The 102,500-nt window shown below is 38.0% G+C and overlaps 8 protein-coding genes and 2 pseudogenes across 8 annotated transcripts in view; 4 read left to right on the plus strand and 6 right to left on the minus strand.

Annotated features, from left to right (window-relative positions):
* Nucleotides 1-4,068: 4,068 nt before the first annotated feature.
* Nucleotides 4,069-5,455, minus strand: LOC140930708 (uncharacterized protein KIAA1958-like; annotated as a pseudogene).
* A 3,870-nt stretch (nucleotides 5,456-9,325) lies between these two features.
* LOC140931945 (ATP-dependent DNA helicase PIF1-like) lies at nucleotides 9,326-10,255 on the plus strand. The gene has a single exon (XM_073381628.1). It carries the CDS (start codon nucleotides 9,326-9,328, stop codon nucleotides 10,253-10,255), a length of 930 nt encoding a protein of 309 aa, XP_073237729.1.
* Nucleotides 10,256-12,676: 2,421 nt separating this feature from the next.
* Nucleotides 12,677-13,583, minus strand: LOC140931947 (uncharacterized). Its single transcript, XM_073381629.1, has 3 exons — nucleotides 13,373-13,583; nucleotides 13,068-13,265; nucleotides 12,677-12,825 (listed from the first exon to the last, which is right to left on the minus strand). Exons 1-3 carry the CDS (start codon nucleotides 13,581-13,583, stop codon nucleotides 12,677-12,679), a joined length of 558 nt encoding a protein of 185 aa, XP_073237730.1.
* Nucleotides 13,584-31,695: 18,112 nt separating this feature from the next.
* Nucleotides 31,696-38,541, minus strand: LOC140930707 (uncharacterized). The gene is made up of 6 exons (XM_073380417.1): nucleotides 38,223-38,541; nucleotides 35,278-35,457; nucleotides 34,254-34,970; nucleotides 33,772-33,854; nucleotides 32,914-33,133; nucleotides 31,696-32,579 (listed from the first exon to the last, which is right to left on the minus strand). The coding sequence occupies exons 1-6, from the start codon at nucleotides 38,272-38,274 to the stop codon at nucleotides 32,428-32,430; spliced, it is 1,404 nt and encodes a 467-aa protein (XP_073236518.1). The 5' UTR covers nucleotides 38,275-38,541; the 3' UTR covers nucleotides 31,696-32,427.
* Nucleotides 38,483-51,907, plus strand: LOC140930711 (uncharacterized). Its single transcript, XM_073380420.1, has 3 exons — nucleotides 38,483-39,375; nucleotides 39,988-40,064; nucleotides 51,612-51,907. The coding sequence occupies exons 1-3, from the start codon at nucleotides 38,532-38,534 to the stop codon at nucleotides 51,852-51,854; spliced, it is 1,164 nt and encodes a 387-aa protein (XP_073236521.1). The 5' UTR covers nucleotides 38,483-38,531; the 3' UTR covers nucleotides 51,855-51,907.
* A 6,193-nt stretch (nucleotides 51,908-58,100) lies between these two features.
* LOC140931948 (uncharacterized) lies at nucleotides 58,101-60,107 on the plus strand. The gene has a single exon (XM_073381630.1). The coding sequence runs from the start codon at nucleotides 58,101-58,103 to the stop codon at nucleotides 60,105-60,107; it is 2,007 nt and encodes a 668-aa protein (XP_073237731.1).
* A 680-nt stretch (nucleotides 60,108-60,787) lies between these two features.
* On the minus strand, nucleotides 60,788-62,323 carry LOC140931949 (uncharacterized). The gene has a single exon (XM_073381631.1). It carries the CDS (start codon nucleotides 62,321-62,323, stop codon nucleotides 60,788-60,790), a length of 1,536 nt encoding a protein of 511 aa, XP_073237732.1.
* Nucleotides 62,324-82,102: 19,779 nt separating this feature from the next.
* On the minus strand, nucleotides 82,103-82,825 carry LOC140931950 (uncharacterized). Its single transcript, XM_073381633.1, has one exon. The coding sequence runs from the start codon at nucleotides 82,823-82,825 to the stop codon at nucleotides 82,103-82,105; it is 723 nt and encodes a 240-aa protein (XP_073237734.1).
* Nucleotides 82,826-99,050: 16,225 nt separating this feature from the next.
* LOC140931951 (uncharacterized) lies at nucleotides 99,051-100,369 on the plus strand (annotated as a pseudogene).
* Nucleotides 100,370-101,199: 830 nt separating this feature from the next.
* LOC140930710 (ubiquitin-protein ligase E3A-like) overlaps nucleotides 101,200-102,500 on the minus strand; it is an 8,176-nt gene continuing 6,875 nt past the window's right edge. Inside the window, exon 3 of the mRNA XM_073380419.1 lies at nucleotides 101,200-101,864. Coding sequence (XP_073236520.1) covers nucleotides 101,614-101,864 — 251 coding nt within the window. The 3' untranslated portion in view covers nucleotides 101,200-101,613. The remainder of the gene's footprint in view (nucleotides 101,865-102,500) is intronic.

The following is a 102,500-nucleotide window of genomic DNA, read 5'->3' on the forward strand; positions in this document are numbered from 1 at the left end:
AATGGTGAGTGGATTTTTTGTCGAAAGGAGGCAGAGGTTGTTTAATTTTTTCAAGTAACAAGAATGAGAAAGATTATAAAAATGTGCGAAGCAAACTTAAACAACGAACCTTGCCGAACAGGAAACAAACAAAACGGATCGAAATCCACCAATCACGAATCACAAACCATGACCTTTTGAACTGAAGCCTCCAACGCAGACGTTCTTACGGGTTCGTCACGCAATCATTCCTCTCCCTAAGAACATTTGCGTGGGAGGCTATTCTGGTGCTAGTAAAGATTTGTTTTGTAAGAGGTCTGCTAAGATGATTGACGGAACAGAAAAACCCAAAATATGCAAAGGGCAGGGCGCGATACAACGAATTTCGCTATAAGCGTGGACTCGGTTAATCATGTGTAATATACATGTAAATGGAGAGTTTAGACAGAGACGTTTTGAGCAACGCAGGAAAACAACAACTCGATTAACGTTAACATGCACAGTTGTATTGGGCAAATTTTCAGGCGAATTGTTTTTATAATACTTAAACACGTTTAGCAATACATATTTGGAAACGTGAATTGCTATTTAGAGGGAAAAACGCTGACTTCCGGTTTAAAAGGTCGCTGTGAAATTTAAAGTACTGTTGTCTGTGCAGAGATGATTGGCAGAGGATCGAAGTGTGCCAATGCGAGACAGAGAAGTTGAACTGCCTGTTTCCTAAGAGGTCATCTGAATTTGCTGCGTCTTTGTTTTCATGTTGTGATTGGTTCAGTTTTGTAGGGCAAAATCAATAAACCATTAAGGGACGAGTTGGATTTTTTCGATCCGAAATTTGTCGATGGTGAATGGCAGAGGTTGGGATCAAAGTGTGGAAGTGTGTTTCAGCGTCAATTAGAAGGAGAGGAACGGGAGAGAAAACTGTCAGTATTTTGTCGAAATACCTATGTTGTATAATATGGCGAGTTCACATACAGATTCACAGACTGTTCGCGGTAGGCCCACACTAAAAATTGAAATCGAGTGTTTTCGGAATGGGCTGGTCCGCGAACTTAGTGAAAGCAAATTATTGAGAGAGTCAGAGCTGTCAAATAGGCGAAATGAGTTGTTAGAAAGTCAATACTCTAGAAGTGACATTTACAAAGTTTTGCCTACAGAGCTTGAGATGTGTATCAAGTTGAAGGGGCAAGAGATCTGTGAAACCGGAGATGACAGTAGCAAGAGTCATTTTTTTAGTCAAGTTGTGAGAAACAAAGACTTGCGGTCATTTGCGTTTTGTGTAGACGAAGCGATAGATTGTCAACAAGGGGAAGGAAATGGCATTTACCGTGGTTTGGTAACCGTTACAGGGATTATAATTATTTTGTTTGTTTTACTTTTCTTTAGAAGTGTAAGTGTTTTTATAGTTATTTTTGTATTGCGTGTTATTATTTTTCATTTAATAATTTATTGTGCAATTTTGTACATGAACTACTCCCCGCGTCGAGATGTTGCATTATCAGCAAGTTTTGTTGTAAGGAAGTTTGGTGATATGACAGAAGTAGCTGTGGAGAGAAATGTACATAAGGAAAGTGTTCTTGTAGAGAAAATAAAGGAAGTTGAACTGAGATCTCGTCGTGGGCAATTTATTTATTACCGAAATTATGATCGAAATCGGTTACACAGTTATTCGCGATGCTGTTGGCTAAAGAGGAATAGAAAAAAGAATGAGGTTTTTTCGAGGGAGAAGTCAAAAATGTGTTGGTTAACGAAGAAAGATGTATTTGCTGTCAAAGTACGAAAGCAGAGGATTTTCAAGTGCAATGAAATATGAAAATAAAATTCTAAGGAAGTATTTGCCTTTGTGTACATGTAATTTTCCAATAAGTAACTATACAAGTTTAGATCATAGGGTTAATTGCGACGAATTGAAGCTTTGTAATGATATCGAAAAGAATCCAGGACCTTCGAATTCTTTGGTGAATGTAGATGCTGCAAAAACAATTAGTGCACCATATTGTCAAGGGAATGTTGTTGAATATGGTTCAAATAATGAATTTGGTAATGAATTATATACTAGTTTGTTTATGCTGGCGAGACAATCGTTGTTAATGTTTACAGAATTGCCAGCAATGGTTACACTATGTGAGCAAACTTTTCAGCTGGAGTACAGTGAAAGTTATAGCGGTAACATTAATGGGGATGTTGTAATTGAGGGATATGAGTACTGCATGCCACTGGGTAGAGTATTTAACACCCTGTTGTCCCTGGACTACAATTTATTTATTTTAACAGTGGGAATAATTGGTGTTGGTATCTATAGCATTGAGGATGGAAAATTCAAAGTATTTGATTCTCATGCTAGAGATGTGTATGGTAATAGTCATCCAGAAGGGAAATGTGTATTGTTAGAAATACCATCTATTGATAACTTAGTACAATATTTTCAGAGTCTATGTAGAAATCAAGAGATATATGAGGTTAAAGGTATCCACATTTACAACTTTGAAGAGAATGTTTGTTCAAGCAATCTTCTTAAAGATAGTAGTGTATTGAAGAATAATAATTTTGTATGTTCTTGTAAACAGTGCTCTGCTATAGCATTTTATACAATGTGCTACTCTGTTATTAATCCTTGTGGGTACTGGACTTCCAGGACTTTAGTTTCTCTTGCTCATAATGGCTGTAGACTGTACAATGATATGGGTATTAATAGGCACATTATGCCAGTTGATCTTCCTTCGAAAGTGACTATCAGTGAAGTCGACATAAATTGTACAATTTATTTTGGAAGCAGTGGTGTCTTGTGTTGTAAGTTGAGTGAGAGCAAATACATTCTAAAAATGTTGATTTCAAGGTATTGTGATAGCGTAACAGGATTTTTGCTGTGGCTTGGAATGTACTGTATTAGCTGTGTAGTTCAGAAACGAACAGTAAAAAAATGGAGACGAAATATATTTTCTCTGGTGGCATATGATGAGAGGTTTTCACCTGCAATAAGACATTTCAAAGGTATTGAGGGAATAGATTCATTTGTTGAAGAAATATGCAAAGTCGTAGAAATGAAGTGGAATTGTCAAGAAGTGCCATATCAAATACAGTTTATGCTCTGTTTATCCAGTGTTGAAAGTGATCAAAGAAAAGAAATTGTAAGAAAACATTGGCTTAGTGGAGTTGAGAATTGTGAAATGGAATCTGTTCAAAAGAAAAAAAGAGTTAGTGATGACATGCCAAAAAGACAGTCTGATAAGGGTATAGGTTTTTGTATTGAACAGTTTAAAAAGAAAATCAGAGAAGGTCCGTACTATATATGTTGTGTGTGTAACCGATTACTTTACAGAAGATCAGTGGTTATGTTTTGTGCAAATAAGTACTTGTGTCAAGAATTTTTTACTGTGCTGACCTCATTTGATGGGAGACAATATATTTGTAAATCATGTCAGTCAAAAGTGAAGTTTGATAAAGTTCCATGTCAGGCTGTAGTAAATAACATGTATGTGGATGAGGTACCAAGAGAACTTGCTGTACTGGAAAAATTAGAGCAAATTTTGATAGCTCAGCGAATTGTGTTTGAAAAAATTGTTATTATGCCGAAGGGTGAGCAAAGGAAAATTAAAGGTGCTGTTTGCAATGTACCAGTTGAATGTGATGAGACATGTGCTGTTTTGCCTCGTCCTTCTGAAAGGTCAGGGATAATAATGTTGAAACTGAAAAGAAAATTAGAATTTAAAGGACATGTGTATTTTCAAGCTGTGAGACCTCAGTTAATCTTAGAAGCTTTAATTTGGTTAATAATGGTAATTGAACTGAGTGGAGTGCAATTTGGTCTGAAATCATACGCGTGATTTCGATTTGAAATCACAAGTATGATTTCAGACCAAAATTGCACGACACGAAGTTCAATTACCACTTTATTACATCCATTTTGAAATCACTCATTTTTTTTAAATCTGTATTTATTGGTCCACGAGGCTGGTTCGTAAAAAGCGGAACCGGAAACGTGTTTACATGTACGTGCCATGTCAACAAAACAAAATGACAGATGTCACTTTTTCAAAAAACTCATTGAAGCGCAAAATGTTTAAGCAGTCCTAAAATCTTGTTACTGCAAAAATAGTCTTCTTCAAAGTTTAATCCTTGTCATCTGACTCAATAATATAAGCCCTTCGCTTCTTCTGCGGTTGTGGCTGAGGCATCGCGTTTTCTTGGGAGAAAAAATTGACAGTACAGCCGGTGTAATTCGGCGATGAAGCAGCAGGACTACCAGCACACGTAAACACTGCCATGCGGTACTGAAACTGTGAGGGACAACTTGGCGGAAATCCTGCAAAACCAGCAGCCTGAAAATCAGGATTCAGGAATTCCATGGCCTGGTGCATTTGACCTTGCTGTTGGACGCGATTAATAGGAACTAGTGGTGCTCGTTGGTGGAGGACTGGCTGTTGGACTGTGTTTTGAATTGTTGGTGCCTTTGCAGCTGTACTGTTTTGATTGGAAACGTCGTTGGGACCGTTTTCATTTGGCACTACCTTAAATCCGCTGATTATGTGAGGCAGTTCTTTCCGTTGATTCTCGTCTATTTCGTCGTAGTCGTCCAACGAAGATTCATGTGCATGGCCTGTTATTTCACAAATAACGTTGCGCGGCTGACCAGACTTTTTCAATTTGGACACCAGCGTTTTTCTCATGCTGTGGTTGGTCAGTTTTTTGTTCGTCTTTAGACAGGAGGCCATGGATTTCATGATATTGCCGATGGTATTTTCGCCCATTCTAATTTTGGTGTACCAGATATCATTTGATTTGGGGCGATTTATAATGCTCAGGTACAGTGGCCCTTTATCTTTCATTCCGTCGGGTCGCTTGGATAGCCAAAGCTTGAAGAGGCGCACTGGATCAGTTTTTCCGCCATCAGTGGAATACATAGCTTGTGGTGTTGTTCTTCGCGATATTGTTAGACCACCGCTTCGTGTTTTAGTGGGACCTTCGCGGAATTCTACAACTTCGCTGCCGTCTTTTTGTTGTCTTATGACGAAGTCCTCTACGTAGGCGTCATAGTGCTCCTGGCGACCTCTGAATCCAAGTTGCTCAGTCAAGTTTTTGAAGTTAACATTGGTCAAGACTTTTCCATTGAAATCACCAAGCTGACCTTTTACCCAGAGGGAAGACTCTTCCTCCGAAGTGAGAGGCTGAGATTTGTTTGGTCTTTTCCCCTTTCCTTGTTGTCGGAGAGAAATTGCCTTCGCATGGAGGATTTCTTGTGAGTTGTGAAACTCCCTCGATCGTACGATGCTCAGTGGATAATTCTTCTCCCTTAAATACCTTTCAATGGCACTCTGCATAATTTTAAGGGATTCCGGCTCGTAATCATCTCCATCCTTTTTTTTTTTACTTCGGCTTAGAACTTGCTCAGGATGTTGTCAAGCTCTTCAGGCGCCATTGTTTCTATGTTTGCATTTTCTAGATGACGAGACTGGCACCAACTTTTGAATACATTCATCCACTGTTTTGTCGAGTGGGAGGTTTTTTTGTTGACAGCAACAGCCTTGAGCTCTTCAATTTCTTCGCTTGAGATTTCAGGGAACCTGGTAGAATCTACATTTTGTACTTTCTTAGTTGGCTCTGGATTTGTCTCTTTATTGCTGGACTCGGGATCGCACGCATCTGGAGCGGATGTGGAGGAAAAATTATCAAAATATTCGTCAAACTGGACACTGAATGTCGGAAACTCTCCTAAAAGTACTTCTTCAGCCTCAAGGAGCTCACTATCATCATTAAGAAACTGTAAGTAATTAAATTCGTCCATTTTTGCTTTTGTAAAAAGAAAGTTTTGGCAACAAAAAACTTGCACAAAGTTTGTCACAAAATATTGCCTTTATTTGTTTTTTGTTTTCCTGCAATTTGATTGGTTACTGTGAATGATCCTTGAAATCTGATTGGTTGTTTTGTTTAAGTGCTACTTTCTCATTGGTTGAAAAAAAAGATGCGATTTAGAGCACAAAATAGTGCGATTCGTGAATAAATCACATCGCTCTGAGCCAATCAGATTGCAAGGATCACCTGTGATTTCCAAATTGATGTAATAAAAGACTTATAATGCTTTATATCAAAAGATTAAGGTTGATCTCAGTAATATTGATGGTAGGTTTACATGTTTGGAGGATTGGAGAAAGGAGGATGAAGGCGAGGATATGAATACTGAAGAGATTGTTTCCTTACGTGATCTTAACAGTAATGCTGGAAAATTTGAAAGGTATGAGCAAGTCGATGATGTAAGTGATAATGAAGAAGATGATGATCCACAAAGTGAGTATCAATCTTCAGCAAATGAGACATGTTTACAATCCAGAATTCCCAACTATCCTGTTATTATAGATAGGAATAAACAGTCAGCAGGAAAAGAAGTCTACAGTATTGCACCTGGTGAAGATAAAAAACCAGTTTCGTTCTTTAGTGATAAACATAGTGAAGAACTAGCATTTCCAGTTTTGTTTCCTAAAGGAAGATTTGGATACACAAGTGAACGTGAAGTGAAATTATCTCCTATTAAATATTTTAATGCACGACTGCTACATTACAGTGGTAGGTTTGCAAGTAATCCTGAGTATCTTTTTTTTGCACAATTTATAATAGAACAAAGGAAAATATCAGACAGTATTAATATTGCTCTAAAAAAAGTTCGTGGTCAACCTGTAACTGCATCACAATTAAAATCAAACCCAGACATGTTACGAAATCTTATTTGTCAGGAACAAGCATATCTGTTTTTACAAAAAATTCGAGGAAGTCCACCATACTGGCAAAAATTTATGTATGAAGTTCTTGGAATGGTAAAACAACTTGGCATTCCAACATGGTTTATGACACTATCATGCGCTGACCTGAGATGGCCAGAACTGTTTCAAATTATTGGAAGGATGCAAGGAAAAACTATAACAAATGAAGAAGTTGATGGCTTATCGTATCATGAAAGATGTCAAATGGTTAATCTGAATCCTATCATTGTTGCCAAGCATTTTCAGTATCGGGTTGAAATGTTTTTTACTGAAATTTTACTATCTGATGCAAAGCCAATAGGTAAAATAGTGTATTATGCTCTTCGCATCGAATTTCAGATGAGGGGGTCACCTCATTTACATGCGTTAATTTGGACATCAGATTGTCCAAGATTGGACAGTGACAACAAATCTGCATATATAGATTATATAGATAGACATGTTCAGGCATTTGTCCCTAGTAAAGAGGAAGATTATGAATTATATGAATTAGTAAATATGTACCAACTGCACAGGCATTCCAAAAGCTGTAGAAAGTACAAGAATGTGCAATGTAGGTTCAATTTTGGACATTTTTTTACAGAAGAAACAATTCTTGCTGAACCCCTTCCTCAGGATCTTGATGAAACTATTAAGAGCAAAATGTTAGAAAACAGAAGACAAATTCTTTCTTTAGTAAAACAGAAAGTAGATGAGGTTTTAAATCCGAGTCTATCAACATATGATTCGTCACTAAGTGAAGATGATATTTTTAATTCTATTGGTATAAGTAGAGAAGAATACTACTCAGCTCTAACAATTTCATGAGATGCAAATTATGAGTTGCACTTAAAAAGATCTCTTAATAGCTGTTTTGTTAATAACTATTTTGTGGCTGGCTTAAAAGGATTTAGGACAAATGTTGATTTGCAGCCTGTGTTTGATCATTACAAGTGTGTAACTTATGTTTGCTCATATTTCACAAAGGATGAAACTGAATGTTCACAGGCAATAATGACTGCAGCAAAAGAAAGTAAGGCTGGTAACTTAAGCATCAGAGAGGGGCTTAGAAAAATTGGTGCAGCGTTTCTGTCTAGTAGAGAAGTAAGTTCACAAGAATGTGAGTATAGATGTATGCCTGAACTTTGGTTAAGGAAAATTTTTCCGAAAACTATATTTGTTAATACAAATGTACCAGACAAAAGAGTTAGATTTGCAAAGACAGAGAAGGAACTTGAAGAGCTTGATGATGATAGTACAGATATTTTTAAGTCAAATATTATTGAACGTTACAGTATTAGACCCACTTCAATTTCTGCTGTGAACAATCTCTGCCTTGCAGAATTTGCGGCATATTACTACAAGGAATACAAAGAGAAGAGTTGTGATGAAACAGGAGATTCTCAACCAGAAGTACTTACTGACAGTGCAATTGAAAATCAACATAGCAAGACAGACACTGATTCATTATTGCCAAATAAAATAAATTTAATGAATACTGGTGAAAGTATGAAACGTCGAAAAGTTAAAGCAGTTATTCGATTTCATACACCTAATAAAAGAAAGGAACCTGAGTTGTTTTTTCATCATTTGTTAATGTTATATTATCCATGGCGGGATGAAGGAACTCTGCCTGGTGAACAAAAATACATATGCCTCAAAGTTCTGTGAAGGAGATGTTCAAGCTATAGTTGAACGTAATAGAGCAATGTTTGAGCCTGATGCGGAAGCAGTTGTTAAGGCACTAGAATGGCTAAGAAATAATCATGACAGTAATATCGGGTCATTTGATTGTATTAATGATCAGGAAAATGAAGATATGCAGCTAGATACTGAAGAAGAATTGTCGGTAGAAGATTCTTTCAGTAAACAATCGCCTGCAGATTTTGGTCTAGAATGTAAAAGTATTAATACTAATAAAAATGGAATTTCACTAATAATGCAAAATCAACCAACCGAAGTTTCTGATGATGGATTGCGTGAATTAATAAGGTCCCTTACAAATGAGCAACGGCAAGCGTTTGATATGGTATTTTGTTGGTGTAGAAATAGCGTGAAAAATTTGAACAGCTTGAGGCCAGAGGTAGTGAAACCAATTTATCCTTTTATAAGTGAAAGCGGAGGTTGTGGCAAAAGTCATTTGATTAAAACTATATATCAGACTGCAATAAAAACCTTTAGGTATACTCTTATTAATCCAGAAAGACCAATAGTGTTACTTCTAGCTCCTACTGGAGTAGCTGCAATAAACATTGAAGGCACAACTATAAATAGTGGTCTTTCAATTCCCAAGAATTCAGGTTATAAACTATCTGCTATGTCAGATCAGAAAAAGACACAAATGAGGCTATTGTTATCTGGGCTAAAATTAATAATAATAGATGAGATTTCAATGGTATCAAATATTACATTGCTTCATATTCATCAGCATTTACAAGAAATATTTGCCACTTCTCCATCGGTTTTGTTTGGTGGAAAAATGTATTATTGCACTTGGTGATTTATTTCAGCTTGAGCCAATACGCAGTAAACCTGTGTTTGAGGATTACAAGGACGCTGCATTAAATGTGTGTCATCCATGGCATGTATTTGAAATGATTGAGCTTACAAAAATTATGAGACAAAAAGATGATGAGGAATTTACTGCACTTTTAAACAGGTTTAGAATTGGGTCTGAAACTGATGAAGACATTCAGCTTATTCAGTCTAGGGCAATAAATTCATTGGATAATTATAACTATCCACGTAATGTGCTTCATGTATGGGCTAAGAACAATCCAGTTTTGAAGTACAACAATAGAAGGTTAGAAGAAATAAACAAGTGTTTATTTTACTTAAGAGCAGCAGATCAATATCCACCAAATGTTTCTGAACAAGAAGTTAGTAATATACTTGCAAGACCAAGATCTGAGACAGGTGGCCTTGATTTTGAAATTAAGATCAAAGAAATGGCAAGAATAATGTTAACAAATACTATTGATATTGCAGACAGATTAATAAATGGTCAGCTTGGTACAGTTATGAGGATAAATGTGGATTGCAATACCCAGAAGCCAAATGTGATTTATGTTAAGTTTGATGATGACAAAGCTGGCAAAAATCTACTTCAGAAATTGAATAATCAGTATGCTAAAAAACATGGATTTGTTCCAATTGAGCGAATATTAGCAAGATTTAAAGTGAAACCAGAAAAACCATCATCACAAGAAGTTCAGAGAGTACAATTCCCTATAACACTAGCGTGGGCATGTACTGTACATAAAGTTCAAGGCTTGACATTAGATAAAATTGTTGTCAGTTTTAGTCTTGAAGGCCAAGAATATTTTAACTATGGTCAGATATATGTTGCGCTAAGTCGATGTAAATCCTTAGGGGGTTTGCATATCCTTGGAAAAATTGAAAGGAGTCATGTTAGGGTTAATTCAAAGGTACATGAAGAGTATGAAAGATTGAGAAAAAGTAATTGTCTTAAAATGCCAGCAATAGTGAGAAAGGACAAGAAGGAGAGTTTTGTAATAAGTCTTTTAAATATCATACTCTTGTAAAACACAGCATAGATTTAAAGTTTGATCGAAATATAAATGACAGTGATCTAATATTGCTCACTGAAACCCAGCTTCTTTGTCACACAGATGATAAGGAAATAAGAACAGTTTGTCAACATATACATTACACAGGCAAGATCATGATTCTGACAAGTTTTGTAGTTTAGCTATTTGTACAAAAGAAAATATTGAAATTGAAGAATATGAGTATCTTGCAGCTCTAAACATTGTTAAATTTGTTGTTTTTGACAGAACAACACAATTTAAACAAAGAATTGTTCTGCTATACAGAAAGCAGAGGTCTAATATAGTACACTTTCTTGAAGGTATTAGATATATTCTTCTCAGTAACATTATTGATATTGTTCTTAGTGATTTTAATATAAACTACTTGAATGATGATGATATTAAAGGACTTAAAATATTGATGGATTCTCTTGAGTATACACAAGTTGTAGACAGTGCTACTTTTATTTCTTCTGGAAGTCTTTTAGATCATGTCTATGTGAAATCAACGGTATTACCGATGATTGAAAATTCAGTTGTGAGTGTTTACTATTCTGATCATGAAGCTGTGAAAGTGAAAATAAATTTAAGGTGATTTGAAGTATATTGTAAAAGATCTAATGATGAGTAATAATATGATGCTAATAACACATTACACTAGAAAAAAAAACAAAAATCCAATGGTGATTTTACTTGGTTTTTTCCTGGATTTCACCTAAAATCCAGGATTGGTTAAATTGCAATTTTTCCAGGGTTGGTTATGGAGAAAAACCCAGGTTGGTTCTTGCAATTACCTAATCTGGAAATTTAATTTTACCAGTGTTGGAATACGATAATTCCAGCAATGGTTTTCAAGTTAACCAGGAGTTAACCATCTTTGGGTTCAGCAAAATGTGGATTTGGTAACAGCAAAAACCAGAGTGTGATTCCAAAGAAAACAGTCAGGATAATGTGAAATCCAAGTCAGGAAATATTAACTATCCAGTCCTGTATTTCTGAAATACAGTTTGTGGAAAATGACTAACCCAGGGTTGGATTAATAAAATCTCCATTCATGGAAAATGACTAACCCAGGGTTGAATTGGTAAAATAATCTAAGACATCCCCATACTTAAAAAAAATAAAATAAAAATAAAGCTACAATGTTTTATCCAAACATTCATGGTAAATAAACCCTTTCAGGTTTTTTCCCTATGTTTATGCTATGAAATATCCAAATATTACAACATACAAGATCTCATTGGTTCAACTGACCAGAAGACCTTTATTCACAAAATGATACTTAATAGCAAGACAATTTGTAACTGTGACATGCATGTACAAAATTGAAAATATACATGTATATTAACATGCATTTTATGTGAAGTACTTAATACTGTAAAAACACAGTTTTCAACTTCTAAAAGGTTGAAGTTCATAGTGACGACTACTAAAAGGCATGTTTACGTTTCTTGCTTCTGTTACCTTCTTAATAAAACACAACTTCTAATGCAGTCCATTTTTGTTTAGCTCTAAATCTTTGTAAGCTTTACATCGTCTGTAGATATTTTTTGTAAACCTACTGACTCAGAAATGGTAACTTTCCCTTTTTTCAACAAAGTTGACGCGACTGCCTTAATGTGGGTGTTTTTGTCTTTATTACGCAAAGGGTTGAGGCCTAATTGCTTGGCCTCTTCCTTTAGGGCTTGTAGTGTGACATCACTGATGGCAGGTTTGTCCAGCCACGCGAGTATTATGGCTGTGGAGGACATCAATGTCAATCCTGGAAAGGGAGAGAAGACACCATAATGAATTTCATATTTCAAACTTATTGACATGCTGAGCAAACTGTTTTGTTGTCATTATTATTATTGTTATTGAAATTTTGGGGGGTAGACCACTCATAGTGTTAGTAGGAAATGAGAAGAATCCAATAAAACCAATCATTTTTCCCATTCTCATTAAGAAAGTAAAGGCTTGCTTCAATAAGAATTTCAAACAGCATCAATTTTTAACAAGAAACACTGTTAGTGTTAGATTAAACCCCTAATTTGCTTATGTTGCATGAGAAAATACATTTTAAGACAGTTCATGAACCAGGCCCCATGTGTTAACAAGTTGTATGGTCTTCCTAACACTAAGTCTTGTCCACTGGATAGAGTGATCCAACTTTTAAACAACTGATGCACACGTTGTTGTAGTGGTAAAATTTTGCTATATCTTTCCTCTATCATTCGTTATTGTTTGCAAAAATATATAAAGCAAAAAATCATACTAACCATCATTGAAATAAGATTCATAGTTTTTAACTTTCTCATTTCTTGCTGATGCTGATGACAACTTGCTATCTTGACTGCCACTTGAGCTCAAGTTTATTTGTACTGAAAATAAAAAGTCACTGGTACTTGGCTGTAGTCAAAAGTAGCTATATATTACTTACTTAGTATTGTAGATGCTACGATCCATTGAGGATAATTCATCTTTTTCTCTGTTTGTCAAAATTCTGTCAATCTCGTCATAGCATGTAAGAGGCTCCAATCTAGATCTCTTGGTTGAAGTCCGGTGTGGCTCCATGAGAGCTTTTCCTGGAAAATATACAGCACAAAATCAGTAGCTATTACATCCTCAATACACAGACCTTTTTAGTTCAGTGTTGATATACACAAGCTCAAGTACTTTTTCTATATATTAACAACCACTTCTCTTTAGAGTACTTAAATAACAAGTTAGAATAATCTGGCACTAAACGGGACAATGGGCACTGGGTGCTTCATCAACACAAGACACATGGAAATATATAATAATTTTTTCTCTCAGAAATATTTACCGAAAAGGGTTTGGACTGCCACGACAAACTTGTTTTTCTTTCCTATTGTGGTTAGACCTAAACTGTTCATAGATTCATCCGTCTTAATTCTTTCCGATTGCAATGTAGTCCCGTCTATTTCCTCTCTTTCAAAGTTTGCAGCAACCTCTTCGTTAAACATGGATTTTGCCCATTCCTTGACTTCTTGAACATCCCAATCTAATGAATAAAAGAAAAAGAACCTGTCTTATTATACAAACAGTTCACGTTCGACGTTAATGTTAGCTTAAGGCTTACATCGGTTTTGGCGGGAACTTAAGACTTACCTTTTGCATTGTCATTTGACTCCCGCTTTGGAACGAGCACACTTTTCGAACGCTTTAACGAAACAGGCAACACATCTGATTGCGTTTCAACGGGGCTCTCCTCGTCCACCGACAACGTATCTCCTGAAGAATCCAAATCACCACTCTCCTCGCTTCTACGACGTTCTGGTGGCATCTGCGACCGATACAACCTTCCCCGTTGAGAAGCCATGTTGAAATGAACACTCCTCGCAATCCCGCCACTTTTCTGTAGCCTGATTGCATGATCTGGATTGGGCGTTTATATAATGTGCATGTTGTGTCACTTGAATATGCCACCGCTGGCCGGCATGTATTAGAAGCTGGAAACATGGCGGAGAGAGACGGGAGTGAAACCGCAACAAAACGGCCATCGTCTCTCTGTTTTTGTTCTGCTAAAAAAACAGTACATGTTCACTGTACCTGCACTTCCTGCAATGGAAAACCTGTGAATTACCGGACTCAATTATCGCACTTAGAATTTGAGAGAAAGTTTGAAGCTGCCAATGCAGTCAATTTGCCAGGTAAGTTATCTATAAATAAAGTCTTAATATATCGTGCTTTGAAAAGTTTATTGCAAACCATCCAAAAGACCAGTCTTTATTATTATTATTATTATTATTATTATTATTATTATTATTATTAATGTTAGTCCTTTGAATATTACACTTTACAAATGCTTGTCTCAGTTAAATATTACAACACTTTACAAAATCAATAATCAATAGAAAACAAAAGTTACAGGGGAAAGGGCGGGAAAAAAACAAAATATTTTAAATGTTACACTTTGCAAAATCAAAAAGTCAATAGAAAGACAAAAGTTAAATGGGAGACGAGATGGGGAGAGGGATGGGAACAAAAATTATAAATAAATAAGCGTAACTTAATAAACAATTAACTGAGCTAGCTTAATCTCATATTTCTTTATTTCGTCAAGCATATTTCTAAGCTTATAATGCTTAAGTGAATTCATCTGCATTATTTCTGTGCCTATTGCAAGTTAAAAACGTTATTTTTTTAATGCGAGTAAGCTAGTGTATTTCTTTGGCTTCTTTTTGGTAGCTATAGATCCATCCATTGGAATATTTGCCACTGATGAAGAATTAGAAGATGAAGATGTGACTGACAGTTTCGAATATATTGAATCTCCTGATTCTCAAATCCATTCGGCTGTGTCTCCAAGTTGCTCTGCAAATGAAAATATCAGTGATGAATGCAATGATTTTGAGGAAAGCAATGTAACAGTTGCCAGCACTGAAGAACAGAACTTAAAGTATGCGATTGTGAAGAGCATTTTTGAAACCATTGAACTGAGCACAAAAACAGGTGCTTCTTTAGCCACAATTGTAGACCTGCTATGCTTTGCACGCCGTATGTATTGCAGAGGGAAAGGTATTGATGAAAACGATCACCCAATGAAATGTTCCTGGCCCAAGGACTGGGAAGAAGCCAAAAAATATCTCAAGGATGTAGGCTATGAGGACGCTCATGAATACTTCATTTGTTTGAATGCGACACATAAGCAGCACTGGGACATCATGCAGTCTGCATCTGAAAAGTGTCGTTTCTGTGGAGAAGTAGGAACTATTAAGTATTATTACCTTGGATTGCACAGCAAAGTTAAGCAGTGGACAGAGGACCCAGACATGTGTTCAAAGATGACAGCTCACTGGTCAGAGAAGGAACACTGGATAAATGGAAATGATGATGGCTGGAAGATCAAGAAGGAGGTCTGGGATGGATCTAGATTTGCAGAACTGGCTTGGTTCTGGGACCCTGATAAAAGTTGGTGTTTGCCTGCAAGATGTGTCAGAGAGGGCTGCAAGAATGTTTTGAGTGCTGATGAAGTATTGTAAGCCACTGCTCGGCCCAATGGAAATAGAGAACTCTACTGTGAATGTTGCTGTACCAAATTTCTTCATCAACCTGTGTTTGTAAAAGGTGACCCAAGGAACATTGCACTACATAGGTAACTTAAAGGTAGTTTATGATAAGCATGATACATAATAATTATTTGATTAAAATAGTGCTACTTTAATTGTATCCTTCTTCCCCTGCAACAAAATGAGTCACATCGTTTTTTCAACATCCATCTTTGTCAGTACATAAGACAACAACACTGTTACTCTACTTCTTCCATTGCAATAAAACTGTAATTTATTGTAGACTGATGCAAGACTTCCCATTGCATTTTCTTCAACACTGTTTTCATCATGTTAATGTTTATCCTTTTTGCTCCTTTATGTTGTACTTCAACTAAAACTATTCATTTGTCATTTATTCATTGTACACTGTATGCTTTTCAGGTCACTGGGATGGCTTTCAGCCATTTGGAAGGAAATCACGTGGTACTGGTAAGGTTAATTCTATTGGATCTATTCAAATCTTACAGTTAGTCAGTATCAATGGTTGAGGATACTCCGTAATTGAAAAGTATTGCATGTGCTGCATACAATAATTATTTTGTAACAAAGTGAATATTTTCTGAGCACCCAAGACCCTGCATACAAATATGAGCAAACATTTGCAATTCTTCCCTGACTAACAATGCAACCTGTTTACTTACTTACAATTATGATAGGTGCAATAGATGTCTCAGTGGCAACAATGGCAAAGGAACAACGCTTACAGACAGGTGAAGTCTACACAGTTGGATTTGTGCCATCTTATGACCTGCCTGATGCACGGCCAAACTCCATTGACCCATTTCTTGAACCACTTGTCAGTGATATTGAAAATGGATTTATTGAAGGTAAACTAATAAATTTAGGTGTGGACATAAGCTATTTGTCACTGTGTGAATGAGTCAACAAAAGACATTTTTAATTATAATTACTATGACAAGGACACTTGTAGCTTTGTACAATATTGTTATTTTAGGGCACTTTCCATTTGTCAGAACTGACCAGTCTGGCTGGTCAGTTTATAAACAAAACATACCAATTTGAAAGATATGTTTTATCCTGGTTCCTTACATTTCTTCAAAATAGAGCATATAATTTTGAGAGTTACAGTTTTGGAGCACTGTCCATACAAAATGACGCATTTAATTTACAGACTGGACTGTCTGGCTTACCGGTTGTGGCAAATGGAAGGCGCTCTCAGTCTCCTGGAATGCTATTGCTGGCACACCAAAAAGAAGACAGTGTTCACCAGTTTGAGTCCTAACACGTGTAGGGGTCAATGACATCATGCAACAATGTGAGCCAAGCTGTTGAGTGACATGTATTTATAACTTTTAGACCCCACCCTAGCACTTCTGACTAAAAATGTCATTTCATTATATGTTTTTAGGATACCAAGTCAATTATGCAGGATCACTTCCAAATTTTCCTCCTGCCAATATCACAATTCGGCACATTATACTGCTTTGGACAGGAGACCATCCTGCTCAGTGTGAGGTGTGTAAGACAAAGGGTGCTGGAGGAAGAAAAGGCTGCCGAAGATGTCATATATGTGGTAAGTGATGGAAGTTTTGGGCAGTGCAAATGCCGATGCCCATTTCTTTTCAGTCTACTTGACAGTATGTACTAGGTAATGTATTGTCTCAATTCCAAAGGGTAATGAAAGCACATGTTTGCTAACTTGAATAATACATTATTTCTTGGTTACTCCATTATATATAGGCACATGGCTGAGTGAACACAACCACAACTACTACCCAAACTTCAGGAAGCAATACAGATACCCTTATCAAAAGAGGTTGCTTGAGGAAGAATTGCCAATGATGAAGGCATTAGAAGAGGAAGAAAGACCTACCTATTTCCAAAGAATAAGCAAGGAAAATGGTCTGCTGGGGTTATCAGTGCTTCATAGGCTTTATCCTCTTTATGGATTTGATGTTCTCAGGGACTCAGTCTTTGATGCTATGCACCTGTTACCTCTCAATGCGGTCAAGAATAACATTGAGCGATGGATTTCTAAAGACTATTTTGCCAAAAAAGACCTTGACACCAACTTGGCAAAAATGCCATGGACCACAGGTACAGTACATGTAAATGAAATCATTCAAAACATAAATAAGTATTCAGATTGTTGACTTTTTACTGAAGTCAAGTCTAAAGCAAAACCTTTCTGTGCTGATTTTAATAAGCTGCTGTTGTTGTTTTCCATAACTTTACATACCAAAGAGATCATGTGCTAGATTACTATATTCAGTAACAGCTAAATTGCCAGAATTTTCTTCCACGGTCAGTTTAGTCAGTTCTCGTTTTTTTTTTTTTTATGTGTACTTCTTGAAACAAAGTCATAATTTTTCAGAAACCTTATGCATAAATGATGATTAAATTAAAATATATTTCACTCATATGAGCTTGAAATGTATAATTCCTTTACAACTACTTCAATTGCTACAGCAATCAGACTTAGGTAACAGTATGATTCACTTAACACAATAATATTATTTTATAGATTATCGTGCATCCTGCCTTCCTTTGGATACTGATTCAATGGGTTACTGGACATGTAAGCTCATTTATTGGATTTCTATTATATTGTCAGTCTGGAGAGGGTAAATTACAATATATAAAAAATTAATGTAGACTTCAGAGAACTCAACTATAATGTTCGAAGGGTCAACAGCTGTTTTGCCATGTATCTACAGTTGTACACTGTTTGCAGAATATTTTTCTTTCACAGTGTGAACTTTTATAAAGGGATATATTTCTTGAAATTATGGAAATTTTGCACGACCATAAGCCAGCTGCAAAAAGCATGTTTACTGCTTTACAGACTTAAAAATAGCCATGACACTCAATCATAACTAACTTAAGGGTCCTTACAGTCTGAATAAGTCATCCTCTTGATAATGTTTACACTATTATATAACCTAACAGCAACCTGTTCCTGGTTTTCTCTTGAAGCGGAGGAATACCAGAAACTGGCTTTTCCAGCATCAGAGTTTGTCTTGAATGGATTGCTCCCTGAGGAAGAATTGAAACTGTGGGCACCTGTTCCAAGAATGGTTGAGTTTGTCTTCAATTCAGGTAGAAATGGCTGGAGTGAAGAAATGCTTGACAACTTTAGATGCCTTGCTTGGAGGTATTGCATTTTATGTGAAGAGCAATACGGAGCTAATGCATGTGTAATAAATCTACATAACTTGACACACTTGCCTGAAGACATTCAGAGATTTTCAGCACCAGATAATTTCTGGTGTTTTGAATTTGAAAGGGCTGTGAAGAGGTATGTGCAGCAAAGTAGCAATAAAAAGCACATTGAAAAATCCTTTGCCTGCAGAGAAAGTCAAAGAGAATTCCTAAACTTTCAGCAAGACCTTAAGCTGATCTCATCTGAAAGGTGCAGATTTACTTGGGCTAAAGACAAGGAGAAGGTAATTGTAATAGACCAAAATTATGATAATAGAACCAATGCAAATACGGCCACTAGATTTAGTTTACATGAAATTTATCCTGACTATATGACCTTGCTTGAGGTTGATAGGACCAATTTGAATATAAACAAAGGATATTAATAAAACTAGTGGCCACTTTTGCATTGGGTAAATTACGTAGCAGATTACTTTTATGTTCAAGTTATATTGAAGCACTCACTAATTAAATGGTGGCACACTGACAGTCACCCAAGTATGAATGCTTATGCACAGACAATTGAGGAGAACGATTATATTATTTTTCATCACTGGGCATTAGAGAAGTTAACAGTTCTTTGCTGTGAAACATTGTAAGGATTGGTTGTTTCTAAATGCCTTTTGTTTTATCTTTGTTGTGAATGGAGTTTTTGTGGCTCAGTTCTATCTTTGTATAAAATTTTTTGGTATGATTTGCATGTATATGTATTTTAGTTGTAGGTTAAAATAAATCCAGAGGTTAAAATGATTTTTCAAACTAGGGTGATTTGTCTTTTCCTTTGTTTAAGGATTTTGTATTTACATCTGGAACAAAGGAAAAATATACAAATCAACCTTAAGTTTGACATCAGTTTAACCTGGGATTCATTTTAAACTAAAACATATGCAAAGGAATTAATTAAAGGATATTAAACCTGAAGTATAAAATAAAACCACATATTACACCTAATATCCATTTCAATTTGTTTGTAGTAATTCATGCCGACTTGGAATAACTGTCTTACTTGCCAAAATAGAATAATTTTATTACTTGTCATTTTGTAAGTGGACTGCTTGCACGTACATGTATAATAAAAACAAGTGACACAGCAGTTGCAGTTTTTCTTCAGAATGCAGTGCAGAGTAGCTTTACAGTAGTTAGATGTAATTCCCTTTTTGATTGTGCTCATTGATTTAGGTAACTGCATCATCTTTGGAAGGAGCCAAGTACCTCATAAAAATTTGTTCTGGTGGCCCACTAGCTGACAAAGTGAATCAGGGAGTCTTGATTGGTGCTGGCCATTTCCACATGATGTCTCGTCAAGAGAGGCAAATGATTCTAGAATATTTACAGCATGTCACAGCAGATGATGTGGATGAAGCTGTTGAGTCCTTCCGCAGTGCATTTCTACCCATGCATTGCAAACCAATGGGTGGAAAGCTTTACAGAAAAGGCGATTTTGTTGCTGGAGTCCAAGCAGGGGCTGAAATTTTTTTCAAGATAGAGAACTTCTTCTTGGTTAAAGTTAACAATGACTATCAATCACTAGTTTTTGGTGACACTTTTCAATTGATTACTAATCCTGGTGGTGCTGTTTCAAGGCATCCTATTAGTGATACTGTTTATATTCAACCTGCACACTCTTGTGTCTGTGTAGGTCTAAATGATCTCAGACGAGAGATCATGTTGTTTCCGGAGACAGGTAACAAGTATGCAGTGGTAGATCCCTTCCGGAGAACTGTGAACCTCCCCAAGGTGATTGTACCTGTTTACCCTCAAGTTGGTGATTTTGTGTCTGTGATTGGTGATGATGAGGATGACCCATGGAGGGCACTAATAACAGAAGTGAATTACCATAGATCAACGGTGGGAGGTTATTTCTATGTAAATCATCCCAATTTTGATGCTAACCACCTCTGGGTAAGAGAGAGGCCACAAAGGAAGGAGACTATTCATTTAAACAGTCTTTTGTCCATTGTGAATGGTGAATGGGTGGGTAATGCGTGGAGAGACACTTGAGAACTCTTACCACAATACCAAGACTTAATTCAGTTTTGTAAAGCAGGATATACAGTGTTGCTATAACCAAGCCTATATACATATGAAAACAGTCTTATTGATGTTTATCAGCACAGGAAAATGAGATATCCAGATTTGTGTTTTTTAAAGCAGGATATCTCAAAACCCATAATTAATAACCAAACCTGGAAAATAAAGAAAACAGATTGCTAAGTTTCACTTTGGTTTTGACCTAATCCGAGTTTGGATTTAGTAGAAATCCAGCACAGGAAAATAAGATATCCAGATTTGTGTTTTTTCAAAGCAGGATATCTCAAAACCCATAGTTAATAACCAAACCTGGAAAATAAAGAAAACAGATTGCTAAGTTTCACTTTGGTTTTGACCTAATCCGAGTTTGGATTTAGTAGAAATCCAGCACAGGAAAATGAGATATCCGGATTGGATTGGGTTGGATTTCTCAATACCCAGGGTGAAGCTGTTTCTTTTAATATCCAGGATAGGGAAAAAACAGTGATTTTTATTACCTCACAGAAAAACCAGGAAAAAACCAGATTAAAACCAAACATGGTTATTATGGGAGGTTGGATTTTACAAAATGCATGTCAAAACCAAGTAAAAACTACATTGGATTTTTGGGTTTTTTTCCAGTGTTATTCATGTGTAAATTATTATGGGAGAGGTTATAGAGAAGTAATAAATTTGCATCAATAAATTCTAGAATATTTATCAATGTATTAACAAACTATGAAATGTACAGTCATCAAGTTGTGAGATACAATTATTTGTATACAGTCATAAGCAGTTATTTATTGCAAAGAAGAAAAGTTAGGGTAGAAGTGAAGATTAGTTTTCCTATAATCTACATTCACTTCCAAACTTTTATGAAGAGTATATAAAAGTTGTGAAATATTACTTTTCTGTTCAGTGAGTAAATTTTAGTAGTTACAATATAAGAAAGAATGGATGAGTAGTTGGTAAGCTACGTAGTATATAGTTAGTTTTGGAGAGTGCACCATTCAGCAACGTAGTTTTTTAGAATAAATGAAGATCCCACTATATGGTGGGATCATTTTTTTTTTCCACATGTTCTGAAATCAGCTAAGGTAAGTGAGTAAATTGTTATTGATTAATATGTACTGTAAATATTTATTTTTGTCATTAAGTTCTTGTTTTAATGTACTTTGCAGATTGTGAAAAACAAAGAAGAGGAAAAAAGATAGTTCATATAGCGACTTTTCCTGGCAAGGTCTGCTGCACATGATTCAGCAGCTCCCCTTTGGATCCTGTAATGGGGACTTGATTCTGGGCTTGAAGATGGAGTTTGAGCACTTCACTTGATAACGTTGAGAGGTGCTATTGACGTCACCTCAGATGCACGGTTTGATTGCGAAATAGTACGGCGAGGACAAGCCATTATAAAAATGTTACAAGAATAATATACTGAGCATTAACCTTGCTGAACAATAGAACCAAAGTGGACTCAAGTGAACTCTGAACAGTTGTTCTAGGCTATAAATGGATGTCTGCTGGCATAGCCAGTAGAAAAGGCTGTACTACAAGGCAGCTGAGTGTTGAATGCGTGAAGTGTTAGCTATGAATAGTAATTTGAAGAAATTGGCCAATGCTGTGAATCGTACTATAGCCTTCTTAAAACAACAAGGCCGTAAAGTTCTACACTAGAAAACAAAGTAATTCTTAGAGGCTGATGACCTTGGCAAGTTGACTACACAACTGCTTTATTGAAATGGTTACTGATAACTAGCGTCATGTTCCATTAACTGCATTTTACTGGTGTGACAGTAAAATTGCTTTTTACAGATTGTGAACAACAAAGCAGAAGAAAAAAGATATTTTTTAAGTGGTTTCTGAGGAGTCAAGTGGACCAACGGACAAAAATTGCTACACTGTATATGGATTAAAATAAAATTACAGTTACTGAAAGTGTTCGCAAAACGACATAAGCAAAACGACTTAAGGGGTAAGCCGATAGCAGGTAACCGTGAAACGACATATTAGGCAAAACAATGTCAGATCTGCGGCAGGGTCTGCAGTACGAGTTGCATTTTATAGGCGTTTAGAACGTGAAGTGTGGCTAGATTGATAACCTGCGTACAGTTACAAGAAACAAATAAATCGTTATTAGAGTAGTAATTCCAATGCAATGTAAAGTGCTGCGAGTAAACCATGACCTTTGAGATAGTTTGTAGGCGACAAGAACAAGGTGACATGGAATCAAGTTGAATATTGAACTCGTTAATTCTAATACCGTTCGATAGCGTATAAAATTATTTTCAATCTTTGCTTTGGCAGTGCAGAAAACGCTTAAAGTACACACGTGAGAACAAATATTGCTACACATTTCAGAGAAGCTCTTAAATAACTAAAGAAATTTATGAGTTAAGCTTAAATAAACACAAAAAAGCCTTGGTGCATAAAAATTTGGCCAAAACACGGAATATATTTCTCGTACAGCTGCGTACAGTTCCAGCAATCAGTTCAAATATTCTAAGAAACGTTTAGGTTGAATTCACAAGAATTTTTTACATCCAGTTACGTCGACAGTGTTCGCTTGGGAAATCGTTGCCTTTTACAGGAAACTGGATTTCTCCGCCTCACTTTAGTTTTGAATACCTGCTCTCTTACTTCAAGAAACAATCCTCGTTCCAGCGGATTACGTGTGTCCCATAAAATAAAGGAGGGGAAGATGAGAAAAAAATTGTCGTTTAAGAGGATACTAGTACGGAAAGTCTTGTTCGATTTGTACGTGCATCATCAGCGTTTTGTAAATTTGCATACCTCGGACATGCAGTTCGTGATAGCCTGTTGCAAGCATTCAGATAGTAGCCTGTCCCAAGTGGGCGTCGATAAAACCCGGAACATGGAACATCCCGGAACATCCCGGAACATGAAAAAATAATTAATTAATTAAATAAAAATAATAATAATAATACTAATAAATAATAATAATAATAATAATAATAAAAAGAACAATAGATAGAAAACAATTTTTGCAAAAATTTATAATAACAAAAATAAATAACATAACATAGCATAACATGACATAAAAACGAAAAATAAAGAAACAGAAAGAAAGAAAGAAAAAGAAACTGGTATCATCTCCGAGTATGAGAAAACAATATTTTGTCGCAATGAATTTTTCGGGCGAGTGAGGGTCCATTCAAATGACAGTGATGAGTGAAGGCTTGCTTCTAAATTCAAAATATACTTATTGTCTCATTGCCACTGAACTGATGTCTACACTTTTAGTACTAAAAGGACAGTTAACTTTTCACACTAACAGAAATATATACACTCGTTATTCCTAATCTTTGCATTTCTATTTGAAATTTATTTGTAACTCAAGCATAAACATATTTCTAAGTAAAAACATTTTTCATAATGAGAAGATATTTACCATTATCATAGGCATTGAAGCGATCGACAAAATGGATACAAAACCAGTACTACTAGGTTATACAACAGCATGCAGACTGTATCCAGTACAACTGCAAGGTAAAGTTTTCGTAAGATAAAATCATTTTCGCAAAAAAAGTGCCAAGGTAGATTCCTAAAAATATTTACATTCTATAAAATACTCTTGAGATCAGCATCAAAATGTTTACAACTAGGAAATTAATGTCAAAACCAAAGACAAATGTTTCTTATTTTGTTTAAGTAGTGCAAACATTCACCAATGTTCCATTAACTGAATTTTTAATAATAATTTAATATTTTGTTTCTTCAGACAACAACATTGTATTCTTTGCTCAAATGGTGGACAGTAGAGGTATAAACTTTTTAGATACAATGATAAGTTTACACTCAACACTAGCAATCCTCATTAAGGTATTCTCTTGTTTTGTACTGCCAATGAGGTACTCATGCCAGTTCTTCAAGAGATGGATACTGCTGCTATTGACTGGATAAATGTCTATCTATAATATTTTACAACTACATTTCTTTCCCTAGAGAGTGCAACACAAACCAGTACAAATGAAGGTAAACTTATTTTGCAACCTTTAAGTCACTTAGGTAATGGTGCAGACAAGTAAAAGGCCCACATGGCCAGACCTTATACTACTTTTAATAGCATGAAGCATACCTAAGAACTCCCTTGCAGATAGAATGGTAGTGCATTGCAGGGTTACACTCCAGCATTTTTTAAACAGTACGCATTTGTAGACAGGGGTGAAGAAAGACAGTTGATGATCATAATAATAACTAGGATATTATTATTGCTTTCTGAATGCAATTGCTTGTATTGAATTAGCAAATTAAAGGAAGAGAATTGAAATTTCTCATGTTGCCTATAACACAAAGAATTTTAAAAAATGTTAGATACTGCAAATGAGTTCCATCCTTATATTTCTGATAAAAGCAATACAAGGTCTCTTAGTCTCTTAGTCCTACACAATTTTTAAAACAGTAAAATCTTCATGCTTGCATCTCTGACAGTAAAGTGAGATAGGAATCTCTTTGTTTCAGTCTTTTCTTTATAAAATTGAAGCATCAATTTTTTTAAATCCATTTTAGTACAAAGAAAATCAGCTACAGTGCCACTGGGTAAGAATCAAGTTATATTTATCACATGATACTTAGTACACAATGTCAATTAATTTAGTACATCTTTTAATTATATATTATGATTACTCGAATGCTCTTACAGCACCATTCATTATCAGTTTCTTCAAGACTAGATCAACAAATGAGGAGGTCATTAATTCTACATGAAACAGCACTTACTTGTTAAAGGTTTTTTACTTCCTACTTTATCAACACTGATACTTTTTGTTTCTCAATTGATTTAGTATGTGTTAGCAATTACGACTAGAATTATGTCTGCAATCACAGGTTATATCTGTGTGTAATACCAAAAAATTCAAGCACCTGCATTGCAGAGAAATCACATCATTGCCACAGATCAAAAAAAGTGATTTACTGTTCATGTCATTTCAATCATCACCAAAAATCAACTGCACGCTTATCACCACACCATTTGCATACAATCAAAATTTAGAACACCTAACTATATCACAGTTTTGCTAACTAAGATTCGTATTTTTTTTGAACCACTGAGTATATTCTTTACTTGTTCCAAACTTTCAGAAAAGTCCTAAATTTCACCTTTCTAAAGCTTTTGTAAAAATGTATGACTTCAATCAGGCAATAATTCTTAGTTCCAGATTCCACAATCTCTGTAAGGAATGTGTTGCACAATGACTCCCCCTTTTCTGTCCTGAATACAACAAAAACTCTGTTCCAGATTATGACTCTTGCTGCCTACACAAGCAAGACTAATAATATGCACAACAAATCAATGACTAGCAGAGTCATAACTCCATTTTGCATTACAATACGTCAAAAAATTCTAGAAAGCTCTTTTTATTGTTTCTTTCTTCCTAATTTTCCTTACTACGGTTATTTCAACTGAAATCTTACAAAAAAATATAGTTTTTCAGTATATAAAGCCATTTTTTCAATTACCCATGATGCACTGGAGGGATGGCAAAATTCAAATCAAGTTGTTTTTTCCTTCATAGAAGAGTATTTAGAAGGGAAGTAAGCTGCATTAGCTAAGTTTAAAGCAAATGTATGATTTTTTTGATATTAACAATCTCTCTTTTAAGGAAAAAGTTAAGATAATAATTCAGAGATGCCAACCTCTGGAGGCCTAAAATTAGAAGACTGTCTTTTTTTCACTACCCCCCAGAATTTGAATGAACCCCCCCCCCCCCCCCCAAAGAAAATTGACCCAGCCCCTAATAGGAATGACTTAGAATATTATATGATGTCTTTAATATGTGATGTACACACTTTCAAACATACAAGTCATATATGGTGTATCCTATCCTATAAGTATAGAAGTGTCCCTTTAAAATCTTGCTTCCTCAGTAGTAATGACACTGATAATCATCTGTAAAGTTCTCACTCACCATCAGAAATATCTTTCATTGGGTAGAAGTAATACATTGGGTCATCAATTGATGCAATTGCAACAGTGCTATCTTTTCCAGCCAGGTCTACTATCTGCAGTGCCATGTTATGATCCAGAACTTGAATTTCTGATCCCTGCCTGGTTGTTGCTGCAGTAGCTTCTCTAAGTATAGGAACTCCTTTGCATTTATCAAGCCAATCTTTATTCAGCTAGTTTAGCTGATCATCCATCAGGAAATTAACACAGTAGCAAGGGCAAAACCTAAGTAACAGCTTCTCTTGCTCAAGCAGATTGACGACCAATCCTTGGGTCGACTCTTGAAAATTCTTGAGTCATTCTTATCACAATTTCTCTTATTCAATCTATACAAAATAAAGCAGAGTATATCAATAGACAAGTTAATTATATACCAAAAATAAGTACAACTAACAATCTTGTGGTATAACATGCACTTTATACACAGCACAGTTTTACTATCAGAAATAATGCTTTTAGCAACATTTTTAGCATGGTGCATTAACTATGAGAGTTCCTAATATAACTTTACAATGGCAAATATGCATCATTATTTCAAGCTAATTAAACATAATTATTAGCACAAAAGCTAGTGTAAATGAAGCAACAAAAGAATTTAAATAAATACCTTCAGAATCAATTCACTTGTATAAAGCACATGCTACTTATTGTGGGGTGGGGGCAGGAGCCCAGGAGAACACGAGGCGGGAGGGACACAAGAGATGGGAAAAGAAAGGACAGGAAATGGGATCTCTACAATAGCAGGAAATGAAAGAGAAATTCAAAAATGCAATCTTTTGTTATTTGTTGCTGCTTACATCCAGTCAATGAAATGAACACAACAACATTTCTTGACTTCCATTCAACATTCTCCACAGCTTAAAGCAAAATTTCATATTTGAGAAAACTAAATAAAAAGATGAAAATTTGTATTAGGGATAAAAAACACAGAATTACTTCCTGTGAAAATAAAAACCTTTCCAAGTCACTTACATCATAGGACATTAATGACATAGCATGACACATGCACACATCTGTTGACCGTGTCACTCATGTCAGTGTATCATTTCTCTTGCTAGCTCTCAAAATTCTGTGTAAGAATGACAACACAAGTCAGGTCAAATGTCATCGAAAACCACTTTGATCTGTCTCAGTATTTTCAGTTTGATGGGGAAAAATCCATCCATGGAAGATCTTCCTGGGAGCTTGCTCCATATGACTGTAGTTCACAATTGAAAACACTGAAGATTTTGCCACGTGGTGTAAACTTGTGTCAAAGGAATGCCGCTTCAATAATCATGCTGGAGAGTGTAGAGTGGTTTGATTTACAACACAATTTTTTATTTTGGACAAGGCCAAAGCACTCCCTATTACAATATGGAGTAAAAATACCATGAGTTACATCATAATGGGAGAAACGCAATAAAGGGTGCGAGTCAGCAGAGAAACGGACAAAAAAGTATGGGCAGTCGGAGAACAGGGTACAGGAAGCAGAAGATTGTGACCCCCCCAGTCCCCCCTCCCCACCTTCACCTACTTAAAACCAAGATAAAAATTTATGACACTGCATTTAATGTTAGAATGCATTCCAGCTACTATGGATTGTACAACTGCATTTACAATTCCCTAACAAAATACAACAAATAATATTTAATAACTGTAAGTAATGTCTACTTCTATTCATTAAATGCATTTTCTGTTTATAGCACTCAAGCGTATTCAGAACACTCCTGAGTGGGATGCAGCTCGATGTGAGTATAACATTTCAATACTTTTAAGTACATTGATTGTTATTCTTTTCAAAAGTCTTCATATCAATGTGATCAGCAAAAATATTATTGTGAACACCTAAAATGATGCCACAAATTTTACACTAAACACTTCAATATTCATAAAACAATAATGACATATTTTTTATTTTTATTATTAAACAGATAATCGACGCACCTGCAAACGTAAAATTTAAAGGTAACAATAAACTAGTAACTAGAAATAAGCAAAGGTTTAGAGAGCATGACTGAAGGTGACAACAATCAGAAGTACAAATGCTTTTGCTCCATTAGTCTGCTTTGCATAAGTTTCACTTCACAGATGGTCAAAACATGCATGATCACATTACAAGAGGTAGAAGGTTGAAACGCACATAACCTAATTACATTTTCTACACTCCATTCATTTTTACTGGAAGTGCAAACAAACATCGGCCACATATAGACAACAGCGCATGTGTAATAACAACCTAGACATTTAGGATTGTAGCCTCCTCCTGTTGCCTGCAATAATAAAATGTTAAAGAATGCAGGTCGCAACAATTGAAGGTGAAAATGTTTTTCCTGAAACACTGCACTTGCATAAGTTTCATGTCACATGATTAATGATTAAAACACACATGATGAGTTTAGACCTATAATAGAATACACAAACATGCATTACCAAACTGCATTCTCAGCATTCTATTCACTGTTAGTAAAAGTCCAAACAAATCATTGCTAGATATGATGCATGCATAATAACAACCTGGGGCCGGTTGCTCGAAGCCTGGTTAGCACTAACCATTGATTAAGAAGTATCAAAATGTATCGGTTTCCATGGTATTTAACGCTGGTTAGCACTAACCATGCTTTGAGCAACCCGGGCCTGGAGATTAGCATGCATGCTCCTCTTGTTGGACACAATATATATCTTTCTTATTCTAGACAATAACATTTATTACAAGATTTTCACCATTTTAATCATCCACTGCAGTAATGTCTTTTTCATTATTTATTATAACTAATTCATTATATTAGTGACCTCTTCACTAATGCAAGTATCAGCATTATGCTTGACAGGCATGACAATAGACTGAACTGGAGTGTAACAATCTGTCCCTACCCGATGTGGCAAATTTGAACATAATTTAAACATAACAAAAAGTTGACCACACAATTAGGAAAGTTCAACTCAGCACTACTAAAACTTGTTGGCACCCCAAAATTCAGAAATTTAAAGCATTGTTATGTTACTACTACATTACTACAAGGAAGTTTCCATGATGTTTCACAACAAAACTGTCCTGCAGTTTCCATCCAGAGTTAAAATATACAGAATTTCTACAATTTTGAATTCCTTTCAAGATCCAACCAAATAGAAAACAAGACTGTGGTCTAACAAACATTAAAACGACCACAATGCCATACTCTCAACATTAAGATGATCAGTGCACAACTTCACAACATCAACAAACAATTCAATGTTCACAGCAAGACCTTTTTTTGACCTTTTATTACTAAATTTAATTTATTTCAACGACAAGCTGAGCTACCTTGCCACTATGTAAACAAGAACAGTGCAAGCCTTATGTACCTATCAATGTAAAGCCAATGGTGGTGGGGGGTAGGGGAGGGGGTTGGCTGGGCATGAAGCAAAATGAATTAATTCCCAGAGTTTTGGGAATTCCTAGGAATTCCAATTTATTCCAAGACATACAAATGAGGAAACATAAAAAACTTTGGAATATTTGGGAATACTTAAGAATAGGTGAAAATACCAGTGGGAATTTTTCAGAATTCCTAGGAATTCCCAATCATTGAAAGTTTGGAGGAAACTGTCTTTGGAATTTATGGGAATTATTGGAAATTGCAAAAACACACTGGCCATGTGACTGATCTTGTTCTCCCAGGGGAAGGTATATTTGAATCTTTCTTTGCTCAAGATTGAGATATTTGACTGCCAACTCGGATGAAAAGGACTGACACCAAACATATGTTTCCTGCTACCACACTTCACGCATGCACGATACAGTTTGCAACGATCTGGAAATCATGGAGGCCAGCAAGAACAAGCAAAAGCTGAGTGGATTTTGCTGTTTTAGCATGTTTTTGATCAACTAAACCTTTTAAGATACTCTGCTATCAAAGTAAACTGAGGTAAAGAGAAACCAAGTCAATTTTGCAGGTATAATTGATCAGTGTATGGCTCATTCACTACAATCACTCAAAAGCTTATAAAACTGACTTCCTTTGTACCATTTACCAAGAACAGTATATTTAAACTTACAAAATATGGACTTTCTCCTAAAGGCTTCTGTATTCTTTGCAGTGTAACACAGATTATCATTAAAACATATAATTGCAGCCGTAACAAGAACGTGTACCTTTGCTGATGCAGCAACGTTTATAGATAAAGATTATAGAGTTTTATTTGGATATACCTTTAATTTCTTCAGTTCTGCATTGGGATTAAGAGCAATGTGCAGCCTGAGGTGGAGAAAGTTGGCTGCATTTCACTTGAATGATTTGCCCATAGGCAGGGAATTTCATAGCAAATTTTTGAAACATGTCAAATCCCCACCGCATGCCCTGAATCCCCCCCCCCCCCCCCCCCTTTGCTGGCTTTACATTGAAAGGTGCATTAGCTATTAAAAAAGCTTCTCTTCTTTACTTCACTTTGATGGTATGTTAAAATTTGAACTTCAAATATTATCCTTACTTGAGGAAGTGTAAAGTGAAATAACTTCAAACAGCTAATAACTCTCACACAAAATTTTTGTTTTTCATCACAAATTAGCCCCAATCTTAATTATCATCCCATGCATCTCCAAAACTTGACTGATCAACATATAAAACACAGTCAAGGACAAATCTAATTTTCTAGAACTATTCCACAATGAATTGATATTATGCTGCAAAGAAACTACAAAAACTATTACACAGTAACACAACTTACCATAATAATAAAAAGATCACTGCAGATTGCAGTACTAAAAAAATCTCAAAGGACAGCTAGAGTACAACCCAAAACCTAAAACACACCTTTAATTTCTGTAAAATTTCATCTTATTCACGTCGTTTGCTCACTTACACTATCAATAGCCAATCCTGTACACTAACAGACACATCACACACATATCACCTTGAACAATGTGCTGCTGCAATATGCATTTCAACATTAATAGAGCTTCACAACATGTCTATTACAACAACTACTTCAATGATCTCATCTAGCCCAAATTGTGTGAACACATTGATAGTCCTATCCAACTAACTAAATTATTAAATTATTAAAAAGCAAACCGCACCAAGCAAACACGTTTAACTCAGGGTTCACTCAATTTTACGTTATTTTCAAATCACGAACAAATCACCATTTTCCTTTTAGCATAAAGAAAATACTCCATTATTTTCTAACAAAACCTTTCAACTTACCATTGTCACGAACTTTCAATCCCTTACCATAGCTAGTGATATGGGACATATATGGTCCAAATATCAAAATGGTATGGGATAACCTCTGGCCCATATGTGGGCATTATATGGCTTTGATATGGGTTATTGCCTCCCATACCAAACCCATAAATAGTGTCTGTTTTAATTTTAGCCCCATTTTATTGTCTTTCCCTATGGGATTGCTACGTATTTCGTAAAGTTCCATATATTCCCCATAGGATCTGGTATGGAAATGATATGGGATAGTCCCATACCAATCCCATATGACGACTGACCTGTCTCTATGGGATTGCTATGTTTTTCGTAAAGTTCCATACATTCCCCATAGCATATATCCCAGGATTGGTATCGGACAGTCCCATACCAATCCCGTTCCTTGCGATTGGTAATTGTACCATATCATTCCCATAGCATTCGGGAAAACTGACATCTGTTATGGGAATGCTATGGGTACTTTTGATTTTAGCGCCCCATACCAATACCGCTGATCCAAGATTGACTCCACCACTATGGGAAACCTATGGGATACAACTAGCTCTACTTTAGTGAAACATGTACAGGTGAACCCATAGTTCATCAACAGCCTAGCCCCCATACCAATATTACTTTCATAATGCAGGAAAATTAACTATCAATCATTGACATCTCAACAATATAGTCAATATAGTCAAAACTTTTAATTGTTGACATCTCTTGAAACTCAAGAATTATAATGAAACATGATGATAAAATCCTTAGAAAAATCTACAAACTGTACAAGCTTGACATATCCTGTAAGTTAATAAACTTTCAAACTGGCACATCAGAACTGTTTTTTTCTTTTGTTGTAAGTGGAACTCTTATTCTTTGTGGCCGCCTCGCCTCCACGCATTTCATATTTATTTTCTGAATAATTTGACTCGGAACAGGAGAGTCCTTGGCAAACTTTGAACAAACTTTTCCTGAAAAAAAAAATGAAAATTTATTAGTTTAAAGTCATGTTAATGTTGTGAGCCAGTTTTTATATATTGGTAAAGTGTTCAATAAAATAAGACATACACCATTTTAAGTTCTGATAATGAACTTAATAGATGTCATTAATTTTGTTTTATTTTTAATATAAAGTATACCTTAGAGTTCTGATACTAATGACCCGTGTAGTTGTATGTTACTTTAGGATTAAGAAACCTAACCCAAGCTTAACAACAGCCAAATTAAATCACTGGTTTTGGGGAATGTTATTTTGGGAACCTAATGGTTTTCTGAATAAAACTGAAACAGAGCATATTAACTTACCAATGAGGGCATCAATGATCATTGGAGTCAATGACTTGTTGATGTCACCATTCTTGGTTTTTCTTTCATTTCCTCTTGCATTTAAAACAGCAAGTGTTTCTTTGTTGAAGAATATATCAATGGCAGCATTGATATATGCTGGCCACGACTTGAATGCTGAGCAGTATGCTCGCTGGTGAGGGTACCAAAAGACTCCTGACCCCTCCATTACTTCTACCATCTGGAAATATTAAAGACAGAAGTTAGACATTACATGTATATATGCCACTTGACAATGTTTTTATTAATTTTTCAATTGACAGCTTTGTTAGATAATACGTATCTTCTCTGTTATTTCTGCTTATCTTGGTCTGACAGGACAATCAAAATTCAGGAATTGTAAGAGGTGGTATGGTCATTGACTGGCCAGCTAAAACATGCCATGGAAGTTGTTCAAATAATGCCAAAACTACTCAAAAAATCTTTTTTGAAGGAAAAAACTTAAAAAGCAATAGAACCTCATACTACGGCTTAAAAGGAACACCAACTTATTGCATAGTGTTTGCAGTCCTGTGCTGCTTAATTCAGGCACTGTACACTTTCCTCTGGCCCATACAATGCTACGAACACTGGTGATATGTTGGGCTACACACTTTTGAACAAGAACACTTAAAAGAACAAGACATTTGACCAAGCTTGATACTGTGTGCATTCTTATTAATCTTTGAATTTAAGTCTTTGAATTGACAGCAATGTCAGTAGTTAAGTTCAAGTTTGCTCACTTTTTAAACCAATGTTACAGTACACAGGGCGGAAAGCTGATTTGTTTTTCAGTGTTAAACAATTAAGATAATTTTTATATTTGTAAGTGTTTTATACCTTGTATTCTGCAGCCAATGCATTGTCAAGAATACCAGCTCCAGGTCGGCTGTTCACCACTTCTGCAGTTGTCTTTGCTTTTACTGTCAGTGACATTAAAGAAAATAAAAATAAATTAGTTTTGTTGAAACTGGTCATGCTATTTTACAGCAGATTACAGTTTAAGAGTATACCTGAATATGCTACACATCAGGAGTACTCGTTTGAAAATTGTGTCATACTATTTTGTATTGGTTTCCATTAAAGGGGCAGTGTCATACTATTTTATTAGCAGTTCAAAAAGCTCAAATGTCTTCACATCATTGGAAGCCCCAAAAATAATAGTGTTGTTTTGCTACCAAAGACTATATTACTGTACTGAGACTGTTTACTGTTGCTGCAGACTGCAAGGGTGGAAATGGATTACAACTTGAAAATGTTTGCCAATTTTTTCAAGTTGTGATACTGTGTATGGAAAGTAATACATCATAATAGAAACTTACATGCTATACTGAGTCTCTTGTGGACTTTCTCTAACCGCTTTCTTAAGGCCTTTGTTTCCACCCTCTGTTCTTTGCAGCAATTACTACTGGAAACATCAATGTCATTCTCCTCAGGGATGATTTCCACCTCCTCATCCATTTCTTCATCGCTACTGTCTGCAATGGCGCTTTGAAAATGAAGGCCCCTCCTTGGCTCACAGGTACCTTTTGACTTTGAACTGGCTGTTGTTTTTGTAGGCATGTTACGTTTTGCTAGCAAGGTAAGGTTGACTGGTGGAGATTCTTGTGGTGTTGATTCAGAAGTGTTTGCGGTTCTGTCCGATGATAAAGTTGTGTTAGCTGGAGTCAATGGTGTAGAAGAGTGGGAACCTGTTTGGCGAATTGGTTGAGGTGTGAAGGCTGCATTGGCAGGGTTTCTTTTGGTAACCTCATCATTTGCACCCCATCGGGATGCTGCCTGGGCTTTTCTCTCTTCCAACAAGAATTTTTGTCTTTCTTGATCTTGATCTTTTTTCTTTTGTTTCTCTTCCCTGTCTTTTGCCTTCTGCTCTTTCTCTTTAGTACTCTCTGTTTGTTTCTGTGTTGTTTTCTTCTTTTTCTGGCCACCTGTACTCTCCGCCTGACTTTTTCTTTTCTGCTGTGCTTCTCTTTCCTTGCCTCCATTTGTTTTTGCTTTTTCTTGCCTCAACCTCTCTCTCATAAGCTCATTTTTATCCCCTGTAAAGATGTATTTTGATGATAACAAATTAAACACAATTCTGCCACTCAACCTGATCTTGACATTTGATAACAGATAGGAATATTTATCATGCCATATCAACCTGTCTTGTAGCAACCTTTGTTGTAATTTTTTTAATTGGTTTCCCTGCACTCACAAAAGTTTTTTATATTGTGGGTTTGTCATGGTCAGTTGAGCCTGGTTCACACTTGCGACATAACTACAAATTTAAATAACCAAACTCTAAATTTAATCTATGTCCTGTTATGAGATGGTTTACATTAACAGCAAACACAATTTACTCACCTCCTTTCATAAGTATCTTGGCATCGTAGTATTGGCAATTGGGGATCCATAGAGCACTAACGAAATCTCCAATTTGCATTTCATTGCCTTCTTCTTCATCAGGGAAGATATGGCGAATTTCATCTTCAGCAAGCACTCTTAAATTTTCATCGTCTTCATATTTAACAAGGTACCAAATCTCTGTATAACAAAATATTTGTGTGTTAGACTTGTTCACCGATTAAAGCTTTTTTCTGGGTACTGGTAGATTTTATTTTAGGAAAATGTATAATTCCTAAAAATATTCAAACCCCACACTCAACAGGGCTGTGCTCTAAGGGCGCCTGGAGGCCTCAGGCGACTAACTTTTGCCTTTGGGCGACCAGATAAACTTACATTTTTCATATAAGCTTTAGTGCTGGGCGACCAGGATTTCATGGTTTAGATCCTCTTGTTGCCCAGTAATTTTTGTTAGAGCACAGCCTTGCTCAATCATTTTCTACCTACCTTCAAATTAAAAACGGGGTGAAACGTGTTACAGTCGAGCCAGGTCAAGCATACCCCCCCCTAGATTGCCCGTTAGTCGTTTCAAGTAATGCATTCATTTTTGAAAATGTTCGAATCAAAACTCGATTGTTGATTGGACAATGTGAACAAGGAATGCTCCTAATATGGAGATGTAGCTTGCTTTCAAAAGTCAAAAGGAGTTCGGTCGTTTTGATACAAAGTCGATTCGATACAACATTTCACATGCTGAAATCCGTCAGAAGTCAGCTATGGACGCTTCTGTATGTTCTGTATGTCAGTATGTTTCAACACGTAATGAAAAGCGGCGCCTAAATTCTTAAGAACGCTTCATTCAAATTATTGAGCGAAATATATTTAATCTACGGATTATTGTTTACATTCCACATGTCGCTTCCTTTCACTGGCCGAATTAAAATTCCAATAATTGTTCATTTCTGGAACAGTGCTAAAAATGCGAACAGTCTAAGAACCAGTATGAAGCATGAGGCACAGACTGTTTGGAAAAGCTTCATCTTGATTTAATTTGGCGAGCGAAACTCAAAGAAACCGGCGCAAGTTTGTATGCAGGTTTCAAATTACCCTTTTGACATATGCAAATTCGGCGGTCATGTTGAAACGCAGACCATGCAGACTGCAGACTGCAGACTGTGCAGACTGTGCAGACTGTGCAGACTGAGTGTTATTTTTTTTTACTTGTACCGTAATTTTCTACTAAAATTTCTACTATAGTTTCCTGCTTCCTCTCATTATGTGCACTGTGCATCACCATCATATGTGCACTGATGTGTACCTGCAAGGGTCATGGGTAGGAAATGAGAAAATCACGGGCTCATGTTTACCGGCAGATGTAAAAGCAGTTTCGCGTGCTTTTCGCTGCGCCGCTTTCACGCAGGAGCGAATACGATGGAGGAAGGTAAGCTGTTTCTTTCTGTAACTGTATTATACTGCCACGATTATTTATATTTTTACATGTATCTGTAAGATTTCAAGAAATGACGGCAAGTCACCGGTTTGAATTACAGAGTGAAACCAAAGACGATCATCAACAATCAAGGAAATTGAGGAAATGTCTCTCTCGTAGCCGTTGTAGGAAGCCGAAAAGGGTTTATTTTAAGTCACTTAACCTGAAAAAGCTTCTTCTACTAAAAAAATTTAAATAATCGTGGCAATATAATACAGTTACAGAAAGAAACAGCTTACCTTCCTCCATTGTGCTCGCTCCTAAATTTTCGCTGTGGCAAAATGGTTAGCCTGCGAAGAAGCGACGACCGGAAATGCGTCTGCGCTTCGCAGGCTACAAAATGGTCGGTAACCGGTCAAGGTGTTAAAAACACTAAATGACCGGCAGTCCCATATTCCGTAAATTTCACAAAATCGGAAGACGCTAGCTAATCTAAACTATCATATGTCGATTAAGACAAGTCAAGCGATCCTGAAATGCTTTATAGATCTCAAGTCTAGTGTTTGGTTTACGCTGGGCTCTAAAGTGTGACACTTAGAACTTTTTTCAGCTCGACTGCCGGTCAAGGTTTTCAAAACACTAAATGGCCGGCAGTCCCATATTCTCAGTAAATTTCACAAATCGAGAAAATTCAGCCGTTCTGAACTATCATAAGGCGTGATCCTGATCAAACCAGCCGGTTTTGTGGGATTTCTATACATGTATTATGGGATGTTCGTTACTATTTTCTATCCAAAGCATGGCGTGACAGGCGACGTTTGACGTCATAACATCTTGACCTTTCATGCGGCCTCCTTGGAAAACCAGCGGGAAAAGTCTCCACGCGCGCGTTAGTTCCCTTCTGGAGCTGAAATACACTTCACTTCACTTCTTGTCGACGTTATGATGAAACCAAAAAGCTTTTTTGTACAAGATTATCTTACCTTTGCGTTGATAGAAATAATATCGAGTTTTCAGTATTTGTTCTTTGCCATTGAGTGGACTGCGAGATTTACTGAGAATATAGGACTGCTAGCCAGTTGAGTTGACCATTTTCCCTACGGGCCAACAATAAATTCGCTTCTGCACTCATAACTGTAATCTGTTTCAATTGTTCTCGAAATTAAGCCATTCATGCCTCAAAACGAACGAAAACACAAAGAAAGAGTCAATGAGAAATTGATATCAACATAAATTCCCATTGAAATGTTATTTCTTTTACCGTAATGTCCTCTGCAGCTTGAAAATTATTGAAAACCCCGCTTCTTCGAAGATGAAAATTATATCACCCCGCATTGAAATAAAAAACATGGAGTTCCTTGAAGCAGATTTCATGAGCTTTAAGCTATCCTCTTTCCACTATAGCGACTTCTGAGTATTCTTTAAAGCTTTTTCGTTCCATTTTAAATCTTTTAAATGTGTGTTTAAATATAAGCGTACATGTTAGTTAACTCCAAACACGTGCAAACATGTCATGCTACACTGATGAGTCACTTACCTTCTCTAAGACGCGCTGGGACACTTTTTTTCCGTGAGTTTCGTGCAGCCATCGCTGGTTGTATTTCAGTGTAATAGAAAACACAAAGCTAAACTGAAAACTCACTCTGGAATGGATTCTCAAAAGTACTAAAAGCTTCCTGAAACACGCTGGAATTTGCGAAGAAAGTGAGAAACATTAAAAGGACGCGCTCATTTGAAGGGTTCACGCTATTGGTTGACAAAACATCACGTGATCTGTAGCGGGTAAGGCCTGGTGCCGAATCGACTACGCACGCGCACTCCACGCGCAAAACGTTTAAGAAAAAACATGGCGGACGAGACGGAGCTTACAATAACACGAAAACGGAGAGGCCGTTACCGAGAATACATGCGACATTCCAATCCATATAAATTTCCAGCTGCAAGGAGACGAAAAGGAAACTTCCAAAAAGCGAAACAATCGCCAGCTGTTACTCGCAATGGCTTCAACAAATGTGAATCCGATGTTCAAGAAGTGTTTTGCGAACAGCCACGTGAGCTCCGTTGTACTGTCGACACTGTTGAACTACTTCAAGTCGAGAAAACATACACGTCGCCTGGCGAGGTCTGCAGCTACGAGCAAATACAAGACATGGATGATTCAAGCGACTCTGAATTGGAAGACAAAGATGACTTATTGAGCGAAGATGAACTTTTTTTTCCGGTTAACGCATATGAACGATTTGTCAAAGATGATGATGTTTGCTCGGACTTTCTCAGTGACTCTGAGAACATTGAATCAGACAATGAATCCATTCCAGAACAACGTGAAACAGAAGCGGATGACATTCTTTATTCGGGTGCTCCAATCAAAAGCAGCACGAGTGTTGTGTTGTTGTTATCGTTTGTGTTTAAACACAAGCTTACACGTGAAGCATTCAGCGATTTACTTGCAGTGATCGAGGCCCACTGTCCGCGGCCTAACAATTGTAAGACAACAACAAAGAAGCTTTTTGAATTTGTAAGCCGAGCTAGGGGAGACATTGTCAAGCATTACTTCTGTGGTTTCTGCAAGGCTTATTATGGCAAAGATGTCAATGGAAACTGCAACATTTGTGGTAAAAGTATTCAAAAAACTGGTGGATTCTTCATTGAAGTGCCTATTGCAAATCAGCTGCAAAAGTTTTTCACTGGTAAGTGTATTATTGTGGTTCTTTATTGTGTGGAACTTACAGTTCGAACAAGTTAAGTTTGAAGCTATTGGTGGTTTGCATGTCGGCCATGTTGGGGGTCAAAAACAATAGAAATTGTTTGCATAAAAATAGAGTTTTATTCCCAAAGGAAAAAAATTATTGTTCTGACCCCTAACATGGCTGATGTGCAAACCACCAATTGAAAATGATTGACTTCAAGTCTTGTTTGTTGACTAAATTAAGCCCGAATCTGAAATTTCCCCAAATATAAAGATAGCTTATATTAATACCAGTGTTCACGAACAACGTTGCAATGATTTTTTGTTGGAATGATTTACTTGTCAAGAATAGAGATGTAATATGCATGTATTTTGTTTGGAGGGCGAGTGCACAAGAATCAAAATAATTTCACTTAACTGTGTACATCAACAAGCTGGTAAAAGGTTTATAAGTGCCTGAATCACTTGGCTGTGATTTTGCAATATGGGAATTTATCTTAATATTTTCCATGAATCATAGACAGTGAAATTGTGATCTGAATCAGTTCAGTTTAATCTCTTGCACATGACAGTGATTTCACACATTCATCTTGACAAAGGTCCCTTTTTCCAGACAGAGAATTTGTTGACAGCCTGAAGTACCGATTTGAGCGAGTGAAAAGGGCTGACAATAACATTGAAGATGTATATGATGGCACCCTATATCAAGGCAAATGTGGTCCAGGCGGATTCCTGTCAGAACCATATAATGCACCTATCAGTGTTAAGCCCGAGGGGGAGGACCCCGGGCACATGTGGGGCATTTGACCTCTTTTGCCTTCCCCACCCTCGGGAGTTTGACTTAGAATCAGGGCCCCAGGGTGGGGATGTTTGCTTTTTTTTTGCGAGGAGGACTGGTAGCTAGTCACGTCTGTGCCGGCCATCTTGGAATTCACTGGAGCGCTGGCTGGAAAGCACGGCTGTTTTTGAGGTAAGCACTCGTTTCTGTAAACAAAAACACTGCTTCTCACTACTGGTTGTCAATATAAATTGATGGAACACCTTACTCTGTGGGGATTGTGTGGATTTTTGATAATGTCTCGCTTTCCGTCAGAGAATCAAGGCTTGGAATTCATTCATACATTCTAATGTTTTCTATCCATTGACTAGGACAATGCCTCTTTTAAAAATCTGCAGCGCGTGCAGAACACTCCACTACAGCATTGTAGCGGAGTCAATGGTTGATTTAAAAAAGAAAGGTACGTGAAGCAGATATTTAATACAACTCTTGTACTACAGTGTTGAGTTTTTAATATTAAAACGAACTTTATAATAAATACTGCATAAGCTTACTGTTTTTAAACAAAGCACTACTCACTATTTTTTTGATATAAAAAATATTTGATTACGTTTGTGCCTATATTGTTGATTGACATTTCCCCTTTTGCTTTTTTGTACATATAAATCTAAAATTTGATACTGTAGTTTATACAATTTCTAAGCTTGATGTGTAGTCTAGTGTGAGAATATGACTTATCCTTGTGCACTCTATGGTAATAAAATGGATGTTATTAGGAGCATATTGCAGTGGATTAAAACACTTGTGTGTGTTATACAGATTCTGTAGCATATTTTTTTGTGGAAAAAAAAATTTAACAAATATGTTGTGCATCTTTATAAACCAAAATATAATGGTCAATTCGTTTTGTCTTTATAAACTAACAGGCAAGGAAAAGTTAAACGGAGACAGCATTGTTTTGGAAGAGGATGGGAGTGTGGTTGATGAGGATGACGTTGTGAAGGCTCTTGACAAGAACACAGTTCTGATGGTCTTAAAAGAAGACAAATCTTGGGCTCCTATTTCACAAGCAAGTGTTTCACAAAACATGGAAGAAAAAAAAGGAAGAAGGAACACAGAGAGAACATCGACCACAGATGGATGTATGCGTCTTGATAATTTCGGTGGCACTTTAAAACTACGGAAACCAACAGAAGAGGTATGACATTCATTAAAAACCTTTACCCCCCAAATGGTCATTTTTCATAAATTAAAAAAATATAAACAGGAAGTGGTGATAATATTAAGTATAGTTATGTAAAGAAGATATTACATATATTTCATTGTTTCTAATGTTTTCTTTCATTATGCTGAAGCAAAAATATTGGGATTGTATAACATGTATACAGATATATATGTGCTGTTGTAAGATGATGAAATTTCACTTCTTTTCTGCTCTTCCTCATATAGGACATGTTACAATTAGACCAACCCCAGAGTGAACTTGAAGAAAAAGCTAAGATATATGGCAAATCTGGAAGGAGCCTTACACCATATCAAGTGGCGGTTAATAATGCTGCCATTGTTTTAGCAAAGGAAAACCCTGATGTAGTGTTTGATAAGGGTAGGTGTAATTTTTGTATATATCACAGGCATGCATTTCTAAATATGAAACTCAAAACTTGTAGAGAGTACATTACTGTTTGTCTTGTAGTTGCATTATTGGTATAGTGGGATGGCAGTTTTTATCAACTGCAACATTTTTTCTTTCAAATATTATACAAGGAAGCTTATACTTACCCCCAAAGTTCACTTGGTCATCTTCTGTTAAAAGATTGGTCAGATAAATCAAAGTTGGCAAGTCCCAAATTAAATCTAGAGGGTTTTAGTGTATAGTGCTGGTATTACAATGGGTACTATTCCACACTAAGTTCTTTTTGTAAATGAGAAGTTCAAAACCATAATTTATAACCGGTGCTACCAATTTAAAAAATAGGGGCAAGTTTCCATTGTGCAGGAATGTGGGAATTATCTTACAGTCAAGTTTGGTGGTTTAACTTCCCTATTTAACCCTACAGGGAAGCTGCTTACAATGGCTAGGGATAAAGTTACCACCGATGGCTACCTATTTAAAAAAGGGCATTCAAGATCAAAACACATGTCAAGTGAATCTGACGAGCCTCCTTGTAAAAGAAAGAAAATTGACGCAGAAGAGAGGGCACGTGAAATAAAGCTGTTGCAAGATAATTTGGAGACATTAGACAGTCGCCTTCGCGTAAAGCAGCAGCTTTTGGATAAGGCGCGCTCCCTTCAGAATTACAAGCAGTGTGATGAAATACTTGGAGAAACGATAAAAGTAAGGAAGGAAAAGGCAACTATCCAGAATCAATTGCTAGAGTTGCAAAAACGAGAGAATAAGTCTTCATGGTACCACAAGAAAAAGCAGAAAAAACAACACAAGGAAACTATTGTGAAACAAACAGAGGGGAATCAGAAGCTTCCTTTCCTTTTCAGACGTATGAGCAGCACGTCCAGCGAGAGTGATACTAGCATCATTTCCACCTCAGAATCTACTACAGAATGTGAAAGTACAAGCCCCAGGAAAGAGTCTGATGATGCTGGTGATTGTACTGCCGAAGAACCCGCTGGTATTAGTAAGCAGGATTTTCAGGAAACCCCTCCACATCAGCAAACAATGTGAGGGGGGTCAGAGAAGAACTTGTTGCTATTTATTATCGGGAACAAAAACGTGAGTTGTCGAAATGTGCGGCTGTTGGACAGGATATTTGTATTTCTGTATTTGAAGGGCTCTCTTTGGAGGAGTATGTTGATGTTCGTTCTTCAGTGTGTAGTACCACACACAAACAAGCTTGTAAAAATTGTTGTGGTTTGCTTCAGGTTGCAAATGAAGTGCTACAGAAAGGTTTTTTGAAGTTAAGGTCAGCATTTGAAATGGCATATCCAGATGCAACTTACAAATCTTGGCATGCTCGAAGGAGGATGCTTCAAATGCCATTAGCAAGTCTAGGGATTGGAAATCGAAGCAGAGGTAGCTACTCCATCTTCTTAGTGGAAAAACAAGATCGAGTGAATTATCCAATAATGCAAACGCTCTTAAACCAGTGGATTAAATGTGAAACGGCGGAGCCATCGTTGCCGCTTACCAAAGAAACTATGAACAGTCTTCTTCAAATTGCAGAGTCTGATGCAGAGAGAAAACGCCTCAAGTATGCCGTTGTTAGGGCAACTGGTTTATCTAACACCAAGGCAAAAGAAAAGTATGGGTTTAGTGATATTGGCACCACTTTATCCCAAGTAGAGCAAACATTGGATGAAGTCTCAGCCATCCATGAAGCGATTGAGAAAATTGCTCAAGTAAAAGACAAAGTGTTGCTAAAATCACTAGGTGTTCCAATGGAGATGGAAGGTGAAAGTTCCGATGAAAGTGAAAGCGATGATGATGACGGCGCTGGTGCTGATGATGAAGATGGCCATGGGTGTGGCAATAATGATGGCGACAGTGATGGTGGGGGTAATGATGTTGATGGTGATTGTGGAGGTGGTGGTGAAGGTGATCATGCAATTTCCTCACAGGTTAGTAGTGGTGATGTTGAAAGTGCACAGAACCTGACCTGCACGCAGGTTGATGGTAGACATCAGTTCCAATTAACAGACGAACAATACAAGCATATCAGTGATACTGGCGAATGCTATATGAACACCCACCAACTCCTTGACATCCTTCGCAAGTGCAACTTAAACTGGTTGGAGTTCGTCTGTGCATTAGAGGTGTTGATGCCAAATGCTGCAGAACATGTTCTTGAACAAGTGCTACTCGACTTTGCAGGGCAATTGCCCTTCCTTGACCTCAGTGAACATGATGAGCGCATTATAGAACAGTCCCGGCAGGTATACCTTGAGGAGAAAAGGCGCCAAGAAATGGAGAGTGAAATCGCTGATGGTATGATAGTGTCAGATTCCGATTCTGATTGCGCTGAAGAGTGGCAACGTGTACGTGATCCTCTTGATGAAGCTGGACTGGATATTATCAAGAAAAAGAGGGCAGCGATCCGAAGAAAAGCAACAAGGGAAGTTAAAAAGCGTGTTGCAGAAAGGCGTTATTTAAGAAGAAGGAAAACCAAGAAAGTTGGGAGAATACAAAGGGAACACCCTGACATTGGCGAAACAATTGAACAATACGTTCAAAAGTGTGGTGTGGGTGCCGATGCTTGGAGGTGAACCGGTGTGTTGACATTTGATGGCAACAAGTGTGTTGGGAGGAAAGCTACGTTTAAAAGAATTCAGGAACATCTGCAAGCCAAATACAAATCTTCTTTTAGTTATGGAAGTGTTGTGCAGTTGTGTGTTGCCCGGAATAAACGTCGCAAGTCTGCTGCTAGATACAAAGGGTTGGCACAAGTCGTACAGAGACGTGCTAGAAAGGGGTTCACGCTAAAATACAATCCCGATGCTCATTGGAGTTCTGCATTGTATGCCGGCTTCGATAAGCTGCAGTACACTAATGGAAACAACATCATGAACCTGGGCCGTGATGATCAGGCTGGCTTCAGGTTAGATTCAATGACCACCCATAAGCAGCATGGAACTCTGTGTTTGAAGAATGAAGTCCCACTGACCACTCGAACAGACTATGTGAATCGATATCCCTCTGTCTTGCAGACAACATCGTACAATTTTCCTGCGACCGACACAACAGAAGAAATATGCGCTGGCGTTGTTAAAGCCCAGCCGCTGCACTGCAAGAATCCTGCCCAGCACTTTGAAGACCTCCTGATGGTAGAAGACAAACCAGAAGTAAAGCCTGCGTTTCATAACCATCAAACAGGCAAATTGAAGGAAATTGAATGTGCCAGAGTTGATGGTGGAGCAGATGAGGGTCCCATACACAAGGAAGTGCAGTATTGGTGAACCAAGAGGCACCTACAGAAAGGACACAAGGCAACACTAATCTCAACCAGGAACAGTGGGGCGAGTTATCGAAACAGAGTCGAATTGCAGAATGGTTGCTTGGCGCTGGGTCACGCAAATCTCTTCATTCCATCAACTTTGTATGGATCCTGCCTTGAAAATGGCAAGGTCAACAGTGACATTCTCTGTAAAAATTTAAGTTCTGCTATCGATGTTTACTTGAGCCGAGTCAACCAAAGCCCATGTGCCGGAACGGTAATACACCTCTGGAAGGGTCCTGACAGCAAAGATACGCAAACTGAACGGGCTGCAGTGCTGACATATTTAAAGGGAAAGAAAAATGAAAAGGAGCAGTTAAGGAAGAGCCACCCAGATCTTTATAAGAGCATTCATGAAATTTGGACACTGAGGAATAGCCATATGGTACCAAATCTACCATCCCAGTATCTCTTCTACCTTAGATGCTGCTATAATCCTCAATGCATCCACCCAGTCTGCAAGACAACTCAGCTGGAAGACATACCATGGTTCCCTGGTGGCCCATCCATCTCTTTTCTGCCCATACCTACACCTGATCCTACCAGGCCGTTTGGAAATGATGCTTGCACTGAATGCAGTGGGTTTTGTGCTGGCCATTACATGAAACTGAACGAGCTTCTGGATTACGTTAACAGTGGCAACAATCTTCCAAAGGCGAAACCACCATCTGAGATTCTTCTAGAGGCTCACAAGAAATGGAAAGGGATCCCTGACAATTCTGCAGTACTAGCCATTGCAAAAGAAGCACTTCTTCCCCCAGAAGAAGTTCGTCTCTGGCTGAAGCATTTGGAGGATGTGGCATGCAATCGCAAGAGGGGGGCAAAGAAAGCAGCAGCCAAACGGCGAGAACGTCAAACCAATTTGAGACAGAGAACTGACGCGTCAAATGTTTGCCATACATGCAACAGTGAAGAGCCACCACTTGCAGAAGACGACAATGATGAAGATGATGAGCAAATGATTGATTGGGTAGCTTGTAATTCCTGCGCTCAGTGGCACCATATTGCCTGTGTGGAGATTGAGAGCATTTCAAAGTGGACTTGTACCTCCTGCAAATAATCTAATCAGTTGTATAACTCAACATGATAGACTTTTCGTTTCTGTTAGATTGAGAATATGACATCTGATTGTATCATTCTAGATTCGTGTAGCTCAACAAGGTCCATTCAGTTTTTGTATTAGATTGAGAAAATGATATCTGATTGTATCATTCTAGATTAGCGTAGCTCAAGGTGCATTTAGGTTTTGTATTAGATTGAGAAAATGATATCTGATTGTATCATTCTAGATTCGCGTAGCTCAACAAGGTCCATTCAGTTTTTGTATTAGATTGAGAAAATGATATCTTATTGTATCATTCTAGATTCGTGTAGCTCAACAAGGTCCATTCAGTTTTTGTATTAGATTGAGAAAATGATATCTGATTGTATCACTTGAAATGCTAGATTCGTATTTTCTACATGGTACATTCTTTTCCGTATTAGATTGAGAAAATATCTGATTGTATGACTTGAAATGCTAGATTTGTAAAGCTCAACATGGTATACAGCTCGCGTTGTTCCTGTAAGATTGAGACAATTATATTTGATTTTTTCACGTGAAATGCTAGATTTGTTGATTATTTTCCTCGGATTACACAAAGCATCGAAGGAGTTTAAAATATAAAAAAAAAGCTTGGCAATTTATATCAATTATTTGTAAAATATACACAACAACTACTATGAACTTTAGGGATATTACTTCCCTAAGGTGGGGATATTTGATCTTATTTGACCCAGTTTTGGGGCCCCACAGTGGGGACTTTGACCAAAAAATCTTCTGAAAAGTCAAATGCCCCACATATGCCCGGGGTCCCCCCCCCTCGGGCTTAACATTGATAGGTGCATAACCTCTCTGTGAAGCTTAACACAGATGGTGTGGCTATATTTCGTTCTTCACAGTTTGGAGTTTGGCCTCTGTTTCTTCTTGTCAATGAGCTTCCTCCATCGTTAAGGTAAACAATTAAAGAAATAATTCTTTACAAAACATGTGTTTTAGCCAATATAAGAGTACATTGTATTAATGAATTGCTGGGAAGAGTTTGTTAAGGGGTCATATGCCATCATGTTTCCTTGATATAATCAGATTTTCTTTCACCACCATTTTGAATAATAAGACCCTTGGCTGCTGGGAGACAGTTGATTTTTTACAAGATCTTATATGATAGACCTGGTAACCTTATCTCTTATTCTCATGTTGGTGGCCTGTGGTTCGGGGAAGAAAAACCTTTCTTTTCAACTTTTTTAAAGCCATTTGTTGACACTTTGCGAGAAACAGAAATGCACGGTAAGGAACAGTTCATTATTTATGGGGATGACCGGGTCGGGAAATAATATAATGCTTTTTGTTTCTATTTTAAAGCCCATCCTAAAACCATGTCGGAATTCCAAAGCCCGTCTAGATGCATCATTAACTTTTCGAAGCCTGTTCAATGGAAATAATGAACTTGACAAAAAATTTTAAATTATTTTGATCCTCTGTTTTGAAATAACAGGAATTGAAGTCACGCTTCCAGATGGAGTGAAGAAGAAATCAAAGGTCATGGCTCTTTCTGGTCATTTTGATCTTCCTGCCCGTGGTGGTGTCCTTGAGCAGGTCATATATGTTGGCCATGACAGCTGTAGCTATTGTGATGAGCATGGTGAGACCGTCAAGACTGGCACAAGGGGTCATGTGATGACATTTCCATTTCGCAACACTGCATCAGGACATGTGAAACTGCGAGTTGCAGAAGAAGTAAAGGCCTACTCACATGATGCCCTTGAGAGGAATACAACAGTGAGTTCCTTTTTTTTGTGATAGACTGTAAATTAAGTTGGCCAGTCATCACTGATTTTTTAATAAGCAGCCAATATGAAGCATTGCCACAGGTTCTGAAGTCATTGGTCCCAACATTCTGTCAAGGAAACACTTATTCCAGACATAGCATGTAAAATGTTCAATGTCTACAGTACGGACTGTACAGCTAGATACTGATGTTTTGTCACTACGTTATTTTGTGATGATATTAAATAAAGTCTCATAAGAATTCTGGGCTACACATGTCTGAGCAAGAGATACGGGGTCAAGGACTCAAGGTTGATGTTTCAAACATCCAGTTGTAAAGACTATTACATTTTGCTCCCCATTATTTTTCTGATAGACTATCGAATCTCCTGTTTTTCAAGTTAGCATTTTGTTTTTAAATGCCTTATTGGGGAAACTCCTGAACTTCACATTTCTTTTACAGGTTTGTGGTATCAAGGCACCAAGCCCCTTATTGAAGTTACCAAGCTTTGACATTGTCAGTGGCATTGCTATAGATGCAATGCATTGTGTGTATCTTGGAGTTGTAAAGCAGCTTGTTGGTCTGTGGTTCACTTCAAAGCACAGTGGGCAGAGGTGGTACTGTGGGAACAAAGTAGAGAGGGTTGACAAACGCCTACTGGAGATCAAGCCCCCTAGTGTGATTACCAGAATCCCAAGAAGTATACAACATCATCTGAAATTTTGGAAAGGTAAACTATCCCGACAACAATATATCAATATAACAGATTCAGTCTACTCTTTGCTAAGGATATTTTTAAATTTTTAGACATTTTTTACCACCAGTTTGAGCCATTTGCAAGAAGCGCTATTAAATCTTTAGGTATTGAGTCAATGTTTTACCCACTATTTGTCTTAATCATCAATGTTTGTTCAATTGCAGCAACAGAGTACCGCAACTGGCTGTTTTATTACTCCCTTCCCTGTTTGAAAGGTATCCTAAATGAGGATTATTACCAGCACTATGCCTTGCTGGTTGGCGGCATCATCCTATTGTCAGGAAGATCAATTTCCCCTGGACAACTAGAAATGGCTGGAAAGTTCCTGATGCACTTTGTTGAGATGTTTGATGTGTATTATGGTAAGTAATGTGATATATCAGGGAGTGGTTTTGAGTTGCCTTTTAACAGTTGATAGCATACATGTACTTGCTTGCTTTATTTTCCAAAGTAAAAATGTGTTTTACAATGGCCGTGTTTTCACGAGCGGTTTTTCAGGTCGCTCAGCGAGTGACAAGCGGAAGTCCCGTGAAAACAGTTGTTTTTTCAACCCGCTTAAAGTTAAGCGAGTCGGCAAACTTCAATGGAATTCTCATTAAATTTAAGCCACTAAACCAGGTAGCTTAAGCGAGTTGGTAATTAATTTCGGCCAATTAGGAGTCGTTTGTGGTTATTAACTTGACAGGGCTGTCAAATCGGAAATACAACACGCCTGCTATTTTTGATTCATTCCTGCGTGAAACTTCTGCGGCATTCAAAACAACATGGATAATCATAGAGCGAATACTTTTCCTTTTTATGATCCAAGAAGCGACCCATCAAATGATGCACTATCAAGCCATGCAAGGTGAGTTTCTTTCGCGTCCTTTAAACATTCGAGATGTAAAGCATTCAGCTAACGTAGCAAATTATACGCTTTAGGGAATCTCGTCGCTTCGTTATTCCTCCCGTGAGCGATCACTTTGCCGACCCCGTTCCCGCACGTGGTCCATATATTTTTCCGGCCTTCCAAAATCAACTGTGGCTTCCACAAGCAAGATTTTCGCGACCAGCCTCGCCGGCTGAATCACAAATGAGCCCATACCAGAGTGCCAGTGTAAGTGGTGTAAGTGAAGGCCCCAGGGTTGAAAATTCCAGCAATGATACCAGTACCAAAGGTCGCTCCCCCAACTGGTCGGATGCAGAAATACGTTTTCTTATCGAAACCTGGAAGGATCACCATCCAATTAGCAAAAGGCAAAATTCAGCTGTGTGGGAATCTATTGCCAGAGAACTGAATAGTCTGTTGAGGGAACAGGGACTCACGTCCATCCGCACGGCAGCCCAGTGCAAGTCCAAGATCAAGAACCTCGAAGACGAATACAAACGTGTGAAGGACCACAACAACAAAAGCGGAAACGACCGTGAATCTTTCACGTATTATGAAGAGTTAAACGAGATGCTGGGCTGCCGAGCCAAAATTACACCGAAAACCGTTGTTGAATGTGGTTTCATAGACATATTATTGAAATTGATTTATTCGCGCGTGCTCTCCTCAAATTACCAAAGTGAAATGTAATAATCTTGCTCGTGAAAACACCTATCAGTTTTAAGTCGCTTAACTTAGTCTGTAAACAAAACACCTTCTGGAATGTTAAGCGAGACATCCGGCGTCGTGAAAACACGGCCAATGGTAAAGAGCTCATGAAATCTTTAATTTCGTTTGATTTTTTTTTTCAAATTTAGAAAAAAAAACCCATGATATTTACCTAAGACCAAGCGATATTAGTCTTTCTTGTCTCCCAATATGGAGACCACACCAAAAGAGAACGAAACTTGTCTTGTCACTGATAAGAGTAAGGAAGTTATTGTATTAGGAGAAAAGTGCCTGATGAAATAATTATTGTAATGGCCACTAAACTCTGCCATTAACCAAGGTTTAGCATTAACAGTGTCATAACTCACTGTAGAAAAAAAAACACTGATTGCAGAACCAAGATATGTGCTGATGAATCACCACATGCTGCTTCACTTGAAGAAATCAGTATTAGATCATGGTCCCCTTTGGAGTAGTTCCCTGTTCGTTTTTGAGGATTGGAATGGAGACATTGGAAATTATTTCCATGGAACACAGAATATTGCAAGCCAGGTAAGTCTACATGTATGTTGAAACCTGTTATGATAAACCAAAAATCAATGTTTTGAGAAACCTCCTGGGCACAGAATAATTATTGAAAGTATAATTTCAAGTTTTATTGTCTTGAGCAACTGCTTTGTGGTATGCAGTGAAGACTGTCTGATGTATTAGACCATGCAAAGGATTAGAAATTTTATTGGAATTGGACGATGATGTTGGACACACACGAATGTCTTTTGTCTTGCTCTAAATGGCCCTTCACTTCCAAGCAAATCTAATTTCTTCTTTGTGTTTGTTGTTAACTTGAAGATAATGACTGCTGTGACAAGTCAACAGTGCCTCCCAGAGATGATCAAAGACATTCCTCCAGGACATGCGAAAGATATGGTATTCCGGCTATGTGGTCATACAGACAGGTCAGTGCACGTATAACTTATTTACTTCGTTTATTTCCTATACACGTACATTGTTTTTCAGGATTGCTAAGTGGAAAAATGTATTTTTGTTACGACTTGTGAGGGTCATAAGTTTATAATATTGCTATTTTCCTGTCTTTCAGTACCAACCGAACCCATCTGAAAAATCAGTTCTACGCAATTGGTGCATTAAAGAAAGGCACACCTGGTGCACCATTTGAAGACGACCTTCTGCTGTTTCTTGAGGTGGAGTCGATTGAATGTGTCTCCTTTTTTAAGCGACTGCAAATTGGTGATGCAGTTTTGCATTCGCAAATGTATAAGAGAGTGTCAAGGAGAAACAGCTTCACTGTTGCCTATTCAAAAGGGGAAGGAACAAGCTATGGGCAAATTGAAGTTTTCTTTGTGCTCAAAGAAGATCCCAGGATGACCTGTGGGGCCATCATTGCTCCCATGTCCGAGGCTGATGAGGTGATCTGTGAACGTCATGCAGTTCTGGGGAGCCTGGTCGAACACATTGTTCCTCTTCAGCAAGCAAGAAGGAACATATTTGACATTGTCCCTTTTAAAGACATCATTGATGTATGTCTATATATGAAGTTTTCTGATAATGAGGTGGGATATGCTGCCCATTTCCCCAACCATTTTGAAAAGGACTGAACATTATTTAACAAATAGTTTTAATATGGCAATCCTAAGGTCCTGAAGTTTATTGCATTATATTATTTTTACTAAAGATATATCAAGACAGTGTCATTTTACGTTTCCCAAGTGTAAACTGCAAGACTAGATAATTATTTCAAAATGCTTGATGCTATCAAGCAGTCTACCTGTGTATCCTTCTCATGAGTTAGAGGCAGTGCGAAAGAGGGCAATGTTTCAATGTTTTTCATATGAAGAAGTGCTTGTTAAGGCAAGTCTTGTCACCTTGTCTGGTGGAAGGTGTTGGGGTTACAACCTCAGAAAGTCACGCCAGTTTAATCTATTTTTTTAAGACATAGAGATTTCAAAATAGTTTTCTTATTTCTAGCGCACTTACAGCTCAAAAGATTACAGATTCCAGTTTGGAACATACAGTAATATTCTAACAGAATTTAAATACATTGAGTGAAAATGTTATTGCATTTTAAGAATTAAGTATTTTAAGAATTTATCGCTTTAGGGATTTTTTACCTATGTAAATATGACGTACCAGTAATTCAACTCTTGGGTTGGAAAGCTATATAAATAAACTATCTATCTACCTATCAAAGCAATTCTTGTAAGGAAAATCTTTTATGGTAAGAAACTTATCCTATAATGTCTTGATAGTATGCAGACATCTTGTTTTACTCATTGTCATAATGAGCATCATAGGAATATTTTTATGCCCATAGACGTCCCATAGAACTATTACATGGGAAATCTATGGGCAACAAGAACACTAAGAGTTAAATTACAAAGAGTTTTTATCCCATACAGTTCCCATAGAATTACGATGATGGGAAATCTATGGGACATATTTGACATCTTTGTCAGCTGGTATGGGTAATCTATGGAATAATACGGTGTGGATATTCCATACAATAACCATAGATAAGGAAGATTGAGGAAATGTCTCATTGCTATGGGATATGTATGGGGAATGTATTCCCATAGCTCGTCCATACAATGGGAAGCATCAGGTTTTCTTCCCATATACTTCCCGTAGCTTAAAATGTGTCAAAATATATGCCCATAGCAGTTCCACATCATCATCCAACCTTCCCATACCATTCCCACATATGGGTCAGATATGGCCCAAACTTTCCCATATCATTACCATACTTTTGCTTTGGTAAGGGATGGTCAAACATTCATTTTTCCAAAACAACCATAGGAGACACCATCAAAACTCTCATACAGAACAACTTTTTTCACAACCTCTTTTAGACAAGCACCGACGACAGTCCGTCACGTGCCTCGATTTAACACAGGGCTGACAATTTCACTTTTCAAGGGCAGAGATTGGTTATCTCCTTTTGCTTTAGGTAACAACGACTCGTCATAATTTCTTTTGAGGACATACAACACTGTATCAATTTTATTTCAAGCATTTTACACTATGAAATGTATTTTAACGAGTTATTTTCTTCCCCAAATTTTTTTCCTCTAAAATTACTATGTCGGAATTTTTTTTCTTAAATCACCCATCCCCCCTCAAAAATTAAAAAATCCTCGCCAAATTTAATCTTCATGTCGACAACTCATATCAATCTTCCCTCAATTCTTGAAAACGTCGATAGCGCTATAGACGGGATAAATCACTACCAACTGGATACTGCTCTTTGTTTCTCTAATTGTTGTCCGCTACATACTGATTCTTAGCCTCCGAAGACAGCCCTTTCCCTCGTTCCTTAACGCTGGGGAGGTTTCGGGAGATCTCCGCGCAAAACGTCCCCAGCAGCGAAGGGCAAGGAGAAACGTCTCTTTTCGCAGGCTAAGTGATTTATTCAGTCGATGGCGCTATCCAGTTTTTCAACAATAAAGGCAGAAACAATTTACGCCTTCACGCGTTATTACACGTTACGGCGGACATTGTCTCTCTCGCTACTCCATGTCTGTATGAATCCTTAAACAATAAATCCATCCTCCTCCGCTTACTACACGTAACAGTTAAATAAAGCTCAATCTGTGCATACACTATCAGCTACTTGCTGGCTCCATCAACAGGTACTCAAATGTACCCAACTTTTCTATCTATAACATCTAACTCATATCATGTTTCTATTTTTTCTCCACAGCACCAAACTAAAACAAACTCACATGGGACATGTGGGATGAAGAAGGACATCACCTACGTTGCGTTTTACAATAATTATTAAATAAAATTGATGAAAACATGTTTAAAATATAATTAATTGTAATATTAAATGAAATTAGCCATATATCTAATATCAATAAATTTTTAACTATTTCTTGCTTTCCACGCAGACGCTCTATCTCCTGATTACAAATGGTGAAGAGCGTATTCGTGAAAAGCTTCTATCTCTTTTATAAGGTAAACTGGTTTTTTTTGGTCATTGAACAAAGCTATTCACTGCAAACATATGGACACTCAAGAAACGAATTATAATTACTTTAAGAAAACAATTTTTTTTTTCACGTCAAGCGCCAATTTAGCCCTGTTTACCTTCCTTTTCTTTTTTTTTTGTCTTTTTTTTTTTTAAAGAAAACCAAAATAACATGCTCGTTCAAGAAAACCAGTTTACAAGCATTAACAGCACATTACAACTTTTGACTAAATAATAAGTGCATTTATTTCCAGTTCCTTTATACGCACATAGGTAGACTACGAGGACTCCCTTATTGAGTTCCTCAGCAATCGTAGTTCGAGGAAACACAAGCCCGGCCAAAATCGCGTTTCTCGCCTAGGGTGATTCTCGCCCGCCCTCGTGTTTCACTTGCTCTACTATCGCTGAGGGAAAACGAGGGAGTACTCGTAGTCTTCATATAGCTGCCTTATTTCCCCAGTTGTTTTCCTATGACACACACGTAACATGTAACATGTACTTGTCAAAAAATTATTCACTGTTTGTTATAATTAATTCATCTATTAAACTTAGTAATTAATTAATAAAGAATGTTATGTTATTATCTCCTGTTTTACCCTGATTTTTCATACCTTTTCAGTGCACGTTTTGGCCAACACAATTTCCTCGGCGTTTTAACACTTATAGTGACGCTCACGTTACTTTTCCCCAAATGATACTTGATTATTCCTAGCAATTATTACAACATTTCTTAACTTTTCAGCCTAACGAGAAAACAAAAAATTTGCCCTGATAATTTCTTTCTTCCCTCGAACTTTCTTAGATTTTTTTTATCTGAAACAATCTACTTATCCTAATTTATCCGATCACCAAAAAAAAAGCGCAACAAGGATCATCGACAAAGGTTCCCTTCTACTTACCCAGCCTTTCTTTACTTTCCGCTACTCCCTACTAGCCCAAGACATCAAGTAATGCGCAAAAATTCTGGCATATTGAATCGAGCTTTCTCTAACACTATAAGCAAGAGCCTTCAATCTACAATCGACAGTGTTCATTAGAGGCTAGAATCCAAAACTCTGTCTGCTGTTACTTTAGATAACGAAAGAAAATAGCGTTACGTCCTCCACTTAATAAAGAAATTGCGTTTCAGTTGCATCCTTTCTATTGTATCAGCTTTTAACACCTTCCCAAGTATTACCGTTTCTTAACTTTTTATATAACTATTCAAAAGAATGTCGATTTCAATCTTTCAAATACATACAAACTTTCTTTTATTCAGAGTCTGAGACTTTTTCTTTCTTGAAAAAGCAATAAAACAACTCCGTTCAACGTCTTCGCAAAAATTTGCCAACCACCAAAGAGACACTTTGCTGGGAAAAAAAATTGTCAAAAGTCGTTCTGCTCTTATTGTTGTTGTTCTTCTTGTTGTTTAAACATCTTTGATTACCGCATTAGTAAACACACAATTATTGAGCTACTCCGCAAGTTGGAGTGTAACCTTCAATTCCCATCCCACACATTACCTGATCAGTTACGCACTTGAGGTGGACACCCAAGCACTTCCCTGCGTAACAAGCGTTTCCACGTGAATTCGTCCCCCTACCGTTTTATTATTTTTTGGCTCTTGCTCTATATTCCCTAATTTTCAGAGACACAAAACACTCACCACAGTTAAAAACTACATTTTATTTTTCTGACACTCCATGTTTCACTCTCTGCTTTTGTTCTGTTCAGTCAGTTCTTCTTTCTTACTTGCAGCTGTACAGAAATTCATGGTCATAGTTGCATCACGGGTAATCAGGGCAAGATGGCGGAAATTAGAACATTTGTACTACAATTCAGAGTCCGCTCTTTCTTCCTGAATTCATATATTTGATGCTTTCCCTTTGCAAGAGTAAATTACAAGTTCCAAGAAACAATATACTAAATGTGGAGTGCAAAAATCCGTCCTAAGTTTTTACAAAACCTGCATTTTCCCATACATTTTCTGTAATTCGACAGTATCAAACTTACACAAAATGTACGCAAAAATTACGAATTCTCTAGAAACTCACAACGGACGTCTTTGCACTCAAAATTTAAAGAAGGCCAAAAGAACCTGAACTTTCTTAGGGCTGCTCTTCTTTCCTTCACAAATTAATACACAAACACAAATCGACTAACAAATCAACTTTTATTTTACATAACAAAATCCTTCACATCACATTTTACAGTTTTTTGTCACTTTTATCTATATCCAGCACTTCGACACGACCAACAATTTCATTTCAGACTATATACCAACAACCCTCACTAACCCCAAATAGAAGCTAACCAGCTAACACTTTTTCCACTCAGTTCTTAACCCTAATTTCTATTCATCAGTACTTAACCCTAATATTTATTCCCAGGGCTTCACGCTAATCGACACTGTTAATCAATCCGGTTCCTTGCTTTGTACAAAATTATTTTATGTATAAATTATTAATCTAGAAACTTCATTCTGGCATATAGAAATCAGTAGTAACCTAAATTCACCGACTCACTAACAGCCTGTTTAAATGGAGGTAGGACACACCAGGTAGGTGAGGAAACCCGCTTAGGTGGGGTAAAAAAATAACCCTCCTTTACATACACTCTTACAACCGCACCAGCCAGGGGTACACTTTCTGAAGATTATTCAAAAGTCAATAACCACCTGCACGTACACCAAAAATACTGGCAAACCACCTCTTTTGGCGCTTAAACTCTTCTACACTCACTTACTCCTCCTGCTGCAACTTTCAATCCTGTCGCTTGCTATTGTTACCTTAAATAATCATTCAATGCCACTGCGAAAGCAAATTTTCCGCCAATATAATCTTTCACAAATCCGAAGCCGACTACACCGGTTACCCCACCTTGAAAAGTTTACATGACAAAATTTCACCCACGCTGAAAGAGTTACCCCGTCTGGCACACGGCCCCACCTATCATATAAATGTCATCAAATTAAAATGAGACATTATGTGACCGGCGGGTTACCCCACTTAAGCAGCCTACCTCACCTACCTGCACTCCCACACTTCCATGTAAACAGGCCCTAAGTAAACATTCCCAACCTTTGCCTTAGCGAATAAACTTCGAAATAGCCACTTAATTAAATAATCACCTATTGTTTCATTTCCTGGAATAACATAAGTAGAATCACTATTTTCGCAATTTGACCCTTCTGTTCCAAGTAAAATAATGATGTTAGGATATCAATTTTAACATTGAATGATCCATCATACTTATTGCAAATGTTACAAAAGGAGGTAATTTCCTAAGATCGTTTGAGCAAAGCAATCTTGTAAACAATGTGCGTTTTTCACCTACAAATAGTAATAAGGGCAAAGTCCAACATGTTCACGTGCAAATTCTGGGCATCACTTATTTTGATAATCCTGTTTACTAGATTACTGTCTTATAACTCGAATTCCCTCACCTACAAACGAGCAAGGCGAGCAAAGTCCAACATCTTCACGTGCAAATTGTGTGCATAACTTATTTTTGGAATCTTGTTTACTAGATTACTACGCTTAACTCGAATTCCGTCACGCACAAACCTCGAGCGGGAGCAGAGTCCAACAATCTCACGTACCAGCTCTGTAACTGAAGATCTCATGCAGATTCGCTTTTCACAGTAGTACTCAATTTCGGAGAAAAAAAAAACAATATATATTTAGGACAGAAAAGGTACATTCATCTTTCTTCGTCAATGACACTAAACAACTAAAAATAGCTGTTCCATGTTAAACGAGCCTATACACGACTTTCATAATGGCGGACCCCGCGCGAAACCTGGTTCGAGCGGCGTGAAAACGAGGCCAGAAAGGCCAGCGTCGCGTCGCTTCTCTTGTTGTTTACAACACAAGCACGGCCACAAGCACCGAAAATGGCGAGTACAACGGACAATTCAAGCGATTCAAATGCGATTCCTCTTACGGAAAACGATATTCCCGGCGCTTCTCTACTTGGACGAAAACCTGAGGAGTTGAAAAACTCAGAACTTAAATTCTGGCTGAAATGTCGCAGAGACACAGGGAAAGGTTTGAAGACAAAAGCGGAGCTAGTGAAACGAGTGTACGAGTACATACGAAGCGGCAAGGACAAACAGATCATAGATCCAGATCCACATAAAATATATAGCCGTAGAAAGCAAAAGCAAGGCACAAGTTCAGAGCTTGTCAAGGAAAGTACAGCGGCGGCAGAGTTTCCAACTACTGGATGGGGAACGTCGTTGGAGAAGATGCCAATGTTCACGCGACTGCAAATGAATCACCACGTGTTGAAGTCCGGGAAAACCATTGGTAACATTGATCATCACACCGTCCCGACGGGGTTGGTAAAGGCCAGGCGCTTCTTAGATGACGAATATCTGGAAGATATTGAATGTGCCAGTGATTCGAAGTACTTCTTCTTCAAAGGGAAGTGCTGTCATAGTTTTCGAAAAAATGACCCCCCACATAATCTGAAAATCGCCTTGTGCATCTTGTCAGGAGAAGTGGAGAGTGCTTCGTGTTCGTGTGTGGCAGGAAAAAGCGGATTCTGTAACCATGTGTTGGCATTGATGTTCAAGATGTGCAAGTTTACGTTATTTTCCTGTAATTCTACCAAGGACCTGACGGAGGAACAGGACCAGCAATCCTCCTTGGCCTGTACATCACAACTGCAGCAGTGGCACAAGAAGGGCGGAGGAAAGAACATTGCACCACAGCCAGTGATGGAAGTGGAAGTTACAAAAACAAAGGATGAAGAATTCAGATTACGTTCTGGCATCAAATCTCTTGTATATGATGCCAGGATGAAAACCACACATAATGTAGCTGCAGAGCAGAAACTAAAGGAGCAGCTGAAACAAATTGACCCTAATATGGGCCTGTCTCAAATGGCTAGTGAACAGATTGATCAGACGCATACTAGACTTGTAGAAACAAAATTTGGCAAATGTCAAGTTGGTTGTTTCTTGTCATACCAAGTTTCCCTGACAGAGGCACACTTTGAGGCCACAGCATCCATTGACTGTGTACCAAGACTTAGCCAAGTAACTAAAAATCAAGCCCTCACTTATCCAAGGTTTCCTCTAAGGGATATTAATGAAATGGCACTACCTGACAATTTGAGTGAGAATGACAACAAACTTATACAATCTTTGAAGTTAGAGGAAAATGAACTCAATGACCTTGAAACACAAACAAGGAAACAAGCTGAATGTACTAAATGGAAAGATGAGCGAAAATTCAGGTTCACTGCCTCTCAATTTCACTTGATTTCTAGACGACAGAGAAATCATGACACTTTTGCAGAACAATTGATCAATCCAAAATTGGTTACTTCAAAACAGTTAGAACATGGAAAAAAGTTTGAATCTGTTGCATTAAGGGAGTATGAAAAGTATATGTTTAACAAAAGTACACCTGTTAAGGTGCTCCCTTGTGGTCTTGTTGTTTCAAAGGGGTGTCCCATTCTCGGAGCTACTCCTGATGCAAGAGTAGTCGACTTTGGCTGCACAGATTACTTTGGCATAGCTGAAGTGAAATGCCCCTACACAAAACATCATGTCACGCCCCTTGATGCTTGTACGGATGAAAAGTTCTTCATGAAACAGACAGGTGACAGGGAGTGCAAACTGAAAGAGGACCACCCTTACTATGCTCAAGTGCAAGGACAAATGGCTGTTACTGGAGCAAAGTGGTGTGACTTTATTGTGTATACCAGTAAGGGTATTTATGTCCAACGTATACCTTTTGACCCTGTGTTTTGGGCTGGATTAGAACAAAAACTGCTTTCTTATTATTTTGATCACTTCATTACCTTTGCATCTGCAAAGTTTTTCCAGGGGAGTTGTCAAGTAAACAACAACAGTGATTGTGAAGTATTGTGCACAGCTACATCAGGTTAACCCTTCAATTCTCAATAAAACAGCAAAAATATTTGTCCCAATGACTATGTATGTTTCCTATAAAAGAAATTATGCCAAGTTTCTAAATCCAGCTGAAGAGACACATTTCTTACTCTTACAGTTGTTGAGTGTGCATTTGATATTTTACATGAAGAAAGTAAATAGTGATAACTGTTTGAGAATTCAAGGGGTAGTGATAGATACCATAGTCAGACCTCAAATACAATATTTTTAATGTAACCTTGTAATAAATAGTCAGATCAGCAAAAAAAAGTATTGTCTTTTTTATCTTTGTACCCACTCAACACATAGAGAGACGAAAAGAGGATTGTGTATGTTGTGATTTGATTTTATCCTTAAGTTAAATATTATTTTCCATTTTTTTGAAACTCACTCAAACCAAGAACTGTAGGAAGATAAAATTTAAAACAAGGATAAATTTAAAACTCATCATACATATGTATAACTGTTGTGTTACGTTTTAAAAAACCCCACCCTCACCTTATCACCACACAACAAGCACTCTTAAACATTAATGCAGCATTTATCCTAGTCTTGGATTTCAAATATCTACACCGTAACTGAGTTTTTCAAAGCGACATTGAATTTTAAGGGAGCTGTTGTGTTTGTAACAATAGATTTTCAATTAGAATTGTTAATTTTTCAAATACATGGGAAAGTCATATGGATATGATGTTGGGCTGTGCATTGCAACAGAATGCACATACTGCCCACATCTGGTTTACAATTCCCATCTGATGTAATGGAACAACTCTATCCCAGATGTGAAAGTTTTTTATCTTGTTTATGGCACGCTCAACATGAATTCTTAAACTAGCGATTTCCTGGGTGGCTACCACATCCTCTGCAGCCATCTGTGCAGATGCTCCAAGAAAAGGTGGCAAGTTTAAAGTAACTCCCAAAGGCAACAAATCCTGAATTGTGAATCCTTTATCTGCCATAATTGAGTCAAATGGAAGCTCTAAAAAACCACTCCTTCGTACAATTTCTCGATCCGAGATTGAACCGGTGTAAAGTTGGCTAATAAATGTGATTGCTCCCCCAGGAGATATACCAACCAAGCCCTTCAATGTTGTGTGATTCTTATAGGAACTGAAAAGTTCTCCATTCAGTTGTAAGCTACTTGGCATTTGGCATCTGATCTCAGTACAGTCAATTATGACTCTTGTCGACTTGTACTTGCTTTTAAAACTTTCAGGCATTGTTGTGTTGATTATTTCTCTGCTAGGCCAAATGCTTATTTGTCCAAACTTAAAGTACATAAAATTGACCCATGTGATAAATATTCTACTCACTGTGGGTGTTGATACATTGAATAAGTTAGCTAAATGATCTTCAGGAAATCCTTGCCGCAGCCTACACATCACCATAAAAAATTCGTCAAGGGGCTTTAAAGATCGAGCTCTCCCCTTTTTCGTTAGTAATTCATCCGTTTGGTCCTCGCTATAATCAGATGTGACGTCAGTGGAGGACCACCAGAAGGAAATGTTCTCACCTCGCTCCCCAGGATCAAGGTACTCAAAAACAGCCATAAAAGCATCCCAGGTTTGGAAGCCGGAATAAAAAGCAGCATTGGAATCTTTTGACTTTAAATTTTCAAAGGTAAACAGTCTCTTATTAAGGGCATCATTCCGCCGCTGAGTATCTTGCAGCTGACGCTTAAGTTCATCGATTTCTTGTTCTAGCTCATAAATCCTTTTGTTATTGTTGTCAATGATTTCCGTCAAGTAGGCTTCGTGCTCGGTCAAATCAGTTTGTGTTTCTGCGTTTTCAAATTGTGAGCTTAAATCCAATACATCTGGTACCATTTCATTTGATAATTCTTCCATGACAACTGAAGAAGACAATTTCCTTGATGCACTTTTCGAAGCGGTCTCTTCAAAGTGTCTTTCCATCGGCTCCTTTCTTTTACGTGGCGATGTTCGAATCCACGGAAAAACAGAGGGAACAACTCCGTCTTTTACTTCATTTTTCCCAGCAAGGGATTTTTTTATATCGCCTTCCCTGAAATGTCGTGAGCAAACCCTTGTGCTTTTAGTTACCTTGAAGTATTTTCCTTCTTCTCTCCTTATTGCGTGTAGCCACTTCTTCTTCATCGGGTTCTCGATCGGAAATTTAAAGAATGATACTTTTGTCCCATCTTCTTCTCGATATCCCTTCTTCGTGCATTCTGGAACACAACAATGAGTTGGCATTTCCAATTCTTCGAAATAACTTAGCCAATTCTACACAAAACAGACCAATTGACCTAATATCACCCTGCTTTGTTTATCTGAAATCAAGCGAATAAGCGAAGGTCAAAGCGAACGTGGCCTTTCTGACCTCGCTCTCATGTGTAACTAATTACCAATCCCGCGCGCCGTCGGCCATTATGAAAGTCGTGTATATTAAAGTATCTCTTACAATCAAAACAGCTCCACTTTCATTGGCCAACATTCCTGTCAGAAATAAGGCAATTACAATAAACCTGCTCATTGGAGGATTTCGATCCCTACTTTTACGTTGCTCGCAGCTTTCTCTTTCGATACAATACAAAACAAGTATCAAAAGGGCAAACTCCAACACCTTCACGTGCACGCATTTACAATGCACGTGATCTAACCATGCCCATACATTGAAATCCTCCAATCATCACATCAACTATAATTAACTGTTTCCTCACACCAACGTTAACCAATTACACTCCACCAATTTCCATCCTAGAAAAACAACCATCAAAAGAACAAAGTTCAACATCTTCACGCGCATGCATTTTATAATGCACGTGATCTAACAATGCCCATACATTAACATCCTCCAATCATCACATCAACTATAATTACCTGTTTCCTCAGAGGAACGTTAACCAATCAAACTACACCAATTTCGATCCCACTAAGTACTATAAAAGGACAAATTTTTGCACCCGCCCTTGTCTTATCTTTGACCTATTGATCGATGTTCATCGCTTTATTGTCTGCGCTTCTGATCATTATGTCACGCCCGAACAAACCCAAACTAAAGACAAAACCTTCAAAAACTTCACTGTCCTTGAACGTCCAAAGCTCCTGCACTGGTGTTGTAACTGAAAAGGTCAAGTCTTCACAAAGCTCACACTCCTTGAACCTCCAAAGTTCCTCAGTTGCTCTTCAAAATGCAAACCTAGACCATTCACAACTGACTTCACATGCGTTGAACCGCCAAAGCCCCTCAACTGCTGCTGGAAGTGCAAAGCTAAAGCCTTCAGAAACTTCAGTCTCTCTCGACCTCCACAACACATCACTTACTACTGAACCTGCTATAACCAACTCAGTGGCCATTGAAACTCCTCTGAACAATGAAGCCTTTCCAACTGCACATCATCAAAATAAACCAGAGCTTCTACCGACTTTCCCATCGAAATATACGCTCGCAATACAGGATAAGGAGAAACCTTCTACATCCTCTCCAAACAAGCGGCCAACTTCTCCACTCATCGCCTACGTCCAAAGCCTGTCTCCTATCAAACATAGTAAGAGAGGATCCACACCTTACTTCAACATAAAACTTCAGACAGCTCTTGCAACCCAGCCTGCTGTTTGCTTCTCACGCTCTAAGAGAAGTTTCTTCGATGAGAAAGCGGCAACTAAAACCGCCTTGAAAATCGAAAGATACAATACTTCACAAGACGGCCGCACGATTTTCATTAACGACATGACTAGGCTCTCTTCCCCAGCAACATCCGAATACAACTTCCAGTTCGTAGAAAGCTATAACAGCAACACATTGACATTACAGTCAATCCTTCAGAATGCACTCGACATGGGCATGATCGACGTCATAGCCAAAGTCGTATACAAAGATAAAGCAAGTCAAATTGTTGGCTCTATGAAACTAAAGAAAAGCACATGCTACATTGCCGACGAAACCGCCAACTCTAAGCTGATCCTATGGGAGAATAACATTGACGACGTAGATGTTGGTGAAGTCTACTGCTTTAACCAAATAAGACTGCGGAGAGATAAAGAAACAGTCGTACTCAATAGTACTACGGACACAGTAATTACTAAGAAACTAGATTCAGACTTGACAAACCTAGTATCAGAGAATATTACTCCAAGCGATGAATCTATGGAACTCTCTTTGAAAGTAGATTACATTTATTCTATACAAGAATTGTCTCGCTTCAAGCAGTGCCTTCAAGCAGTGCCTTTAAGCAGTGCGTCGAAATCTAGGAACCATCAACAACTATACATAAAAGTTACCATTTATATGCCTCTGGCATTTATACTAGACAGCATCAGATAGAAGATCATAAAGTTTTTCACAATTTGCTACTACTAAAAATTCGTTGCATTTTCTTTAAGCTCAAAAATATTATCAAATATTTTATGAATAATCCAACATTCAGTAGCTATCTTAACAACGTTTCTTCGTTTTTGTTGTATATTCATATTAATTATTGCAGGGTAGTTTCCAAATTTTGTGTTCAAGTTGTCTTCTACTTAATGTTCCATTTGATCTCACTGTTTTAGCCAAAAATGTTTCTTGTTCTTAACAAGTTGAACTCTGTTACATGTGAAAACTACCATATAACATTCACAACTTGTGTTAACTTTCATTGTAATTAAGGGTCCATTGTTTCACAGTTCCTGTTTCTTTAACAATAAAAAAATACGTTTTAGTTCAATGAGTGTCAATGTCTTAAGCAGGAAAGTACTAATAAGGGACAGTATTTTCACATCTCCGACTGGACACAGCACCACCATTTTACATTGTCCTCCAAGCCATGCAAAGGTCCAGCCGGCCACTTGAAGTACAATAACGGTACCTTCATTTCACACTTACTTTAAGGTCGCAAGTTTGAGCATAAACTATATCCAACGCCATGGACAAATATTTTGAATAACTGCCACGACAGTTGCATTCAATAAAGATTACAATTTGTTATGATAATGGTTGGAATAACATTGGGGTTGTCACAGCAACGAAATGACAGTATCACCTATTTGACCTGCAACAGTATATCTTGACACTGCAATTGTTCTTCCAAAATGGTCGTCAATTTTAAGCAAAATCTGTAACAGTGTTGGAGATATTTTCAGAGGAAGTTTTTTGGCATTAGAAACAGTAACAAATGCACAGTCTTTATGTCTGGCCATTATCTGTAGAAAACAAAGCCCTCTTGACATGCCATTTGACCTTATAGTAGTTTCCATCTTTTTGAAAACATGTCCAAAAGATCATGGACACAGCTTCAGACAACTACTAGCAGGAGGCTTTGATTAGTGTGTATCAAAGCACTGTTGTTAGCAATTTTGTAAAGGTTTTGGTGTTCTCTAACAAATTACCAAATAATTTTTCAAGCAGTTTAAACATGGCCAGAAATCGAGGACAACATGGCCGCTAAGCATGCGCATCAAAGACCCTTGGCCGACTTTAAATCTGGCTGCCACATAAAGATTTGTATGGGACAATTGTTAAATTCAGTTATAATATTGTCATGCATGCAAAATACATAAGTTCCGTACGTTTAAAACACAACAAAATACTCCAAAGATCACTTGCACCAACACTCACATAAAAACGATCGTCCAAACTTCAGCAGTAGTTGGTTATCCCTTCGGTCCTCTATGCTCATATAAGCGTCCTAAATTGGACGTTGATTGCTGATTTTAACTCTACATCAGCATGGCGCTTTTCTCCCTTCACGTAGTCCGCACGTCTAAATGTTTACACAAATCGTTGACTTTGAATTCAAGGACTACTTTAAACCATACTAAGCCTTCCACAGACGGCGAAACGGATTTCAAAAATCCCATTTTTCAATATTTCCAGTAACTTGTGGAAAAATCTGCTAGAGACAACCCAACAAAATGGTTAAAACATTAAGAAATCTTCAAAATCGACCACCATTTTGATTATACTTGGTAGCCTGGCTATTTGGCAGTAACTACGTCAAATATGACATCCTCTTATGTACCGAGGATAACGTTCCCATGTCTTCCACTCTCTTTTACTGTAGCTCAACTTTAACTTAAAATAAAAAGTAAATTAATTCAGAAATTATTTTCAATGAAAAGAAAATATCTCAAGAACAGAATAAAAACGAAATGATTTTAAAATGAATTTATTTCGAACGAAAACAAAATTTTATGTTTCAAAAAAAAGTGAAACTAATTTTAAAAAAATGTATTTGAAAAGAAAGGCATTGTAAACTAAATTAAAAGCAAAATTGTCCATGGCCTATCGTTGCCATAGCAAAAAAAAAAAAGGCGTGTGGCCTATCGTTGCCATAGACCAGAATGCATTTCGGTGCATCTGTTTTCAAGAATGGCTGCTGGAGGTCAAACTTGGAGTAAGTTTAAAGATAAAATGAAGGAGCTGCGCCAAGGGAAGAGAGCCAAGAAGGATTCTAGTAAGGCAGCCAAAGAGCTTGAGACCTTAGTTGTACAGCGCCTTAGCGCAGAGGTTTCGGGAAAAGCACAGAAATACTCTCGAGTTGGTGCGCGCGAGTTCGTGTCCTTCGAAGACTTCGACGAAATCTCCATCAGCAACATCAAGAGAGCTTGCATGAAGCACTTCGGTATGTTGGAAACGATGTCATGCGATGTACTCGCAGGGGAGCAAGGGCCATCTTGTTACTCGCTAAAACAGTTACCAAACTTGAAAGTAATCCACGTGCGATTCATTGAGGGTAAAGTCCAAGACGCTCCGGTTGAAGTTCTCTGTGAGCGGCGGAAGAGAAAGATCGACGACATTTCCGAGGGTGATAATGCTGAACATGGGAAGGCAGCGGTTGCTGTGGCATCGCTACCACAACGGGTGTCATCACAAAGCCCTAGCAAGTTTGTTCCGCGGAGCCTGTCCGTGGTTGACATGCTAGGATTGGGAAAGCTCATCCCAAATACCACAACCTCTGTTGAGATGTTCAATTTTGACATGTCGGTAATGGCGTGGACCGGAAGACCAACTGCCGTGGAGTTTTCTATTGAATCCCAGCCATTTGGAACAGGTGGATTTCGGAAGGCCTTTAAAGCGACTTCTAATGACAGAGGATTCCAAGGCTCTACGTGGGTGGTGAAGAGATATCTAGAAAAGGCTTCGGAAGATATCATTGCCATTGGACAGACACTGGAAGAACATACAAAGAAGGTAGTGCAAATGCACTACCTAGCACGGAATTTCGCAGCTAAACTGAAAGAAGAGCTTATAGCAAGCGATAATGAAATCCTTTTTGGGGAGACCATGAGTTACAAGAAGATATACATGGGAACAATTGACCGGGAATATGTAACGGCGGAAGAGTTTATAGACGGGACATTCCACAAATATATCAACAACAATGGGAACATATGCCAAGGCGAAAATGCTGATCCCTTGACCAAGAAGGCAGAGTGTCTAGCTCACTTCTCTTATGACCGGTCACAGAAAGAGGTCATGTTGCTGGATATACAAGGCTGTGGAAGTTGCCTTTTCGACCCAGAGATTGCCAGCAAGCAGCTAGATCCCAAGAACATGCTGTTTTGTACAGGTAATCTTTCCCACAATGCCATACAGAACTTCACTGCAAGCCATAAGTGCAATGACTACTGCAATCTGTTGAAATTAACTCCATTTAAGTGACTGAACCAGCATACTCTGTATGACTAGAATGCTGCATTTTGAAGTAGGCTTAATCAAGTGACGCGTATTTAAGCAGGGCGTATCTAATCGATCGAAATCGATCATCGAAAAGCTAATCGATTAATCGATATTACTCGATAATACTCGATATTTGTCGATTAATTAGTTGATTTAATCGATCGAAATCGATAATCACAAACTTTCTTATCACATCGATGAAAATCGGTAATAAAAAACGTGCGCCAAACCTTAACAGCCATCTCGTAAACAAAAATGGTGAAAGCTGCTCCTTAGGCGGACGTGAAAACTTTCTTACCTCGTAATCGACTTTGATCTTGCTTTATGCAGTCTTATGTTAGCTACTTTTTCTAATTTTCTTTCTTCATTGACAGGCAATATTCAGCTGAATATTCCGGCCCAGCAGTCTTATGGTGGTGTACTCTGTGCTGTAATCGGTGTTATCCAGACAAGAATTGAATATCGCCAACTAACGTACAAGGCAAAGGAAATTTTTTACCGCATTGGTATTCGAGAATCTTAGTAATAGTCTGAGTCACTGCCTAAATCATGCTAAATTTTAAGTGACAGAAAACTGCAGAAGTTGACAAATTTGACACCAGTTCTCGAAGAAATTCAAGCGCTTGTGGGCACGTATAATGGCGTGCTTGTTTACATTTGTTAGCCGCTGACCACAAAAAAGACAACTCTTTCTCCTTCAAAAACATATTTAATCACAAACTAATCAGCATTTAATCTCTGATAGACTTGCTCTGATTGCTATATTGTCCGGGCGTGTACGACTCCTCCTTCCACTTCCTGCGGTGGTTGTTCAGCCAAGTTATAACCTATAGAGAGCAAATATTATAACATCTTCAGTGCTTCAGTTCAGGAAAATGCAAGGAATACACTCTTCTTTTTAACACTGTTTTTAAGAGTCTTTTTTTTTTATAAGAACGGAAAAAAAAAAATAAAATGTATGGGCTGGAAATAAGAACAACCTCAATTTTCTTTAAACAAAAGCAGTGAAAACGAGTACGCGGATAGCACCGACAACCGGGGCCAGCAGTTGATCATGACGTAAGCGCATACCCCCCCCCCCCCCCCTTGAATAAAACCATTTGAAACGCCGCAGCGCCAGCATTTCTTTCAGCAAACATGTTTCGTTCGCCGTGCGCCTTTCTCTCGTTGTGTCTTGTAGTAAGTTCTTGGTATTACTTTATTCTACAAGTTGAAAGTGCCCCTCAGAGAGATGTAAATGACCTTAATAAGGAATTACAACAACGTGGTTTTAAACCACTCTGTTCTGGTAATGATTTCAAGACTTCTTTCACATGTACATCGTGTGGAACTTCTCTGCATTATCAAGACAATGCGAAAGCAATGTGGCTGATAAAGCGGCATGCGAATGAAAACTCTCATAAAATCAAAGCCGGATGGTACTTGGATGCAAACAGCCACGTTCTGGCAAGTAAGCCAAAAGGTAAGCGACAATAACTTACTGTTTGCTCGTCAATCTTAAGGGCATCTGCGGTCCTTTTGATGATGCCTTTATCTGGCGCGCCCCCAGAAGACAAAAACACTGTGTCCAGGGCAGACAACTCTAAGTCTGAAAACTTCTTTCGCTTTCTGGGGACTTAAGCGTTTTCTTCTGATTCATCTTCGACTCGGCTCTTCGATTTTTTCGCTTTTGCACCTTAAAAAGAAAAATCAGATGATTCAGGTTGAATACATTCAGTTGCACTGCGTTTCCGGTTTTTTCCTTGTATTTCCGCCGGTGGAGGTGTTAAAATTATTATTATTTTTTTTTTCACCTTCAACTCTTTTAGCATGTTTACACTGATGTTTAGAAAGATATGAACAGTTACTGGGTTATTGAGCTTACCTTAATCTAGGCGAATTTTTCATTTCAAAAATGTGTTTTAGAAACACCAGTTGTCAGAAAGTGTTTTATGAAAATTACCCGCCATTCGGGTTTGTTTGTAATGGTTTGTCTTGTGTGAGTCATGACGTCTCTCGCGCGCTCTGCTATTGCACAATCAGAGAAGGCTGGTAATAAAATTCGGAAGTAAGATTTAAGACTCTCATTGCGCTTTCCCTCTCGATGTCATGATTAAATAACCGCCAGAGATTGTGGGTGGTGGGAACAAAAGAAAACGAAAAAACAGTATCAGTCAATGATAGCTTTATTACTATCTCCAAACAGTAGTATTCATACACTGATTAAGAGTGCAGTACTGACGGTCTAGAAAGAATTGTGACGATATTGCCCCCCCCGCCCTCTTTCCCCGGGCACCCGGATACAAGCACTTAAAAGTCCGTCCAGCCACCCTACGAAATTGTCTAAGCCGGGATTTTCTAGTACAAGAGGACTTTAAGTGTATGTAATTACGGATCTTTGAGTACAATCTTTGTTTTTAAACAACAGGAAACAAACTATTGACAACTTTCTTTGGAAAGGCAGCTACAAACAGAGTCCCCGCAAGGCCACCGCCCACCCTGCCAGTTACTACAACCGATTCAAAATCTGCACATTCATTGAGCATGAGGACAATTGCTCTGGCCGCAGAGACGGAAAAGGTTGTCTCAGAGACACGAAAAGAAATGAATAAGAAATTTGGACAAAGAGTGGGTGAAATGGTGTTGGAATCTTCACCATCTTCGTCAGCGCATACATCAACAACCATGGGGTCAACCATTCCAGTTGAAGAGATTATCTGCAATACAAAACTACAACACGTTGAACGCACTGCGGAAGCAAGAGACAACATTGAAAAAATGTTACTTTTGTCAGCACTGTCGAAAATGCAACGGATGTCTTCTTTTACGGCGAAAATAACACATCTTTTGACAGAATACAGATACGAAATGCATAAATCCACTAAGGAAAGAATTGATGCAATGCAAAAGTTCTGGGGACCGTCGCATCAAGATAGAAACTATTGTGAAAAAGTTAATCTACTGACATCCTCGTTAATACAAGGCATGGTAGGAGTGTATTCTTTAACAGGAAAGTACAGGAATGAAATCGCAAAACTTCGGCTGCAAGTAAAATGTTCAGAAGAGGCATTACACGACTTGGAGCGAGAGCTAGCCGGAAAAAATGCCCGAGAGCAGTTGCCAGAGATTGCAATGCAACTTGCCGCAGTGATTGGAAATCAGGGTGAGAAGAGTCGCACATTAATATCCATTGTTTCCAATCTACTAACAAACAGCATAAAAGAAAGTAAACGCTGGAATGATGACACAAAATCGTTTTTTGCGGTTGTCCTGGATTATGGTGGGCCGGCATTGTTAAGAATAATAAGAGAAAAAATTGGCGGGCCAAGCCTTCAGACCGCTTACGTAACGGCAAGAAGCAAATTCCATACTCCGACCAAATTAGAAGCAAGTATTTTTGTCAAAGCAGCTTCCTTCTATGATCGAATTGGATATCACGGGCCCTTTATCATTGCTATTGATGCGACAGCCATATTACCTTCTATCAGGGTGCAAGGAAACAAGTTGATAGGTATAGCCACTGAAGAGGATGTTGTCGTAAAAACAGCACAAGACATCATTGACATTACAGGCAATGAAAGCATGGAGAAAGCGCGATTAGCCAATGCAATTGTCCTGACCCCCTTAAAGGAGCATGTTCCTTGCTTTGTGCTTGCTGTGTCAGCTGCTGTTAAGGGACAGAACTTTGAAACAGTTGTTAACTGGTTCAACAGTGCAGTAAACTGGGGGGCACAACAAAATTTGAAAATATTAGGCATTGGCGCTGATGGAGATTCTAAGTTTAGAAAATATTATTTCGAACGGTTCTTAAAAAGGCGCGAACATTTGAACAACGTGATTTCGATTCCCCACAAAGGCTTCAATTTTGTCAGTGTTGTTGAAGATATCCACGGTATAACAGTTCCTACTCTTATGTTTCCTGACTGGAAGCACCTAATTAAGAAATGGAAGAATCAAATACTGAACGTTAGACGGGTCCTGGTGCTCGGAAACGGATTCGTCATGATCGAGGACTTAATGCGACTGTATGAAAGAAACAAACTGACCAGTGGTTTATGGAAAAGTGACGTTTTTGTTAGGGACAGACAGAACGTGGATGCCGCACTGCGGATTTTACAGCCACAGGTCCGACAGTGCTTACAAGACTGGAATGACCAACGTACGGAAGCAACTCGTACTTACCTTAAGATAGGGCATAACATGATGAGAAGTTTCACAGAAGAAAACTTACCCGTCAAAGTAAGAGCAAAGCTAGCGTGGTCGGCGGTCTGCTTTGTTCATTTATGGAAAGCATGGATAGAGATGTCAAGCTATTCGATAGAAACCTCCTTTATATCGTTGTAAACGTACAATGATATGATACTCGCAGGACATACACTTGTCCTCTCGATGAAACTTTTCTCCAAGCATTTTCCTGATGAACCGTTCCATCCCAAAGTTTTTGGTTCGGATAGCTGCGAAAGACTGTTTGCGCGTCTACGAGGTTTTTATAGAGGCAAATCACATTTATGCATGCTAGACATACTTGACATTTGTGGGAGAATTTTAAAGTTGGAGGAGCTGAGATACAAAGAGGTTCCTCGGAAACAAACTCAAATGTCCTGGTCGACGAATACAGAACAAGAAATTCTGAGTGGGTTACAAGAGGCCGAAAGGAAAGTTCTAAAAACAGTTGAGCAATTGGGTATGTTGCCGTTGCTTTCTGCTGGAAACATCCTTAGGAAAGATAAGGATGGTGAAATAGTTTATCTGAATCCAGGAATGGAATCCACCTTAACAGATATTGGTGTCGAGCCAGATGAACTCGATTCTATACCGTTACAGGAACTGATAGAAGCAGAAAGTGACGTTTTGTGCTCTGTTGCCGAAGAAAACGACCACAGTTCAGCATATGCTCTGTCAGATATTGCTGCATCTGCCCAAACATCCGTAACTGCACAAACAGATCTGCTAGAAGACGAGGATGATGACGACCCTAGCCACTGCCATTTGTTTCAATCGGGGAAATGCAAATACATGGATGGGAACTTCAAGGCACCAGCAAAAACTCACTGGTTGGGTTGCGATTACCCTGGGTGTGAAAACTGGTTTCATGAATCATGTTTAGGACTTAAATTCCAATCCGATTTTGAACGGGAAAACTATGCGTTTGTATGTAAAGCACATGACAGCGTTAAGGATATGTTTAACAACCAAGTAACCGCAACGACAACGGATCTTACCATTCTAGATGAAGAGCAATCTGAGGGTCAGCCACCCTCAAAGCGGTTAAGAAGAACGCAATACAAAGAAGGATCCTCGTTGTTTACTGACCAGACGGTGCGCCCAAATTACGTCGAATACGAAGGCGAATACTATCACATTGCTGAATTTTTATCCCTTCATCAAGGGAAAGTATACAACCCCTCAGCATCTAGGATGTCTCGCTGGATGGCAGTTTCGAGAAACGATTTCTATGAACGAGTGGAGAAACTAGTTTCGCCAAATAAAACCGATTCTGGGCTCTATCTTGATGATATTGCGGCGTTCTGGGTTACAGGGGTTGGTTTGAAGTGCGGTCTAGTTTTGTGACTGCTGTGTAAGACGTCAGCTAAGTCCGAGGTGCCGGTATTCGAGTGGAAAAAAACAAACAAAAAAGAAGAAACACTTAAATTTTCTGTTTGCATCCAGGTGCTTTGAGCAACCAAGATAGATGGAGGGAAGTGGTCATTGTCCAAAACAAAGGAGAACTTATGGACTGATTGTAGCGCGCACCTGTTAACTTTTGCCGAAGTACCTGAAGTTCGACTTTGGCCGGTCGCTGTAAACGTTGAACATCTAGAGGAGATTTTACCGGAGCTTGAGGCGGCTGAAAGGGAACGTTTACGTGCAGAAGAGCGCTGTAGAGAAGAAGAGAAAAAGAAAAAGAAAATGGGAGAACCAGAAAATATGACCATACGTCTTCTCAAAGAAGTTCTTGACGACCTAAACGTCACTTATAAAGCGAGTGACAAGAAACAAGACCTTATTGCCAAAGTTCGCCAGGCCCGGGAAGAGTTGCAAGAAAGTCATTGTGAACAAGGCAGGCCCTTTCATTTTCCATTGAATTATAATAATAACCATGATGATGACCAATCACACTGGCATAAAATTAATAGCGTTACATTTAAGGCCTCTTTGTTCCCGTTAATTTATTACGACGAGAGAAAAGAACGATTTGAATTTTTGTTTTCGTTCGAAATAAATTCATTTTAAAATCATTTCGTTTTTATTGTGAAAAAGTCACTCGTTTTTATTCTGTTCTTGAGATATTTTCTTTTGATTGAAAATAATTTCTGAATTAATTTACTTTTTATTTTAAGTTAAAATATTTCTGTGATTAAACAAAAAAAAAACATTAAAACTATTAAACTAAAAATAAACCAATACACCCAAAAAAGCAAACAAAACATAAATTTACAAGAAACTTGTTAAGACACTGGGTTTTTTTGTTACGGCAGTCTTAGGCCACCATACTACAGATCTAAAATCTACACACTCTCTTTCTTTTCACTATCCCGCCGGAATTTCAACGGACCCCAGCCCCCAATGGGAATGACCTAGGACTTATATGGACCCTTACACGAAGCACATACTATGAAAATTCGCAATCACGGTTTTCGCACCATAAATAACAGGGACCGCGCAGCAAGTTTTCGAGTGGGGGGGCTAAAGAAGAATGTGTGAAGGAAAATTTTGGGGGGGGGGGGGCGGGGGGGGCATGCTTGTGAATTTCTATTCAATTTCTCAAAAGTGACGGAGAATGCGAATAACGATAAAACTATTGATTTTTTCCACATCTTCAGTGATGTTGCTATCGGGTCTGAAAATTCACCATCACTAAATTGAAATATCATAGATTGTTATGTTATACTACTGATATCAACCTTTAATTACTATAAATAAGCCAGAAATCCAACGATTTTGCTTGAGCTGCCTTGAACTCAAGGCTGTATAATTACTGAGCAATTATTGCACGAGGCTGAGTACGATATGAAGAGTTATGCAGATCGAGGGGGTTATCCGCCAAAGCCGAAGGCTTGAGCCCGGTGGATAACACCCTCCGAGATCTGTATATCTTCATATCATACGAAAACCGAGTTCAATAATTGTTTAATTATTCATTCAAAATATTTACACGGCAAAACAAAACGGTAACTGAAAATAATTTAGTGAATGAAAATTCAATTATAGAACAGATTCAGAAAAAAGTAGCAAAAATTATGCAGAGTTTACTCACCAGATAAAGAAGGTTTTCCATTTTCTTTGGAAAAGTAATCAGAAATTTTAAGAGATCTCTTCTTTGCATTACTAGTGGTATGGGAAGTCTCGTCGTTCGTATTTATGTTGCCGTGTACCATGTGCACTTCTTTGTTCGTAATAACCGCCGGATTGAATGTTCCTTGATGACCAGAGCTATACACAATTCTGCGGTTTAAGTTTTTTCGATGACAAAATGTTTTTATAAACAGACCGCGTTCAACAAAACTTGCAATTGGAATGCTCAACGAGCCGTGAAGCCTGACATCAAAAGACGGACTTCGCCCTGATCGAGCTAAAACCAGGACGCACAATAACAAGAGAAACAATAACTTCATGATCTTCCAAAAATCAAGGTTGAAACTAATAAACAATTTGTTTGAGAATGGCCTTATAAACTAAACCCAGTTATTACTTTGGATCGAAATTGACCAATTACGAAACAACGCGTTTTCCTGAGAGGTCCGCAGGAAAAAGAAGCCATTTAAAAGACGTTTATCTCTGCTAGGTTAGAAGCGAAAAAATATTTTACAATTGTAACGACTAATGCTTCATTCTGTCTATTTATCTGCGCGTTTGTCTCTGCCAGTGACTCTGGTCACTTTCGAATTAACGATTTTTTGCTATTTTTCACTCCGTTACTTTTGTTAAATTATTTTTTGTTTAATTTATTTTTATTCTTGCAAAAAAGTGGGGGGCTAAAGCCCCCCCAGCCCCTCCCTCTGCGCGGTCCCTGAATAATCTCTCACAATCACTAAATACATGCAAAAATGACCCAGAAACGGTCCTGCAAATAAGACAAATTCAAGAATTGACCTAAAAATGGCCTGAATCTCAAACTAAGGCACAGAAAAGCTCAAGAAATGATTTTATCCAGGAGATATGGTGACCTATACGAAAGACATGTATGCGAAAATACCACAGGTGTCCCAACCTCGAAATATAAGCATCTGCGAACATCGGCATTGTTCCGTAACTTTCCAAATGTAAGATTTGAATGGAAAAAAAAACTTATCATTTCCGTAAACTCTTTACACTACAACCTATAACACGGCCATACATAGGCCCATGCACCACACAGATGAGACGTAACAGACATTTTCTGAAAGGTAAGCTGTTTTTTCTTGAAATCCTTTCATTTTCGTTGGTTTAGTATACGGAAACAATAAGTTTTTTTCCCATACAAAGATTTCCTTCTATTTCACATGTTACGCATCATTCCCGATGTTCGCCCATCCTTATATTTCCAGCTTCCGCCGCCTCTCAAAATACAAACTACTTTTCACATTGAAACTAAGTTTATGCTCCACGAAAATCAGCTCTTCTGGCTCTTCGCCGAAAACTATTCAAAAAGGAAAACTTTGCATCTCGACATTATATTCATTCTTCCGAAACGGCTGAAGACTAGACTCTAATTAAGGAGTAAACTGACCTTAATCATTTACATACTCTTATTTTTCATAATGTTAAAGCTCATTTCTTTATTTTCATTTGTTCTTATGTCACTTGCAAAATCCCCTCAATCACGATCTTCAAAGCTTTTTTGCCCGAATAGTTTTCACCTTACATTATAACCAATTTGCTGCAACATATACACACACTAATTTCCTTTCTAAAACGTGAGAATTTTTTCCAAGAACCCTGCCAACACAATTTCTTTCCCTCACATACATGCAACAATATAACATTTCTTCCTACTAATATCACCTTTAAAACATAACCTTATTACTTCCTTTGAGTAGGCACAACAATTCTCTTCAGGTATTTCCTTGCAACATTATTTCCCCTCAAAATCAGTCTGCAACATATTTTTTCCTGTTGAAATCACCCCATATACCCCCAAACTCAATAATATTATCCCCTCCCTTGCAATGTCTCTTTCAATTCTTTTTACAATCATTCTAATACACTTTACTATCACAAAGCAATACAAAATACTTCTACTTTTTTTATTATTTTATTCCATCTGTAAAACCACAACACCTTTACTGTATTAATATCTACCTAATCCTCATTATTTATCAATTCTTGCACCCAAGCCCCACTTCCCCAAAAAATACTTCATGTGTTACTTCTTAATGGTCAGTTAAACATACAAACTATGCATTCACTAACCATTCCTTAAATTCCTGTGCTCAAAACATGAGTTACAGTTATGCCAATCCCTACATATTGCAAACGTTATAAAATATCCCACACTTTAACAATCTCCAAACAGGTTTAACAAATTTCCCTGCAAAAGTTTTAACAGACCTTTAGCAAGAACAACAGCAACTGTCACAAAAACATCACAAAAACAATGTTTCAATTGCCAAACAACAACTTTTTGGCATGCATCACACTCATTTCCTTGCCATTACTGCACAACTACAACATGAAAATCCCTTACTTCATTTTTTCTCAACAACACTATAACAACCAACAACAACGTTTTTCGCTGTCAAAACTTAACTGCACTTCATGAAATCAACTCAAAAGAAATTCACCCACATTTCACATTTTCAGCAACTAGCAATAAACACAACAACATTTAAAAAAGCATTAATTCAATCCTTTTCAAAGTAACACTTTCTCAACCATCACCATTTTCGATACTAAAATTCCCTTTTACTATCTTCCGTCAACTTTTAGCAGTTAAATGCCTGCCAGGAATTCTTCACTTCGCTTGACCTTGAACTTGTTCAAATCCCTCCTGTCAACAACATCCCCTGCAGGAAAGGAAAACCACATTTTTTAGCGCAAGAAATTGCAATAACAATAACTCACAACTTTCAACTACAAAACCAACAACTACTTACATGAACATTTACTTACAAAACCACTTAAAACATGAAGTGAAAAAGCAAATCAACTGCCAAATTGTTTCATTGATTTGACAACACACATCATAATTTAACCAACCCTTAATTATTAACTATCCTAGCAAGATACATTTAATTACACGCATGGTTACAACACATTTAAACTAGAGTTCACGCTAACCACTCTTCAACGAATCAAAACTAACCCTCGCTTAACTGTTCATAATTGCTTGAGCAATTTAACCTTTCCATAACAGTTAACCATCTAACAACACACCCTCATCTATACACACCAACAATACACTTGTCAATACTCCCACAACACTTCTTTTATTGTCACCTCCTCTCAACCACCACTCACTTTCCCTTTAACATACAATCAACATAAATACAATCTCAATCACAAAATACAACAAGCTCTAACCAACAAAACTTACAGACAATCATCAATTCTTAGTAAAACCTATATTACAATTTTTAGAATTTCAAGCTAATAAACAAGTACCATTCCAATTTTTTCTTTACAACTTGTTTCCTTACACATGTTATCCATTTGACATTTCATAATTTTATTTCACAACTCCATTCATTTCTCTCTAATTCCAGATAATTCACACAATCCTTTTCTCAAACTTACACATAAAAACAACTCAGCCAAAACATACTTCAGAGCAATTTTCCCAAGTTCATCACACCTTATACTCTCTTATATATTAATTAAGACATCCATCATATTAAAGTAACATTGCACATCACGACTTCTTCACATTACCACCCAAATACACATTCACACTTGAAATGCACTAAACCCCTACAACACTGCTCCCACTAAAAACAACAACATTTATATACAATGGCCAAATCCCCTACACAAACAAATTAAGCTCACAACAACAACCCACTGCAACCAAACAACACAGCGCTCCCCTTTTACTCCCCCTTATCCTTACTTCAGTGACCACACACACATTCTCTCACAACTACTTTCTTTCACTCCCCATAATAATATTAACACCTTCCTCTCACCATACATCATTTATTGCTATTCCTCTGCATTCACAATTCATTCCACCACCACGACGCTGAAGTGTACGCTACCATAGCGTTTTCTTGTTTAAACAGGATTGTCTATTGAAATAGTGAAATTAACACCTCTCTTCTAACTTCGGGAATGAAAATCATTACGTTTTAACAGTTACATAACGTGTCTTACTAGGTCCTCACCTTGCAATAATCCCTTTTTTTTCTGCCCGACATCAGTACAAATAACAGGGGTACTTGTTTGGCGCAGTCCTCCTTTCGCACGAAAGCGTTGATGCTTAAGAGTTGAGAGAACGGCAGTCTGCAGAGTTTAAACGTGCCGTCGATGTACCAGGATTTCACATTCCCAAGTTGTCTCAGCTGCTTATCTGTGGCGAAGATTAAATGTCTGCGCTCTCGGACCTGAACATCTTTTCTGAAAAAGTGATCGGGGACATGTTCTTCTTCCAACTCAAAGTCGAGGTCTGTTGGGTCCTCGGGACGTAGTTTCTGGCGCAGTCTGTTTGCTTGGCGAGCAACATGCAGGGGTTTGGGTAGAGTAATGGGTGCACCATCTTCCATCACATCCAGATATACCTGGAAACAAACAAATCATTATTAGAATATAGTTCTTATGAAAAAGTACGGTATCATATATGTAAAACTCTATCCAACTTGCAACAAAAAGATTTTGAAAAGTTGTAAATCTGTCTTTCTTTCTTTTTTAATTAAAACGTTACAGTATTGATGCAAATATGGTAAGGTCAGCAACATCATTATTTTGTGAAGTATATATGAAATAATTCATATATATCACTCTTCATTCACATTCATCATTATTTTCATTGAAAAGATGAAAGCATACCTCGTCAACTATTGCTGATGCTGGCTTGAATAGATCCTCCACTGCCTTAGCCTTCACGCTCGCGATGACTTTAGCTGTCGTTGCAGCGCCAACTGATGCTGGATGGTTGTGGCAGTGCAAACCTGGCTCAAATCTGTTCTCTTTCTACCGCACCTTAGCCTTAGGTTACATATAAGCAACGATTACATCTTGTATACAAACAATGATTGTGAACGACCTTTTAATTAAAGGGTTTCGTTTATCGTTTCTATCAGGACAGTCATTTAAATATTGATCGCGTCGTTTGGACCGACTTGTTAGTTGTTGGTGATCGGTGTATCATGAACATCGCTCGTAGACCTCGTAGGTTGTTCGTTATGGTAATGGACTGCACATGATCCAGTCAGCGTGTGTTCCATCATCATGCGTGGTCAAATAAACGTTCATTCACTACGAACTGTTAATGGTAGTGACTAAATCTTCAAAAGTTGGCAAGTTGTTCTGATTGAATCAAAACGACCTCGAGTGGATCGAACCGACTTAAGGTATGTATCGAAACGACTTTGTATCGAAATGACCGGTAACCTATTAATATAAAAGGCCTTTGTCATAAAGGGAGAGACTTGACCAACCAGGCATGTACATGTCTGCTGCCGCTGGTACTAATTAATCGAGGCGAAAATCCAAAAAAAGGCACTCTAAAACACGAATTCGTAGCATCCCCACCACACAAAAAATTGACTTCAGATTTTGATGGAGTGATGTATATTGCATTGCCCGATAATTCTTGGTGAAGAATTGTTGGGTCGCAGATAGCTACGGCACGATTTTTGAGAGGTGTGGGGGGTCTTTTGATTCGGTAAAATTAACAACGCTCAGACAAGACACAATAATGAAATAGCTATATTTTTCTATTATCTGGTCAAATTGTTCGAAATTGACACAACCTAGACCTCTTTACAACCCGAACAATAGGCGAGTTCATACCAAGTACATAAGTAGGCCTTAAGTATGCCGGAGATCTACTTGGAGTGTGAACAGGGTTTATTTTGGTTCAAGTACCTTACTTTGTAACCTTGGAAAAGACCTATCCTCAAAGAAGCTGAAGTACGCTCTCAAGTCTAGTTTTACCGTGCTCAAGTGGTGCTTACGCACTATCAAAACACTCGACGTCACACAACGTCAATCAACTAAACAGCGGGAAAAGCTAGTGTATGCAAACCTTCGTGGCGAAGCAAAAACATGGATCCCAACGGAAGCCGACATCATTTTTTCTCTCACAAACAATACCAAATAGACGACGACGATTCTCTGGATGTAAGCCTTATGTAAGTGCAGTTTTATCTATTTATTAAACCAGTTTAAGAGCGCCTTTTTTGTTTTACTAGTGGGGTTTTACTATGCTAAAATCCTAATAGCTCTTTATCACAAGCATACTTTCTATTTAATAGAAACAACTTAAACCAAAGATTTGCTGGAGCAGTACAGATTAACCAACAACAAATGCCACAGATGCATTTCAGTGGACAGCTGCTCTTTCCTTTTCCACCTAACAGCCAGACCTTCTACCATCCTGCTGTGTTTCAACCGCCGAGCGACAGTCCACCACAATGCAACTCTCAAATAATAACGCGAACCCCATCACCAAGTCCTGGGACTTCAGGGAGCTCGAGCCGGACCACCAAAACCAGTTCGGAGGGAAAAAAAGAAATCAAAGGCTTCTGACTGGACAAAAGAAGAAACTCGTGATACGCTCGAACTATGGGGGCCGAAATACGACGGGTGAAGCGGGGTTTAAGAAAATCAAAGAGGGTTTTCCGTACTTTGATTTTTTAGACGATGTGATGGGTCATCGTGATAGGGTTGACCCATCTAAAATGGCTATCGAAGAATCTTCTATGTTTGCTTCAGAAGATAGCAGCAATACTTCACCCTCGCCTCAATTGCAAGAAAGCGGGAATGGCACAGAGGAAAACCTAGACGATGACTTACAAGCCGCGACGGGAATGAAACAAAAGGCAACTGATAAGACAGTGAAATCTGCCCGCAAAGGAAAGAGGAGACGTGATGAGCAGCAAACTGAGTGGCACACAAGTTTTCTTCAGCTCATGGAACGAAGCTTAGAGCAAGATAACATACGATTTGAACGTTCCACAGAAATGCTTTGAGAATCACAGAGGAATCAGATGGAGCAAACAAATGCAATCCTCGTAGGGTTTAAGGACATTTTCAAAGATTTGGTATCAAAGTAGATCAATGCATGTATTGGATGTGTTACTGAAAAAGAAGACAGTTCAACGGTCTATTGCCAGTAATTCTTATTAAATATTGCCTTCATCGGCAAGTTTATTATTGCAAAAACTTGACCTGTTTTTGTCTGACATTTTTTGCTACACAAAGCGATCAACAGCAAATAAAACCTACAGTTGCAAAAAATGTGGTGTTACAAGTTATCCCACAAAGTCTTTTAAAGCATCTCTTACATCAGTGCCAGTTTCAAATACAATTCTGTCTTCATCTTCATCATCTAAGTCGTCAGAGTCACAGTCATCATCATACAAGTCACCTCTCTCAATACAGATGTTATGCAAAACGCATGATGCAACAACAGTTTTTGTTAACATTGATGTTTTCTGGTCAATTTTTTTCATAACTTTTCGCCACCGTGATTTTAACATGCCAAATGCACGCTCCACTACACATCGTAAGGCGTTGAATTTTTTGTTAAATTTTCTTTGTTCAGGAGTTAAGCGTCCCCTGTCTGGGTAAGGTTTCATAAGCCAGCTGGTAAGGGGGCATGCGCTGTCTCCAGTGAGAAGAGGGCCGATTTCTACTCCATTGATACCTCTAGTCAGACCAGAAATAATTTGTTCATTTTGTGCCATATCGTATAGTCCACTTAATCTAAGAACACGGGCATCATGTATGCTGCCCGGATAGCCAACAGTAACATGAATACATTTTAGGCTACAATCAACTATGCCTTGAATCACACTATAATGCTGCTCACGATTATAATAATCCTCGTGATTTCGTGGTGGAAGATTCATCTCTATGTGGCATCCACCTATGGTTCCCACAATTTGAGGTATGCCATACGTTTCTTCAAACTCGTTAATCTTATCTGTAATTTCCTGCCTTGTCAAGGGAAATTTTACGAATTGATCCTTCATTTGAAGAAGAGCACGCTTGAATTCACTGCAGATATATTTCACTGTTGACTTTCCATATCCAAATTGTAACCCACAGCTTCTATAACTGTTACTGGTTGCAAGTCACCATAATGCTAAACCAACCCTTTCTTCTACGCTAATCGGAGCTCGCATCCGCGTCTGTTGTTTTTGTAGATCTGCTCTTACAAGGTCACAAGTTCACTTCAGTTTTTATGGTACTTAAGGCCTACTTGGGCCCTAGTGTGAACTCGCCTAATTTTATGGTTTCCTTGTTTGATTGACGATGCCATGGTAACCGTTGGCGTGTCAGAAAACAAACTTATTCCATTTTACTGTTTCACAGCGTCAGTTTAGAATCTGGAAGGGAAAAGCCGCATACTGATTGTTTGACATCGACAAAACAAATTTTTACTACGTCTGGATGGATTAGAGTGTTAACTAATTTTACCGAATATGTATTCAAGGTTCCAGTCTACACATAGCAATCAACAAGAATTACATTTATATTGAAGTCACTAAATCCTCTCCTTACGACCTTTCACGCAAAACAGACAAAACATCTACATTTTAAAAACGAAAAATGGCTTTGGACTCGAAATTTGAACGTTTGCACATGCTTTGTCTTTCTCGTTTTAGAGGAGTTTGACTGTCACCTTAATGTTACCATAGTAATGGTTGCTAAGAAGCTGAGACTGACCTTCAATAACTGACTTTGGGATATACCACTGTATGATAACAGCTCCGGAATCTTTCCCGCATGCAATACTAATTTTACATCCCATGATGCCTTGATGATGCAAAATCCTTGTCCGCCATCTTGAAGACCCTTAAAAGGTTAGTAATTTGCTTTTCCTGTTATTATTTAAAGAGAAAAGTAAAGGTAGACAGACAGACAGACAGAAAGGAAGAAGCTACAATAAACCCCTTTTTGGACATTTTCTTTCCAAACCTTATTTCAATAGTCATTAATTTGAATCTCTATCTACGTGATCTGTAAGTACGGAGAAACGTTCCCAGTCATCATTATTCTATTTTCTAATCTTTTATCCGCAAAATAACTGCTTTTCTTATAGTTTTTACCTGGATATTCCATAAGCAGTTATTGGTGTATGGTCAATGTTACTTTAAAAAGGAAACAAATAAAGAAGTTCTAATGTGAATGAAAGTTGTTAAATGTACACACTGTGAATTGGGGTAGAAGGTCACAGAAGCACTATAAAAATCAAGTAATAAGATATTACCTTTATTGTTGGGGAAAAACACATTTTGACGGCTGACATTGTTTAGGATATGCTTTTTTTCATAGCATCATGTATTCGTGAAGTAATGTTAAGAACTTTTATTATACATCAGACTCACTATGAAAAATCTGATTGGTCGAGAGCATTCAATCAATTCACAATAGCTTGTGAACTTGACATGATAAATGCAATATCTGCTGCAGATATTGCATTTATCATGTCAAGTTCAACGTCTGCCTGGTTACCGAGCCCCTTGGAGTGTTCTCCTCAGAAACAGAATGGCTGAACGCTTCGCTTCTGTTTCTGAGGATGAATTATGTCGATTAATTAAGGAAAAAGATTCCAAAAACACAAAAAGAGCAACGAAGGCAAGCGTTAAAGTCTTTAATGAATACTTGCAAGAAAAGAACCTTGACAAGCCACATCATGATGATAAAGTCACATTGGCGAATGTTCTGAAACGGTTTTATGTAGAAGCTCGAAAAAAAAAATGATGGGAGCCTGTATTCGAAAAGTTCCATGACTTCTTTACGATTTGGACTTAACAGGTATTTCAAGACAAAAGGAACTGACATTATACAAGACCCGGAATTCGCTGAGATGAATAAGGTATTTCTAGCGAAGTGTGTTGATTTAAAGCAGCAGGGTTTGGCAAAGGCTGAACACAAACCTGCCATCTTAGAAAACGACCTTCGAAAACTGTACCAGTGTGGAGTTTTTAACTTGGGTGATTCCAGAACCCTTCAAAACAAAGTTTTCTTTGAGATTATGCTGTACTTTTACGGCCGTGGAAGGCAAAACCCCAGGGAGCTGAAAATAAAAGACTTCTCATTCACAAAAGATGGCAAAGGAGCTCGATATGTGGCCAAAAGCGGCGATGAATTGACAAAGAACAGGAGAGAGGATGACGAGGGCTTTGAAGGTGGAATGATGTTCGAAAAACCCAGACCCCAGTGTCCCGTTGCTTCGTTGGAACTCGACATAAAACATCTCAATCCCAAAAACGAGTTTTTGTTCCAAAGGCCAAAGAAAGGAAGTAAAATTGGCGTTTACAGTGTTTGTTTTGACAATATGGTGGTCGGTGAGGCACGCTTGTTTAGTATAGTTTTCACGTAGAATTTTAATAAATGTTATTTTACTCGCACATATGGCTAGTACCAATGATGATAAAGAAGAACCGTCTGAGTTATTACCTACTAAAAGAGCGAAGACTCCAGAAACATGAAAATAAGCCTCTTGAAGAGAGCCGTTTATCTACATCTAAGACATCAAAAATCAACTGGTCTTTGTCCATCTTTTGTCAAAAATCCAAGCATAAAGGTGTTAAAACCCTCACTCATGTGTCAAGTTTTGATGCCTGTCAAACCATAATTTCCACAGCGTAAGCAAGAGGTGATACTGGTCTGCTAGCAAATATCCGAGGCCTTGATCTCATTGCCGCAGAAGTGAAATATCATAGCGCTTGTTGAGCAAGTTATGTAAGTAAATCAAACATAAAACATCAAGTATTCAAAGAAGAAAACCCAAATGAAGAGTGTATTTATGACAAGTCGTTCAAAGAACTTTTAACAGAAATCGATAGTGAAATGACAGCTGGCAAGGTTTACGAAATTAGCTACTTGCTTGGACGATATAAAGAAATACTTTCTTCAAACAGTAGTTTGTCTCAGTCATACCGAAGCGAGAAAGTAAAGAAGGATTGATTAACCACTTTTCTGATTCCGTGGTCTTTGATAAGCAGTGAGATCAATCTAAATCAGAACTAATTTACTCAAGCAGCATTTCTGTGCAAGGTCTTATCAACGCCGCAGCTATTTGCTCAAATTCGGATGCTGAGGAATACTTTTGCTGTCCCCCTGAAGAGGTTGAAGATACAGAGGCTGCTAACATAAAAATTCTCTTCCAGGCAGCGCAGATATTAAAACAACATGGTGTTATCGTTCCGTCAAACCTATCCCCTGGTGTGTTTGTGCAATTTGCCACAGACAACAATGACCTCAATGAGGACACTCTTGATGGAAAGCATACCACACATGCAACAACTAGGGTACCATATCAGAGAAAAGCTTTCGGGCCCAAGCTCCCTCCCCAGTCGCTGGCCGATCACTCGTTGAAAAGAAGATCCCTTGAAACACCACTTTCCACCCAAACCATTCATGACTTTAGGGTGCATGGGCGAAGGCCCACTGTAACATCACTACTTGGAAAGGTACAAAACATTGGCTCTCCTTTTGAGCCCCGGCATTGAAAGGAAAGACTGCTTGGTTTTTGCTGAGGTTAAACAAACACAACTCTCTTCTTTTCCAGTGATGCCGAGAACGGTCAGCAAACCATTCCTAGTTGGAGTGCATTTAACGCCATTGTTTCACTTGTTACTGCACAATGCACAAACGTGGGCTATTGCCCTGGGATAGCAGGATCCACCAGCGAATACAGCACCATTTACACTGTCATGAAAACTATACACGATATAAGTGCAATACTCGGACAAACCAAAAGTGTTGTAACCATTAATCTGACCATATACAGCAAGGCGAAACAAATACAATGGCGACATCCCGATGAATTTAAGCACCTGGTTATCCGCATGGGTGGCTTCCATATAGCTCTTCATTTTTTGTCTGTGATTGGCAAAAAATTCGAGGAAAGCGGCATTGCAGATTTGCTCATGGAGTCTGGATTGTATGGCACCACCTCAACGAAAGCCCTGCTAAAAGGAAAGTCGTACAATCGTGGTTTGCGTGTGCACAAACTCATCATGGAAGCTCTTTTGAGATTGCAGTGGAAAGCATTTTGCCGCTGGTTAGAGAATGCAAACACTGACACACAGCAACTAGAAGCTGTACGTGTGGATCAAGTCCAAAATAACCTGATTAAGTGTAAGGCAGCCATAAGTGAAGGGCAAGTGAAGAATGTGTTTGATGGTCTCTGTGATTTCACCTAGAACCTCCATTCTCAGCTTTTCAAGTTCTGGAACAGTTATATCAAGATGGAACATCCTGTACCTATTGCCTTTGATGAACGTGTCAACAGGGTAGAAGATGCTAACCAAAATAATTCGGAAGAAGACCAGAGAGACGCTGAGTTTGATGAAAGCAGCGATGAAGATGTTGAAGATCATAGTTGGAAAGAATTGCTTATTCAAGGAGAGATTGGAAGCTCGGCCACGTTTCTCCTGGCAGGGAAGACTCGATTCGGGAGAGTTGTTAGATTTAACAATCGTCTGCTCTACTGACCACAGAAATGCCATAGCAAGGTGTAACGTTCATGTATATTAATGACCAAAAATCCAGGAACACCGTTCCCCAATATATTTTATTTTTGCATGAACTGGTTATTGGAGTACTGAATCGAACAGCCATCTATGTCAGATTCATTTCCAACCAGATTTGTCAGCATGCGTAATTAACACGTGCATGAGTGGGTTATGAAATAATTCTGGCAGCTCAATTTTCTTGATTATCATATTACGAGTGTTTTCTTGTCTGTTATGAAGGTGTTCACACGAAAAGGCTAAAAGATAGTATATGAAGATGATGTGTCCAAAAATTATTACTCGTCCTTCTCATTGTGCATGCAGGAATATATAATTTAATTTTATACTTGTAGGTAGGAAGGTACTTTATTAAATACATTGCAGCATAAGCTGAATTGCGTATTTACATAATGGTAATAATTTATACTCATAATTGTAAAAATGAGTAATAATTGTAATAGCTAAATCTAAAAACGTATAATAAGAAACCTAAAAATTATTTACAATTCTACCTGAAGCCATCAAAAAACTGTTCTTAAATCTATTTGTCTTGCAATGCAGCAAAATTAGAGTGCGCGCGTGCCTTAGATTATACTTGCTCTTGTAAAAAGGCGGCAACAACTTTCTTAACTTGTGGTTTGGATCGCTCATTATGCTTTCAAATGTGCGCGTGCAAATGTTGTGGTGATGCTCCGCAACCGTTGGTAAACTCATAAGTGCTTAAGCTTCCTGATATTCTATACCAGAACATATCATTCGCATTGCTCTTTTCTGAACGCGTTCTAATTCTTGGGAAAGGTAGGCTAGTAGCGGGTGATGGAAAACTGGCGCAGCATAGTCAATGACGGAGTGCATGCATGTAATGTAAAAAAGGCATAAATCTTTCTGTAGAACACGAGCTCTTTTTAGCTGAACAAGAAAACAGAGCCTCTTAGCTGCCTTCTTAGTAACTTCTGTGATGTGCACATTCCATGTTAAGTCACCAGAGATAGTAACACCTAAAAGTTTAGCATCTTTAACTAATTTGATGCACTCCTCTCCTATGACTACTGGAGGAAAGTCACAATCTAATGTAAAACTAATGCGGAGTTCCTTGCATTTGTCTGTGTTTAACTTGACTCTGTTTCTGATAACAACAACAACAACAACAAATATTATTGAAAATTGGAAAATAACTAATTACATTACTTTCCCACCCGCAAATAGCTTATAAACTAATCGAGGCGGGGGGAGTTGAAGACATATTACAAAACAAGATTTATATATAGATGGATTAAATAACAGTGAAGACACTACTATACAGTAATTAGAATTTAAACTAACATAAAACACGGCAAGTAAATAACGATTACGAAGAGAGGCTAACCTAAAGTATTAAATAACCTCATAAGACGGGAGACTTCGACATAATCATCTTCTGACGACAAGAAATTTAGTAATAATTCCTTTATTTTTTTACAAAAGGACGAACGTTTAAGTATTTTAATCAAATAAGGAATACAGTTTCAAATCTGGGCACCGATTCTCGTGAAAAAGGCATACATCGGTTGTAGAGAACTTAACATTAAACACGTCGCTAAAGACAGATCTTGTTCTGTAGTTATGAATCTGATTTGTTTTAACGAATTGATTGAGTATATTAACTGGTGCTGTCTGTCTGTTGATATCATACAATAAATAGCTACAATCTCTGAAAAATAGGCTAGGCAGGGAACGCAATTTGATTTGAGAAAGAAGGGTACAGTGTGTTCCTTAGACCTACTGAAGTAAATGAGACGTAAGGCCTGTTTTTGAAGAGTTACTATCTTTCTTTGAAATGTCAAAGCACAGTTTCCCCAACCACAAATACCATAAGTCAAGTAAGGGACAATTAATGAGTTGTAAACTGAAAGTAAAATAGTATAATCTTGATTCAGGCAAGACGCTGCAAAATATCTATTGCCTGTGAACCAATATGGCTAAAATTTGGCCAACTTACTTTCAGATAAATTTTCTAAAAAACCGTTTCTGAGAATTTTGAGTTCTTTTTTTGGTGTTGGTTATTTTTTTCCCAATTTGCGCTGACGATTTGTTATTCCTAGCTTTATCTGCTTATACACTGTATCAAAAGAAGAAACCACTGGACAAAAGTCGGAGACAGTTTATTAGCCAAACATGTGAAGAGGCAAATGCGATCTTAATAGACCTTTTCAGCTTGTATGCTAAACTGCAACAAATACATCACGTAACTGCTTGTGTGAAGCAGTTTTACTGTATTTAAATTTGTTTTTTCTTTCCTAGGAGACAGATCTTTGCATGGTATTGGAGACACTGAAATCCCGAGATGAGATTTGCAATGTTTTATCCGACCCAATTCCTTCTGCAACACAAATAGTACAAGATGCAGAAAAAAATTTGTCTTGCATTGCACCTAGACTGTGTGGCCATTCAAGATTGCTCAACACCTTGTCAAGGACCAGTTGCACCAAGCAATCTGGTTAACTTAGTGTCAAACATCTCTCAGCAAATTGAGGATTACCATCCAGGAAGTGACGTTCGCTCTGCACTTCATGCAGCAAGGCAAGTGGCCTATTGGTCTTCTGTTTTCATTTCAATGGTGGCCAATAGTGCCAGCACCATCCCTTCTTCTACAAGCAGGGTAGCTACTTCACCAACCCCATCTTCAGCCAGCATCTGTTCTTCAAGCTGTCCAGCTACTTTACCAACCCCAGCTTCAGCCAGCATCAGTTCTTCAAGCTGTCCAGCTACTTTACCAACCCCAGCTTCAGCCAGCATCAGTTCTTCAAGCTGTCCAGCTACTTTACCAACCTCAACTTCAGCCAACATCAGTTCCTCAAGCAGTAAGTAAATATTGATTCGTTCTCCAAGAAAACCCAGGCAATGGAACAGAGTTATACGCTTCTGGGTTATATGCTCCTGCTGGTAACACCTCCAATAAAACATACTTACTCCATGGTGAAATTTCCAACATTGGAAAAAAATTTCTTCCTCTTTACACAAAACTGGTAGTGTTCACCACATCTCCAACAGCTTGGGAAATATTTATATCTCACGCGATCTTCCTCCTCAGAGTAGGACTGCTTTTCCTCAAGTACCAGTGAAGGCACTTGAGGATTTTCAGCTTCCCTGATGATTCCCTTCTTCTGCTGCGTTTTTATCCGCGAAGAGATAAGGGTCAGGAGTTCCTTTGTGGGGATCTCCCCTGGTCTCCAGTTACCTACAGGCAATGAAGTATTAAAATGTGTATGTACACCTAATGAACACGTCAGAAACAAGGGAAGCTCTTGATCATGCTCACATCAATTACCACTCTGCAAAATGTCCAATACCTCATGAAGGGTAAAGAAACTCTAACCCGGCAGCAACTGCAGCAGCAACAAACAAGCAAAAATAACAGACACATAAAAATGTAAGCTGTAGGTCACAAGGTCTCTTGAAATTAATAAGTAGGTTGTTCACACGGCTTTTCCTAGGCTTCAATGATTTTACAGCTTCCTGTCTCAGTCCAGTTAGGTCAATAATTTTTGTCTTACTGCATGCCGTGTTGCAATTTTGGGAAATGTATTGTAGCATTATGTCTTTCAACCACGCACTACCAGCAGATATATTAGAGAAAATTGCAAGCAACTTCAGAATACCCAGCAACTTTGAGCCTTTAGATTTAAGACCATGGTCCGCGATCCACAGGTGTTTCATGGGGTTCAGACAAGGATAAAAGTGTGCTGTTAACGTGATCCATAGTCCCAAACTCCTCGAGTTGATGTTGATGTAAGTGTAAGTGCGCAGATTCGATGAGGATTTATAACTGGCTGAGTATTCTGGGGTTTAGCCCAATTTTGCTTTGGAGGATTTCTTTTGGGTTTCGCTGCAAGTCTGACGGACTTTGTTTTTATTGTTTAACTTCCCTCAACTTTAAATAGGTACTAACCCTCGACCTGGACAAAGCTATGACACCTGATGACAGTTATCCGTGTTGACACCCAAGTCATTTTCTTTTTTTTGCTCACGTGGGGCAAAAGTGAACCACGGAAAGCCTTCAAGGTTTTAACCAAACTGTCCCTAAGGGCGTGATGACATGGAGGTGGGGAACCCCAGGTAGGTGAGGTAACCCACTTAGGTGGGGTTAAATATTAACCCTCCTTTACATGCAATCTTACAACCCCCACCATCCCGGGGTGCACTTTCTCAAGATTATTGATTGGTCGCTAAGCACGTAAACAATAAAAATACAGGCAAACTATGCGTTTTGGTGATTAACGCTCTTCTACACTCACTTGCTGCTCTTGTTACAACCTTCAGTGCTGTGGCTTTGTATTGCTATCTTTAATAATTATGCAAAGCCACCGCCAAAGTGAATTTTGTGAGAATTTGATGTATCACGAATCCGACCCTGGCTAGGCGGGTTACCCCACCTTGAAACGTTTACATGGCAAAATTTGACCCCGGCTGGGAGGGTTAGCTTGGCGGGTCACCCCACTTATCATGTGAACGCAATCAACTTAAAATGAGAGGTTATATGGAAAGGCGGATTACCCCAGCTAAGAGGGTTACTTCACTTACCTAGGGTCCCCCACCTCCATGTTAACAGGCCCTAAATAAAGCAAACGTAAAAATAATCAGTCACCTAAACTTGTAGGTGTTATTTCTTCAAACGCTGCCTTGGTCTCTGCGCTGCTCGTCAGCACCATTCTGCCAGAATCGCCGAGATTCCTTCCAGCACTGGATTGCCACGAACTTTATGATGAGAGTGCAAACTGCTCTGGCAACCGAAGGAATAAATTGCCAGATCAAGGAGATGGGAAAAGAGAGGAGGTACACGTTTTACCTTTGAAGCGATCGTTTGCGTTGACGCACTACACGTGGACGAGGAAGACGCCACTTTGCAATGAAAGATGGCCCCCGTGACGGGATCAATCAAGCATTTCGCGCATACGCAGTGTGTTTAATAATTCCCAGGGCCTTCTCCCCAGAGACCTGAAGTAACATGATCAATCGTCAATCGTCACTCGTCACGGCTGTTTGCGTGCTCAGATCATGCCTTCTTCAAATTTATTGTCGTTTTTCAGACCTCTGTAAGATATAGCTGTCTGGCAGTTCATTTGAATGTTGGGGTTCAAGGTCGAGAGATGGAGAATTGCAAGGTTAAAATTCACCTGGAAAATGCACCAAGTTGTTGCAAATTTCGTCTGCGAGCTGTTTGGAGGCAAGACCCTTCGACCATTTGAAAGAAGGAATGGAAGAAGCAGAAGTTAAGACAGCAACAGAGGAATGGAAACCAGGGGATAGACTGACAAAGAGAATGATTGAGTGGTGCCAAGATCAATGGCGGAGAAAAGATCCAGCACACCCTAAAGAAAACTGCGCCTTCTCCGTCAACGAGCCTTGCACTATGCCCAGGTTTAACGACATGCCAGTCTGTTTCAACTGCGGTGTTCCTTGCTCAGAGTGATGACAGAACTTGGAGAAGACATTCCACAAGAATTGTCCACTGCCACGCCCTTCTCAACTTCGGGGCAATACGTGAAGAATCGAGTGGGGAGGATGCATCATCTGAACCAAGGGAAGTGACATCACGAATGACCTTAAGATTGTCTCGCAAAGAATAAGTTCTCTGCTGCTGGGGCTACCTCGGAGAGCAGCGCCTCTGGACTATGTACGTAGTTACATTTTTTCCAAATTTTACCATTACAGACAGTTCAGACTCATTTCAGCACTTGTCTCCTGTTTTCATATTATTTCTTTGTTCAGTATTGTTATCGTTGTTATAAGGGTACGTGAAAATTTATGCAGATCAAGAAATCCTTTTTTTCCATGGGGGAGTGGGGAGGGGGAGTTGGAGGGGGGAGATGTGGCGATAGATAATTTCACCTTCCTCATCTTCATCATTATCACTGTTATTTATAAATGGGTAAACAACAGGCTAATATGCAAATTTGTGAAAAATGATACACAAACTAAGGAGAAAATGTTTGCAACTATGTTTCTGCACTAAAGAGAAACTGTAAATTTGCAGCACGTTCCAAAATTACTAGTTTATCTACAGAACGTTTTCTTGCACCACACGAGAAGACAATGGTTAATTTAAAGTAGTGGTGACAGCAGAAATGAAGGACAGGTTTCTTTTTTAAATATTCTGGACACACGTCAGTCCCAGAATCAATTTCTCCTCTCCAACCCCCAGAGGCATGAGCATGGGAAGGAATATTGACCCCAAAACAATGTATTTCCAGTGCTACAAATGTATATTGGGCAGACGCCCTGTGGACCCTCCATATGGTCTGCATGAATTATGACACTATGATGTGGTACCTTTTAGAATTATTAATACCTAATATTATTATACACATATGTGTATGTATATGTGTATGTATATAATGATTGCAATTTCCCGGTGCAAAATTATTTGGTGAAAGACAAATAATATTTGTACATTTCTTCACAGAAGCCACCCAAAGACCTTTCTACAGGTCAGAACCATAGTAACATTCCTGATTACTTGTTTGCTAGTTAATTTCGGGTGCTTACAACTACTCCGAACATACTTAAACCATGGCCCAATAACATAGCCATGTTTTAAGAGAAAAGTTTTATGAATAGGCCCTAATAAGTGTGTAAACGTTTTTCAAATCTACTGCATCCTGAGTAAAAAAGAAGTTAATGATAGTAAATTACTGAGAGCAGAACTGTGGACATGCCTTGCTCAATTCACCTCCTTTCTACCACATTCCTGATACAAAGGAATAGCAAATGGTGGCAATTGTCTTGGATATTCCAAATGCCTACATCACAGAATAATGGAGAAAAGAACCAATTTTAAGTATGTATTTTGCATACTTTGCAATTATTGAGCTACCAGTGGTGACACAAGAACAGTCAGCATTAAATGGGAAGAACTCAAAAACATTTTTGTAATACATATATAGATTTAGCCACGGCTAAAAGCGAAGCTCTGGTTAATAATACTTTTACACCAAAAAAAAAATCGTGTAATGCTAAATGGTGACGGCAATGAAAATGGAATGAAGTTCAAGAGATCTAATTAGCAAACAAATTTACACGTGCGTGAGCACACTTTTTTTTCTAATTAGCCAAAAAACAAATTTGCACGTTCAGCACACTTTTTTTCAAATTAGCAGAAAAAAAATTGCATGTGCCACACGCTTTTTCTTTGCTGTTGTTTTGCATGACTAAAACATCAAACTTCCTAGTTACACATTATTTTTATGGAGGAATTGTCTATGTGCTTACCAAAGATTTTGTTTTGTGAGTTCATGTTCGCTTTAGTTTTTTCAATGCCGCTTATTTTCACCTTGCTGGCCAATAGCATTTCCCATTTTCTCACCGCCTCTATCAATTTTTCATGTTTCTATTTCTTCCAACAAAATTCATCTCCTTTGTTTTTAATCACTCGCTCTTGCTCTTTCTCTGTTATCCACATGAGTCGTGGTTCACAAAGAATTTTTTGGAAAAAAATAGAGGACTTTTCAAAGACTCCTTTTCTCCAATAACATGAAGCATGAAGTAAACACCTTTAAAATGCACAGCTGGAGGGGGATTTGCTTATTGCAATACCTTCCTTCATTGAGGTATGGTTCCAAGGGTACTTCAAATAACGGAAAATGAACTATGCCTGGAACACCGAAATCATATGAAAACACTTTCATGATCACCAAGGAAAATTTGTGTATTGTTTTGCTTTCGATCGTTCTTTTGCACAAAACATCAGATCTTCTTTTTTAAATGAAGGTTCTTTTTATTCAAGGAGCTTTCAAAAATATTCAAGGACTTCGGTGGAAACTTCAAGGACTTTTCAAGAATATCCAACAATTTTTCAATTCAAGGACTTTTCAAGGACATGACACTTTTTCAAGGTCTTTTCAGGGCCTGTGCGAACCATGTGAGTGTAAACATCAAAAATAACGCTGAAAAAGACATGACTTCTCTCAAAGCCGGGTCTTTCCAAATTAAACCTTGAGTTGCATTTAGGTTGCCATACCTGTTGATTGAGTTGTTTTTTATTGGTGTGCCTGTGGTTCCGACAGTCGGGCGGACGTACGGTCACGTAACTATCAAAATTTATCGCATGCATAGGTTACCAAATTTTCTTACCCATGGTGCTCCACTCTAATGACCTGTCAGAATCAATCCAAGGTGTTCGTGGTTTTTTGACTGGTGGGGTTAAAAAAGCTTTACAAAAGGAAAAAAATCATTGTAAGATCGTTCACATTCAGGGAAATACTTTCTTTTTTTTTATTATCGCAGGGGTTTGAAAATCCAGATTTTTTGCTCAGAGACTGGTTGGCCATCATGATGCTCTTTTATCATTTCAGCTCTACCATCTTGGGTGTAGAGCTCAAAACTGTTGCACTTCCTGAAATTGAATGCAACACTTGATTTAGCTAATTTACTGATTTTAAACAAGGAAAAGACAAAAAATGAGCATATATATAGAGCTAAAAAGTGAATAAGCCAGATCATTTATTTCAATCAAAATATTTTAATCATATTAATAATTAATAATAATTATTTACAAATAAAATATGAGATTCCTTAACTGCAACATATTGTAGAGAAATCTAGATTGTATCACATGCCATCTTCCTGCCCTTTTGGTAGAGCTGTCATCGGCCCCACATCTGGCAGCCCATCAAGCTGCAGACCGTCTGATGCTGTGTGTGGTGAACTCTTTACCAAAAAGAGTCTTCGACATCTAAAACAATAAGTAGAAGCACTATGCCATAAATAGAACATACTCTGCAACTTTTCTGACCTAGACACTATAAATCTTGGTAAAATACAAAGGAGATTTCAAACATTAAAGGTGATTCACTAGTTTAACACCGCATATCCCTCAATGGGCATAGTAAGGTGGCAACCAGGAAAAAGAGCTTCCAGAGTACATTATTAAAATGAGGTCTTCAAAGAGAAGAGTGACACCTCAATGTAAATGTCGTATAATTATTGTATTTTCAGTACTGAACGATTAAATGCAAAAACAGAGATAAAATACACCACTCTGTCCTAACTTGCTTAAAAATAGGTTCACAATAAACATAAAACAGAAATAAGTTATTATATATTCTATCTACCTTGACAGGTAAAATAGCATTAAAATATAACTCAGTGAGAATAAAATCAGATGAAAATGGGGAAGATAGCATATATATCGCCATAAAATAGAAGTAAAATGGGGTTGTTTTTGCAAAGGTGTCTTCTACCTTCCACCCACTTGACACTCTGACATTGCCACAGTGCTCACTCAACAATCGTAAGAAGTGCAGTTGGCACACACTTGGCACAGCTCTACCACAATAACAAGTCCGGTGACAACCATTTGTTATTATAATTTAATATTATATTAATAAACACCGTTTTTTTTTTTTCATAACAAGTTCAACAGGGCTCATCCAAGTAAAGACTTCTTGGAGCGTAAAGTAAAATGAAAGGTATCCAAATAGATTTTTTGTTGCTCACATCCATCGTCGAGGGTGCCTAAATGGCATGTACTGTACATTTCCCACAAAATGCACCATTTATTTACATCAACAGCTCAAAACTCAGCTACTGCTTGATAGCTTGTTACCGTCTTATAAAAGCAAAATAGCACATATCCCTCCAAAAAGGTTTTTCTGTATGTAGTGACACCTCGAGTACAGTTAGGAAGAACTGCTCTGTTGCTTTTAGCAACTCGGGGAAAAATATGATTTTGCCCTTTCCTAATTCCTGCAGATGAAGTAAAAAATGATTATAGCATTGTAAAGGTAAAAGAACCAAAAAAAAAAGAATCAAACAAAACATTACATCACAACAATATGGATAAACTTAAAAATGTAAGACCACGTCAGTTTGAATGTTACATTAACATGATCAATATGTTCACAGAAGATGCATATTCAAGATATAAAATATTAGAAAACTGTACACTAAAATATAACAAAGACAAAAAAATATGACAAAGACAAATCTACTAACCTGTAATAAATAACCATGAGGACAGGGCAGTAACTGGGCACAGCTCACGGTTTAATGTGTTGGCCCAAAGAGATAGTGAGATTAGGGTAAAAATGGAAGAGCTTATTAACTTTACTTAGGGTGAAGGTTGTATTCATAAAAATAAAGACAAGTGGGAGACAAGTGCTTCCACCACTGTGCCGCTCCTGCTCCCCAATTATGTATTATTGCAAGGTTATAAAATCTGAAAACATGACTTACAGAAAGTAAAGTGGTAAAGTCATTTAATATTAATAAATTTCAATTAGCTAGGAATGACTTTGAAACTCAAAACTGTAACCACCAAGATAGATGAATCATTGTTGCTGTTTTCTCACACAATTTGTGAACAATGATAATGATAACAATGATAAGTTTGTGGATCCTGAGGTTTGCATTCGTGTCTGTAATGTGAATGGTCGCTACAGAATCAAAATTCCTGAAATAATTCATGTTAGAGGTTTTCAGAGTTTGATAGTAAACCCATACATTCACTCCAAGACAATATTATTTATAGCAGAAAATGGCACTGAGTCAATGATTTGATACTCTTTTATAACGTTACAACTTTAGACAAAATCCTATGATGTCACTATGCTATTATTACACTTCTCTGACTAAAATTTTTCTAAGGTGACCTAGCTTCTATCATCTTCTAGACCTTCCTTATTTTTAAGACATTAAGGTGTAGAACTGGGTTAAATGCAACAAATGAACATCACACCCGCATTACAAGGTTCAAAATACTGCCCAAAAAACAGTTTCAGTTTAGTTGATTTAAGTCTAAAAAACACTGAGTGATAATGTACCTACGGCAAATTTCAGTCTTGTTGTTTTAGGCAAAACACAATTAATGATGCTATTAATCTTTGGTCAAGAAGAAAGGTATAACAGCACTATAGAACTCCTGAAATACATTGAAGAACATCGAATTCATGTCTTAAAAGCAATACGCAATATGATGACACTACCAAGCCTCAAGGCCTGCATGCCCAAATGTGCTTGTCTGTTTTGTACCAATAGAGCGCAAAAACTGCCAGACATGCGCACTAGAGCTGTTGCAACTGTTCCTTGTATTCCTACCGTTCGATGTTCAAAATGGCGGAGAACTAATCAGAATCTAACACGTCACAGCGTATGGTTGGCCATCCGTTTCAAAATTATGACATCGTGTACGTGGGCTTTTTTGCCGCGTATAATCGTTTATAATCGCTATGTATGGGCTATATACAACCATTTATATCGCGTATATACGCGTATTTAATACGCGTATATGTGCAAAATCAAATGCACGTCTATACGCGTTGCTAAAAACCCATATATATGCGTACCTGTCAAAGCCCACGTATACGCGTGCAAAAATGTGCATATACACGGGGTTCAGAAATCAGACTTGGTATAAGATGGCACGAAAAGTGCCTCTAACGGAATAGGTTTCATGTATCGTGGCAATGAAAAGTTCCTTTCGCAATGCAAACATGGCTTCCTCTCTAGCTCTTGTGGTGATATGTATCTTGTCAACTAGTTCTTACAGTTCTCCCACAACGGATCTTCTGGAGACGGTTTCTCGTCTGTTAAGGGATTGCTCCAGGTTTTATCCACATGCCGATTGAAACATGGCTGAAAACTTGGTAGTCCGTCTTCAGGTAGCTGTCGATTCAGTTCGTCGTTTGGTAGAGTTGTTGGACCCAGACGATCAAGGAAATGATGTCAGAATACCAGAGCTTGAATCACTGTTGAGGCAACTTCAATATTAAACAGACGGGAGATGCTGGCAATAAGAGCAAGTTCTTGCACGACAGTTCGCCCCATAAGGACTTTGCCAGGTTTGTCAGGTCCTATAAATCAAAGAGCGGGTCGTCCGGCCTACGAAATTTCTACACATCAGTTGGAGTTTCTAAGAAACAGAATGAGATTTAATTGGTCCCAGATATCAAGAATTTTATTAGTTTCTAGAACTACTCTTTGGCGAAGAATTAGAAACCTGGAGTCATTTTCCAGTCGACATCATTATACAGCCATCACGGATTCAGATTTAGATGAATTAATTCGAGGTTTAAGACAAGGATTTCCAAATTCTGGTATCAGTATGATGCTGGGACATTTGCGAAGTAGAAATATTTTTGTGCAGCGTCAGCGTGTTAAGGAAAGTTTGGTTCGAACTGACCCTGCAGGGGGTGCAATGAGGTGGTTTAACACTATCACAAGGCGTGTTTACAGTGTCCGAGGACCTAATTCTCTCTGGCACATTGATGGACTGCATTGTCTCATCCGTTGGAGGTTCGTCATCCATGGAGGTATCGATGGGTTTCCAGACTTATAGTGTATTTAAGTTGTGCTACAAATAACTATGCCTCGACTGTGCTTGCCCTCTTCTTAGCAGCTTTGCAGAGATATGGATGGCCCTCTAGAGTACGTTCAGACAAAGGGGGTGAAAATCTAGACGTAGCAAGAGCTATGCTAAGGCACAGAGGGTTGAACAGGGGAAGCATGATTGCTGGACTCTCTGTACACAATCAAAGGATTGAGCGGCTGTGGAGAGATGTCTTTATAGAAGTTGGTCACTACTTCTACACTCTGTTTTACCAAATGGAATCAACAAGTGTCATAGATCTGTTCTGTTTACATTACATATTTCTTCCAAGAATAAACCACCAGTTAAATCTCCTAGTTGAAGCATGGAATAATCATCCTGTACGCACAGAAGGTCATTGGACTCCTTGCCAAATCTGGGTAAATGGTGTTATTTCACAAGATAATTCTGGGAATACTGCAGTCAGGGACATATTTCATGACAACAGCCAGCCAGATGAGTTATATGGTGAAGATCCAACAGGACCTGCACCAAATGAGTTTGACCTGGGTAGTGTTGATGTACCAGATACAAACATTCCATTAACTGACACAGAACTTGGAGCTATTTCTCATATTCAACCTCTGTCAGTGAGTGATAACTATGGGGTGGATCTCTACTTGGAAACTCGGCAACTTATTTTGGCACTTAAGCACACCAGAATTAAGGTACATTATGTCATGTTAAAATCAAAACCAAAATAACAAATGGAAACATGTATGCTGTACATGTAGTGAATAGGCCTCTCAAAAAGAATTATAAACAATTATTGGATGAGGTTTTTGTAATGACCAGAATAAGCAAAGGCAAGGAAAATGTAATTGGCTTCAGCTGATAACACCTAAGACCTCGATTATTTCAGATATCACAAAAAACCGAATGTAATAATTATTGTTTCAGAGAAAACAATTCACTGTCTCACAGAACACAGTTTATTTATGAATCATCTGTGGGTTGCACTGATTCGGACCAGAATTAATTTTAGTGTCTTAGCCAATGAGAAGACAAATATTCCATATTGACAATATATAGTAAGAGAAATTCGTGAGCTGGTGCATTTTATATGGATATGTGCAGTGGAAAGCATCACTGATCTTCCCTTGTTTACATTCATTAACAGGTACTACATTAATTGTGGTTGATTAGGTTGATTTTTTAGATCAAAATTATATGTATCACTTGTTAAAGTTACAGTTTACATACATGTACTGTTCTTTACTGTTTTACAGTTTTATTCTGCCAATGGTAGCCAAGAATCAGTTGTCTACTAATCAAAAGTTGATACTTTTTGGTTTTGTTGGGTTTAAAAAAGCAAGATACAAGTGCATAATTAATACATGTACTGAGATGTACAGTATATGCAATGAATCAACAACTATTACATGTACCTATAAGGCACACCTTTTTGTTTGGGAAGGGAACCTTGGCTGTTGAGGTAAGTTTATGCTGGGTTGCTCGAAATACCGGTAACTCAAGGCCAAGTTTCCTTTTTAGCCGAGGTTCCCCCTAAAGTTTTAAAATAGACGAGTAAACAGAAAACCTATAACACAACTTTATTATTTCTTGTTGCATTGTATTCATTTGAGTTTGTGGAATTCCATGTACAAGATACAGCATGTGGGTGCTGTTTGAAATGTATAACAAAATACAACTTTAAAACTATACCAAAACATGGATTTACTAAACATTTGAAATGTCCAAAGCCTTTAGGAAGAACATGCTAATATAAAAAAAACTGGTAACTCAACATATATGTGAAACCAGAGGCTTCTTTAAGCATTTATGGGCTCACAATAAATTGTGACAAACGAACTATAAAAAAATGTAAACCGAACTCTGCCTTATGGCAACTGTGACACTGCACTGACACTATCTTACCAAATGTAAAACACTACATGTTACATTTATGTTTTTCCTTGAAAAAGCCACAGCTGTAAGATCCTAGTGTTCAAACTTTTCCGAATCCTATTTTGCCAAATTGTACACTCTTGTTGATGTACTCCTTGGACGTGTTGTACTGCTCATGGACAACTGGTATTTGCAGGGTTCCATTGCATGTAGTGGATTCAGCCAGCACTTTAGTAGCATTGTTTGCCAGATACTTTACACGCATAATGGTTGTTTCATCAACTGGTAGTGCTGGATAGCCCGTCCAAAATTGAACCAAGCCATGCAATCCTACCTGTCCTTTGGCACCATCTATTCAGTGAAACAATGACAGAAACAGTAAACGGGAATGTTGAACTTCTATATACTTTTTAGAAATATTTGTAATGAGAAATAGACACAGTGACATTTTTCAGCACACATTAAAGGAAAATAGAGAAGATGCAAAGGCAAAGGCATATTCAGAAAAAGAAAACTAAATAAGCTCCCCATGCTTCATCACTGAGGTACAGGATCTGGAGATTTATGGTTTCTTAAAACAAGTTAGCTTAATGCTAGGATTTTAACCCTTTAAGCCCTTAGAATGCCATTTTGGCACATACTGTTAGGACTAAGTCAATATTTTTCCAGTTAACGTAAATACAATTGTACCTCCCCCCTCTTTTTTAATCGATTGAACATCCCTAGAACTTTTGAAACCTTTTTGGCCTGGTACATTTCTGGTATGCATTATAACTGAAATTAAAACACTATAATGGGAGCTGCAAAATAAGGCTATGTTTACCTCCGTGCTGTACATGGAAATAAACAACATCTAGGGGGGAGTAGAAATATTCGTAGTCACTTCATGGTACTAAAACCAGGATAAGCTCTGGCCTTATGGGCCTCTTAACTAGAACACAGACTTAACCTACCAACCTACCTACCTACCTACCTACCAGTACCTAC

The sequence above is a fragment of the Porites lutea genome, chromosome 3, assembly GCF_958299795.1.
Source record: "Porites lutea chromosome 3, jaPorLute2.1, whole genome shotgun sequence".
In the NCBI taxonomy this organism is placed as follows: domain Eukaryota; kingdom Metazoa; phylum Cnidaria; class Anthozoa; order Scleractinia; family Poritidae; genus Porites; species Porites lutea.

Bases quoted from the DNA above. Each gene is read 5' to 3' on its own strand.
- LOC140931945 (XM_073381628.1), top strand. From the start codon at position 9,326: ATGAGACAAAAAGATGATGAGGAATTTACTGCACTTTTAAACAGGTTT.
- LOC140930711 (XM_073380420.1), top strand. From the start codon at position 38,532: ATGGCGGACGAGACGGAGCTTACAATAACACGAAAACGGAGAGGCCGT. The intron at 39,376-39,987 runs GTAAGTGTATTA...CCCTTTTTCCAG, and splicing joins GCTGCAAAAGTTTTTCACTG to ACAGAGAATTTGTTGACAGC. The intron at 40,065-51,611 runs GATGGCACCCTA...GTGCTCAAAGAA, and splicing joins ATAACATTGAAGATGTATAT to GATCCCAGGATGACCTGTGG.
- LOC140931948 (XM_073381630.1), top strand. From the start codon at position 58,101: ATGGCGAGTACAACGGACAATTCAAGCGATTCAAATGCGATTCCTCTT.
- LOC140930707 (XM_073380417.1), bottom strand. From the start codon at position 38,274: ATGGCTGCACGAAACTCACGGAAAAAAAGTGTCCCAGCGCGTCTTAGA. The intron at 33,134-33,771 runs GTATAAAACACT...TAATATTTCCAG, and splicing joins CATTGGCTGCAGAATACAAG to ATGGTAGAAGTAATGGAGGG. The intron at 32,580-32,913 runs GTAAGTTAATAT...TTTTTTTTTCAG, and splicing joins GATCATTGATGCCCTCATTG to GAAAAGTTTGTTCAAAGTTT.
- LOC140931950 (XM_073381633.1), bottom strand. From the start codon at position 82,825: ATGAAGGATCAATTCGTAAAATTTCCCTTGACAAGGCAGGAAATTACA.
- LOC140931949 (XM_073381631.1), bottom strand. From the start codon at position 62,323: ATGCCAACTCATTGTTGTGTTCCAGAATGCACGAAGAAGGGATATCGA.
- LOC140931947 (XM_073381629.1), bottom strand. From the start codon at position 13,583: ATGGCTTCTCAACGGGGAAGGTTGTATCGGTCGCAGATGCCACCAGAA. The intron at 13,266-13,372 runs GTAAGTCTTAAG...TTTATTCATTAG, and splicing joins GTCAAATGACAATGCAAAAG to ATTGGGATGTTCAAGAAGTC. The intron at 12,826-13,067 runs GTAAATATTTCT...TATATTTTCCAG, and splicing joins GGCAGTCCAAACCCTTTTCG to GAAAAGCTCTCATGGAGCCA.